This window comes from Meriones unguiculatus, chromosome X (genome assembly GCF_030254825.1).
Source record: "Meriones unguiculatus strain TT.TT164.6M chromosome X, Bangor_MerUng_6.1, whole genome shotgun sequence".
NCBI classification, from domain to species: Eukaryota; Metazoa; Chordata; class Mammalia; order Rodentia; family Muridae; genus Meriones; species Meriones unguiculatus.
In genome coordinates this window covers 68,987,947-69,132,125 of record NC_083369.1, presented here as the reverse complement: position 1 = coordinate 69,132,125, position 144,179 = coordinate 68,987,947, and the positions used below count along the sequence as shown (strand labels likewise).

The 144,179-nt window shown below is 38.9% G+C and overlaps 2 protein-coding genes across 8 annotated transcripts; both read left to right on the top strand.

Moving 5' to 3' along the window:
• The first annotated feature begins 19,002 nt into the window (after positions 1 to 19,002).
• On the top strand, positions 19,003 to 19,576 carry LOC110564770 (large ribosomal subunit protein uL15-like). Its single transcript, XM_060374655.1, has one exon. It carries the CDS (start codon positions 19,003 to 19,005, stop codon positions 19,510 to 19,512), a length of 510 nt encoding a protein of 169 aa, XP_060230638.1. The 3' UTR covers positions 19,513 to 19,576.
• A 29,935-nt stretch (positions 19,577 to 49,511) lies between these two features.
• Amot (angiomotin) lies at positions 49,512 to 117,324 on the top strand. 7 transcript variants are annotated; one of them, XM_021662290.2, is made up of 15 exons: positions 49,512 to 50,312; positions 58,885 to 58,926; positions 59,037 to 59,103; positions 65,736 to 65,884; positions 67,894 to 68,827; positions 75,330 to 75,750; positions 84,770 to 84,914; positions 85,289 to 85,381; positions 95,680 to 95,825; positions 102,766 to 102,915; positions 104,448 to 104,638; positions 111,694 to 111,816; positions 112,454 to 112,686; positions 113,752 to 114,555; positions 114,892 to 117,324. In XM_021662290.2, exons 5-15 carry the CDS (start codon positions 67,956 to 67,958, stop codon positions 114,987 to 114,989), a joined length of 3,276 nt encoding a protein of 1,091 aa, XP_021517965.1. In that variant the 5' UTR covers positions 49,512 to 50,312; positions 58,885 to 58,926; positions 59,037 to 59,103; positions 65,736 to 65,884; positions 67,894 to 67,955; the 3' UTR covers positions 114,990 to 117,324. The 7 variants fall into 7 exon arrangements, with proteins under 7 accessions (XP_021517965.1, XP_021517964.1, XP_060231551.1 ...); XM_021662289.2 differs by lacking the exon at positions 58,885 to 58,926; XM_060375568.1 differs by lacking the exon at positions 65,736 to 65,884.
• The last annotated feature ends 26,855 nt before the right edge of the window (positions 117,325 to 144,179 follow it).

The window sequence follows — 144,179 nt, the reverse complement described above, 5'->3', positions numbered from 1 at the left end:
GTGTCTACAAATCAGTTTCCATGGCCTCTGTAAGCAAAAAGATATAGATAGATGTCTGTTCCTACTTTACTTTGCCTGAAAATTCTTGAAATCTTTACAGTTTCACAGACCATTCTTATTTGTGTTTCTTGTTTGTGCGTAGAGCTTTCCTAAACAAACAAAACATAGTAAAAAACTGGCTTCAAATACAGCTTAATTCCAGATAAGTCAGTGTTGTAGAAACAGCCTATGGGTGCTATGCTAATGCCAAGTAATCTAAAGGCAGCATTGTTGTGAAAGGATCCCAAAGTGGAGAGACCTTTCTGTGGGTGACTTTCTCCTGTTAATTAAACAACTACTCCATTAGCAGGAACTAAGCTGCAGTTCCTCAGACAGTGAAATGATTCTTTATAAACTGCAGTGCTTTAAGCACCAGCCCTATGAATACCTATAATGGGACTAAGTGAAAATCAGATAACATTTGCTTGACATTGTCATTGGCCTTTCTCTAATGTCAAAGATAGATTTGCATAATTATTCTGAAAGCTAGGAAAATGTACACAGCAGGAAGCTTACTGGCTGGTGGCAGGTTTTATTTCTACTCCAACTGTGACTCTCAAGATGAAGAAAATCTCCTTTCAGAAAAATGAACAGAGTGCACACTTTCTAAGGCACTGCACTAACTGCTTAAGGACAATTTGCTTTGCATACTGATTTCCCAGGTCTAATTAAGATAGGCCTGATAAGCTACTGATTGACTGAACAACCTTATGCTCAGTGTGAAAAGGGCTTCAGAGAGAACAGAGACCAAGCGCTGTTACCTTATAAACCTCTTCCCATTAAAATTCTTTCAACCTGGCGAGATGCCTGATAGAAGCAAACTTCTAAAGACTGCCACTGTAACAGGTGTGGGACTGTGGTGCAATCTTGTCTTTCAAGGTCACTGCAGTCATAAAATAACCACAAGGGAGAATGCTGAAGCCACCAAGGCCTCTCCAAAGGTTTCCACCCATTATACATTCCACTAGGACCTCACTCATTATCTTTTTCCACACAGGCTTTCTCATTTCCCATGTTGCCTTCACAAAGGAATTGAAATCATTATTCCTCTTTGGCTTGAAGAACACTTTTTTCTTCTTCCCTGCCTTCCTTCCTTTTTTCCTTTCTTCCTTTTTTTCCTTCCTTCCTTCCTTCCTTCCTTTCCTTTTCTTTATTTTCTTTTTACTTACAGTTTTAAATAAGTTTTCCTTACTATTATTTAAAATAATATGCAAATATTTGGACTGTGTTATTAAGGCAAAGAATTTAAAATGTAAAATTTATCACCTTTTGGAATGATACCCGAATGACAGGGATGATTCATTCCTATTGCAACAGACACACACAAAGACACATTGCCAGAGGCAGTAATGTCTCCTACACTTAGGAAATCCTTGCATTTAGATCAGCAATACATACGACTAATATCCTCTTAAAAGTAAGCATATACCATTTGTGCCTTCCGCTTCTGGGTTACCTCACTCAGGATGAGCATTTGCCTGCAAATTTCATGATTTCCTTGTTTTTAATAGCTGAGTAGTATTCCATTATGTAAATGTGCCACAGTTTCTGTATTCCTTCCTTCGCTGAGGGACATTTAGGCTCTTTCCAGTTTCTGGCTATCACTAACAAAGCTTTGAACATAATTGAACAAATGTCCTGGTTGAATGGTGGAGCATCTTTCAGGTATATGCCCAGGAGTGGTATAGCTGAATCTTGAGGTAGCGCTATTCTCAATTTTCTGAGGAAGTTCCAGATTGATTTGCAAAGTGGTTGTACAAGTATACATTCCCACCAACAATGGAGGAGGGTTCCCCTTTCTCCACATCCTCTCTAGCATGTGTTGTCACTTGAGTTTTTGATCTTAGACATTCTGATGCGTGTAAGATGGAATCTCAGGGTCATTTTGATTTGCATTTCCCTCGTGACTAAGGGTGTTGAGCATTTCTCTAAGTGTTTCTCCTACATCCAATATTCCTCTATTGAGAAATCTTTGTTTAACCCTGTACCCCATTTTTAATTCTATTATTTGTTTTTTTGATGTCTAATTTCTTGAGTTCTTTATATATTGTGGATATTAGTTCTCTGTCAGATGTAGGGTTGGTGAAGATTTTTCCAGTCTGTAGGCTGTCATTTTGTTCTGTTGATAGTGTCCTTTGCTTTACAGAAGCTTATAAATTTCATAAGGTCTCATTTATTAATTTTGCATCTTAAAGTCTGAGCTGTCGGTGCTCTATTCAGGAACTTGTCTCCTGTGGAAGGCTCTTTCTCACTTTTTCCTCCAACAGATTTAGTGTGTCAGGTTTTATGTTGAGGTCTTTGATCCACTTGGACTTTAATTTTGTGCAGGGTAATAGATATGGTTCTATTTGTGTTTTTCTACACGTGAACTTCCAGTTAGATCAACACCTCAACATTCGTTGAGGATGCTATGTTTTTTCCATTGTATGTTTTTGGCATCGGAGTTACTCTAGGAAGGATACTTAAATCTCATTCACAATGGTAAACAGTATAGCCAACAGAAACAGTGGAAGAGAGGGAACAGGATAGGAGCCTATTATAGAGGACTGTCTGAAAGTCTACACCAAACAGGAGATCCAAGCAGATTCCGAGACTCACAGCCAAACTTTGGGCAGAGAGCAGGGAGTCTTATGGAAGAAGTGGGGGATAGAAGGACGGTGCCAGGGACAGGAGCCCCATAAGGAGACTAACAAAGATGAAAAATCTAGCCCAGGGGGTCCTGCAGAACCTCATGAACGAACCCACGACCATGCATGGAGAGGACCTAGACCTCCTAATCAGATGTAGGTGATAGGCAGCTCAATCTCCATGTCGGTCTGGGAGTAAGAGAATCCAGGCGGTCCTGATGAGACTTGGTAATCTAGGGACAGATAGCAAGGAAGGAGAACTTCCTTTTTTTAATAGACTAGGACAAGGTAATGAGGGGAAGGGGAAGAGGAAGACAAGGTAAGACTGGGAGGAGTCGAGGGAGGGGACTAAAATGAGGATATAAAATGAATAAATTGTAATAATAATAATAATAATAATAATAATAATAATAATAATAAAATAGATCTGCAATACAATCAGTTTTCACCAGGCACTGTTTTCACAGAGACCTAACAATATATTGTACATAAAAAGTATTTTTTGTTGTTATTTTGCTTGCCTTTAATTTATCTGTGATGGAGATCTCATTATGTTGCTTAGACTAGTCTTGGAATCATAATGCAACAGATCTTCCACCTCCATCTCCCGAGTAGCATGACAAACACGTGTCACTCTGCCTAGGCCTAAAAATATTTTTTCGTACTGAGTTTTACTAGAAAAATTCATAAATTCAAGAAGCATCAAAGATTATGTCATAATCAAGAACACAGTCCGCTTGTACTACCCATTACATTGAAACTGTGGTTGCTTCTCTATTAAGCTTGACAGTTTCTATGACACTATGAAGCCTAACCTGCATGTGTGTTTCTTTAACAGTGTTATACTGTCTCATGATGAGAGAAATGTTAACACACTTCAACTGCCTCAGAGCAGATAATACCTTTCAGCTTAATTCTAATTTGAACTGGAGGTTTAAATTCATGCAATTTACTAAATGGCAATTTGCCTTGAATGAGCTCATGAACACACCACAAGCAGATGGGCTGATTCAGTCTCTGACCTTTGAAAGGGCAAATGTCTAGCTTCTAAGGCAAAAAGGCAGCCGCAGAAACAAAAGCTATATCCATCTTAAACAGATAATTATGATTATTATCATACTGGGATTGTTGAGCACTTATCGTTCATAGAGCCTTGATACAATCATTATATCATTTGAAAATCACACCAGAGTCCTGTCAGAGAGATGTTCATTCATATAGGCAATTGTCAGATACAGAGTTTCAGGCATAAAAATGGCATACTGTCAGTTGGTATGCATAAAAGTCAGTGCCCTCTTGCATTACACAAGAAAAGAAGAATGAAGACTATTTCAAGAACTCAGAATTTAGCCCTCTGTGATCTTCATCTTTAATTTTGACTGGTACATACAGTTCAGTGTTCAGAAGAAGTGAAGATTCAGGTTGCTTAGTAAAACTGGCATGATGGCCATGCTCAACAATGAGCTAACATTGACAATATTATCTGTCACATCAATGTGCAATGTGACATAACACCATGAAACACACTGAGTAACTTGATTCAATTTCATTACTATTTCTAGATAAATTTGGAAAATCCAGATTGGCCCATCCAGTGAGGCTTCATGGCACATGTGTGCAGCCCTAGCTACTTGAGAACATGGCGCAGTTGTGTTATTTGCACCCTGTAGTTTGAAATTAGCCTTGATAAGAGAGCAAGATGATGTCTGAAAACAAAAGATGAAGTAGAACAACAGAAAAGGAAACCTGCACCCTCAAAGAAGTCAGTCAGTTATTATGCCGTGACTCTTCTGCTATTTGTCAACAGCCAGCACTTCCCAAAATTGTTGAAAATAGTCTGCTACTGAATAGTAGCTGTAAGAAATCTCAAAATTGCAAAATTCTGTAGTATTTGTGAGGAATTCTTCCTAAGATCTAAGAGCAACCATATTCTCCAGTCTCTGTGTAATGTAACGACAAATACCAATTAGCAAGAGCACAGGCTACTTTCTGATCCCTTTCCTGCTGAGTTGTTTTAAAGAGAAAAAAGATAAAATGGAGGTTATGGCACATCTATGTAATGAGTCTTAAAAAGCAAGGGATGGGAAGTTTGAAGCATTATTAGCAAAACATTTACATTCTCTTAAACATATTTTTAAGGTTACTAAATATTCTATATTGCAAAGGCTACTTCTATGGGGAGAAAACATTCATTAAGCCAGTATTACTCTTGAAAAATAGCTGCTAAAGCTGCTAAGTGAATTGTGTTTATGTGAAAAGCTGTACCCCAGGAAGAAGGTAATTGCTACTTTTATATATTTGCGTTGTCACTGCTCAAGTCTAATTTTCCTGGCTTGAAAAGAAAAACAAGTTTAAATAATGCAGTTCTTATTAGCATCTGAATACGGACCTAATTGTGCCCTTTTGACTCTGAGTGGTAATTGGGAATGTATTCTATGTAAGTGGATTAAGGAATATGCAACATGTGCAATTATAACAAAAATCTTTCATTTGAAAACTGCAATCTTATCCCATTGTCTCTGAGCAGAACAATAGCTGTCATTTTTTGCCTTTTTCTTAGAAAATCTGTTATAGGAATATGTAAACAGCAGTATAAACATGAATCCCAGTTCATCGGATTATAGTAGAATGGCTAGTATCTTGTTGCACTCTGTAATTCCAGGCATACTCAGGGCTCCTCAAAGCCAAAAATTAGGAGAAAACTTAAAAGTCAAATGGTTGTTTGGCACCAAGTTGTCCCTAAGATAACCCCTGGGTTTATTTTGTGCTGGATCCAAATTCCTTTTGACTTGAACACTCCATAGCCTGAATGTTCTAGAAATTCTTCAGAAATCTCTTTGATGATTTCTCTGAGATTAAAAAACACCAGCAAAAAAAAAAAAAAAAAAAAAATCCCAAACACTGCGAATTTCTCCTTCATAATAACTTGGTATGAATACATATCTTGGTTAAAAAAATATGTTACCCTTCAATGAAATTTTAATTTGCTTTGTAATTATAAACATCCATTTAAAAAAAAACCAAAAACACTGAGCTCAGCCTGTTAAAGCAAAAATTCTCTTGAATAACCAGGTTTTATTTTTTGGTCTTTGCCAAATACTAGTTTGGCTAATTGTATTTATTTGGTTGGGTTTTTGTCCAAAATGACTAATAAAATTTCTATATCATGAGGTGTTTATATACGTATAAACATGCTTGTGTGTATATGTGTGAGTACAAACATATATGTGAATTTCAAAATATCCTTGTCATGCTAACTTTTTATCTCTTGTAACTGGATTTCAATATATTTGTTTTATGTTATACTGACATCTATGGACTCCACAGGAGAAATTCAGTTTTTTAAAACAATTGTTATAGCTCTTTAGAAGCAACTTAAAATGTGAATAAAATTCTTTTGATCTCTTGTGTATGAGCCATGGCTGATCTTTGAACTTCATCATTAAAAAAAAATCAGTATGGAACTTATTTCCTTACCAACAAGGTAAATTAACAACCTCCACAGGCAAAGAATTAATGTCTCTTTAGCAAACTGTGTTCTTTGTGAACACACACATTTTTAGTATTCTGTCAAAACTATCTGTTATTTTAGCAGTCATGTGATTACTGTACTAAACACTAGGGATATAAAATTTAATAAATTTTACCCTAAACTTAACCCTCAAAGAACTCATAGTCAAATGTAGGAGACAGAAATAAAATATGGAGTGGACAAGAAAGTACATTTAGTTTCATGATAGGGTGTTTTTGTCAAGATAAACTAAACATTGTTTATATAAAAGGAATCTCAAGATTTCAGTGTCTTCAGACAGTAAACTTTATTTTGTTAATTGTATTTATTGTCCAATGTAGCAAAGAATTAAGCAGAGGATACTCTATTTAATCTAGTCAATTAAGGACTCGAATTCCTTCTTCCTTAGAATTTCATTGCTTTCAACACATGCAAGTCTAAGATCATTATAAAAAGGAAAAAGGCATTTTGTAGGAACCACACCTACTCTTACCTCCCTCATTCAAGAAGAGACACATCAGTTGTGCTCATTTACTGCAGAGAACAAGTCATAGATATGTGCTTATGGAAAGCAACATGAAGACATGTAACTCTGCTGTGATATGGTGAACAATTATTAATAATTAGATATAACAACTGATCACTAGGGAAAACAAAAAATAAAGCTTAAAACTCATTTTTAATGTAGCATTTTTATTACTTTAGAATTGTGACTACTAAAAAAGTAGAATGATAGAGGATCAGTAGCTAGCAAATGCATAATCAGAGTGAGTACAATAAACGAGTGGATGTGTGCGTTCATGTTTGTGTGTGCATGCATGTGCATTTACATGTGTTATCATCCTTAAGTGCATTTTTGTGTGCATATGTGCGTGCATGTATGGGTGGATGTGTGTTTGTAAAATACAGGATTTCAGGTAATCTAGACTAGCCTCTCACTTGCTATGTAACTAAAGCCGGCCTTGAATGTCTCCTCTTTCCACCTAGGATTACAGGTGTATACCAGCACACTCAGCTCCTACTTTTATTTCAGCTCTACGGTTCACTTCTTTCTTTTTCTTTTTTTTTTTTTTTTTACATGGATCAGTATTATTTATTTCCATCTTTGAAAATTTTCTCATTTTCTGACAAGTTTAAAAATAAAAATGAATGGGATACAATAGGTACGTATCTACACCTTGTATCGATAGTGTGATAAATCACTTTTTAGTATCTCCTTTTAAGTCAGTACTCGGGTGAAGTTGTACATAGAGCACATAAAATTGATCAGTATTTCTAGAATCAATTCAGTTTATTCAGGAACCTTGAACAATCATCTGACCCAGGGGAAAGCCAGCCCACAGCTTAAATAGCCTCTGGGTAGCCAACCCAGGCATGCCACGTGGGCAATGCAGATAGGTCCACATACATGGAAGCAGGCCAGATCCTCAGCCTTAGCCAAATGTGGAATTGTTCGTGACAGAGAGCACTCACCATCGGGAAGGTGGAAGGCGGAAACCAGCTCCATCTTTAAGGCACAGCATTCCGCAGCTCTCTACAGTTCCCCCTTTTTGTTTTAGACGCATCAGGCAAGAGTAGAGGTCTGATCTCTGATATTAGAAATAAATTGGGACTTTGTACAGATGTTCATTTAGGTGTCATCCACCCAAAGAGCATCAGACCCGTCCGATACCTTTTTCTCAGAGGCGGGACCTGGGGTATCAACCCGCATGCAATCAGACATGCTCTTCTCTGGGTCCAAAGCGGCTGACCCTGAGTGCAGTGCTTAGCCTCACATCCTGAGCGTAACATTTTAGCTTTTTATGGTATCCAACCATGCTTGGGGCGAATGTCCTGCTTCAATGGCTGTAAAGGCCTGAATGATCATGGCTGCATCACACTGTTGTGAGACTCTAATCTTGCATATATACCACAGGCAAACCAAGGAGACCAACACCAGAAGGCCTGCTAACGCTCCCATGCCCGCCCATTCCTTCAGATGATTCATGGCTGCAGCAATCCATGATGATAATCCTGTGGCTAGTCCTGCGTCCACTCTGGTAAAATTTACTGTGACAATGGCCACTCTCAGCTGCTCCATCGTAGCATCGAATTCTCCAGTCCAATTACCTAAAATATAGCTCGACAATTGTTTAGACAGATTTGCAGCACAGGGAAAATTCTCATGTTATATGCTAGTGACTCAAAGTCCAGCATATTTTCATTGACAGCCAAGTTGAGCGATTTGCCATAGGGTATCAATTTGTTCCTGCACGAGGTCAATCCTCTGATTGAACCCCATCAAGCTTCCTTTTAGTTGAGCATTAATTCCTTTATGTACAACTAAGGCATGAGCTACATTGGCTAAATGATTATTCAGGGTCTGAGCAGTCTGCCCAGTATGACTCATGGCTAATGTCCCGGTGGTAGCTCCAACAACCGCCAATGAGATGGTAGTAACAATGGTGGCTGTAGTTCCAAGATCCCTTTTCTGTCTGAAGAGAGTCATAGCGTGAGGGGCATCAATGGGCATAGGCACCCAGTGAGGCATGCGAGTAACCAGGGCATACCTAAATTTACTAGCATTCCAGCATTGGGCAAAAAAGCAAATATCATTACCACAATTACTTGGCTCTATCTGGCTAATAATGAATAAAAATGGGGGATATAGACAAACAGGTGTGGGCTTATAGGAAATATTATGAGAAGCCTTAACCCCCTCATTGAAACACCCTGCATCAGTTCTAGAACTAGCAGTGGTGGTGTCCGAGGTCTGAGTAGGTTCAGGAGATCATTGCCCCCAGGGGCGAGACGTGCTCCATGCCAATTGACTAACTCCATGTTTTCCTCCACTTTTGAAAGTCATTTAAGGTTCTTAAATTATTTTTTCCCTTTTTTTTTAAATTTTTCATCAATTACACTTTATTCATTCTGCATCCCCCCATAAGCCCCTCCCTCCTCCTCTCCCAGTCCCACCCTCCCTCCTCCCTCTGCTTGCATGCCACTCCCCAAGTCCACTGATAGGGGAGGTTCTCCTCTCCTTTCTGATCTTAGTCTGTCAGTTCACATCAAAAGTGGCTGCATTGTCCTCTACTATGGCCTGGTAAGGCTGCTCCCCCCCAGAGGGAGGTGATCAAAGAGCAGGCCAATCAGATTATGTCAGAGGCAGTCCCTCTTCACATTACTATGTAACCCAATTGGACTCTGAACTGCCCTGGGCTACATCTGTGCAGGGGTTCTGGGTATATTAACACATTTCTTGACTACCTATTGAGAAATAAGTATGACCTAGTTGTTGTTTTTTTTTTTTTTTTTTTTTTTTTTTTTTTTTTTTTTTTTTTTTTTTTTTTTTAGTTCAACAAAGATAATTAGGATAAACAGTATGAACTAAAATACTAAAATATTCATTCTTTTGAAATCTTATTTCTTGCTGGAATAATATGGTAGATGGTTTTTAGTCTCAATACCTGAGAAGAATTATTATAAAAGAGAAAGGATTTATTTTTGGCTCATAGTTTCAATCTATATGATTGGCTGACTGTATTGTTTCTTTGTCACAGTAAAGCATAATATTAGGGTACAAAAACAGAGAAGAACATTTTCACAGCTGATTATAACCTGGAAAAAGAAAGTGATATAAGAGGGAACCTATAACAAGGAGTATTTTTCCATTCATCTCTGGATTCTCTGTTGTTATAATATAGCTCCTGTTAGGATGCCCCACTGACTTACTGTAAACCTTTACCTGTTTCTGTTTTGTATTGCCCTGGTGTTGAAGACATATTCTCTCTGGGTTGTTTCCAAAATTTCTCTCTGATTATCACTTGAATTCTAAATTAATACCCACTGTTTATAGACCATGTAAAGACAGGCGTTCTGTCCTCCTTACACAAAAGGAAGAATGGTTTCTGTAACACCAAATCTACTTAAAGCAAGGAGAAAATGAGGAAACCTCATTGAAAGTATCCAGTTAAACAACGGCATTTATGGAAAGCAAGTTTGAATGTGGCAGAAATCCAAATCAAGTTTTGTTGGAGATAAACTGGAAAATGATCTAAATGTTTACATGATGAGTTGTGTTATCCACCGTTTGCCATTGTTTTATTTCCTGGCATAACTGCTCTCTACTAAAGTTAGTTTTTCCCTGTGGATGAAATCATAACTGTTCATGGCTTCCTTTATTTAAGTTCTATTAAACAAGGTTATTCCCCTTAACTTGATATTCATATTTTCAAAGGACTGTATTCTTGCTAAGGTTGGACAAATACTTATTCCAGTGTAAATATCAATGTAGTTAGTGAAATGAAGTTCTAGTTTTAGGAGGACCTGGGTGAGAAGTATATACTTGCAGCATGTAAGGTAGACCTTTTTGATAAGCTGTACTGGAATCACATAATTTGAAAAGATGAAGTAAAGTTCCCAGAGGAATACAAAGACATTATCAGCTGCAGGATCCATGAACTTGTGTTGTAATACAGTCTTCAGAGTTAAAGTTATCTAGATTCAAATATTTATTGAGATATTCTTTATGGATTTAGAGTCAACTGTGACTGCTTATTCTAGAATATCACTTGCTGAAGGAAATTGATGCTATTAGAACAGTGATTCTCAAACTTCCTAATGTTGTGACTCTTTAACACTGTTCCTCATGTGGTGTTGACCCCAACCATAAAATTATTTTCTTTGCTACTTTATAACTGTAATTTTGCTACAGTAAAGGAATTTTAATTTAAATATTTTTGGAGATAGACCTTTGCCACAAGTCAAGAACCACTGTGTTAGAATCTTTGTCACCAAGTCATCTACAATAAAGGCTGTAAATTAGACATAAAAGTTAAGAATATTATATGTAAAGTAAACTGTTCTTGAGAGGTATGTAATGTGTGTCAATCAAAAATGGTTAATGAATATGTTATGTCATTGCAGGTCGAGAAATGCAGTCATTGCTCAAAAAATGAAGAAATGCTTGAGTTATCAGAGTTAAATTATCAGAGTTAAACATCCTAAAACAGGAGATGAGTCATAAATTTGGGGGTTAATAGTTGTCATGGTTTGAATGAAAATGGCCCTCACAGGCTAATAGAAAGTGTCATGATAAGGAGGTGTGCCCTGTTGGAGGAAGTGTGTCACGGGACATAGACTTTGGGTTTTAGAAGATCAAGAAGGCCCACTGAGTGGCTCATTTTTTCTTCCTGCTGCCTGCTAATCCAGATTAGAACTCTTGGTTCCATCTCCAGTAGCATGTGTGTTACCATGCTTCTTATCATGACCATAATGGATTAAACTTCTGAATGTGTAAGCCGGCCCCAATTAAATGTTTTCCTTTATAAGAGTTGCCATGGTCATGGTGTATCTTCACAGCAATAGAAATCCTAAGTAAGATAGACATCAATGAAAAATAGAGAGAAAAAATTTTTCCAACATTGCATATGTATATATAGCAATTATTTGGGGATAATCTAGCTGAAAGGATGGCAATCTGGCCCCCAAGTTTTGTGATTAAATCTAGAATTAGGAAGGCTCATATACAAAACAGTATTAAATATGTCAACTTATGTAATGCATATCTAGTATTTAATATAATGAGCATATATAAAATACTCTGCCAAAGATTCTATTATTGTAGTTTCAAAATGAATAGTGTATTTTTGGGTAATTTGTATGTTATTATAAAAAGTAGCCCTATTTTGATAGATGTCAATACTTTATTTAAAATAATATTCAATTCATTTTGAATAAATTTCTAAAATGTGACTCATGTTAACTTACAGAGGAAATTTAAGCATACTTAACACCTAATTCCAAAGTTTGTCATCTTGCCATTATATAATAAGCCTCATTTTTGTTGTTGATAATATCTCATGAAATGTGAAAAAGCAAGGTAAAGTTTGATACATCTTTGTGATCATGGTGTGACTCTATGTAGATAAAATCTAAATTGCTTATAAGATGGGAAATCTGATGGTCAAAGGGTTAAATGGGTATTTTTATAGTTCTTCACTGAATTGATGCTGCTCCTAAATCTGTACAGAATGTGATGTTCTAGTCAATGAACTGAAAATATTTTTTTAAATTGTTACTGTCCAAGTATATTCAAAATGTCATGTTGTTCCCATTTTTGTCTAACAAAATATAATTTTTACACAAATGGGAAGCACCAAGACTGTTAAAAGCATAAACTATCTGACTTAGTGTAGCGAAATGTTGACCTCCGGGCAAGTCATGGCCATCGACATCTTCTCATCAGTAATAAATATCTGCAGATGTGCACAGTATTGGGCCCACTAAGGTACATTGTGAAAGGGAGAAGGCTTGTGGAGACTCACCACTCCTCAAGGGTATTTATGTATATAGTGGTTGTTCTGGAGAGATATTTTCTTTTCTTTTTTTTATTTATTACAATTTATTCACTTTGTATCCCCGCTGTAGCACCCTCACTTATTCCCTCCCAGCCCCAACCTCTCTCCCTCTTCTCCCATGGCTCTTCCCCTGTCCACTGCTAAGGGAGATCTTCCTCTACTTCCATCTGTCCCAAGCCTATTAGGTCTCATCAGGACTGGCTACATTGTCTTCCTCTGTGGGCTGGCAAGGCTGATCCCCACTCAGGGGGAGGTGATCAAAGAGCCAGCCACTGAGTTCATGTCAGAGACAACCCCTGTTCCCATTACTAGGGAACCCACTTGGACACTAAGCTGCCATGAGCTACATCTGTGCAGGGGTTCTAGGATATATACGTATATGGTCTTTGGTTGGAGTATCAGTCTCAGAAAAGACACCTGTGCCCAGATTTTTTGGTTCTTGTTGCTCCTTGTGGAGCTCCAGTCGCATCCCGGTCTTTCATCTCCCCCTTCTTTCATAAGATTCCCTGCACTTTGTCCAATGTTTGACTATGAGTCTCAGCAGCTGCTTAAATACCCTGCTGGGTAGAGTCTTTTGAAGGCCCTCTGGGATAGCATCTTGTCCTGTTCCCTGTTTTCTCCCACTTCTGATGTCTATCCCATTTGCCTTTATGAATGAGGATTGAGCAACTTCCCTAGGTTCCTAAGTCTTGCTTAGCTTCTTTAGGTGTACAAATTTTAGAATATTTATCCTATATTATAAGTCTAATATCCACTTATAAGTGAGTATATACGGTATGCCATGTGTGTCTTTCTCCTTCTGGGATACCTCACTCAGGATGATCTTTTCTAGTTCCCACCATTTACCTGCAAATTTCATGATTTTCTTGTTTTTAATTGCTGAGTAGTATTCCATTGTGTAAATGTACCACAATTTTTGTATCCATTCCTCAATTGAGGGACATCTGGGTTGTTTCCAGGTTCTGGCTATTATGAATAAAACTGCTACGAACATGTTTGAGCAAATGTCCTTGTTTTATACTTGAGCATATTTTGGATATATGCCTGGGAGTGGTATAGTTGGATCTTGAGGTAGCACTATACTTAATTGTCTGAGAAAGTGTCAGATTGATTTCCAAAGTGGTTTTACAAGTTTACATTCCCACCAGCCTTCAAAAGGTATTTCCTAACATTACCCCCCCACACACACCAACACACACAAACATATCAAGGCTCAAGGAGTATCTGAGATTCCCACATTCCTGCATATATGGCCAGCAGTAACTGGATTTGTTGGGGCATCAAAAGCAAAAAGACATGAAATTGGAAGCGTATATTTTGAAATAGGCATGGGGTAGTTGGGATGGAGATGATGGGGCATATATATTGTGGATTTCATTGTATAATTGTATGAACTTCTCATAAATAAAGTCACACTGCAAGTTTCCTAGAGAAGCAATAAATGCACTAGATATGAGGACAACACACTGACTGCATATTTATTAATACCAAGTCTCAGTCTCACATACCTAAAGAGTTAGTTTCTGAAAGTTGATATAGCCTGTCTATTGGCACATTTCTTTTTTTTAATTTAATCTTATTTATATATTTATTTATCACAATTTATTCACTTTGTATCTCCACTGCAGCTCCCTCCATTTTCTCCTACTAGTCCCACTCACCATTCCCTTTCTCCCTCTATGTTCTTTGCTTAGTTCCCTGATAGGGGAAGACCTCCTCCCCTCCTATCTTATCCTAGTCTATCAGGTCTCATCAGGACTGGCTGTATTGTCTTCCTCTGTGGTCTGGTAAGGCTACTGCTCCCTCAGGAGGAGGAGGTGACCAAAGAACCCCTCACTGAGTTCATGTCAGAGACACCTTCTACACCTCTTCCTAGGGAACCCACTTGGAACCTGAGTAGTCAATGGGCTTCCTTTGAACAGAGGGTCTAGGTCCTTTCCATGCATGGTCCTTGGTTGGAGTATTGGTCCCTGCAGGTTCCCCTTGATCCACGTATTTTAGCTCTGTTGTTCTCCTTGTGGAGATCTTGACTCCTCCAGGTCTTTCTATATCCTCCTTTTTCCATAAGGATTCCAGCACTCTGGCCAAAGTTTGGCTATAATTTGCAGTATCTCCTTTGACACCAAGGTGGGTAGAATCTTTCAGAGTTCCTCTGTGGAAGGCTCCTGCCTTGTTTCTTGTCTTCTCCTACGTCTGATGTCTGTCCTGTTTGTCTTTCTGAATGAGGATTAAGCATCTTTCCTAGGGTCCTCCTTGTTTAGCTTCTATAGGAGTATAGATTTTATTATGTTTATCCTATATTATATGGCTAATATCCACTTACAAGTGAATATACATTATATGTGTCTTTCTGATTCTGGATTAACCCACTCAGGATGATCTTTTCTAGTTCTCACCATTTGCCTGCAAATTTCATGATTTCCTTCATAAAATCAGACACACCAAATCTGTTAGAAGAAAAAGTGGGGAACAGCCTTCAACTTATTGGCCCAGGAGACAACTTCCTGAACAGAACACCAACCACACAGGCTCTAAGATCCAAAATTAATAAATGGGACCTCATGAAACTGAAAAGCTTCTGTAAAGCAAAGGACACTGTCATCAGAACAAAACCAAAGCCTACAGACTAGGAAAAGATTTTCACCAACCCTACATTTGACAAATAGCTAATATCCAGAATATATAAAAAACTGGGCAGGATACACACCAACAAATCAAGTAATCCAATTAAAAATGGAGTACAGAGCTAAATAGAGAACTATCAACAAAAGAATATAGAATGGTAGAGAAACACTTAAAGAAATGCTCAACATCCTTAGTCATTTGGGATATGCAAATCAAAACAACCCTGAGATTTCACCTCACACCCATCAGAATGGTTAAGATAAAAAACTCAAGGAATGATTTATGCTGGAGAGGATGTGGAGAAAGGGGAACCATCCTCCATTGCTGGTGAGAATGTAATCTTGTACAACCACTTTGACAATCAATTTGGCACTTTCTCAGTCAATTAGAAGTTATGCTACCTCAAGATCTAGCTATACCACTACTCCTTGTATATCCACAAGATGCCCCACCATTCAGTAAAGACATTTGCCCAACTATGTTCATAGCAGCTTTACTTATAATAGCCAGAATCTCAAACAACCTAGATATCCCTCAATGGAGGAATGGATACAGAAAGTGTGGTATATTTACACAATGGAGTACAACTCAGCAAATATTTGCACATTTCTTTTACTCCACAGTACATTCATTACACATAATGTTAGAAAGAAAAGAAAATGTAAACATTCTGGTGAAAATAGCTGGGAAACAGTGCTTTATTATTACAGAATTTGTGGCAGATTTTAATGAGATAATTTGATCTGTGAATTTTAGGACAGGGATTCTCAACCAGTGGATCATGACCCCTTGGGGAGTCGAAGGACCCTCTTACCGGGTCACATATCTGATGTTTATAATTCATAATAACAGAAATTTTACAGTTACAAAGTAGCAAGAAAATAATTTTGTAGCTGGGAGTCACCACAGCATGAGGAACTGTATTAAAGGGGTCTCAGCATTAGAAAGGTTGAGAGCCATGGCTTTAGGAGAAACCTCTAAAATTAACTGTGTCTAGATGTATTTCATTAGAGATGTTTTCTTTCTGATGTCTATATTATATGTTAGTAACTAATAGAAATCTTTATACTTCCTCAAAACGCAACTTAAAATTGTACGAAGAGGACCTAAGACTCAGGCTCAGATATAGCCCATAGACCCAGTCTCCAACTGGGGTCCTTAGTAAGGGGAGCAGGGACTTTCTCTGGCATGAACTTAGTGTCAGGCTCTCTGATCACTTACTCCTCAGTGGTGCAACCTTGCCAGGCCACAGAGGAAGACAATGCAACCAGTCCTGATGAGATCTGATAGGCTAGGGTCAAATAGAAGGGGGGGGAGGGCTCCTCTTTTAGTGGACTAGGGGAGGAGTATAGGGGGAGAAGAGGGAAGAGGTTGGGATTGGGAGGAGACAAGGGAGTGGGCCACAGCCAGGATACAAATTGAATAAATTGTAATAAATGATAATAAAAAATAAAAAGAATTGTTTCCCTGGGAGCCTGGAGAGATGGCTAATTGGTTAGGATTACTGACTGCTCTTTCAGAGGACTTGGGTTCAATTTCCAGCACCCACATGGCAGCTTACAACTTTATGTTAATTCCATGATTTGACGTAGACATACATACACTCACATAGACATACATGCAGGCAAAACACCAATGCTCATGAAAGAAAAATTAATTATTTAACAGAGATTGAGGGAATGTCCATCCAATGATTGGCCCAACCTGAGACCAACCTCTCAACCACAGTAGAGAGCCAACCTCTGACACTACTAATGATATTCTTCTATGCTTGCAGAAGGAGCTTAACATAATGTCTTCTGGGAGGCTCCACCCAGCAGCAGATGTTGGGAATTGCAGTCAAACATGGGGTAGTGCTCCGGAGTCTTGTGTAATTGTTGGGGGAAAGATGGAAGGACATGGAGGGGACGGGGACCTCACAAGAAGACCAACAGAGACAACTAACCCTGTCCTATGGGGGCTTTCTGAGACTAAGGCATTGACTAAGGAGTATGCATGAGCTGGACCTAGGCTCTCTGCACATATGTAGCCAATAGGTAGCTTAGTCATCGTGTGGGTCACCTGGAGAGTGGACATGCGGCTGCTTTTAACAAGGATTCTATTGCTTACTTTTGGATCACTTCCCCCTCACAAGGCTGCCTTGCCTAGACTCAGTGTATCAGGATATTCTCAATACTGATGTGACTTGATGTGCTGGGAAGGGTTGATGTGGGAGAGGGGGCAAAGAAGGGACTTCCCTTTTCTGGAGGGAAAGGGAGAGGGGAAGGGGGAAGGAAGGGGATGAGGGATTGGAAAGAGAGAGGGAGGAGGCTCCATTGGGATATAAAGTAAATAAAGTTAAATGAAATAAAAATTAAAAAAAATGTTGCTGCCCTGTGTTAACATAGGAATAAGTGTGCCACCAATAAATTGGCATTCGTACTTGAGAGCCAAGCCACTGTCAGATACTTTTAGCAACTAGGAAACTTTCTTTCTTTCTTTCTTTCTTTCTTTCTTTCTTTCTTTCTTTCTTTCTTTCTTTCCTCCCTCCCTCCCTCCCTTTCATCCTTCCTTCCTTCCTTCCTTTCTTCCTTTTTTTTTTTTTTTGAAACAAGGTTTCTCTATGTAGCCCTGACTATTCTGGAATTCTATGTAGACCTGGCTGACCTCAAACTCACAGAGCTATGTATGTCTCTGCTTTCCACATGTTGCTTTAATGGTGTCATCTACGACATCTTGCTCAGAGATTCTTAAATAAACTCTGAGAAAGCTTGATAAGCATGCTTTCATTATGAGAGAATACAGACAAGAATAGTCTTTGAACTCTGCATTCACATATCTATACCCTCCTGCTTCCTTATTTTGAACTGAATATTGGACTTCTTGGGCCCTGACAGAGACTTCTGTTTGCTCATTCATTTCAAAATATCTTCCCTATGTTTCAGTCTTCATGACATTAAACTTGACTTGTATTATTCTTGCCCCTACAAATTTTCAATGATTATATAACAAAGTATTAGTGGTCAATGAAATAATTTATATTATTCAGCTGAAATGTCTTTAACAACATCTATTATCCATTCTGTAATTACACTTTCCACCTTGCATATTTAGGTACAATTTAATATTGTTAATAATATAAGCATGAATTACTTTTAATGTAAAAATTAAAAAAAAACGACTAAATCAGCCAGCTACAAAGAAGTTATTCCACTTACAGTATTCACAAAAAACAAGAAGTAGAATACTGGTTGCCAGGAAATGTGAGGAGGAGGAAGTGGAAAGTTAATATTTAATGAGTACAGAGTTTTACCTTTGTAAAATGAAAAGCGTTCTAGAAATGGGTTGCAAAACAATGGATGTGTGCAAGATTACTGAATTGTACATCTACAGATAGCTAAAATTGGTGAAGTATATTTTAGCATAATTGTATTTCTTTCTCTTATCCTCTCTCTCCACTTTCCTCCCATTCAATCTACTTTCAAAATGCAATTACATGGTAAATATGAGCACATCTCTCACTAAAAACTGGAGGATAAACTTCTCTTCTATCATGTTATGCAAGGCTCATCACATGAACTCCTTATCTAACCTCACCTTCTCACACTGCCCTATTTTGAGCCTCTTTCAAGTCACACCAAATAGCTCTTACTTTTCTGAACATGATACTTCATTATTCTTGTCTCTGCCTAAAATGTCCTCTTAGAGTCCTTGGTCTGCCTGGTCAACTAGGCCTTAATATCTGCTCTGGGGAACATTTTGACTAAGCAGAACACTGACTCTATTGTCCACCTTCTCTATGTGCTTAAAGCATTCTGCAGGTACCACTCCATACTGCAAAGGTTTGTTTATATGGCTGAATCCTTCAGTGGACTAAAAGAATATGAAAGGCTCATTCTTGTTTGTTTACAAGAAAAAATGTTGCTCTTTCCTTTCTGCCGCCGCCACGCCATCCAGACTGAGGAAGACGCGGAAACTCCGGGGCCACGTTAGCCACGGTCATGACCGCATCGGTAAGCACCGCAAACACCCAAGAGGCCGTGGGAATGCTGGAGGCATGCATCACCACAGGATCAACTTCGACAAATATCATCCAGGTTACTTTGGGAAAGTTGGTATGAGGCATTACCACTTAAAGAGGGATCAGAGCTTCTGCCCAACCGTCAAACTGGATAAATTGTGGACACTGGTCAGTGAGCAGACATGGCTCAATGCTGCAAAAAACAAGACTGGGGCTGCTCCCATCATTGATGTTGTGCGATCGGGCTACTACAGAGTTCTGGGGAAGGGCAAGCTCCCTAAGCAGCCTGTCATTGTGAAGGCCAAATTCTTCAGCAGAAGAGCTGAAGAGAATATCAAGGGTGTGGGAGGTGCCTGTGTCCTGGTGGCATAAAGCCGGCCAGGGAGGTTAATTAAATGCTAACATTTTCCACGAAGAAAAAAAAAAGAAAGAAAAAATGTTCAGAGCACAGTGCCAGCTACCTAGTAGTGGCGTTTTATGCCTGGATGTTGAGGAATTAAATGGACATATGAAAAGCAAGACACAGATAATAGTTTACACTATCACCATCAATAAAAGTCTTAAAGAAACTCTGCATTGCTGGGCATGTAGCATATACCTACACTCCTAACACCGAGGAGACAGAACAAGAGGATCATGAGTACAAGGCCTCCATGGGCTACCAAACAAGAATCTGTTTCCAAAAAGGCAAACAAGAGAAACAACAGATAAGTTCTGTGTTGTCATACGGCACTTAGACTAATATTTAAGGATAAGAAATACAAGAGCTAACCAGCCTCAAGAGCTTTAAAGGACACCTTCTTCCTACTCCTTTTAATATATAGAAGGGTCCATTTTTAACTCAGAAACCAGATAACTTTGACTAGGCTTGTCTGCAAAAGGACAGGAGGCAGGAGTATGGCACACCAGTGGGGAAAGTGACAAAGGAAAGTAAAATTCATAATGTTTTTATTGTATTCAACCTTACCTTTAGGGTATGTGTGTATGTAAATGCTATGTTGCCATACTTTTAGGATATTGTGGATAAAGTAGTCATAGCTACCCTGGCTTGCTGATAGGTTTAAAATTTATAACATTCTTTATATAGGAAACTTGTTTCTGAGTTGGGAATAAAAGCAAACATATGAAACTTAGTGGTAATATAGAAATGCATGAAAGTGAATAATTTTGCTTGTAGAGAAAAGTGACTATGGCATTGTGTAGATGTACTATTATGTGCATTATGATTAGATTATCCCATTCCTGTTCTGTAGTGCCCAAATGGCCCATTATTGTGACTGCACTAAATTCTATAACAAAAAAAATAAATAAAGTTGAAAAATGCAACTTTCCATTTTAAGGTAGTCTTATAAAGGGTCCATCATCCATTTCCTTCTATGTTTTATCATGCAAGCTGCCCCTGACTTGCTTCAGAACACAAGAAGATTGTAAAAGTGATGCATCTGTCTCAAGTACTTTTACAGTAACATTTCAGACTATGAAAGTGACCACTGTCTTAAAGTTAGTCATTAGAGTAAAATACACTGTGAAATGCAGCAGTCCTTTCTAGGACCAAAATGCATCTAAACCACCATATGACCCAAATGGTTATTTCTGGCTATTCCACTTTCTAAATCCAAATGTTTTTATATATTGCTCTGCAGTTGAAGGTTAGAAGGCAGTGTGCAGGACTTTAGAGGAAACAGTTCATTTGTGGACACTCCACAGAAAAGCTGATGAAAGATGCTTTCTTTAAAAAAAAAATGTATAGAAAGGATTCTAAAATTGCTTTTAAGAATCACCCATTTTCCTGTTAGAATAAACAATCATGGATATCTGCCAAATATTAATGACAGTCTGTCAATCACACAACAATGCCACCCCTCTCTGTTTTCAAAAGCTTGTCTTCTTATTGTAAAATTAGCTTTTAACTAGTTCCAAAGCAACAGAATTCTATTGCTGCTATGTGTGACTGAAACGGGTGACAAGTTGTTTGGATTGTAATTCCAAGGCCCCAGTTATTACCTCCCAGCTAACACATTCTCCTCATTCAATAGAATCTTGTGAGTGCATAATGTCAAACAAATGGTAGGGCACTAAACAAATAATGAGCTGACTCAAAAACCTGCAGTGTCTCAGGTTGTGTTATACTATAAGATGAAAACTTGCAATTCTTCTGAAAAGTGTACTGAGGTCCACACTGTGGCAGTTCTGTGATATAGAGGGATTGTCTGGGTCATTTCTCTTATCTTGTCCAGGTACATGGTAGCAAGCATACTGAGAGTATTTATTTTCCAAATATTTCAATGAATGAAAACCAAAGAAAGACTCACAATATTTTTGGAAGTGGACTAAATTCATCTTTTTATATTATATTAACATCTTAATTATGTTTCACAAAAATTTAAAGGACTCACTACATAGACATTAGCAATATATTTTAAAAATGTTACTCCACAGGTATCCTTGACTATGCCAAATCAAGAGTATTGTACAGTCTGCTCCGTGACTTGGGGGAGGGAGGGGTGAATTCAAACACTCATTGTCTTAGTAATGGTTTTATTGCTGTAAGGAGACACCATGGCCATGACAACTCTTATAAAGGAAAGCATTTAATTAGGGCTGACCTACAATTCAGAGGTTTATTCCATTATCTTCCTTGTGGGAAACATGGTGGCACACAGACAGATACAGTACTGGAGAAGGAACTGAGAGTTCTACATCTAGATCAGCAAGCAGCAGACAGAGAGGTAAGTGACTGGGTCTAACTTGAGCACCTGAGAGGTCAAAGATTGCTTCTACAGTGACAGACTTCCTCCAACCAGACCATATGTATGCCATCAACGCTATACCTCCTAATAGTGCCACTCCTATGAGCCTTTAGGAGCCATCTTTGTTTAAACCACCATACCCACATATTAGTAGGACAGTAAAAAAAAGAGATAAAGAGCTGATGTGTTTAGGGGACATGACAGAGATTCTGAGACTTGGGTCCTAATTTTAAACATGGTTAAAATTTGTCTTCTCCATATATGCTTCTTTGCGTCTCTGTATTTATCCTTTTATTCTTTATACTCCCTTCCAATTTCCAAAAAAACGTACTTTCATTCAAGGTCCATTCTCAACATTCCCATCACAACTACAAGGTCTATTATCATATTTAGTATGAACAGCTTTGCTAGTACAGCAAGAACCATAGCTTGTTTATATAATCAGACTACATTATAATTGAACAGAAAGAAGCTGTTATTTCTTACAATAGCTATTTAATGGTAGGCATTTCTGCTTTTACAAAATGCTTTTACTCTCTTTTATTATTGTACTGTTTTTTTTTTTTTTTTTTGAGATATATTATCATTATATAACTCAGGGCGCCCTTGTACTTATATGGTGTAGGCTAACCTCAAACTTAAAATCTTTTTTCCTGGACTGCATAGATAGCTGCAGGCTAGTGTGAACTCTAACATGAAGCTATCTCTAAATTTAAAAAAGAAAAGAATAAAAATTATTGTAGTGAATATGAAATGAGTGGACACACAAGAAATATTATATTTGTCACAGTATTTAGCATCCAGTAAGCATTAAATGTTAGATATTGAAACTATAATGCCAAATCAGAAGGACAAAATATATTATAGTGACCAAATTTTACTTACCTCACCAATTATACTCATAGGATTTTGCACTTAAAATACATCTTAAAGAGCTGGTAAGGTAGATCAGCAAGTAAAGAGGTTTGCTGCTAAACCTTATAATCTGAGCATGATTCCCTGGGATCACTTCAATAAACAAACAAGCAAACAAAAAAAAAAAAAACAAATAAAATCGAACAAATGATATTTTAATGAAGGCACTTAGAGATGATCAATTTCTATTTTTTTGTGATTTGTAGAATCTTGAGAATCTGAATTCCACGGTTCCAAAATATGATGGAACCTCTCCAAGAAAAACTACACAGTAATAAGTTGAATAATGGCTCCTCAAAAAATATAATCACAGCCTAATCCCCAGAACCCATGAACATGATGTAACTGGGAGAAGATAACCTTCGTGGATATCATAACTTCTGAATCTTAAAATGAGTTGATCATCTTGGATTTTCCAGGTGGGTCCTAAATCAAATAGCAAGGGTCTTTAAACACATAGTAAAAGCATACACAGAGGAAGCAATAAAGGAAGAGGAAGAGATGGAATTTAAAAAGGGACAGGTCAAGAAATGCTGACAGCCACCACAAACTGCAAGAGATAAGGAACTTATGCTCCTCTAGAGTCTCCTCAGAGACCTTGACTCCACTAGAACCTTGCTTTGGATTTTGATGTCCAGTCCTGTGAGGAAAAAAAAAGTTTCTGCAACTCACCAACTTTGTGGTCAATTTTCTTTCTTTTTTAATTAATTTTTTTAAATTTATTAATTTTACATCCTGGTAGTAGCCCCTTCCCTCCTTTCCTTCCATTTCCACCCTCCCTCCCTGTTTCTCCTATCCCCACTCCTCTACTCCTCAGAGAAGAGAAGCCCCACCAACCTACCTACCCCAGCACTTCTAGTTATTTCGGGACTGAGCTCATCCTCTTCCTCTGTGCCCTAGTGAGTTAGCCCTGCCAATCAAAAGACAGACAATAGAGTCAGTGTCAGAGTCAGTCCCCATTCTCCTTAATAGGAAACCAATATGATGACAGAGCTGCTCATTGGCTACCTCTGTGTAGGGGGCCTACAGTCCATGCATGGTCCTTGGTTGGTACTTCAGTCTCCACAGGCCCTCTTGGGCCCTGTTTGCTTGGCTCTGTTGGTCTTCTTGTGGCGCTCCTGTTCCATTTGGGTCCTACTATTCTTCTTTCCACTCTTCTACAAGACTCCCTGCGTTTCACCCATTGTTTGGTAGTGGGTCACTGCATCAGTTTCCATCATGTGCTTGGTGGAGCCACTCAGAGGACACTTATGGTAGGCTTATGTCTGCAAACACAGCAGATTATTGTTAATAGTTTTAGGGGTTGCTTTTTTTTCCCCGGGGGGGAGGAGTCTCAGGTTCTGCCAGTCATTCATTGGACATTCCCCCAATCTCTGCTTTATTTTTGTCCCTGCCCATCTGTAGGCAAGGTAAATTTTGAGTTGAAGTCTTTTGTGGGTGGATTGGTGTTCTTCTCACTTGTTTATTTAGGGGTAGCCTCTTCATTCTCCATGGCCCCTGTTACTAGGAGTCTCACTTAGAGTCACCCTTGTATTTTCTCAGAAGCCTACCCTGCTGTAGGTCTCCAGCTTGTCACGGAGAAGTCCCTGCACACGGTTTTTCTTCTCTCTGCAAGATCTCTGTCTATTTTTTCCCCTGGCTCTTCTCTCTCCAGGTCTGATATCAACTCTCATTTTGTAATAAACAGATAGAAGCCCAACAGACATTCTCCAAGATGTGGATTCTAGCAAGTCTAGACCCCAGGCCTAAAAATGTGGCTTCAGTCCTCCCTTATCACTCAAGAATCTGTAACCAGAGACTCAGATGAACTTAAAGTTAGATTGTGACTTTGTGGAAGGAGGGATGCTGGTTGCAACCCTAAGAAAGTGCTGAGATGAAAAACATCTGGATCTCAGGCAATGCAGGTTTGTTAGCTGAGCCTTGAAAATCAAAAGATAAGGAAAAAATTCTCTCTGTTGTCCACCAGTATGGGAGTCCTTCCTGCATCTCAAAGAGCCCTGTTTTTCTCTACCCGATGATTTATAAACTAGAGAATATAGTCATCTTAAAAAAATTTAAGGATATATTTAAAAATTACACAATGATAGTGGGTACACCATAATTACACGTGAATTAAGAGCTTGAAAACACATTGAAAAAGATGGACTGTACAGAGATATTTCTCAGAAGAATAGAGGGATGTGAAGTAAGAGCATCACTGTGGTAGAGATGCCAAGTTAGATCTAAGAAAAGCCCCTCTTCTGCCAACTTGGGAATCAGCAGATGCTATTATTTGGGTCCTGGTTTGAGGTGAGTTGTGTTCTTTACAATGATATGTTGAAGTCTTAAATCCTAGTACCTATGATATGAAGTCATTTAGAAGTAGGAGATTTTAAGACAATATCAACCTTACCTATATATCTTTGCTCTACTTCTTAGATGATAAGATCAAAAAGGGGAGAATACCATGTGCAGATGGGGACATCCAGAAGGCAGATGGTCATTTGATGATGCAGACCAAGATTGGAGTTATGATACCACAAGTCAAAGAACACCTGAGGCTATCAGAAGCTCAGAAAATCAAGGAAAAATTCTCCTCTGGAAGCTTCAGTACAAGTCTGGTCTTGACAGCAGCTTTGGTTTGAGCTTCCGGTTATTATTTTAAACAAGATAGTTTGTGGTTTCTTTGTGTCATGTCTAGAAAATGAAAATAACACTTTTTGACTTTGCATAAGACATTACTGAACAACTAATACCCACGCACTATGCTAGACCCTGAGAAAATTCCTAAATAAAATGGGTCATTTTCTTCCTCCTAAACAGAATTCCATTTTCTGTGATGGGTTTATTAGGATATATAGATGCCAAACCACTGTCTTACCAACTTTATTAGTTCGTAGAGTATATAGATGCTCTAAAGGTCTGATTTTGCCTGCTATTTCTGATTATTTTACATTTATTCAGAAACGTTATTCACTTATCTCATCCCCTTCTGAGATGATCAAGATGGACAACTTTCATTTTCTTTCCTGTCCTTATGTTTCCTAGGGAATTAATTCATATTCTCAATAACATATCTTCTGTTCAAAAATTATGAGCTCCATTTATGCTTTATGAAACTCTGTGCAGAAACCACACCGTGGCACTGTTTCATTTCCAGAATTTAATAAAACGCACAGTTTATTTTATGTCACAATATGAAGCATTCACCTCATAGTTTATAGTGTGTGTATGTGTAAAGCCAATTAAATGTCAATCTCAGGACTGGGAACATAGCTTAATGGTAAACCACTTGCCTAGAATATGTGAGGGTCTGATTTTGATCTCCAGCAACACACACACACACACACACACACACACACACACACACTGAAGCTAAGTAACAGAAACTATGTCTTATGCTTTAGACCCTTGCTGCCACGTAGTATAAACACTAGAAAATTATAAAGTTGGAATCATTTGTCTTTATATTATACCCATATTCATGATTACTGAGAAATCTTTTTTGTGAGGCTTACTGGATGGACCCAAGAGCCTTGAATATGCTAGGCAAGAGCTCTACTAGTGAGCTCTATTCCCAGACCAAAATCTCATTTTATCATGTTCTGTCTTTTTGTCTCTTCCTACCTACTGTAAGGTACTTTGTTGTTTGAATCTTGTCACACTCTTGCCTTCATTAGCATGCTAACTTAGCTTGGGAGATACTAACTAATAAAAAGTATATTACCAAAAAAAAAGTATATTACCTTGAACGATTACTCCTCAAATAAAAGATATATGTGTGTGCCACCATGGTCACTTTTTGTGTTTTGTTTTGTTGTATTGTACTGAGATCATACTACATAGTATAGACTGATAATAGAATTTCTTCTGCATCATTGTATTTGAAGATCTCCTGGATCACTTTCCCTGGAATTGCAGACATATATTGCTATCCCTTGCCAGCAGTCAGAGATGTCTCTGAGCTCAAAAACCCTTAATGCTAATAAGAATTTGGCTTGAGTGACTGACATACAAGTGGTGTTGAGAGAGTGAATTCTTTTATGTTCACTTCCTGTTTCCAACTGACATATGTTGAACATGTCTTCTTTCCGTAATGTGTCACATATATTCTTTCATGTGGTTTAAAGCAACCCATGAAGAACATGTTGGCGTTCTAATTCTAAATAGAAGGAAACAGAGAGTTAAATAACTATAATAACTTGTCCAGGGGAAGAGAGCAGAAAGTTGTCAAACTTAGAACTAATTTTACAAGTTTCTCTATTTTCAACTTTGATAACCTCTTTTTAATACCACAGTTTTATTTTATGTATTCTAGGTAAAAAGAATACCTCCTATATGAAAGATTTATTCAGAGTCTTACAGAATAATACAGACATACCTTATCACTTCTTTATCCTCAAAAGTCCATTCTAAAATCAACAGTGGTTTCATGTATCCACAGAAAATGTCAAACCCTACTACTTTCTGTTTATTCCTATGCATATATGACTATGGTAAAGTTTAGTTTATGAGTTAGGCATAATACTATGGTTTACAGGTAAAGTGTCCCCCAAAAAGCTCATATTTTCGATAACTGTTTCTTATCTGGTGGTACTGGTGGTATTGGGAGGGAAGGCTTTGGAGCCTTTGTGACTGTGGGCTGCCTAGAAGATGACATTGTTGGTGGGGGTCAAGTGGAGATAGAATTACTAAAAGGCTGAACTCAATTTTGGTTATGACCCATGCTCTGATTTCTGCTTTATAATTCACCCTTCCACAGCTATGGATAGAACAACCCCAGGCACTGTGCCTTCTCCAATATGTTGGACTGTACCCTTTGAACTGTGAGCCAAAATAAATACTTTCTCCTTTAAGTTACTTTTTTGTGTGTGTTTGGCCAAAGAAATAAGAAAAGTCACTAATGCACAAAGTAAGAAATTAACAATGACCAGGACAGTGGGAGACTGCCTGTGATCTCAGCACTCAGGGATGCAGAGGCAGGCAGATCTCTATGAATTCAAGGCCAGCTTAGTCTACAAAGCAAGTTAAGGACAGCCAAAGTTACATGGAGAATCCTTATCTCAGAAAAAGAAAAGAAAGGGAGGAAGAAAGGAAGGAAGGAAGAAAGGAAGGGAGGGAGGGAGAGAAAAAGGGAGGGGTGGAGGGAGGAAGAAGCAATGATACTAAATACCTAAACTGAACAATTATAACAATATACTAACAAAATGTTTAGCACCACTGCTTGTACATTTGGGGTGCTCTGTTATGCAAATTGGAGACTACTTAAATACAAGTACAAAAGCTATGACAACCAGCATTATTAAGTAGCTTACAAATGAGTAGTGCTCACCGCTTAGCTAAAGCCTAGGTAAAGAGATGATTCATGTCCTGGGCAAGTAAGGAGAACAATGTGAGACATTCTTATGCTTTTCAAAATCATTCAATTTAAAGTTTATAAATTTGTTTTTATCATATGGGCTCTAATTCTGTGGCTTATACTGATCTGGTGCTCACTATATTGCCCTCACTGATTTCAAACTTATAGTATTTCTATTGCCTTAGCCTCTTAAGCATTGGTCTTATAATGTGAACAAGCTTGACAGATTTGTTTTTATTTATTGAAAATTCTGTTGTTTTCTAACTTTAATTGCCCTTGTAGAACTAAAGCCAAGGAAAAGAAAACCATGTATAATGTGTGACTACTGCATAATATGTAGATGTCTCCTAAGAACTTAAAACCTTTCTCATAAAAATATATCAGGTAGTCACTGCCTCACTTTCATGGCCAGAGTGCCTGAATCCTCTTCCTCCTTGGCCTGGAAAGGCTTCATCACCAGGGACAAGTGATCAAATAGTAGTCAACCAAGTTCATGATAGAGGCAGCACCTGCTCTCCTCACCCAGGATCCACATGGAGACTAAGCTGCCCATGGGCCACATCTGAGCAAGGGGGTCTAGGTCCTCTCGATGAATGGTCCTCAGTTGGTGCATCACTCTCTGCAGGAACCCCTAGGCGAATATTCTTTAGCTTTGATGGTCTCCTTGTGGGCTCCTGTCCCCTCCATATCCCTCTGTCCCCACACCCCCTTTTTTTCCATAAGATTCCCTGCACTCTGCCCAATGTTTGGGTGTGAGTCTCAGTATCTGCTTGGATCCCCTGTTGGGTAGATCATTTCGGAGTACCTCTATGGCAATCCCCCACCCTGTTTCCTCTCTTCCACCACTTCTGGTGTCTATACTGTTTGCTATCTGATGAATGAGATTTAAGCATCTTCCCAAGGCTCCTCCTTAGTATTCACCTTCTTTGGGTCTGTAGTTAGCTATCCTATATTATATGGCTAATATCCACTTAAAAGTGAGTACATACTGTGCCTGTTTTTCTGTTTCTGGGTTACTCACTCCGACTGATCTTTTCTAGTTTCATCCACTTGCCTGCAAATTTCATGATTTCCTTGTCTTTAATATCTGAGTAGTATTCCATTGTGTAAATGTACCACAGTTTCTATATCTCTTCCTCTGTTAAGGGACATCTAGGTTATTTCCAGATTCTGGCTATTAAAAATAAAGTTTCTATGAACATAGTTGAGCAAATGTCCTTATTGAATGGTGGAGTATCTTTTGGGTATATGCCCAGGAGTGGTATAGCTGGATCGTGGGGTAGTACTATTCCCAGTTCTCGAAGAAAGTTCCAGATTGATTTCCAAGGTGGTTGTACAAGTTTGAATTCCCACCAGCAACGCAGGAGGGGTCCCCTTTCTTCACATCCTCTCCAGCCTGTGTTGTCACTTGAATTTTGAACTTACCCATTCTGTTAGGTGAATGATGGAATCTCAGAATTGTTTTGATTTGCATTTCTCTGATGACTAAGGATGTTGAGCATTTCTTTAAGTGTTTCTCTGCCATTCAATATTCCTCTGCTTTGCTCTGTATCCCACTTTTAATTGTATTATTTGGTTTGTTGGTGTCTAATTTCTTGAGTTCTTATATATTCTGGCTATTAGCCCTCTTCTATAGCTACATTTGATACTTTCTTTTCATTTACTGCATTCTGAAGTATCCACACACTACGATCTCCAATTTTTAGATCATCCATAAACTTTATGCTTTCCGTTTCTTATCTACTAGCTCTTTATAAGGGAATACATAATTAGCTTCTCATGTGTCACCATAAACATGTTCTAACTATTCTCCTACATATTTCTGTTATATGTACTTTGAAGGATATATTGTACATAGATATATGCCATGAAAAACAAAAGGACGCATGCCATTTCCCTCCAAGAACTCATTGTGAGAGATAGAGATAGACAGTCTGTCCTAGTTCCGGATTATTCCTGTGATGAAAATACCATGACCAAAGAAACCTGGAGCAGAAAAAAAGTTTATTTGGCTTAGGCTTCAATGTCACAGTTCACCACTGAAGTAAATGAAGACAGGAATGTAAACAGGGCAGGAACCTGGAGGCAGGAGCTGATGCAAAAGACCATGGAGGACTGCTGCTTACTGGCTTGTTCCTCATGACTTGCTTTCTTTTATTAATTACACTTTATTCACATTATATCCCCCCATAAGCCCCTCCCTCCTCCTCTCCCAATCCCACCTTCCCTCCCCCTTCTTCACTCATGCCCTTCCCCAAGTCCACTGATAGGGGAGGTCCTTCATTCCTTGTGATCTTAGTCTATCAGATCACCTCAGGAATGGCTGCATTGTCATCTTCTGAGGCCTGTTAAGGCTGCTCCCCCCTCAGGGGGAGGTGATCAAAGAGCAGATCAATCAGATTATGTCAGAGGCAGTACCTCTTCCCATCACTATGTAACCCACTTGGACACTAAACTGCCATGGACTACATCTGTTCAGGGGTTCTAGGTTATTTCCATGCCTGGTACTTGGTTGGAGTATGAGTCTCTGGAAAGACCCTGTGTTCAAATTTTCTGGTTCTGTTCCTGTCCTCTCCATATCTTACTATTTCCCTCTTCTTTCATAAGATTCCATGCACTCTGCCCAACAGTTGGCCATAAGTCTCGGCATCTGCTTTGATAGTCTGCAGGACAGAGCCTTTCAAAGGCCCTCTGTGGCAGGTTCCTAACTTGTTTCCTGTTTTCTTCTTCTAATGTCCATCCTCTTTGCCTTTCAGGATGGGATTGAACATTTTAGTCAGGGTCCTCCCTCTTGATTAGTTTCTTTAGATGTACAGATTTTAGTAGGTTTATTTTATATTATATATGACCTGCTTTCTTTTAGAACTCAGGTCCACCAGCCCAGGCATGTAAGCACTCACAATAGACTGGGCCCTCTCCCATCAGTCATTAATTAAGACTAGGCCTTACAATTGAATACTATGGATGCATATTCTCAATTGAGGTTTTCTCCTCACAGATGACTTTCGCTGGGTCTGGTTGACATAAAACAGAAAACAGCACACGTGTCATTTCAATATAGTAGAATATGATTCCAAGTGTGGCTAGAATGCCATGAGAGCCATAGAGGAACATCTAGTCTACACTAGGAAGGTTGAAGAACAGCTTCACAAGGAGGTAATTGTTAAGATGTCTGAAATTACAAATAGTGAAAAGAAAGAGGGAGAGATGGAGGAATAGGGAGAACACAGTATGTGCCATGGCACTGCACATGAACAGACATTTAAAAGTGGCTACACTATGTCAATAAGGCATAGGGTATGAGGTGAGAAGAAGAGTGAAATAATCTAGAAATAAGATCTGTCAGTCAAGTTTGGGCTTTATCATGAAAGGTATATGGAGCACTACTGAACATCTATAAATTAACAGTGGTGGTGGAGCTCGGACAATAACACCCTTAAAGCATGGCATCTTGGCACACTCAATACTATCAATTAAAAGCAATTCAACAAACTGTAGAAACCAAGTCTTATCATTTGAGCCCTTCTTTTTCTCCTCTTTATCCCCAAAGTAAGTTATAGAACTCCGGTTTCCTATCCTTAAATATAGGTCATGAAAAATAAAACCCCCTCTTCATCAAAGAAAGCCAACAAAATTTCCTTTTCCCTCAATCTAAAAGATTTTGTTCATGTCATTTTTTTCCAGTCACATTTACATAAACCTAATCTTAATTAAACAAAGAATAAAAACCTATTTTTCTGAGACATTTGGGTCTTCAGAAACTGAGTGTTCTGTGACATAAGATACTCTTTTTGTTCTAGGGATCAAATGTTGGAATGTGTGCATAGTAAGCAACCACTGTACTACTAAGCTACATCCCTTCCTCCCTAGTATCACATAAAACCTTGATTTAAAAACCTTGCCATGGTATTGAACATTTTTACTTACATAGTGGAAATACCACATTTGTGTATTTATATAATGCATCTTTCAATGATGTGACTGATGGACTTGAGGATGAGATTAGAGAAAATCATAAAGTAGTGAAAGTCAGGGGTAAAGAGAGCCTGGAAATGAAACAGTGACACTGGGCATGGCATGGTAAACTTGAGATATTTGTGTGAGTGAAATTAAGTGGTGAGAGAAAGGGCAGATAATTTTAGATCTGCTATGATTTTGACATGGGTAATGAGGCAATTAGATTAATGGTGATATTATGCATGATGATAAAAAATATAGGCAAAGGCATATGATAATGATCTAACTCATTCTATTATCCTAGCAGAACATTTAATACATGGATATTAAAAGAAATTTAGAAGATGGTATTGCTTTTGGGGTCATTAATCAAGGTGATGTCTCTTGTAAATTTTTGAGTCAATAAAATATCTTTGGATTCTTGTTTGAAGATATAGCTCAGTTGGTAGAGTGCTTATCATACATGAAACTCTGGAGTTGATTCCAGAACATAAAACATGTGATGCTGCAGGACCTTAACCTCAGTCCTCAAGAAATGTAAGCAGGGGGATGAGAAATTCAAGATCATGTTTGGTTACAAGGCAAGTTTATGGTCAGGCTGGGATATATGAGACTTGTCATATATTTATATCGTGGGCATCTAAATTCTTGAAACAATAACTTTCAGGAATTATTGAAACATTCATAGAATGTGCTCTCCAATCCCAGTCTAAATACTCATAAGTGAATTGTATAATTTGCAAATTGTGATAGATAGCACTGTCAAGGTAGTCCTCGCAGGGCAATAAAAGTTCTAAGAAAATCAAGCTTGGTGCTTGTCAGTCTTTTCCCTAGTTAAATAGTACATAGGCACCAAGGATGATGGCCTCCAAAACCTCCTAAACAACCAGTTCCCATTGCTCTTGATGGCGTTTTAGTTCCTTAATGACTTCTTTCCAAACTTATATAACTGAACTCAACTTTTACAAATATCTGCTACAATTAGGCCAGTCTACTTTCTTGTAGTGCAAACAAACCAGACAGTTTTACAGTAGAGGTTTAATAATGTTATTATTTATAGAGGCAGGAACATGTGAAAATTTTCCTCACTCATCATAAGCTGACAGCTACTTCACAAATTAATGAGGTTAGGACAACCAATTTATTGCAGCAAAATTTTCTAGGGCAGAATTTTCAGCGATAAAGACCTAATAAGCCAAAGAAAACTCTTTTATGCTCATATTCAGTGAAGGAAGGATGGAATTCTATGCAGAAATGAGTTTGGACAGAAAGTAATAATATCCTAGAGAAAAACTGAGAGAGAAACCCAGAAAGGACTGTCTACTCAGATTTTTCTTGGTCTTTTTAGATAGCCAACTTTCCTAATGAATATGGAGGAAAGGGGAGTCTTATTTTAGGGAGTATGGGTTCTAGTCTTCCTGTGATTCTCCTGGGAAAGAAGAACTAGGCTTTTCATGATTTGCTTTGAGGAGAAAAAGAAGACAGGAAAACTGGACGGCAAAAGGATGGAAGGAAAAGGTGAGAAGAGAGAGAAAGATAAAGACTGAGACCTTGCTTCTGCAGATCCCCAGCACTGAGCACACTTTGTGCTATCAGTTTCCAGGCCTCACCTTAGTCTGTGCAGTTTGAGTGCTGTCCTCTGAGCACCCTATTCATACACCATATTCTTTGCTGGCCATCTACTGTGTATCCTGACCAGAGTCCAAATAGCTATTTCCAACTGCTTCCATACTTTGGGTAACAGGGTCACAGTGCCCATGTATTCATAAATAACAATGAGTGTGAAAAGTACATATGTGACAACCAAGAGTAATTATATAAAATGGAAGCAATTTACTCATCTGAATTGTTTCAGTGCACCTCCTGTGTAGTTATTTAAGCATTTTGTCTCACTCATGTCATCCAAGGTTCTAGATACTGGGTCTAAGTTGAGACTTAATGGCACCATCACATGTTAAGTATTTAATTGTCCTTTAGTGTTTTTCTTTGGACTAAGGGCTAATGTTCTTTAGAGTCCAGCAGCATTTGTCTGGTGTGGCCATGCTTGGTAACTATGAAGGTAGTGCAGGAGGAAAGCCACTGAGAGTAAGATTAAATTCAGGCAAAATACATTTTAACAGAGATTAGCCCTTCTGCTGAGTAAGCTGAGCCCCTGTAAACTGATCCTGCCTTCTTCCAAAGAGCTATGGAAATAAATCACCTTGTTGGTGAAACAAAGTTAGTCTTCCTTTGCAAGGGGATTTTAAGTGTCTCAGTGGTTTAGCCGTCTGCAAAAGTCTCCCTGTATTTAACATCTGCTCTGTCTTCAAATTTCCCTCAGCATTTTTTCATAGACTCCGTGAGCAAGGAGACCTTATTTTGTAAAATGTCCACCAAAGCCAAAGGGACGTTAATTAGATGCAGGAAGGCAGGGAGCAGGGAACTGGTCTTTGCAAAGGAAGTTAGTTTATTCCCTGGGAAAGAAGTGAAACGTGAGTTCACGTAGTAGAACAGAATCCTTTTAAACTCCCAGTGGCTAGACTAGCAAGTGAGTGGAAGGAATAGATGGCATGGTAAAATGGGGGCAATAAAGTGGTCAGAAATTTCCTGTAACCTTCGGAAAGAAAGTGACAGGGTCATGAGCACTTTAAAACACTTTAAAGAGGTTAAAAAAAGCTTTCTCTAGAAAGAGCCAGACAGTAATATTGTAGACATTGTGAGATACTTTTCTGAAATCTCTGTAATGCTTTAGTGTTTGTTTCATCCAGACCTTTTTTTTTTTTTTTTAGATTTATTATTTATACAGTATTCCGCCTGCATATGTGCCTGCATGCCAGAAGAGAGCACCAGATCTCATTATAGACGAGCCACCAGGTAGTTGCTCGGAATTGAACTCAGAACCTTTGGAAAAACAGCCAGTGTTCTTAACCTCTGAACTATCTCTCCAGCCCTTCATCCAGACTTTTAAAACGTGAACTGAATTAAACAATCTTCAATAGAGTTGCTCCAAAACCCAACTAACTAGAAACTATCTTTAGCCTATCCTTGTTCAAGACAAAAGAGATTGTTTAAATTTTGTTTCAATTCCAACTTCAAGAATTACTTATTGAGCTGCCATGGGCTATATCTAGGTTATATCCAAGTGGGTTCTCTAGTAAGGGGAACAGGGAGCATCTCTGACATGAACTCAGTGGCTGTCTTTTTGATAACCTCCCTCTGAGGGAGGAGCAGCCTTGCCAGGCTACAGAGGAGGACATTGCAGCCAATGCTGATGAGACCTGATAAGTTCAGATGGAAGGGGAGGAGGACCGCCCCTATCAGTGGACTTGGAGAGTGGCATGGGAAGAGATAAGGGAGGAAGGGTGGGATTGGAAGAGAATGAAAAAGAGGGTTTCAGCTAGGATACAAAACTAATAAAATATAACTAATGTAAAAAATTAAAAATTTAATTAAAAAAGAATAACTTATTGAACAGTTATGGCCAAATAGGCAAAAGTGGCAGTAGAAGTTGGAAAAGGGCATGGGAGGAGATGACAGTGGTGGCAGAGTGGGATTGGGAGGGGATGAGAGAGGGGCTACAGCTAGGATACAAAGTCAGTAAACTGCAATTAATATAAAAAATTAAAAATTTAATTAAAAAAAAGAAGTCTAGACTTACTCTGGCTCTACCGGACAGTGCCAGGCAGAGAGAACTAACTGGAGACAGAACATGTTGAGTAAATCTAAGGGTTTCTGTAAAAGCTACACAAAGTGGAGAGAGAGAGAGAGAAAAGAAAAACAACACTGGTGAGTGTGATTTAAACAGGACACTGTGCATCTGGTCAAATTCAAGCTGGAAAACTCTCCTGGGAGCATTGAGCACAGACCCAAGCACAGTCTGGAAGCTGAGGTCAAGGGGAGGCAAATGCTGAGGGTTTTTAATTTTTTTTTTTAAACCACAAAGGCAGAAAATGTTCTGGGTTTTGTATTTAATTACCAAGCATTGGAGGTAGAGCTATGGGAATAAGTGAGATCTCTGCAAAATGTAACTTACCTGCCTGGAATCCATCTAAAATACCTCATAAGGTAAACATTGCTGCATGTAAAGAAATTATGCCTGAGAAATTGTAGTCTTGGGACCCTGGGAGTTCTGGTGCAGACGATGAAGAGGTTGGCAATGTGCCCTTTCCCCTTCCCCAATAAGAACCACTTTTCACTGGGACGACAAAACAGGCTAGGAAGGTAGAAGCAACATGGCATGGAAAAAGCACTTGATAATAAGCTTTTGAGAAAGCAAAGGAGAGGCTTCCCCAGATGTTGACTGAAAAGACCTGAGGGCAACAAGTATTAAGCCAAGATCAACTTGCCAAGATACGAAGAACAATGCTTTCCCCCACCCAGCAATAGCACAAGGCTAGGAGGTTTAAGACAGGATCAATTCTTGGAGCCTAACTGGGAGGGGAGTTGAGGGCAGCGTGGGTGGTAACCACACTAACCACAGGTGTCCTGAAAAATAACCATTGAGTTCATTTTCTAAGGTGTTTTCTTAACTGTTGTTTGATCTGAAGCTCACAGCAAGACAGTATGATACCAAGACATGACAGTGATTTTCTCAGTTTTTTTTTTTCAGAAAAAAAATGAGGCTTAGAAGAGTTAAGCTACTTGCTTAAGTCTGCACAGCTTATAGAAGTACCATTACCAGAGTCAAATCTGTGCTTCTTGCCCCTTCTCTGTCTCTGTCTCCCACCACTTCTCTCTGTTTAGTTTGTTTTGTTTTGAGGTAAGTTCTTGCTAACACAGCCCAGAATAGCCCCACCGCCTGATTCTTCTGCTTCTACCATCCTTTTTCTAGGATTATGGGTGTCCAGGACCACCCAGGCTTTAGTTTCAGTTTTAACTGACATCCTAATTGTACATATTTATGGGATATAATATGATTTTTTTTCTGCATGTGTTCACTTTGTGTAATAATCAAATCAGGCTGTTAAATACATCCATCACCTCATATACTTACCATTTCTTTGTGGTAAGCACATTACAAAGTCTAGAAATTTTGAAATCTATACTGCCTTTCTGTTAGCCACAGTTACCCTAGTGAACAATATAACAACTCAAGGTGGTTTCTGTCTAAATGTAACTTTGTATGTGATAAACAATCTCTCCCTACATTGCAAATAAAACATTGCTTTTCCATCAGGGGAGGAAATGACTGGCAAAGAAGTACATGCTTGAAATAAGTGACCCAGTTGGGAGAAATACAAATGACCAACTAAACTAAGGTGGTAAAGTTAGGGAAAATGAACATTTCAGAGTACTATGAGTGATAAGGGCTTTTCAGTTGAAATAGTTCTGAATCCAATGTCTGTGTTTCAAGGAAACCAGGACCTGAGATTTGCAAAAATGTTGGAGAAAACCCCAGAATATGGAGTTAGGACAGCTTGGAGAAGCTATCTCAGACAGAGAACTTTCTGGAGGGATTGTTTTGTAACTCATGGTAAGAGTAGGTGCCTCAAATCTGATTTAAATGCAAAATAGGATTATAAGTTATCCAGTTACAACAAAATAAAAAAAAATAGCACAATCATGAAACGATTCTCATACCCCCCCCCCCAAACATTTACTTACTGTTTACTATGTGCTACACATAACATGTTCCAGGTTTAGTAGACACAGCAGCTAAATACATATTGTCAGCACCTTAGGGCAATCTGCAGTAGAGCTGGTTATACAAAAATTGTCCCAAAGCAATGTGATAAGTCATCTGCTAGAGATAGGAACTCAAAGGACAATGGAAATGGGAAGCAAGGTAGAGCTGTTTACCCAGCTCTGGCTCTCAAGACACCCTCACCTAATGCCTGCACTACTGTAGAAGGAAAGAAGACATCATTAAAATGCTTGAAACATGATATAACAGGAAACATGACACTTGGTGAAATCAAGCACATAACATTTGAAACGTAAGTCATGGTTCTATTGTTCTGTAAGCAGGTAAAAATTGCTATTTTAAGCAATCAAATTAGAAAATAATGAACCGTGAAAAACTATGAACTCCATATCTGTCTCTCAAGCTGACTCAGTCTTCTGTAGAAGACACTGTAGAAGTAGAGGGTTGTACCTGGTGAGATGGATGATCGGGTACAGTTGCTTGCAACAGAAGTCTGGCAACCTGAGTTTCATCACCTGACAACTTGAAAGGTAGAAAGCAAGAACCTACTCTACCATATTGTTCTCTGCCTTCCACACACAGCCGCAAACATCATATAAACACACATTAAAAAATAAAACTTGTGAGATGCGACATCATGCTTGTGAGAAATGTTTGGCTGATTAAAGTCACCTGGCTAAGAAATGACAAGAGTAACTGTTTGGAATGTTAGAGTACACATTCATGCTCTCTGATCCAACAAATGTGGAGAGAAACATTGATCCAAATAGAGGTGAAACCAATTGCTCAAGACTACTCTAAGCTAATTTTTATCATGCCAGTAGTTGCTATGGAGGAAACCGTAATAGGAACAAACACACAGTCAGGATGGAATGAACATATAACAAGAATCTCAAGTAATTTGTTTTAACCATTTACTGTCCATTAAACAGAAATTATCTGGATTTGCTCTAGTTTTAACCACGTAACTATTACTCTATTAAAATATAATGGTACTGGGGCTAGAGAGATGGCTCTATGGTTAAAAACACTGGCTGATCTTTTGGAAGAACCAGGTTCAATTCCCAGCACCCACAAGATTTACAATTGTCTGTAACTATCATTCCAAGGAGTTCAACAAACTTTTCTGGCCTATAAGAATATTATGCATGCATATGCACAGACTTACATGCAAACATTCATACACATAAAATAAATAAGTAAAATTAAATATATAAATATACTAGTACTGTTATTACTAATACATTACTCTAGTATTCCAGGAAATCATGAATCTTTACAAGTCCTCAGATAACTACCTTCCATTCCAACATCCCTTCAAGATGCAAACTCAGTAAGAACAGGGATTTTGTTGTTTTGTCCACCAAACATCCCAAATGCTCAGAACAATGTTCAGCACACAATGGATGTTCCGTAAACATTTGTCTAAAGAGTAAGTTAGTGAATTGAGACTTAAAAGAATACACTGATTCTCTACAATAAAAGATCTTCTGGAGGTATCTCCATCCCTGATCTTAAGTTGTACTACAGAGCAACAGTTATAAAAACTGCATGATACTGGCATAGAAACACAATTGTGGATCAATGTAACCGAACAGAAGACCCAGAAATAAACCCACAAACTTATGGACATGTGATCTTGGACTAAGATGCCAAAACCATACAATGGAAAAAAGCATCTTCAACAAATGGTGCTGGTCTAACTGGATGTCCACATGTAGAAAAATGCAAATAGATCCATAATTATCACCCTGCACAAAACTAAAGTCCAAGTGGATCAAAGACCTCAACATAAAACCAGACACATTAAATCAGTTAGAAGAAAAAGTGGGGAATACCCTAGAACTCATTGGTACAGGAGACAATTTCCTGAACAGAACACCAACAGCACAGGCTCTGAGAGCAACAATCAATAAATGGGACCTCATGAAACTGAAAAGCTTTTTTAAAGCAAAGGACACTGTCATCAAAACAAAACGACTGCCTACAGATTGGGAGAGAATCTTCACCAACCATTTATCTGACAGAGGACTAATATCCATTATATATAAAGAACTAAAGAAGCTGAAAAGCAGCAAGCCAAGTAGTCCAATTAAAAAATGGGGAACAAAGCTCAAGAGAGAACTCTCTGTAGAGGAATATCAAATGGCAGAGAAACACTTAAAGAAATGCTCAACCTCATTAGCCATCAGGGAAATGCAAATGAAAACAACCCTGAGATTTCACCTTACACCCATCAGAATGGCCAAGATGAAAAACTCAAATGACAACACATGCTAGACAGGCTGTGGAGAAAGGGGAACCCTCCTCCACTGCTGGTGGGAATGTAAACTTGTACAACCACTCTGGAAATCAATCTGGCACTTTCTCAGACAACTAGGAATAGCGCTTCCTCAAGATTCAACCACACCACTCCTAGGCATATACTCAAAAGAATCTCAAGTACACAATAAGGACATTTGCTCAACCATGTTTGTAGCAGCTTTATTTGTAATAGCCAGGAGCTGGAAACAACACAGATGCCCCTCAACTGAAGAATGGATGCTGAAATTGTGGTATATCTACTCAATGGAGTATTACTCAGCAACGAAAATTAAGGAAATCATGAAATTTGCAGGTAAATGGTGGGACCTGGAAAGGATCATCCTGAGTGAGCTGTCCCAGAAGCAGAAAGACACACATGGTATATACTCACTCATATAGACATATAACATAGGATAAACCTACTAAAATCTGTACATCTAAAGAAACTAATTAAGAGAGAGGACCCTGACTAAAAAGCTCAGTCCCCATCCTGAAAGGCAAAGATGATGGACATCAGAAGAAGAAGAAAACAAGAAAAAACCTAGGAACTTGCCACAGAGGGCCTCTGAAAGCCTCTGCCCTGTAGACTATCAAAGCAGACCCTGAGACTTATGGCCAACTGTTGGGCAGAATGCATGGAATCTTATGAAAGAAGTGGGAAATAGTAAGATCTGGAGAGGACGGGAACCTCAAAAGGAGAGCAACAGAACCAGAAAATTTGAACACAGGGAACTTTCCAGAGATTCATACTCCAACCAAGGACTATTCATGGAGATAACCTAGAACCCCTGCACAGATGTAGCATATGGCAGTTCAGTGTCCAAGTAGGTTACATAGTAATGGGAAGAGAGACCATTTCTGACATAATCTGATTGGCCTGCTCTTTGATCACCTCCCCCTGAGGGGGGGAACAGCCTTACCAGGCCACAGAAGATGACAATGCAGCCACTCCTGATGTGATCAGATAGACTACTATAGAAGGAAGGAGAAGAGGACCTTCCCTATCAGCGGACTTGGGGAGGGGCATGCGTGAAGAAGAGAGAGGGAGGTTGGGATTGGGAGGGGAGGAAGGAGGGGCTTATGGGGGATACAAAGTGAATAAAGTGTAATTAAGAAAAAATTTAAAAAATGCAAAAAAATAAAAATTAAAAAAAAGATTACACTGATTTATTTAATTTCACACAACCACTTGGCTATGTGGATCTTAATCTAGTTTTATATGACTGAAAATCCCTTTGTTTTCCAATTTATTGAGTTGCCATCCTGACACTTATTCCCAGTCTTTTCATGGCATGCGTGCTAATATGCCAGAAATGCCTGTTAAACTCCAAACTTCTTTTCTTCACTCAGGTCCTCGAAAAACACTGTAAAGCTCATAGAGATGACTCCCAACATTTGGAAATGAAACTTGTTCAACTATTCCCATATCACCTTAAATTTCTTAGCACAGTCATTAATGTAGTAACTTATAACTGGCATCTCCTTAAGAATTTTCAACACTTCTTTAGGAGTATAGATTTTAGTATGTTTATCCTATATTATATGTCTAATAAACACTTAAGAGTGAATATATACCATGTGTGTCTTTATGTTTATGGGTTACCTCACTCAAGATGATCTTTTCTAGTTCCCAACATTTGCCTGAAAATTTCATGATTTCCTTGTTTTTAATAACTGAGTAGTATTCCAGGAAGAACCTAGGTAAGATTCTCAATCCTCATTCAGGAGCGTAAATGTGATAGACATCTGAAGAAGGAGAAAACAGGGAACAGGACAGGAGCCTACCACAGATGGCCTCTGAAAGACTCTCCTGATTGAGGTATAGAAGCAGAAGCTGAGACTCATAGCCAAACTTTGGGCAGAGTGCAGGGAGATAGAAAGTGGGAGATAGAAAGACATGGAGGAGACAGGATCTCCAAAAGGAGACCAACAGAACAACAACAAAATAAAACTGATCCCTGGAGGCCCTGAAGAGACTGATACCTTAACCAAGGACAATGCATGGAGAGCACCTAAAACCCCTGCTAAGATGTAGCACATAGGCTCGGTCTCCAACTGGGGTCCCTAGTAAGGCGAGCAAGGGCTTTCTCTAGCACTAACTCAATGACAGGCTCTTTGATCACCTTCCCTGGGGGTGCAACCCTTGCCAGGCCACAGAGGAAGACAATGCAACCAGTCCTGTGAGACCTGGTAGGATAGGGTCAAATAGAAGGGGAGAAGGATCTCCACTATCAGTGAACTAGGGGAAGGGCCTAGGGGAAAAAGATGAAGGGAGAGTGGGATTGGGAGGAGATGGGTGGGGGCACAGCCAGGATACAAGTTGAATAAAGTGAAATAAATGATAAGGAAAAAAAAGTTCAAGCTGCCCTTCTACTACATATGTGTAGGGGACCTAGGTATTAGTGGTTACTCCTGTACCAGAAACCTCTAAGAAATTTAGCACATGTGAAATCCACTCAACTCTATATGTCACAAATATGTTTTACTTTCATTTAAGAAAAAATAATTTTTAATACTTTTAGTAAAACCATTCATTGTTTTAGATTTGAAACTACTCAATAGTGACAGTAAATTTTAAGGCCGCTTGGTGACTCAGACTTTGAATGACAGAACTTAGAGGGTAAGACAGACATGAATTTGGAAGCAAGTGTGGCTTCCATCAGATATTCCAGTCTAGCTTGTGGTATGCAGTCAGAACCTGTTTAATGTAGAGAGAGAAAGACAGAGAGAATATGAAGAGATAAGATAGATAGATAGATAGATAGATAGATAGATAGATAGATAGATAGATAGATAGATAGATAGATAGATAGATAGAGCAAAGCACTTTGGACAGCTTGTTTTGAACATTGTTATAAACACTAGTATGAATATTTTCATATACATGTCATTTTATCCTTGTCACTATACTCTCAAATAAGTGTTACTGGCATCCATATTTGTTTTGTTTGTTTGCTTGAGACAAAGTATGACTGTGTAGTCTTGGGGAGGAGTCCAAACTCAGGTCCTAACACTTGTTCAGCAGGTGCTTTATCTACAGAGCCATATTTTAGAATTGAAGAAACTTTCCCAAAGTTACACAAATGCTGAACAGCATAACAAAGACAAAGGAAATGATATCTCTGGGATGCTGAATGAGCTACCTGCTCCCCTGACCAGGGCTATAAGAGTGAATGAGGTGAGCCTTACAGCTAGCCCTTTGTTTGTGGAAGCTCCAGATCTAGTGCATCATCCAGCCTCCTGGAATGCCTATGACAAATGAATGGAGGAGAGTTAAGTGACTTTGTGAAGAGACTTAAGTGTTATGCCAGACTTCATGATGGGACCTCATTTCACTTAATCCTCACAATAACCTATTATGGCAGAGAATTTGCTGTGATTTCCTAGGTGGGGAAGTTGAAGTCCATTTACCTCCTCATTAAATTGTGGTTCTGCTTTGGATTCCAGGCTTGAGTGACTAGAGACAGTCTCAGTGTCCTTTCCACAAGAGATCACAATTCTGGCTTACTAGTTAACTCTTCCTAGGATAGTTATTTATACTTTAACAATGGCCTTCCTGTGTGAATTTCACAGGACAGTGGCAGACCTGAAAGAAAGCTGATTGAGGCCCACAAAGTGGGCCTGTTTTAAATCACACAGGAGTGCCACTGACCTGCCTGTCCTAAAGTTCTAAAAGTAAAGCAGCAAGCCAGGAAAGAGAAATCTCCATGCAAGTCAGAAAAGAGAAATCTCCATTCCAGCCAGAACTGTCTTAGCCTCCAACTGCGGGAACAAGTCTCACACACTCTGGTAACTACAGAAAGAGAATGCAGAAGCAATCAAGAGTTTATCTGCAAAGGGTAATGGAAGAGGATGAACTTCCTGCTACCTCAGTGCATTTAACATCCTCAGCTGTCTCACTTCCCTTTGACTCACTACCTTCAAAACTATCCTCCTCACAGCCCACCACCTCTTATAGTACAAGCTTTAATGTATGCTCTTCGTGCTCCATACATTTATATTTACAAACAGACCCTGCTTTGAGTTATGGTCAGCCTGAACTTTTGCAGAAATCCAAACTGCTGAAGGAGATACGGTATTTAGTTGAACTGAACTGAAGCCCTGCATAAATCATACAGAGGTGAAGCCAGGTTTGTCAAAAAGGACTCTAGGAGGTATTTGGGGAATAGACTTGCAGGCAGTTTTATTTCCCTACATTTGGTATACTTCCAAAATCCTGAGGCTCACAAGTACTCCAGGAGTAACTTGGCTCTCAAATACTGAGCAGGTCTTGGCCTTGGAGTAGAGTTCTGGTGTTGTTTCCTGAATTCCCACAGTGCTGTTTTCCACACATGGATCAGGCTTTAAACTTCCTGTGTCTGGAGTGTGTGTGTGTGTGTGTGTGTGTGTGTGTGTGTGTGTGTGTTTGCCTGGGAAGGTTAGAAGGGGGAGGGAGGGGTCAAAAATGACAGTTTGTAATTCCCTAACTTTTGTTGTATGTCCTCTTTGGTTCCCGTCATTTTCACATAAGGCTTCTCTTTTCTGGTCAGCTGACATCTGTATGCTCAGGGCTGGGGTGCTCACAAATCAATAGGAACATAAACTGTAGCGGGCTGCCCTAGTGAAGGCAGATTTTCAGCTTGTTTTATAAAGAATTCAAAATATCTTTATTTACAGATAATAAGACAGTAATCAGAAGCAACCTCCAAAATTCCAATAAATAGGTAAATAAATAGATCTGAAAATTTCCTTCCAAGTTCTGGGGAGAATTGTGTTGGAATTTTGCTGTGGATTGCATTGAATCTGTAGATTTCTTCTGGTAGGATGGCCATTTTTACTACATTAATCCTCCTGGTCCAAATGAGCATGGAGGAGCATTCCATTTTCTAATGTCTTCTTCAATATATTTCTTCAATGTCTTACCTTTTAAAAAATATGACTGTAAGCTGTTTTCTACGGGTTTTGAGGAGAGAGGGGCAGTACTTTATGTAATGACATAAACACTTAGGATTTATTGTTCTTCCTGTACAGCTTGCTTCTCTTCTTGCTTCTAAATGCACTTAGATAATTTGTTTGTTCACAAGGCAATTAGGGGAAGAGGTGCTCTTGTCACATTCCCAGTTACCTTGTAGGTGAAAGAGAATGTCACTCAGTGGAAAGCACTGTGGTTTTTTGGTGTTTCTCTTAAGAATTTGGCAGGTATTAAGGAATAGACAACACACCTCACCCCCCTTTCTGCTTGACCAATAGGGTCAGGCAAAATGTTAGACATGAAACAGACTTTCTTAGTTGACAAAATTTTTAAAATGAAATTTACTGTGACAAACATATGACTTTATTTCTCTTTAAAAGGTAAATGTCCTGATGACATTGGCTTGTGTGACCTCTGGCAGTGTTCCAGCTGCCCCTGTACATGACTCCTGTCTTATATTCCTGGTAGTGTCCATCATCCTATTGACTCTAAGGATACTTAAAGTTAAAACATTGTGCAAACATCACCACTATCTATTTTTAAAACTTCTTCATTCTTCTAAGTGGAAACTCTTCCTCCAAAGCACTGTCTTCTCAACCACACTTTGTTCCCTATGAATTTATATCCTGTAGGTTCCTCATATAAGTAGAACCACATATGTGTCCTGTTGTGCCTGGTTAGTTTCATTCTATATCATATTTTCAAGGCAGATATTTATTTTCAATAGGCTATTTTTTTATAGCACAGACTGTGTACACCAAAGTAGGAATTTCATTTTATGAAAAAAGATCAAGCAAGGCCCATGTCATGGTATGATAAATCTTTAGTTCTCAGATGAAAATGCCCCTGTGTTTTTTTTTCTTTTCTTTTCTTTTCTTTTCCATATAGTAAGATGCTTTTTAATGTGTAGTACTTCAGTAACCCAGTGTCTTTACTCAGGTGTTTTACAGCTCATGGCTAATTCTCCTGGTATTCCCCAAAAGGTTTTCCATATTTTACAGGTAAATCTTGAAGGCATATGGATGCTGTGGGGATTAGTTAAATAAATGTGGCATAGTTTGCTGTATAAAATCACTCTCTGAAATTTAGTTTTAATTCCCTGCTCTTAACTTCCTCAGCTTTTACTGTCAATTGAGCACTTAGCATACCCTTGTTAATTGTCTTTTTATGTATATATGCTGGTAGGCAGGAGCCAAATGTCATACCATTTTTTGTTTGTTTGTTTGTTTTGTTTTTTTTAAGTCCTGTTCATAATAGTAGTTCAGTCAATGTTTGTTGATGTTGCCCTCTCCCCCCCCTTTTAAGTAGAGCAGGCAATGCAGAGCTTTATAAATTCAAACTCAGTTCAAACAAACTGAAAGGTTTTCCGGGTAAAAATATAGAGGAAGTCTTGCATGGCAAGAAAGGAGGAACACCTAAGACCTTAAGATACTTGGTGGATGATCAATCTACACTCACATAGGCACACAAGATGGACATCGGAAGAGAGAGAAAACTAGCAAGAGGACAAGAACCTAAGACAGAGGGCCTCTGAAAGGCTCTACCCAGCAGGGTATCAAAGCAGATGCTGAGATTCATAGCCAAACTTTGGGTAGAGTGCAGGGAATCTTATGAAAGAAGGGGGAGTTGTTAAGACCTGGATGGGACAGGAGGTCCACAAGGACCAAAATATCTGGGCACAGGGATTTCTCTGAGACTGATACTCCAACCTAGGACCAAGCATGGAGATAACTTAGAACCCCTGCACACATGTAGCCCATGGTAGCTCAGCCTCTACGTGAGTACCCTAGTAATGGGAACAGGGACTGTTTCTGAAATGAACTCAGTGGTTGGCTCTTTTATCACCTTCCCCTGAGGAGGAAGCAGCCTTATCAGGCAACAGAGGAAGATAATGCAGCCAATCCTGAGGAGACCTGATAGGCTTGGGTCAGATGGAAGGGGAGGACCTCTCTTATTAGTGGACTTGGAGAGGGGCATAGGAGGAGATGAGGGAGGGAAGGTGGGATTCTGAGGGAATGAGGGAGAGAGCTACAGTGGAGTTACAAAGTGAATAAACTGTAATTAATAAAAAATAAAAAAAAATAAAAGATAGTTGGAAGACCCCAGGGAAAACAGAATTACCTAAAAACCTGTTGTTTATCACAGGTTAAAACATAAAGGACTCACAAATCGCTTGATTCACCATCAAAATTTCAGTTGGTTGGAGAGTCATATCCAAAGTTCACACTTACAGGCTCCAATAGCTTCAGAAAAGGCATTTTAAAGTTGTTTTAGAAGGCAACTTCAAGACTATCAGCAAGCATATCACACTGATTCCCCCCCCCCCCAGGCTTTTGCTACTGTAATTTATTTTTCTATGGTGACACAAGATTGGACAGTTACCTCTGAATACTGAAGTGAGTGAAAAGATTTTTAGTGAATTATGAACAATGTGGAGGTAATGATAGTTTTCCTGATATGAAAGGACATCTCAGATACATCACTGAATAAACAAATTCATGGTGTGCTGTGAGTGCCGACCCCACTTATAAGGGACCAAAAGAAGAACTCACCCCTGGCTTCACTATTGCTTCACTTTCCTCTTCCTAATGAGCATTTTACTTTTTTCTCCCATGTTAACAGCATTGTTGGGTTAACAAGTTTTCTCTTATGGTAATGATCAGTAGGAATCCGTCAGGATTGTCATGTCGATTTTAGTTCTCCTGTCCTTGTTTCTAAATACAGAACAACCCTGCCTCACAAAGTAGATGTTTTTATGTTTTAAGCACTCAGAAAATATTATTTTTCTCATGAAAAGTAACCTGTGTTCTTTCACACATAGGGTAAATCATACCCGGAATCCACAATCCCAGCCTCTGAATTGAAACTACTAGCAGAACAGAGTGCTGCAGCAAGCCACCCACCAGTTACCTTTCAGGGATGTTTGGAGACCTTATTTATCAAGAGACAATGTTTCTTTTGACTGTACCGTCTTCATGTTGCCTTGATCCAATGTGCCTCCCAAAGCTCCCCTTAGGTAGGCTTGAATTGGATGTCCCTCTTTCATGGCTATGAGTTCATTAAAACAACTCTGAATTGATGGAGGCCTTTATACTTATACTTGTTTCCATCTCCAAATATTTTCTAAGAAATATAGATCTATAGTGGATGGTGGTTTCCATGGAAAATCTTTCTTCATATTTGTTTGTCACATTCACTTTGGTGATTCACAGCATGATTTCCTCCTTCAGCATGAGCACCACAGTGGCTTTAGGTCATGGTGAAACTGCAAAACTGCTTGAAAAAAAAAATCTCACCCACTCTGGTTTGAACAGGAGTAATTTATTCTAACTGCAGGGAGCCAACTTCATATCCACTCAAAACTATAGGAAAAGATTTGTCTTTCCAAAATAAAGTTACAGAATCTACACATTCATTGGCATAAATGCTTAAAACAGATGAGCAAGAGGTCGAACTTTCAAACACAAACACATGCTACAGTCTCCACCATGTGTATCACACAAGTGTGGAGTGATTTATTGAGTTTTTACATACATTTCATTTTATTTTCACATCTGTGCCATTAAGAGCACTGCAGATGTCTTACTGCATTTACTTACAGATAACAAAATTAAGTCTGAGAAATTTAAGTCCGTTAAAAGTCGCACAGCCAGGTAATATGTGCCAGAGTTCACAGTGAGTTCTTCCTTTGGTTCCACAGTCCTTGTTACTTTGTTCCCCCTTTACTGCTTCTTTGTGTGGTTATTTACAAAGAGGTTAAATTATAGATTCCAACCCCGAACCGCTGGTCATAGGATGCTGTGGTACTCAACTCTCCGTGTACTTGAGCAATATCAATTTTTCACAGCCAGGAAATGTAAGCACCACATTGGTACTTCATGTACTTCCTCTTTCTTGGTTTTATGAATTAAGAGGGAAAAGTTACTTATTTCAGGAGAGTTAGAGTGCTTTAAATATAAAGTTATATCGTGGTTGGGGAACTGTTGCACCGTGTCCTGAGACTGAGAAATCAAGCGTCTAGTCTATCTATTCCCAGCAGAAGCTGAGGGAAAGAGAGAGCTAGACAATAGTCCCTTGTTTAGTTTTATTAATTTTGAGAGCTGGTGGGATCAAAGGATCGAATTGGCGACCGAAGGGACCAATCATAGACCAATAGCAGGCGTGACTGGCCAATGAATAGATGCAAAAGACGGGTGGGTGGGACGTGTTCAGAGCCGGTTCTGGCAAAGCAAGCAGATTCCTTGGTACCCTAGTGGCCGGCCTCTAGGAGGGGGACAAGGACCCTCCTAGAGATTTGGAGCAAGAAACAAGAGAAGAAGGTGTCAGAAAATTGAGGTTGGGGACAGCGTGATGGAAGAGGGGCTGTTTTGATGGCTTTGCTTTGGGTGGGCTGCCAGCTGGTGAAAGGAAACAGGAAAAAACGAAGGGGAGCTGCTCCTTCCTGAATTGTGTGAAGCTGGCGTTAGGTCCGTGCTGTATTTTTTTTTTTTTTTTTCTGCATTTCTATGATTTCATTTGCTCCCGCAATGGGGTCGGGAGCCGAGCTGACTCTCCCTGACTCTGCTGCTCTGTCGCCATAGATTACTGATTTGAAACAACAACAAAACAAAAAACAAACAAAATGCTTTCTTTCTCCCGCTTTAATTCCTGCACACTCTATCGGAACTACCGTCACCAAGTCGAGTCCAGCGCCTGGGAGGATTAGAACCTGAGTGCTGTCCTAGCTCGCTCCTGACTCCGGAAAGTAGCCAACTTAGCTTATCAATTGTTTGAAAGTTCCCAGCCCAAAGGCCGCCGCTCCTCCTGGGGTGCCGCCTTCTCCTCTCCGCCAGGGTCCTGAGGGCCTCCCTCCGGCCTCCCGCCCTGCTGGCCCCGCCCTCGACCCTGCCCATTTCATCTTTTACCCCCCTTTTTCTGGGCGGTCCTAGCAGCTCACCGCCAGAAGAAAAGCCACCGGTACCTCCCCTTCTTCTACCTCCCATCCTTTGCTCAGGATCTGCCTTCCTCGCAGTCACGCCCCTTCCTTCCGAGGAGCTTTCTGGCTGCGTTCGCGGGTGGACCCTTGTATTACCGCTCCAAGTCCGTTTTCTTTCGTCTCTTCTCTAATCGCCTTCCCCCACTACTACCACCTCCAGTCTATCTTGCCTCCTACCCTACGCTGCTCCACCCTCTGGCCCGGTATCCTGCCTGCCCACAGCCAGCAAAGAGAGACCGAGGGGGCTGCGAGGTGGAGAGGAGCCGGGACCTGGGGCTTCGTCCCTACTCTTCCTGGCCTGTGGCCCGGGACCAAAGCCACTTGCGCCCGCAGAGAGAATCTACACCTCGTCTCCAGAGGTAGGAGAAGCGTTTTTACTTTTTGCGGGGAACTGGGCCAGTAATCTGTGGTGCCCTTATTTGTGATTAGGTTATTGTATGTGCCTGTGGGGATTGCCAGTATGTTCTGCTTTCTTTGCTGTTGGCCTTGAGCTTTCTGAGATGTGCAAGAAGTTTAAAGCAGTTTAAAAGTATGGGATCCTCTTCCACTTCAAGGAAGAGATGCTAGAAGGGCTACCATTGCATGGTGCTACTTTATTTCCCCCCAGGGTTCTTGTAGGGCCCTACTGAATTGATCACTTAAGGAACTAAAGACTTTAACTAAGTTAGGGACTCTGAGTCTACCTTTAGTCGTGCTTGAGGGTTTGTTCTTATCTCAGATAGCTAGATGACTTTCTCCTAAGCGCTTAGGCTTGGGCTGGGAGCTCACCCTCCCTGACCCCAGGGCCATGAATTCTTTTAAGTTTTAAAAGTTTTAAAATGTGGAAGTAATGTACCACACAACTACTCACTTTATGCACACACGTGTGTGTTTATGTGTGGTAGTAGTGGCTGTGAGGCTCCGGAGGCGGAGATTGCTGTTACTTGCTTCATAAGGTCAGAAGATTTTAATAAGTAGTTTTGCAACTTCACACAGGTGTTTGTTTTAAAGTCTGAGTCGTGGCCATGTTACATTTGTTCATCAACAGCAAGACTGTCTACATAGACAGATGAAAATGAAGAGAAGGGAAAGGAGGAGGGAAAATGACAGATTTTCTAGACTGTGAGCAATCCCTGATGATTGCCACCAATAAATCATAATATGCTAATAATTTGCAGCAATGGACTGAATACAAATTAATGAAAGATGAAAGCGAAACATTTGAGATATGTTTTTTTTTCCAGTTATTGTCCCCTGCCTCTAGGAACAGTAGTCATGGGGAGACAATTTAAAACTTCTATGAGTATAACTTTTTCCCACTATTTAGAGAGAAATAGTCACCATAATCTTTAGTGATAAAAGGCCTAAGGATATATCTAAATCATCTTGGGTTTGGCCACATGAAACGATCTTTCTCAGGCCGTCATTGTGAAGCCTCTTTAGACCTTTCAGAACCCTCATTGAGTAATAGTCAGAAATGCCATTTTGGAAATGGGATAAAATTTCACCAATCTCCTACCTCTCTTCAATTGGGCAAATGCTGCAAGCTTATGAGACTGATAGGGTTGAAAGACTTGTTACTCAGACGTCTCCAACCCTTTGCTTATTCTTTAGGGAATAAATAATTTACACATTTTAAACTTATTTCTTTGGTTGAATTGTCAGAGAGGGGACAGGGCGGGTGTCAGGAAGGTACAGAAAGAATGCTACAACGTTACATGGTGAGGATTTTAAAGGCTATCATGTTTCAGATCAGCTGGGAAGAAAAAGCTGGCATGACCAAACTAAAATTTAAAACTGGCCTGGGACATTTTAATAGCCAGGTGGTTGTAGCGTAGTTGCGTCTATTTACAGAAGATAACTCAGGTCCCAGATATTCTGTTTGGGGTTTCCTGGTGTCATTTACAGGCACTTTCTTGCACTATATCATACTTCATTTTAAGTTCTTCTTTCTTTGGAAAAGTTTGTGTCTCTGTAAAATTGAAAGTTCTTTTCTTTCTAATTCAGAGCCTAGGTGCAAAGTAAACTTATAACTCCACTTGTAAGTACAGTAAGTTTTACATGGACATCATAAATCCCTTTACTTGATGAAAAAATAATTTAGAAAGAGATTTTAGCAATTCATATTTGACATTGAGATTTGGAACATAAAATGTAAGATTTCATTTATGAAGTAAGGTTTACTAGACTAATACATAATTAAGGCAATTTCTGAGGTCAGTTATCTTCAGAATGAAGCTGACTTTGGAATGCTTTTGAGATTTGTCCAGTAGGAAGATAGAAGGATGGATACTTTGATTTTGAGGTTCCATTGAGCACAAACATTCTAAGTGGGTACATCTGCTTCTGGGCCTCTCCTAAGAGCTCTCTCCCAGGGCCTGTGCCTTCTTTAAAAGGGTGTCTTTGTAATTAAGCAGCCCTTCCCCCCAACTCCCTTCTTTTGATCCAGTTTTTTAGGCGTATTTTCCATTTGGAGACGAGGAGTTTCTCACACCCTCCTGCTCCCCTCTTAAAGTTCTCTTCCTTTATCCCAGAAAATCACATACACCCCCACCGAGTTCTTAGGATGGTTTGTAGTTCTGTTTTGTTTGGGACAGAGGGAATGTTACCAGTGAGGAGGAATAGAGGATATATTTCCTCTTGGGAAACGCTTGAGGCCAGGTAGCCTCCTCCATGGAGACTGAGCATATTTGGAATGCGTGAGAACAGTCTAGTCTTCAGGACTGTCTGCTAGAAACTGTCCTTTGCATGCCCATTAAGCCCAGCTTAAACCCACTGAATGGGGTGGAGAGAGGTGTGTGGTCGGCAGGGGGGGTGGTGGTGGGGGCTAGCCTTTTAGGATGGTAAATGTTTCCAAATCTCCTATTACATCACCTCTTTCTCCCTTGGATTCAGTGGGTTTAGAGAGCTGCGTGACAAGTTAATTAACTGGGGACTAAACCAATTTGTTTAGAATCATTATCTATTGATTTCCTGTCCCTAGGAATTTTTGTTGGTGTTTTACTATGATGGGTTGTCCTTAGCATTATTTACTTTTCGTTCCTTGTTGCCTTTTATGGGTTTTGGTCCAAAATCTAGGTTCCTACCCCCAAGTCAAAGGTTAGAATTTAGTTGCAGGAACCAAGGGATTATTAAACAGTCCAGGAGGCCAAATTTACCCTCCTCCAGGGTGGGCTCCTGACCCTTTTTAAGGAAGTTGCCCCTTCTATGTACAACACACACAATCTGAACAAAAAAGAAAAAAAAGGAAAGAAAATGAAAGAAAGTAGAAGGTCATTTGCCTTGTAAAGCATCTACACAAATTTTCTTGAATAGAAATAGCTTTCCTATTTAAACTATTACTTGATAGGTTAAAAAAAGAAAAAACCCTTCACAATACCTGGACCTTCTCGGGACATATTTATTACATAAAGGAGGACTACATTAGCATTTGCTGTGTTGATTATTGCTTGAACTAAATGAAACTATTATTGGGCTTCTGAAGCCTTTTGTTATAAGGGATGGAGTTAATTGTCGATCTCATTCTGGATTCTAATAATGCTGGTTGCCTTAGATTGAGCCCACATCTCAAGGTCCAAGTATCTGACACCTTCACATCAAAGCACATAAAATTACAAAACAAAAAAAAATAAGAAAAGAAAGAATTTGCATTACTTTCTGGAAAAAATTCTAACTTTGTAGATTTTAAATGTCTACAGGTGTGGCTATCCACCTCCTTTTGGTAAAATATTTAATTTCCAGTTAATATATTTCAGCAATCCAAGGACCTGGATATATACATATTTGTAAATAATGGCCACTGGTATAATTTCACATATAAGAATCTATGCTAGGCTTTATGGGTGAGCCCACTGGTGAGAGGAACCTGGGCTTTAGACACATTTCCTCCCCTATAAATTGTGGAGATTGGACACAGTGATTTTGATAATCAATTCTCAAACATTTATGCTTGTCTTTGGAGGTCTCTTTAATCTGGTGTGTCTTTGAATGATTGATAGCAGAGTAAGGTATAACAATTGTTACAAACACAATCTTGTACTCATCCTGTGTGTAAGGGTTGGGGACCCAGATGAGTATGTAGTATCTACAGAAATATGCTTTGTATTTTAACACTATCAAATAATAAACCCAAGACAGTCAATGAAACTTAAGGAATTTCATTCTTTTTTATCTGCTCCCTCTACAAATGTGAATTTTCCATACTTTGGGTCATAGAAGTAAGTGATATTGCTCTTAAATAAGAGCTTGTCAGGGACAAAGCTTTGTAAATTGGTATAGAGCAATGGAGTAAGAACCAATGTGAGCACATGTAAAGATTCTCATACATTTTGTTGTGGAATGCCAAGAGGAACAAATGGATTTTAGTGAGCTCTAAACACTTTGTGATTTAGAAGTAGTTTATGTATATAGCAAGCCTGTTAATATTTTTATGACCTCCTCTTACACTCTTCCACATAAAGAAAAATCAAACTAGAACCCAGTGTAAACTTGTCTAAATCGTTGGAAAATGTTTTTAAATTGTTGCAAGATGATAGCTCACTAAGTAGTATACATCTGGATGGATTGTGAAGGATCCAGCATGAGAAAGAGGGAGCAGGAAGGCATAGATATGCTTCTTTCATAGCTTCAAAAATAATGTTTGCCAGACTGAGGGGAAGACAGTGAGGAAAGTAAAGTGTGTAGGCAATTAAGCAAACAAGGTACAGTAGAGTGGTCCACACACAATGGGTTCTTTTATTTGAAACCATTAGTACATAGTGAAACTTAAGTTTTATGGACCTTTAATAAATAAAATACAGTCTGTGTGTGATATCTATTTTTGATAGATTCATTGCTATTCACAAATTCAATGAAATCTCTTCAGTCAAAATATAAATACTCAAATCTAAGTCTGTAGCACATATAAATTTCCAAGTGAAATACAGGAACATGTTTCATACTTTGTGCTCCTGGTGGGAGAAATGCAGGTGAGTTGGGTCTATGTCTGTCTCAGTTTCTCCCCTCTGTAGATTTACTTGACATTTGTGAGGTCACTTTCACTCTTTTCCTGGCTGCCTGAAATGGCATTAGTCTGTGTGGCTTGAAGTCAGGATCTGGGATTCTCTGCCCAACCCCTCTCTGACTTGCCATGTGACCAAGGGTAGCTGAATTAGCTGCTCTAAGCTTCAGTTACCCTTCTGGGAAGCCAGGATATTAATACTTCACAGAGGGGTTTAGCCATGCTTCATATTGGGCAGATGCTTTGAGGTCATTTCATGAAACGTGTTTGCATGATGGCAGAGCAGGTTTATTGTAGGGTCCTGAGCAGGTGTTCATGTTTAATCAGCTTTTGCTCTCTTGTAACATACAGTACCCTTTGATGCCCTATCACCTTACTGACTATAATTAAGATTGACCCTACATTATTTGTTGACCATCTCAACCATTTGAAAAATATTAAATATTTTCCTACTCTGTCATAGGTTGAGGTAAAATGATAGAATTGTAGTGACTGTCAGGGTGAAGAAAAATAGTTTGAGAAAGAGACATTAGTTGGAATGCACCCTAGTGACAAGTGAATTCTTGAAAGCACCTTGAAAATGTTATAGTAAAGCAATTTTTGATTTGTCTGTGTTTTAAGGAAGAATATTTTGAGTAATATTTACCTGTGACAAATACTGATGATAGCCATGACTGAAACATAGCTATTGTAGTGTTTTGTGCACAGCTGGTTTTTATTAATGATAGAATATTTATGTATGCTGGACAATTTGTGGTTCATTTCCACATGTATGTCAGAACTTAAATACCCCCAAAGGGTTGTAAGATAATATTAAATATAAATATGGCCAAGCTAGAAAGGTGTATTTGGAGTTATCTCCCTTATATTTATTGGTGTTGCTTTAGATTACAATAACTGGTCACCTTTACACATTGATGCTGATGTTTTTCCTCCTTATAATAGCCCATAGTAAATTTCACATTTTGATAGAGATATAAGTGATTGGCACTTGCCTTTATGAGACAGATGAAACTGATGCACGGATTTTAAAAATTTATTTTTTATTAATTACAGTTTATTCACTTTGTATCCCAGCTGTAGAAACCTTCCTCCTCCCCTCCCAAACCCGCTCTCCCTCCCTTATCTCCTCCCATGCCCCTCCCCAAGTCCATTGATAGGGGAGGTCTTCCTTCCCTTCCATCTGACCCTAGTCTATAAGGACTCATCAGGACTGGCTGCATTGTCTTCTTCTGTGGCCTGGTAAGTCTGCTCCCCCTCAAGGGGAAGTAATCAAAGAGCCAGCTACTGAGTTCATGTCAGAGAGAGTCCCTGTTTCCTTTACTAGGGAACCTACTTGGAGACTGAGCTGCCATGGGCTACATCTGTGCAGGGGTTCTAGGATATATTCGTTCATGGTCCTTGGTTGGAGTATCAGTCTCAGAAAAGACCCCTATGCCCAGATATTTTGGTTCTGTTATTCTCCTTGTGGAGCTCCTGTCCCCTCCAGGTCTTTCTATCTCCCCCTTCTTTCATAAGATTCCCTGTACTCTGCCTAACGTTTGGCTATGAGTCTAGGCATATGCTTTAATACCCTGCTGGGTAGAGTCTTTCACAGGCCCTCTGTGTTAGGCTCCTGTCTTGTTCCTTGTTTTCTCGCTCTTCTGATGTCTATCCCATTTGCCTTTCTGAATGAGGATTGAGCATCTTACCCAGGGTCCTTCTCCTTGCTTAGCTTCTTTAGGTGTACACATTTTAGTATGTTTATTCTATATTATATGTCTAATATCCACTTATAAGTGAGTATATACCACGTGTGTCCTTTTGCTTCTGGGATACCTCACTCAGAATGATGTTTTCTAGATGTATGCATTTTTAAGAGCATTTTTTCTCCCTGCACATGTTTCTCATTATCCGAGAGGCCTGGACTCAATCAGTAAAGGAGCAGAGAAACCACATAATTGAAAGGAGAATGATGGTGGTGCATACTTGGAATTTTTGTGGGAAGGGGTTGCTGACATCAGAAAATGTAGTGGCCTGAGTGTTAACAGCATTGAAGAGAAATCAATTTTCTGTTTCTATGTATTAAGAATTATTTTATGACGATACAAATATGGTCCAGGTTTGATATCTTTTATGAAGTTGTCCTGGCAACTTTGATGAGGGTTGTTACAGAAAAGGTCAATTAAAACCTTCCCTATTAGGAAGGTAATTAGTACATCCTTTACTTATTTTAAATGTTTACAAGGGGCACCGAATTGCATTGAATTAGTGACATTCTCCCTCTTGTGACAGCAAACTATGATTAAAAAAAAAATCACAGACAAGGAAAATCATTTTGATTGCCAATTCTAAGGAAATAGAATTTCCTCTGTCACATTTGGATTTTCAGTTCAGATTTTGTTTTCCTCCCTTACTTTTTTTGTGGATCATGAACTGTGAACTGATGAGTTCTCTGTGTAAACTGGGGAAATACAATGATCATCAAAACTCACTGTTTTAGTAAGGCCATCTTTCCAAGCCACAGAGAAAGAGGATCCAGACAGTTCTGATAGGCTAGGGTCCCCGATAGTAGGGATAGTAGGGGAGATTCTCCCCTACTATCAGTGGACATAAGGAGTGAAGAGGGAGGGTGGGACAGGGAGGAGATGAGGGAGGGGCATGCAGCCAGGATACAAAATGAATAAATTGTAATAAATAATAAAAAATACTGTTTTATTAAAATAATCAGTTTTCTTCTATGATTTTCTTCTCTCCTTTTCTCTTTGTATCAGCTCCTCCTGTGTGTGTGTGTGTGTGTGTGTGTGTGTGTGTGTGTGTGTTTGTTTGTGTGTGTGTGTGCCTGAGTACATGCATGTGTCTGGCAAGGGGAGATAGAGGGAGAGGAAGTGGGGGAAAGGGAGAGAGATAGAGAGGGAAAGACAGAGAGAGACAGAGACAGAGAGATATTGTTTTGTAAAGCAAACAGTTTTTGGAGTTAAGAAAATATTGATGACCTGCTTTATTCCCCTAGAGTATTCTTATTGCTCGAGGCTGCCAATTAGGATTGGGTAGGGCAGTCTGGTAATTTTTTTCACCTGGTTGTTTATGTGACCAGGTTGAGCACCTCTCTTTTAGTAGTGTGAAGGAAAAGAGTTATGGTTGGGCTAACCCTAATAACACAGGCTGCCTAATAGTTTCTATTTTGCTTCACTTCTTTTAGGCAAATAAATATTGGCTTCTGAGATATCTGGGCAATCTGCCGAAGAGTAGATGTTCTATAGAGGAATAAAATATACACTTATTTTGAGCCTCCCTTTCCTCCACAACTTGTAGGAGATGGTCTTTTTTCATATGTAATTACTGATGCTTTTTTGCCCCTATGGCCCATACTGCATTAGTTTCTCTCAGTGAAGCAGTTATTTAGGCTATGATTGTGGCATAACTGGTCTTAACTCAAGTCCTTGTTTGAGAAGTCAGGGTCTAGATTCAGTTCAACAAGCCAGCACAGACAAACTAGGTTTCTGGTGCTTGCAGAGCAGCAGCAGGAGGAGGGTCTGTCTTTGTCTTGGAGAGTGACTCAGGTTCTTTGGCAGGAAGATATGAAATACTCACTCTTTCTTGTCCATGCACCTGTTGGATGCCTGAGCTCCCTCAGACCCCAAATCCTGACTGAAGGCAAGTGGGGCTTCTTTTCAAAGTCATACAGAAAAGACAGAGAACTCTGAATTCTGTCAGTACAACACCCATGAAAGTTAGATAAAGCCAGCCATCTCCATGTTGACATGGGGAAATGGCTTAAATACTTTTCTGTGGGTGAAACACAGTTCCTTAGACATAGCGTTGGAGTGGGAGATTGGATTTTTTTACTGTCTTTCTTTTTTTCCTAATTAAAATTAAAATTTAATTTTAAAAATCTGCTGTAAACTGTCTTCTTCAATACAGACAAGTAGTCTTTGGAAGTTTATTTATTTTTTTTTTCTTTACCTACATAGTGCAGGAAGTCACGAGATTTGGTTTCTGATCCTGACCTGCTGGTAAGCAACATTCAAACTTGATCAAATTAACATTAGCAATATGTTCAGGACTTGTGTTTCTCCAGTGGTAAACTGGAATTAATCACATCTATCTTTATTTCCACCCACAGGTGCTGAGAAAGCTAACAGAAGTGAAAGAACTATTGACTTTCTAGAAAAAAGGCTGAGAAACTAAAGGTAATAATGATGTTAACATTATATGCCTTTCATCCATTTTCTTCTATTGTAGCTTCTATTGAAGTCCTTGGAAAATTATTCACTCTTTATGCATGTATCAAGCACATTGAATGCACAACTCAATGTTTTAAGTACTGGAATAGAAATAGCATATAGCCATCCATTGCTCTCCAAAATCTCATATTCTAGCAACTTGCACTTGTCTTCTGTTTCTGCCTCAATTTGCTATGATTTTTGTCAGTACACTTAGAAGCACAAAAGAGGAGAATTACCTTCTTTTATGTCTCTGCATTACTTCTGCGGACTTCCATGCCTGAAGCAAGGTCTTCTTGATTGAAGTTATATAAAGGATGGGACCCAAGAGTAAATAGAGGAATTTTTTTTTCACATGTACAGTTTATCTGACCCTTTAATGATCATTTCATCTTCAGTAAATTATGGTCCTATTCTATATGTACCAGCCCTCTCTTATGACTTTAGTAGTTAACCATGTACCGATGATTTCTAAATATACATTTGAATATGTCTTGAAATGCATTTTTCAAATCATATTGATCCATAAATGCAGTGCCTCTGACTCACCTTCTGCATACTTCATAGCTTTGTGTTGTGTAGAAGTATTAGATTAGACCTACCTGACTTTCCCAGGTGCTCCTGATCCTTAGGCTCTAATTAGTTGTTGTTATTTTCTACTCCAGTGTCTACTTATTATAGTTATTAAATGTGATTAATGGTAAAATTGAGCTATATACATAGTATAATAAGAGCATAAAGGGAACAGAATGCATTTTCTATATTGAGCAGAATTTAAGGCATGGAAGAAATGGATAAGGAATAGTGAAAATATTTGAAGAAGGAGATAGAAAGCTGAACTGCACTTTTCTGAAGGTTCTGGAAAAAAATCAAAGAAAAGAAATGGCCTTAGTATCTGTCCGTTTAAAGTCAGGGACATCTCTGGCTGTTGTCTTCCCTGCCCAAAACCTGGAAGGTTTTTTAAGTTCAAATATGCGAATAGAACTCTGTTTATAACTCATTGACCATTTAAACAGGTGGCGGCACTTACTCATATTAAATCAGCTAACCCTTTAAAGTGCTACTTTCACTGAGGTTACAAATGGAGGCATGCACACAGTCTCATTCCTTATGTATATTCAGTTTTATACAGTGACATGCCCATTAGGGTATATTGAAGATGGGGATGTCAAAACTAACAAATTCCATTCTCAGAATGTAACAGGCTGGGTCACTAGAACTGAATGTCTTCAAGCTGACTGTCAGATCTTTCCAAGAGCAAAAGCGAAAGATGATATAAGCCATTACAGGCCATGAACCTGTTCTCACCCATCTGATGTTTTTACTAATTAGCTTCTTGGCCAAGAGGCAATTTGGGGCAAGTTGCATATAAGCTAGATTCCTAGGGGAGCCCACACTCCACTTTGCCATTTCGAAAGCCACTGAGGTCATACGCTGCTTCTCTTGGCTTTAGATTCCCAGTGTCCCTCGAGCCCAGATCTGATCTGATGGAGAAATTTTATTAAGTGAAAGAAAGATTTCATGGGTGGGGCTTTGGTCTTCTCCTTTTTACTTATTTGTTTGTTTGTTTCTAATGAACTGTCTATAAATATGAGCGTTCTTTGACCCATTTATTTTACTTGTGGGATGTATTATTAAGAAACAATATTTTTATTAAAATTAAGATTTTAATTAATATCATTAAGAAAACATTTTCCAAAATGTGGCAAAAGGTTAAATCACAAAGATGTTTTTATAAAATTATTTAGGCTAGCACAAGACTGAAAGCCATTTGACTATCTTAATTGAATAAATTCGTGTGTCTTGATACACTCACTTAAAGGACTATTACATGGCCATTACAACATTTATTATGGCATCTATGCCAAAATATGAGTAAAAGGTGTACAATAAAGTGAAATGTAAAGCCAGGCATGGTGGCACAAACCTGTAATCTCAGCACTGAGGAAGGCAGAGGAAGTTGTATCTCTGTGAGATGGAGGCCAGACTGTTCTACAAAGTGAGCCAAGGCTATACAGAAAAAGAAAAAAAAGTGAAACATAAGCTCCCATACTATGGTTATTCATTGTGCTGGTTGTGGCTCACACCTATAATCCCAGGACTGGGTGAACTGAGCAGGATTGCCACGAGTTCAAAGCCATGTGGACTACAGACTGAGTTTCAGGTTAGTCTGAGCTACACAATGAGACCCTATCTCTAAAAACAAAAGAAGGGTTTTTCATTGCTTTGCAAAGATTTAAATAGAATATTCAGCAATATTAACAATGTTGCAGTACTGGATTTATGAGTGATTTATCTTTTTATTATAAATATTTACATGCTGTGTTTATGTGGTTTATAAAAAAAGTGTAAATAACAATACTGTAGTAGGAGAAGATTGTTAAGGCAGCAGTTAGCCAGGTACAGTCTTAAACTTTGTTTTATGTTCATTCTGATTTTATGGATCTCTGAGGCAGTAAACTGTAAGATGTGGTAATGTGGCCTAATAATTCTCTTTTGAAATGGATGTATATCAGAAGGTAAAGAGTGGTGGCAACTGGATTCACCCAACTGCTCTGTGTTTCACTGGCCCCTCCACATCAATATGCCCATCAATATATTCTGGTTAGTTGCTTCAGAACAAGATAAATAAAGTGTAAGTGTAGTAAAAAAATGACCAATCCTTCCTTGTCTGGGCATGATGGTTCAGAGGATTAAGGCAACTGCCTCCTGCCTCTGGAAAAACCAGAGTTCCATCTTCAGCATCTGCACAATGGAAGGAGAGAACTGACTTCTGCAAGTTGACCTCTGATCTGCATGTGTACAACATGGTGTAACACACACTTGTGTGTGCGTGCACACACACATATGATAAATAAAGTCTAATAAAAATTTTAACTGAATTAGTGTTTTAGAAACAGCTCTCTCACATGATCCTCAGTAAGGGTTGAAAACTTCAAGGCCTTACAAGTTTTTTTCCAACTTGATCTAGGCAATGAATGATATGAGAGAAGAATTGATGCCCTTTCTTCCCTAACACATTTATGTTTTTGTTTTTTTTAATTTGACTTTCTGAGGGGATTGTTTGTTTGTTTGTTTTTTTTATTTTTTTTCTAGACAGAGTTTTTTTTCTGTGTAGCCTTGGATATACTGGACTCAATTTGTAGACCAGGCTGGCCTCAAATTCACAGAGATCTGACTGCTTCTACCTCCCCAAGTACTGGAATCACAGGTGTGCATCACCGTGCGAGGCTCCTAACATGTTTTCTAAGCAAGTGAAGAGTTAAGCAAGAGCAATTGCAATCTGGTGTGATGGTCACAGGAGTGTGGGGCATTAATGTGGTCTCCCAAGTGTCCTTCCAAATCTGGCTGCTATGGTTTAAGAGACGCTACATCAATAACTAAATGTATAGGGATTTGAAAAAAGCAACCTTCACAAATTTTTAAAGCTTACAGAAGGAAGCTAAATCAATATGATAATTATGGTAATAGTAACATTTTTGAGACTTTACTATGTGTTAGGCTTCATGCTTAACACTCTACCTTTGTTAATCTTCACAATAATGCCAAGTGGTGTATACACTGTGGTTCCTAATTTTTAGATGATGGTACTGAGATCCATGGACACAAAGAAACATGGATGAGGTCAATTAATAAAGACCTTGATTTAGGATTTGAACTTGAGCAGTAAGACTACAGAACCCTTGCCTATGATACTTCTTCTGTTTCCCCATCATCTCTTAAATTCAGTGATATTCTATGCAAGGATTTGAATGTGTTCTTTGTGTCATAAGTTTCCTGGAAAGCATCTTGACTGTGAAAAATCAGGCCAGCAAGAGGCCCAAATTGAGAGGATGGGATAATCTACTGGGGATTCTTGGCTTTTTGTTGTTGTTAGATTTGTTTATCTGAATGGGTATTTGACCTGTATGTATTTGTGTATGATGTGTATGCAGTGCCAAGAGAAGGCATATTATATTGTGGATTGGAGTGTCAGACAGTTGTGAGCCGTGTGGGTGCTAGGAATTGATTGAACCCTGGTCCTCTGGAAGAGCAATCTCACCAGCCCAGGCTTCTTGCTTTTAATGTGTGTGTGTGTGTGTGTGTGTGTGTGTGTGTGTGTGTCTATGATGTTTTATTCACAATGACATAATCATAGAAAATTTGAACTGGATGCTTTTCATTATCTGGAAATAAAGTATAAAGAAGGTTGATCCCAATTTAACAGAGAAACAGGTTTTTTAGACTACACTTTCCATCCTTGTTTATGTAGTAAAGGTTGGAGGCAGAGTGGAAGGAGGAAGTAGAAGAAGGGTTAGAAGGAAGACTCTAATAGGCTTATTATGAAATTTATTTGAAGGGCAAAATATGGTTTGTCCTGGCCATCTTGTAATGTTAATTTTGCTGGTCATTGGCTTGGAAAACATCTGAGCTCTCACTAATGTGTTTGCATCTACTTCCATTTATCTGGGGAGAGGCTACTGACTGCAAAGGGAGTAAGAATTTAGCTTCACCTTGTTGCCTTGCTGTTACAGAAGAGCCGAATATATGGGTTTATATGGCACTTTTAAAGATTGAGCTAGGTATTTCCTTTTTCCTCCTGTCCAATATCCTGAAAGGCACTCTGTGTGTCCAAGAGCAACAAGGTTATTTTATTGATTGAAGATGATATCAGATCTTTGGCAGTGGCATGATTAAAAGTGTGGGCAAATTAAAGGTTGCAAAGTTCATACTATTTCAGTTCTTGTGCATAGGCAGGGGATTGTCTCTTTAATTAATAGTGTCATGTTTTTTCTTAGCATGAAGATGGATATAAGGTCTTAAAGAACCATAAGCTGGAAAGAACTCTGTATAGTGTTTGTTTGTTTGTTTGTTTGTTCCTGAATTGATTTGCTTTCCTGTTAAACAAAAAGCAGAAGGATCTTGTATGGGAGTGGAGAAACACAGTGTCCAATTGGTACTATAAAGTACTTGAGGTTTTGAAAAAGATATGGAAGAGAGAGGACAAAATTAAGGGGAAAGAGATTTTGGACTAGTAAGGATTTTTGCAGTGAAGATCAGGTAGTTAGAAGAAAGCCAGTCTCAACCAATATGTTAAGAATCCTAGTAGTTCTGGAGACTAAGCTTGTGGCACTGTCTCTGCAGGGGCTCCCACTTGAAAGCCTTGTGCTATTTTCTAGTGTTTCAGTTGAAAAACAGACAATTGTTTTGTTCAGAATAAGACAATAGAAGCATGATGGTTATTTACCATAGTTCTGTTCACAGTGAAATTAAAAGTTGTTTCTCTGTTATGAAATGAGGGGGAGACACCTTAAAATAATGACCTTGCAGATTGGAGGCAGTTTTGCTTTTGATCATGATTATACAAAAAGAAGATGGAAAGACAAATTTCTGAGCTTGTTCACTCTATATCTGCTCAGTTTATTTTTGGCAACATTGCAAGGGAATAATGTTAAATTAATCACTGTGTGGTTTTGTAGAGTTTTTTAAATCTGGAAATTTTGGACAAGTTCCCAAAATACAGTGATGCTCATATGTTTCTTCTGTGCTGCTATGCTGCTTACAAGGCCTCTGGTGTGGATTAAAGTTTTCTTTTTTCTTCCTTTAAAGTGATAGGAATGAGTCATGGCTAAACCAGGATATGTTCATGTGCCACATTACCTAAGCACAAACCCTTACATTTTAGAACAGCACTGGATAGACCTAGAGGGAAGTTTACAGAGATTCAAAGTATAAATTGTAAATGAAAGTGGTCTCAAATCCATATCTGTGAAACATTTGTATCTTGTCTACATTTGTAATGTAGTGGAAGCCTTTTGCTGAGACACTGGGTCAGAGGAAATGCTGAAAAAGCAAACCCAGGCATCTTCTGCTTCAATGAGAAGGGCATTTGCTTTGAACTGGGTAGGATGCTCAGCTTGCCCATTCTTTGGAGAGTGACTGGCTACTGATCAGATTGTAAGCTCTACAAGAGCAGGGACTATATTTTGTGTATCATGTATGACTCACTGTGTCTAGCTCAAGGCTGGCAATTATCTGGAATGGTCAATATTCAATAAATATTAAATGACTTGGCTGAAGTTTTGTTTTTCTTCTGCCCAACTGAGGCTGAGGCAACAGAATTCAGAGTTTGATAGTCAGTAGTTTTTTTTTTTTTTTTTTTTTTTTTTTTTTTTTTTTTTTTTTTGACCCCAGATCTATCTTATGATGTCTGCTTCCCCTTCTAGCTTGCAAGGCAGTTAAACTCATGATCCTGTCCTGCTAGTAACAAAAACTGAACATTGTTCCCAAAGGTAACAGTAGCTGTATTTCATTAGCATCACCTAGGTTCCCAATTGTCATGGCTTTCCAAGGCTATGAGACTTGAACACAGCATCACTTTCCAGGGTCACTCTTTAGCCTTTATGTCTCTTAAAGACTGGAATGACCTACAGCACTCACCTTCTACACAGTGAGCTTTGTTTTCTGCCCTAGTGGAGATAGACTCTGCCACTCATGTAAAAGCCAAGCAACATGGAACAACATTTTCCCTTGGAAGGAGTAGTTTGTTTAACTGTTGGCTCTTGGTGGCAACTTAGAAACGACATTTTTATTTCTCCTTCCCTTCCTAAACATTTCAGAGTGACCAGTGGTTGGACTCTTGCCGGCGCTTACCCTGAACCTGAGTGTTAGGGGAGAGGGAATCTGCTGCTGCGGTTTCTGGAGCTGCTCATAAGCAAGAGTTCCCTATCCTGATCAAGGCTTTAAGCCTAAAAGAAAGCAGAAATAGGTACGAACTATTGGTGTGTGTATACATATTTGCCTGTATGGGTGCATGCCTGTATGACAGTGTGTGTGCTCACGTGTCCCCTGCATTTATCTGTGCTAGCCCACAGGTGAGCATGCCTGTGTGCTTATGTGTGAGTGCTGGATGGGCGGGTGTGGCATGGGAGGGGGTGGCATACCTTTGAAGGTATGGAGTCTGGGACAACTTAAAGACTACATTCTCCTGCCTTGCGGGAGAGGAGTGGAAGTGGTATTTGCTCTAACTACAAACATTCTTGTTTCCACCTTTTTTTTTTCCCTAGAAGAAAAGAATTTCGTAGTCATCTGTCCAATTTCAGGCAACAGAAGACATTTTCATATTTGAAAATGAGTCCAAATCTAGGAACCCCAGAGTGTCACTGAAGTGGAGAGAAGTGCGATTACAAGCTAAGTTAGTTAGCCATTTGGTGGTTAGTTTATACTTCCCAAAAGAATATGGATAAGATATAAGAAGAACTTCTTGGGCTAGGAATGTAGCTCAGAAGTAAAGTTCTTGCCTAGCATGCCTGAAACCCCAAATTCCATTTTTATAACACAAAACAAATCGATCAATTAGATAATCACTTATCTAAATAAAAAATAAAATGTGCTCTTGGAAGGGGAACTGTGGAGTTTGATTATTCCACAGAACAGCTGGAAGGCAAGTAATGATAATAATCAAGAAATAAAAAAAGCCAGAGGCCTTTACTGTGCACATTCTGGATGCAATGTAGCAGGAAGGAAAGAGATTGCAGAGAGCTTAGAGGTAGCTTAATATACAGATAAAGATAGGTAGAAACCTAAGGTTCGGTAGGTTGACCCTTCCCAGGACTTTGTGAGTGATGTGTGTGTTCATACCAAGTTACTTCAAATCTTTACAATGAAAAGTTCATTGTTTAACATTAATGTTTACTTGTAGTAGTACTTAACATGGAAGATTCTTTCAAAATAGTTTTGAGTGTCTGATAAATTGATATGAGCAATATAGTGTTGAGAACCAAGGGGTGGTACATGTGCCTTGTCATTTACTTTTTCAGATGAGGAAACAGAAGTGATGAAAAGAAGAGTATTGGGTTATGCTACCTGTGTACAACAGTGTGACTATGACTTGAATCTTGATTTGTGCTACTATTATCTATTTTATAAGATCCATGTTATTTCTTTACAAGAATTGATGATGGTAGTCAGGGACATGCTCATCAACCTAGTTTCAGATGGATTTTGGTTTTTCAGTTTCTAAATGTTGACAGGGGAATAATTTAAATCAGCTTGTACTATCCAACCACAGTAGCAAACTATCTTAATGTCTATTCTTAGATGGCCTAACGTGTGTCAGAAATACTTGTTCAAAGCCATTTTCTTATTAAATCATGAAGCACCCAAAATGAATACTAAAAAGTTCTTTTTTTTTTTTTTTTTTTTTTTTTTTTAAGATTATGTTTCAGGGTTATAGGCAATCTGAGGAAGAATAGCACCGAGGCAGGGTTCATTTATACCTGGTACTAACTAAGCTCTCTTACTCATTATTTATGTAAGTTATTATTTTGTATTTTATTTCTCTGATCACATGCTGAAATGCTTTATAAATCCTATTTAAGGGGAAATTTTGCCCACTTGTCTCTGCCTCCATAGCCATAGAACTTGTATTTTTAGTTTAAATATAGTAGAGAGAGCCGAACCATGTAAATTAAGGTCTTAGAAATTTGCCCACTCTCATCATTCTCCTTTATTTCCCCTTGTTTGCCCATTCCTTTTAGAAATTAAGTCAGGATTAGTTCAATCAAAGTAATAGAGAAATGAGCATTTTGGCCTAAATGTTCCTCAACATATCAGTGCTAAAGACAATAATCATGGAATTAATTTATGACTTATGAATACAATCCTCTGTTTTGTTTCTGTAATGGATTCCTCACCTTCAAAAACACATTTTCTTCCTCCTTAGAGGACTCATTTATACATCAGCTGGATGTTAAGCTTCCTGTTTCCCCTTCCCAGGTCAAGGGCAGCCCAAGTGCCCAATTTCTCTCTCTCTTCACAAAGCACGGCCAGCTATAGAGATGAGAAATTCTGAAGAGCAGCCAAGTGGAGGAACTACAGTATTGCAACGTCTGCTTCAAGAGCAGCTTCGGTATGGCAATCCCAGTGAGAATCGCAATCTTCTTGCCATACACCAGCAAGCCACAGGGAATGCCCCTCCATTCTCCACTGGCAGTGGGAACCAAGGGTCTCAGAATGATGGACTGAGTTCCCAGGATCATCACCAGCAGCTCGTGGCACACCCTGCTCGGCAAGAACCCCAGGGCCAGGAAATCCAGTCAGAAAACAGCATCATGGAGAAGCAACTGTCCCCTCGAATGCAGAATAATGAAGAACTCCCAACCTATGAAGAAGCCAAGGTCCAGTCCCAGTACTTCAGGGGCCAACAGCATGCTAGTGTTGGGGCTGCTTTCTATGTCACAGGAGTCACTAACCAGAAGATGAGAACCGAGGGACGCCCATCAGTTCAGCGACTCAATCCTGGGAAAATGCACCAAGATGAAGGACTTAGAGACCTTAAACAAGGGCATGTCCGATCCTTGAGTGAAAGGCTAATGCAGATGTCACTGGCTACTAGTGGAGTTAAAGCTCACACACCTGTTACCAGTACTCCCCTCTCCCCACCACAACCCAATGACCTCTACAAGAATCCCGCCAGTTCCAGTGAATTCTACAAGGCCCAAGGGCCACCTCCTAGCCAGCATAGTCTGAAGGGCATGGAACACCGAGGTCCCCCACCAGAATATCCTTTCAAGGGCATGCCATCCCAGTCTGTAGTGTGCAAGTCCCAAGAGCCAGGGCACTTCTATAGTGAGCATCGCCTGAACCAGCCAGGGAGAACAGAGGGGCAACTGATGAGGTATCAGCACCCCCCTGAGTATGGAGCAGCAAGGTAAGAGTTCCCTTTCTGTCATTTCCTGGCCTTATCCCAAACCAGCCTCCTCTGCTGCCCGGTGGGAATCTTAAGGGAAAGAATGGGCAGGTGTCTGACATAACAAACTGCCTCGTGACTTTATTTTCATATTCATTTGGTCTCTTGACTCCTAGGATTGTGGAAGAAGGGTCAATGTTTCTCATTTTCTGAGTTCTGAAGGCCTTCCATAAGAAGCAAAAGCAAATTATGTTGGCCCTTAATAAGTCTGCAACACATTGTGTCACTTCCATCATTCACAGATCACTTTTTTTGTGTGTGTTGTGTACCAGTCTGTCTTTTACTTGTTAGTTGTATGTTCTCAAAGAATTATTGTGATGCTTTTCGATACTAAGCAGCCAGGGAGATATGATTGTTGGTGTAAAAAGAATGATATACCCTTATCAGCTCATAATGTTCCTTGCCTTGACCTTCAGGTCCAGCTTCAGGAAATGTCTGAGCTGCTTCTTGCTTCTTCTGGAGAGAGTTTGTTGGGCCTTTCAGGTTTTTACTCATTAAGTTAAATTCACTTTATCTCTGTAGTTCTTTCAGATGCTCAAATGCATGTGGAAAACTATTCCCATCACATCTGTTTCATATCTTTCGTTCGTCCTAAGTATGCTTACTTCTTCACCACTCAGCATTTGTTGTCCTTTGTATTATGCACCAGATCCTATGATTCTTTTTATTACTTGTATTCTTACTGTTTGGTAGAATTTCAGGGCATGGCGCAGGGGAAGGGTTAAAGTATGACAGCAATGATAACAGTTATTCATGGTATGTTGGCCTCTTCTCTGGGGTAGGGTAATCATGGGTGTCCAGAAGGGTTGAAGCCCTAGGGGGCTCACAGTCCAAGACTGTGATTTCACTGGTATCCTCCTCTTTGTCTCTTGTGTCCATTAATTCATTTGGGAGAGAACCTCCTGGCTTGAAGCTGGTGACTCAGGAGATAAGGCACTTGGGGTGGAGTAGGGCGGAGGTAAGAGAAGTTACCTAGTATTTCCTGGTATTTCTTTTCCCCACACCCAGGTCCTGAATTTTTTTTTTTTTTTTATCCAGAGTCAATTTATTTTAAGCTCCTCCTCTTGCTTTACTGGTTTAGAATTTTTTCTTCCTTAACCTAGGGTGATTTCTAACCCTTTGCAAGTTCCAATGAAACTTCCAGAAGACAGGAGCCTGGTTTTTGATAATTATCTCAGAACAGGAAATGGGATATGAACAAGGCCATTCAGCTTTCAGCTAGTGAAACAACCCTGTTCCCTTCTGCCCAGTGAAATGGGAGAACGGGGGAGAACCTGCACCCCTGGACTGCATAGCTTAGTGAAAATCCGCTCAAGTTAGGAACATGTCAAGGAATCATAGGGCTTTTGTTTTCATTTTCCCATTAGAAGGAAGCATCTGAGACACTGCCTCTCTTCTGTTCTGGCCTGTGGATGGGCTGATGTCTGATCTGTTGCCTTGTGGAAGAGTATGTTGGCTACAGTGTGGAACTGAAACGAAAGCCCCCGCTCAGCACATGGCCTGCCTTCCCAGGAAAACTATTTTCAGAACTCATTTACCAGTATTGTTTGTGATCTGAAATGACTCCCACGGTGTTTGAAGCTAGATGGAAAAAGCTCTTTGATCTGCCTAAATGCCTAAATAAATAATGAGGCAAAGAGAGTTTTTTTCCTTTCCATACTGATTAAACAACCAGAGAAATTAAACTGCATATATTTTATAAGAATGTAGGTATTATTCTCCTAACTTCTAAATTGGTTGTAGATCTCACTCTATTTCTGTCCCTTGAAACAACAAAGCTCATGTTTGTTTTTGTTTTGTTTGTTTTTGTTTTGTTTGTTTTTGTTTATGTCCTTGCTGGGCCTTTAATCTAGGGCCTTCAGCATGCTAAGCATGTGCCCTACCAGTGAGATACACCCCCAACCCTCTAGCAGTATTTCCACACACAGGTATACTAGTAACAATTGCTTCTCTAAAGGACAGGAACAGTGTGATTGATATGCTAAATGAATAATAAAATTGCCTAAACTAGAGATGTTCCACGTGAAGTTTGGGTAAATATCACACAGATTCTGTCTCTATGCATTTTGCATGTCCTGTGTGGGGAGTAGCACCTATTGACAGATCCTTGGCAAAAGGAGGCACTCCAACAGCTTTCCAGAAGTCTTACTTAGGCTTTTAGATGGTGACACATTTTCCTCCTTAATTTCCTGTATGGCTTGTGAATATCTTCCCAAGTAGCTTCAACTTGCAGAAAAGAAAGAAAGAAAGAGAGAGAGAGAGAGAGAGAGAGAGAGAGAGAGAGAGAGAGAGAAGAGAGAAAGAAAGAAAGAAAGAAAGAAAGAAAGAAAGAAAGAAAGAAAGAAAGAAAGAAAGAAAGAAAGAAGCCTACATTTCAAATTCTGAACTCACAAGTGTGGCAGTCCAGGATGAAAGTGGTCTTTTCTTTTTTTTTTTTTTTAAACCAACTGTTGTTAAAAAGATGACACCTTTACTTGTCTTCATAGATTCAGGGAAATGCTGGAGATTGCTGTTAAAATGAACAAAATTGTATAAAAAAAATCATTTGATTACTTCATCATTACCATGCCCTCCTCCCAACTTAAAAAAAAAATAAATAGCTTAAATGCTCAGAACCTCAGATGGGAAACAAGACCAAACTTTGTGGAAAAAAAAAATAATTTCTAAATCTTTGTCTTTCTGAGTGCTGAACTTTTTTTTTTTTTGCATCCTGTTTTATACACTGATCAAGTGCTTTTAAAAAAATTAAATCATTTCTGTTTATAAAACAGCCACCCCTTTTCAATTGTTGAAATCTTGCCCAGATCTGTTTCTTGAAATGCTCATTGAATAGAATCTCAGGGTGACCTAAATCTGTAGTTCAGAACAGAGCTACTTGTGCAATTGGAATGATCCGGAATTATTCACAAGCTGCTCCATGGTTCACATGCACTGGGACACAGAGCCAGGGAGAGGCACCATTTTAGTGGTGAGAAGATGGGTATGGGCTGCTGGTAGCACCTTCTCTGATAAAAGTGTATGTGTATATTGGGGGATGGAGCTTGCATGTGTGTGGGCTTGCACTTGTGTTGGATGGTGTGTGGGTGAGAGTGACTGAAGAGGATGGGAACCTCTGCAGTTACGAAGGTGGCAGGGTGGTAAGGTCTGTGTTTGTGGTGTGTGTTTGTGTGTTTATGCTTTTACTTTCCCTTTTTGTCTTTACAAGCTCCCTGTGGCAATATACCCTACCTCTTTCTCAATGGAGCTTTGGAGAGGAGTGGGCTTCTGCATACACAGCACGTCCCCTCTTTTGCGGAGTGCTAGTAACCCAGGAGTCTTAGGAAGGAGCCAGGGTACTGGGGAGAAGAGGCAGGGAGGGAGATCAGATTGTCGATGGGATCATGTGATTCTATTGTCTCCGGGTGGCTTTTTGTTCCCTGTTAGTTATATCTGTGAGGAACATTTCCAGCCGCTGTGGGGTGGAAGAACCTGAAGAGCGCTGTGCTTTCTTGTCTGCCACTTTATTGCTATCATTACTCTTTATTTTATTATTTAATCTTTAGTGTTTTTATTTTTCCTGACATATGCCATTGTTCTCCCCAACCTGTGTCTTCTTCCCTGAGCCCCCTGTCTCTCAGAGGAAACCTCATTCCAGCCTTAACTTTGCCCTGCCTTTTGACGGTGGCCAGATGCTGGCGCCCAGATGGAGTTCTTTTGCCTGGAGGGTTTCCCTCCCCACCCCCAAGCCTTGGCTTGTTTGCAGATCTGCCAGTGAAGGACTGCCTTGGTTTTTCCAGCACCACAGTGTACTGGGCTCTGCTTTTTTTGTAGCCTAGGGAGTCAAGGGGCAGCTGCTTTGTTTTTGCTTATCTTCATTCTGGGCTTATCTGACCCTAGAGCCCTTCCGGAAACCTTGCAGAATCCTTCCCTAGATCCCAGAGAAGCAGCTTACTGTCCAGGGCCTTAACAGGCCATTCACTCTTCAGGGAGGAGGGAAGCAGATGCTTAAGTCTGTTTGAGAGAAAGGCCCCTTTTGCTTGATAAGCTCCCCAGGGAGCTGTGGGGAGGAAAGACAGTTTGAAACTGTGTGTTCAGTCTTTCAGAGAGAACACCTCCCAGGCAGTGGGCTTCCAAATCCTGAGAACAAAAGGAAAAGATAGTATAGTGATTTTTTTCCCCTTAGAAATTGAAAGCAGGATTGGAGACTATGAAATTTTAGACCGTCTTTCTGCCCAAGAGTTTCAAAGCCTGGCTCTGTCAAAATCACTGGACATTTTAAATCTACATATTGCACATTAATGAAAACAGCTCTTGGAAAGAGAGTACATAGTTGACCTGTATGGAAACTGAAAGTTCACAGAATGGAAACTGGGAACCATTTACCAAGTAAGTTCACAATCCACTCCTGGACTTTAGAATAACTGAGTGTTTTGAGCTCTGGAAAGAAAAGTTATGTGTGGCATCAACTTTCCAATTGTAGTCTTGAATAGTATGTCACTTTCTTCTATACCCAAGTAGTTTGCATGGTTTCTTCAATATTTTATAATTATTTCCAGTGGCATCCATATAAAATTGGAAGAGTGTGTTATGTGTATGATAGAGGCATGTATGGGACTGTGGGACAGACCCCAGTGTAGAAACAAGTTTGAGTACTTTTCTGAGTATCAAGGTCCTTGGATGTTTCCATGAGCCAATATTTGCAATGACTTGGTTGATGTAAACAGCCTGGATAGGGAAGACTTTTGGGGGATGCAGGTACGTGGATTGTTTGAAAGAGAAATATGCTAAAGTGTCTGGATTGGTGATAATTTTCCAACTTCTATCAAGAATATTATGCAAATTAGCACAAAGATTAACAGGGTATTCCATCAAGAAGATACTACCAGGCCAATATATCCCATTGATAGATAAAAATCTATAATTCTTATTGAGTCCAAATATGTGAAGGTCCTAGTATTTTTGCAATTCATTTGTAGCACTGCTTGTTTGAAACTCACTATGTAGACCAGGTTGCTCTTAAACTCACAGAGATCTGCCTGCTTCTTCTTCCTCCCGAGTGTTGAGACTAAAAGGTGTGTACCACCATGCCCCAAAGATAAAGTAATTTTTTAAAGAGATTTACTTTTTGTGTATGAGTGATTTGCTTGCATGTATGTCTATGTTCCACATGTATGATTGATGCCCACCAGAACACAGCAAAAGATCACATGGAACATAGTTGTTCTGTAGGTGGGTTCTGGAAATCAAACCTGCATCCCCTGAAAGAACAGCCAGTGCTCCTAAGCATGGGACCATTTCTCCAACTTCTAAATTAAGTGATTTGAAGAAGGCTGCACAGGTAGTGAGAAGTAACAAAAGTAAGTCCTTTTGTGGAGATCTAAATAATGCTCTTAGCCATCTGTCTTCCCTGAATTGAGAAATTCAGGAACATATAAAGCTAGTTCAGCCTGGGCCAGTTTGCCTTCAGTGTACACAAACATATGTGCTTACTGTCAGTGGTGATTGTGGGAAGTAATATATCCATATTCTTACATTGTGTTAGTTCATAGTTAAGCACAAATCATTTGTACCTAGGTATTAATATGTTCCATCTATTAATTAGGTACCAAAAATCTGAGAGACATATTAAACAATGTACCAAAGGATTTTTTTCTGAAATAGTCTATAAGCAATATGTTGGTGATTTGTGTAGTGCTGCTCATCAATTAATGAAGCCAGAAGATGGGAGTAGGATCCTACCATGAACTCAATTTAATCATTCTCTTCAATCTCTCTCTGTCCTCAGCACATCTATTTTCTTCTCTGGGTCTTTGATTTACCTGTCTAATAAAATAATTTTTTTAAAGTCTTCCTAATTCTTAAATTTTGTGATTCAATGTATCATAAATATTGATGATATTGCTGCTTAATATGTATTATTATATTGAGAACTGGAAAGAGTAATAATTATTTGGTGTTTTTAATTTCGACAAACAACTTCATATCTTTGAGTAATTCTTAAGTGTGTAAATTCTCAAAGGTAGTCACAAAGAGGAAGATGAAAGGCAATTAAATGACTGTTTTAAATAAGCAAGTAAACATTTTCTAACTCTAAGTTTTTGCGTGTGTTGGGTTGCATACATCAAATTTTTTTCAGACAGGTTCAGTTTTCAGTCAGGACGTGAGTATTACTTTCTACAAAAGGAATTTTAAACGAGTGAGAGATGAATGTGAAGATAGCCATCCAGGTTTTCATACTTACCTCAGAGGTTATCTGGTTTCATCTGAAAAGGGCTCATAGCTAGTGAGCAGTAGCTGCTGGACAGTTGAACAGAATCAGAATCACAAATGTCTCGGTAAGAATGAACTCTAGAGGTCTTTCATGGGGATCTAAATCTGCCCGCTTCTCATTTTACCTGTATTTTGGGGGGTATCTCTTTGTGTCATTCATTCACTTGTACTTTGATAGTGAATTTAACCAAAACTTGCATTTTATGTTTTCCAGAACAACACAGGACATCACGCTGTCTTTGTCAGCCAGGAATTCTCAACCTCACAGCCCTAGTTCGTCCCTGGCGACTGGGACTTCTAGATTGCCTTCTGGTCAACACGCCTTGGTCTCAAACCAAAGCGACCACTCTGCTCACCTGCCAAGGCAGCAGCAGCATTTTCTTCCAAATCAGAGTCATCACGGAGACCATTACCGTCACTCCCAGCCAGGCCTGACTCCAACACATCAGCAGCCAGGAGAAGTATATTCAGCTATGCCTCGGGCTCAGCAGTCTGCTTCTTATCAGCTTATGCCAGCTGACCCTTTCGCCATCGTCTCCAGAGCCCAGCAGATGGTTGAGATCCTCTCTGATGAAAATCGGAACTTGCAACATGAGTTGGATGGCTGCTATGAGAAGGTGACAAGACTGCAGAAGGTATGGCTCCCTTTGAGGGTCAGTTCAACTCCTTTGAATCTTACTAGTGATACTTGCTAAATATCTGTATAAAGGTTTCACCTGTGTGGGTAGATCTTAGAGATTCTTCTTCTGATGTTGGTCAAACTTTAGAAAAAAGTTTTGTCTTGGGTAACTAACTTTTTTCTCCTTATTATCATATTTAGTTATATGAAACAATGGACTTCATGGTGAAATTTTTAACATGATATATTATGTACTATCATGTACACGCATTATGGTCTTTTGTCCCCCCTTTTCTTTTAAGAGTAGTAACATTTTATATTTATACTAAAAGAGAAATACTATTTATTTCCCAGACTCTAAAACCCTAATGAAACTTAGTTGATTGTTCTATTCAAGGAGTCAGGAGAGACAGTTCTTCAACCAAGAATATTATTAGTAAGGCCTGTGTTCATGGAAAACCTGTCAGCATTTAAAGGCTTTTTATCTTGATTACATTTTCCACATATGATTTTGGCACCAAAAATATAAAGTCATAGTTGATAGTTACTAGAAAAATCCCACTCAGCTGAGATTTTGTATGGTTTAGGAAAAGGCTGACAGTGCTTTTCCTTGTGGGAGTGGGAGTTCTTTTCTTAATTCTTCTTTGATAGTAGCCCTCATTCCTAGTTTTGTTTTGGTCTTTGACCAGAGAGCTACTTCAACATCTATTCTCTTTCTCCAGTGTGTGTGTGTGTGTGTTTTGAGGGGGACACACAAAAGGGGCTTAGCAGCACAGTTGGGTGACAGGTGACAACCCCATTTGCAAAGGAAATTAAAAAAAAAGTCTGTGTCTCTAGTTCCCATTCTTCCATGTTCCTCCCCACCCCCACTGTCTGCTATGGCTAGAACTTTAGTTTTGCATTGGCCAGAGGCACAAACCTCAGTTTCTTGCCTTGGTGGCTATTAGTGAATAGAGTAATGCCTTTGGCAGCTTCTTTATAGCTCTTGTCCATGATGAGTGCATGATCTCCTTACAAACTAGTGAGGTTGGTGAGGCTGACAGTGAGAAGCGAAGGACAGTTGCCTTTTACTGTTCAGCAACTTTATCCCTAGGAGACAACAGGAAACTTCGGGGATCTGCATGAGCTGAGAATTTGCTAACACCAGAACTTATTTTTGAAGTTTTTATTATCATTTATTACAATTTATTCAATTTGTATCTCAGCTGTGGACCCCTCCCTCATCTCCAAATCCCAGCTTTCCTCCCTCCTCTCCCCCTATGACTCTCCCCTAATCCACTGGTAGGGGAGGTCCTCCTCCCCTTCTACTTGACCCTAGCCTATCAGGTCTCATCAGGACTGGTTTCATTTTCTTCTTCTGTGGCCAGACAATGCTACATTCCCCCAGGGGGAGGTGATCAGAGAGGCTGCCACTGATTTCATGCAAGAGACAGCCCCTGATCCCCTTCCTATGGACCCCACTTGGAGATTGAGTCTATGGGCTACTTCTGAGCAGGGGTTCTAGGTCCTCTCTATGTATTGTCCCTGGTTGGGGTATCATTCTCTTCAGGGCTCCCAGGTGTCCCCTCCCCCTTCTTTCATAAAATTTCATGTATTTTGCCCAAAGTTTGGCTATGAGTCTCAGCCTCTGCCTCAATACCACTATCAGTAGAGTCTTTCAGAGGCCATCTGTGACAGGCTCACTGTCCTGTTTCCTGTCTTCTCCTGCTTCCGATGTCTGTCATATTTACCCTTCTGAATGACAATTGAGCATCTTTTCTAGGGTCCTCATTGTTGTTTAGAATCCTTAGGAGTATATATTTTAATATATTTATCCTATATTATATTTCTAATTACCACTTATGAGTTGAGTATACCATGACAGTAGATATTTTACGTGAAGGAGAAGAGGGCTTATTTTTCCATAGTTAAGTGGTTTTAATACAGTAAAAAAGTTTCTCCCTTGCTCAACTTTCTCAAATCTGGTTGGGAGATCTCAGGGTGCATTGAGAACTATTACTTTGTCTTGAATTTCTATTTTCTCTCTTCTCATTTTGACAATACTTTTCCTTCTGCACACGAAACTGGTTCATTGACTGGAGACCCCATTGGCTGATTAGGCCTCCTCTTACTTTTAATTTGGGTTGGCCTGGCCTCATCTTTGACATAGTCACTGGTGATTTCTTTGCCAGTGGATCCCTGTTGACACTAGGAGCTGGGTTGGGTAACTAGTGCAGGAATAGGAATTTTGTTTATTTGTTTATTCCTTGTGTAGAAATGCATCATAAAAGTACAGTCATCATAGGTTGAGTGTCTGGAGAAGCACAAATTAAGTCAAATGGCTGAGGTGGAGAAAAAGTGACAGATAAGTGAGAAGAAGGAAATAAAAGTAAGGAAAACAAGGTACATACTAGATGATAGAGCTAGAAAAAAAATTAAAAGTTGAAAGCACTGTAGGTGCCTGAGGACAGAAAATAGAAGGGCAAGAGTGGAAATCCACAGCCACTCACCCTCTGTTCCATCTCTTCCATCAACCACACCAAGCCAGTAGATCTGCTCTTCTTGGCCTTCCTAGGAAGGCTTCATCACACTGCTCTTTGCAAGGAGACTGTATCTCCACAAGGGGAAAGGGAAGGATTATCACCAGATCCTTCAAAAGCAGGCTTCAATCTTTGAGAAAAGAGACTGTCTTCTAGGTGTGACTTTCTGGGCTGTAAGTAGGAAGCCTCACTCACTTTCTCTTGGCTGCTTCTTGCAGAATAACGCCAAGCCTGCTCTTTCAAATGGAAATATTTATTTTCTCCTATCTAGCACTTGAATTTCATGCAAAAGCTTCATCAAGCACAGGCCCTGCAAATCTTGTCTCTAAATGCCATTCACCAGTTTACACCTTCTGTGCTGTTATCTTGGTGCCATCTGCAAGGAGAAAAACACTTTCAAGTCTGCACTTTTCAGTGCTGTAAGCCTCATTTGTTTGCAGGCAGTCCTGTCTCCAGCAGGATCTTGAAGATGGGGGCAGCTGGAATTGCAGTTGAGTGTAATCCTACCTCCCCTCCCCCATCCTCATTTGGGGCACCTATTTATTTCACCCTCTAAAACACCCTAGACTTTGTTCAGGAAGAGTGGAAAACTGAGAAGAAATGCAGAGTGGTTGAAGGATCAGACTTAATTTGAAAATTGCTTAATAGGCCATGCGGTTTATTTGTCTTATACAAATCATATGCAAATAATCTCTGGTTATTACACGTGCACTGGCGCTGTTCTGGTTGCAAGAAAACTCTGGAGTCTAATTTCTTATTTTCTTCCTTATTTTGGCTAATTCTGGACCAGAATCTTTGCTTGGATTTTCCTTCTCATTTTATAAGATTTGCAGAGTGGTATCATAAAACAACAGAAATCATGAATTTCAGTTAAAAATTTGTACTAGCTTCCCACTGGCTAAGTGACTATGGGAAAAAGTCCAACTGCCTGACATTTAAAACTGTTTTATGACCTTACTTCAGTCCATCTTCACAGCCATATCCATCTAGCTTCACTGTGGCCAGTGGCCAGCCAGATTAGACTTCTGGTCATTTTGGGAATGCATTTGCTTATTCAGAATAGAATACCCTTCCACTCACCTCTGCCCATTGAAATTTAATACAGTTTCAGGATCTGACTCTAAATGCCATCTCTTCCTGTAATTATTTTCCTCCCCTCCCCCAATCAAGGATAACATTTCTTTCTTATTGCTTTTTAGCATTACTCCTTGTTTTCTTACAGCTGTAGCTTGCTTTATAGTTGCTAACTTGATTATATTGAAAGCTACTTGAAGGCAAGGATATTGTTGATGTTCTCACTCCACTTTACACAAATCACAGTTTAATCACCTCTTCTTAACTATTTGACCCTCGATTAAGTTGTAAAAGCGAATGAGTCTCTGCTTTTTTTTTAAACTTTTTCACTTATTTATTTATTACAAATGATTCATTTTGTATCCCAGCTGTAGCCCCCTCCTTCATCCCTTCACAATCCCACTCTCCTTCCCTCATCTCCTCCCATGCCCCTTCCCCAGTCCACTAATAGGGGAGGTTCTCCTCACCTTCCATCTGACCCTAGTCTATCAGGTCTCATTAAGACTGTCTGCATTTTCTTCCTCTGTGGCCTTATAAGGCTGCCCCCCACCCCCCTTCAGGGGGAGGTGATCAAAGAGCCAGCCACTGAACTCATGTCAGAGAAAGATCCTGTTCACCTTACTAGGAAGCCCATTTCTACACAGAGCTGCCATGGGCTACATTTGTGCAGGGGTTCTATGCTATTTCCATGCATGGTCCTTGGTTGAAGTATCAGTCTCACAAAAGACCCCTGGGCTTGGATTTTTTGGTTCTGTTGCTCTTCTTGTAGAGCTGCTGTCCCCTCCAGGTCTTTATATCCACCCCACCCCCCTTCCATAAGATTCCCTGCACTCTGTCCAAAGTTTGGCTATGAGTCTTGGCATTGGCTTTAATACACTGCCGGGTAGAGTTTTCAGAGGCTCTCTGTGGTAGGCTCCTGTTCTGTTCCCTGTTTTCTCCCTCTTCCGATGTCCATCCAGTTTGCCTTTCTGAATGAGGATTGAGCATCTAACCCAGGGTCCTCCTTCTTGCTTCACTTCTTTAGGTATACAGATTTTAGTATCTTTATCCTACATTAAATGTCTAACATCCACTTAAAAGTGAGAATATACCACATGTGCATTTCTGCTTTTGGGCTACCTCACTCAGGATGATCTTTCCTATTTCCTACGATTTGCCTGCAAATTTCATGATTTCCTTGTTTTTAATTGCTGAATAGTATTCCATTACGTAAATGTACCACAATTTCTGTATCCGTTCCTCAATTGAGGGATATCTGGGCTGTCTCCAGATTCTGGTAATTACAAATAAAGTTGCTAGGACCATGGTTGAGGAAATGTACACTTGAGCATATTTTGGATATATGCCTAGAAGTGGTATAGCTGGATCTTGAGGTAGCACTATTCTAATTGTATGAGAAAGCAACAGATTGATTTCCAAAGCAGTTGTAAAGTGTACATTCCCACCAGCAATGGAAGAGGGTTCTCCTTTCTCCACATTCTCTCCAGCATGTGTTGTCACTTGAGTTTTTGATCTTAGCCATTCTGATGGGTGTTAGATAAAATCTCAGGGTCATTTTGATTTGCATTTCCCCGATGACTAAGGATGTTGAGCATTTCTTTAAGTGTTTCTCTGCCATTCGATGCTCCCCTATTGAGAATTCTGTTTCAGCTCTGTACCCCAGTTTTTATTTGGATTATTCAAGTTGTTGCTGTTTAAGTTCTTTATATATTCTAGATATTAGCCCTGTGCCAGATATAGGGTTGGTGAAGATCATTTCCCAATCTGCAGGCTGTTGTTTTATTCTGATGACAGTGTCTTTTGCCTTATAGAAACTTCTCAGTTTCCTAAGGTCCCATTTATTGAATGTTGATCTTAGAGCCTGTGCTGTTGGTATGCTGTTCAGGAAGCTGTCTCCTGTGCCAATGAGTTCAAGGTTCTTCTCCACTTTTTCTTCTAACAGGTTTAGCATGTCTGGTTTTATCTTGAGGTTTTTGATCCACTTGGATTTTACTTTTGTGCAGGGTGATAAGTATGGATCTATTTGCATTTTTCTACATATAGACATCCAATTACACCAACACCAATTTTTGAAGATGCAATCTTTTTTCTACTGAATGGTTTTGGCATCTTTGTCAAAAGTCAGGTGTCCAAAAGATTTATTTCTGGCTCTATTATTTGATTCCATTGATCTACCTTTCTATTTCTATGCCAGTACCATGTAGTTTTTATTACTGTTGCTCTATAGTACAGTTTGAGATCAGTGATGGAGATACCTCCAGAAGATCTTTTATTGTAGAGGATTGTTTTAGCGATTTTGTGTTTCTTGTTTTTGCATTTGGAGTTGAGAATTTCTATTTCAATGTATATAAAGAATTGTGTTGGTAATTTGATGGGAATTGCATTGAATCTGAGATTGCTTTTGGTAAGATGTCCATTTTTGCTATGTTAATCCTGCTAAGCCATGAGCACGGGAGATCTTTCCACCTTCTAATATCTTCTTCTCTTTCTTTCTTCAGAGACTGAAAGTTTTTTTCATACAAGTCTTTGACTTGCTTAGTTAGAGTCACAGCAACGTACTTTATGTCTTTTGTGGCTATTGTGAAGGGTGTTGTTTCTTTCTCAGAACATTTGTCTTTTGTATACATGTAGGCTACTGACTTTTTTTTTCTTTTTTTGAGTTGATTTTGTATCCAGCAACTTTGCTGAAGGCGATAATCAGCTGTAGGAGTTCCCTGGTAGAATTTTTAGGTCACTCATGTATACTATCATATTATCTACAAATAGTGATAATTTGTCTTCTTGCTTTATGAACTGAATCCCCTTAATCTCCTTGAATTGTCTTATTATTCTAGCAAGGACTTCAAGTACTATGTTGAAGAGATACAGAGATTTTGGGCAACCTTGCTTTGTCACTGATTTCAGTGGGACTGATTTGAGTTTCTCTCCATTTAGTTTGATGTTGGCTATAGGCTTGCTTTATATTGCCTTTACTATGTTGAGGAAAGTGCCTCGTATCCCTGATCTCTCCAGGGCTTTAAATATAAATGAATGTTGCATTTTATCAAATGCTTTTTCAGCATCTAAGGAGATTATCATGTGGTCTTTTTCTTTCAGTTTGTTTATGTGGTGGATTATGTTGATGGATTTCCCTGTATTGAACCACCCCTGCATACCTGGGATGAAGCCTACGTGGTCTTACTGGACGATATCTTTGATGTTTTCTTGAATTCATTTTGCCAGTATTTTATTGAGTATTTTTGCATCAATGTTCATTAGGGAGATTGGCCTGAAATTCTTTCTTTGTTGGGTCTTTGTGAGGTTTATGTATCAAGGTGACTGTGGCTTCATAGAATGAGTTTGGGAAAGTTCCTTCTGTTTCTATTTCATGGAATAGTTTGAAGAGTATTGGTGTTAGCTCTTCTATGAAAATCTGGTAGAATTTTGTTTTGAAACCTTCCGGCCCAGGGCTTTTTTTGGATGGGAGACTTTTGATGACAGCTTCTATTTCCTGAGAGGATATAGTAGTATTTAATTTCTTTACCTGGTCTTGACTCAGCTTTGTTAGTAAGTGGAATTGATGAAGAAAATTACCCAGTAAATTTACATTTTCAAATTTTGTTGCATTTCGTCTTTTGAAGTAAGACCCAATGATTGCTTGGGTTTCCTCAATGTCTTGTTATGTCACCCTTTTCATTTCTGATTTTATTTATTTGGATAGTGTCTTTCTCCCTTTTAGTTAGTTTGGCTAAGGGTTTGTCTATCTTATTGGTTTTCTCAAAGAACCATCTCTTGGTTTCATTGATCCTTTGAATTGTTTTATTTGTTTCTAAGTTATTGATTTCAGCCCTGATTTTGATTCTTTCCAGCCTTCTACTCCTCTTGGGTGTGTCTGCTTCTTTTTTTTTTTTTCTAGAGGTTTAAAGTAGGCCATTAAGTTGCTTGAATGAGATGTTTATATTTCTTCTTGAAGGCACTTAGTGCTATGAGCATTCCCTCTTAGCACTTTCTTTCATTGTGTTCCATAACTTTATGTATGTTGTGCCTTCATTTTTATTGAATTACAGGAAGACTTTCATTTCTTTTTTTTTTTTATTTCTTCCCTGACCCAGCTGTCACTGAGTAGCTTGTTGTTCAGTTTCTGTGTGTGTGTAGGTCTTCTGCTATTTCTGTTGTTGAGGTCTTTAGTCCATGATGGTCAGAAAGTATACAAGGGATTATTTCAAAATTCTTATATCTGTTGGGGCTTGATTTGTGACCAACCTTATGGTCTATTTTGTAGAAGGTTCCATGAGATGCTGAGAAGAAGGTAAATTCTTTTGTGTTTGGGTGAAAGGTTCTGTAGATATCTGTGAGGTCCATTTGGTCCTATGTCAGAGTTATTGTTTCTTTGTTTAATTTCTGTTTTGTTGACCAGGCCTTTGTTGATAGTGGTTTGTTGAAGTCTTCCACTATTAATGTCTGAGGTCTTTTTGTGGTTTAAGTTTTATTAAAGTTTATTTTACAAATGTGGGTGCCCTTGAATTTGGGGCATAGATGTTCAGGACTGTGATATCTTCCTGGTGGATTTTTCCTTTGATGAGTATGAAGTGTCCTTCTCTATCTCTTTTGATTAATTTTGGTTGAAAATCTATTTTATTAGATATTAGAATGGCTACTCTTGCTTGCTTCTTGGGTCCATTTGCTTGGAAAACCATCTTCCAGCCCTTTATTCTCAGGTAATGTCTATCTTTGTAACTTAGATATATTTCTTGTAAACAAAAGATTGTTGGGTCTTGTTTACATATCTGTTCTGTTAGTCTGGACTCACATCTTACTATTTGATTTGTCATTAAATGGTTTTGAAACTGAATTGAATTATACTGCAAGGGACTTATATTTTAGGGCTTATTTTTGCTATTGACTTGTTGTTGCAAAAGGTAATTTAACTGTCTTAAAATGGGGCAAGTTACATTTCCTAGGTGGATGTCAGGACAAAATAATAGAACCATAGAGAAGTTTTTTGAGTCCTTCAAAATAAAGTTATTGTTATGCAATATACAGTATTATTAACATTTTAAAAATCAGAAAATAATTCAGAAATTAAAATCATGTGTGAAATCTGTTTTATCTTATTGCCTTCCATTTTGGCAGAAATTACACTGCCAAATCCCTATTTCACCCTATAAGAGATACATGCTGTCATATACTCATACACACACAGACAGACACACATACACACACACACACACACACACACACTTGTCCTAAGGCCCTCCCATGAAGCAGTTTATTAAGCATTTATTGAGCTTACAGTTGATCTTGGAGAGTACTTCTTGAAAACTAAATTCTTATGAGTACTACACTTGCCTGCTGGCTACCTGTAATCTCTGAAAGAAGATGCCACTGAAGTGTTGCATATATGCTTCTAAACCGTCTTTCCATCCATCTCCTAGCATAAACACCATCTTTCTTTCTGTTAAGGTTGAGACAGAAATTCAAAGGGTCTCAGAAGCCTATGAGAACTTGGTGAAGTCCTCTACCAAAAGAGAGGCTCTGGAAAAAGCCATGAGAAACAAGCTGGAGGGCGAGATTCGAAGGATGCATGACTTCAACAGAGACCTGAGAGGTGAGCTACTAATGGACTGAATTTTGTAGTTCTTTTGTTTGATTGTTTACTTGTTTGTTTTTTTGACAAGGTCTCTTTCAGACAAAGAAAGAGTTCAGGCTGGTCGAGGACTTACAATATAGTCCATGCTAGCCTTGTAGTCCAGAATTCCCCTGCTTTACCTTCCAAAGTAGTGGGGATAAAAGCATGTGTACCTACATCTGGCTCTTGATTTAGTAGGTCTTGTATTGAGATTCCCATTTGAAAATTAGGGTCTGTTTTACCCATCCGTGTTTTTCAAAAAAAGATGCTGACTTTTGCCAAAGTATTTAGAAGGCAAACAGCATATGCTTAGAAGCTTGTATGTAAGGCACTGTTGTCTTCACATCCCACAGACCGTCTAGAGACTGCCAACAAGCAGCTGGCAGAAAAGGAGTATGAGGGGTCAGAGGACACCAGGAAAACCATCTCTCAACTCTTTGCCAAAAGTAAGTCTGGAAACTCTACAGGAAGATATGAATGTGTGGATGGTAAGAATGTGTCTGAAAACATTGTAGGTATGAATGAAAGGAAAGTTTATGAAAATGTTGCCTGGCTCTTCTCTTTAGCCTTCTAGAACAACTAGGAAAGATGAATATCTTTTCCATGTTACTGCATGAAAGACCAAGAAGACTTTTGCCACAACCTCTCTAGTCAAATCAAAGGACTAACTGGTATCTGTACTAAGTCAGAAAGACCCATTGGAATCCATGCCATTTGCCATGGCTAGCTGAAGGAAAGACCTTTGCAATAATTGTCCTTATAATGGTGAAGGGATTATTGTAGGTGATTCCACATCCTGGCTCTGGTAGATGGGATGAACATGCAGGTCAATAGTTAATGTTTGGAATCTCCAGCCTTTACCCTGGGTTCTCCTATTAAACACTTATTGCTATATCATATCATTACATACTGGCAGATTTTGAAGATAGCCAGAGAAGAAGAACCTTGGCAAACACCTGAAGTCATGGTTCTGAGTGCAGAGTTGGAGGGTATGGGGCTGGGCAGAAATGTGCTTTCCTCATAATAGTGTTTTCTTTGTCTGGAAATATTCCTACGACAGTAACAATGAATTAACCCTCTTCTTTATTGGCCCCTAATGGACTCCACCCTGCTAGACAAAGACTATTTCTTTCCAATTGCTATAATAAAAGCAGAAAAACAAACAAACAAACGAACCCCTTCATAGTAGATTGAGTCCACTGGGAGAATGAATTAGGTAGAGAACAGATGAATTGTCCTTGTTTCTGTAGATGCCTAAACTTGGCTTCCCCCCTATCCTAGCCTCCCTTAGTATAGATCCCACTGAAGTCTTGCTTGTTGAGGGACTTGTCAGTCTCTTCTTTTTCTGCTGGACTTCTCAATGACCCTTTTATGTCATCCTGTGTCATTTCCAGTTAGCTTTTACAAGTCTGTTTGATCTTCTTTTACAGTATTCTGTTCCCTGCATAGGTTGCTCTGTTGTGCTCTGGCTTCAGAACAGTTTTTCTTTGCCCTTGCCCTGAGCCTCCCTATCTTTTGTCAGTAGTCTAAGGGCAAGGAATGTTGTTTTTCTGGTGTCATCAGAACCTAGGGTAAATTGTGGAGTTGCTATTGTGGTGTCACGGTTACCCTGAAGCTAGTTCAGTGGCAGGAAGACGGTGGCAGCCTCCCAGAATAAAACAAAACATACAGGTTCTTGTCCTGGATCTGCTACTTTGTACTCCCCTATGTGAAAAAAAAATGGTATTTCAGGTGCTCTTAGAGCTCTGCTGTGGGTTTAGGAAATGTTGTTATTTACTAAACCAAACTACATGAACAGCAGGATGAACTACTGTCATTGGTGCTAAAAGTAGGTGGGGAAGAGAGCATGCCTTTTGACTCCTTTATGGCTTTTGCCTTTGGGCATCTTAAGGGCCCTGCAATGTGGGAATTGTAGCAGGAAGAAAGCAAACTCTTTTGAAAAGGCTTACCTGGGAGTGTAATCCAGTAGCTCCAGAGAGACAGAAGCATTTCAACCCAGAAGGCAGTTGGGTATTATAGAAAGGACTTAGCTTGGGGCTGGGATCCACCCCTCATTTTCCAGTTGTGGAAGCTCTTGCAAGTTAGTCATGCTCGCTCCCCAAGTCCTGTTTCCTTATATGCAAACTAGAGAGGTGAAGAATAATACCTCATATCCTTGTTCTGAGGATTAAGCTAACACAATGCCAGGCATGTAGTGAGTGCTCAGCAAAGGTTCTGTTTTTTTTTTTTTTTTTTCCCAAAGTACATCTATTCAGATAGGTGTATATATTGTCATAGTGTGAAAAGAGACCAATCTGGCATCATGAAGATAAAATTTAAGGTCCTCAAAGGAAAAGTCCCTCCACTTCCAAATTTAAAAACTGATTTGAGTTTCTGATATAATGCTTGTCCTATGTAACAGGACAGGTACCTGGAAAAACATGAGACATAATTGTATACCTCGTGGTCCCTTGTAGTGGTACTTTAGTATTAAATTAAAAAACAAAATTGCTACTCTTATAAGTCAGGTGAGACTTAGCCTTTGCATTTTAAAAACTAATATAGAGGAGTCAGTCACATCTTAATTAAAAAACACATTTTGAAGCTCCATGATTCTTTCTCATCATTAATTATGGTGATGATTATTGTATCCTTTGATTTTTCATGTTTCTTTCATTTCAATACATTACATTGTCGCATACGAGTCTTAATAAATATGGATTAAACAGGGCGGTATAATGTTACCCATGTTTTCAAGTATGGAGTGTTTTTATCCTGTTTTAGAATGACCTTCATGCTACTTACAGAAGTCTTCTGTCCTTGCACGCTGCCGACTTTTTTCTTATTAAAGACTTACACATATTAATCACTGGTGTTTCAAATTTATTATCTTTTCATTCTAACCTCCTTGATTCACCTGGGTCTGATTCTGATGTAGGCTGTGTCTTTTACAAAACTCTGTATTTTGTCTTTTATTTAAAAATACTCCTGCTATTTTGATTATTGTTGTTGTTGTTGAATAGCAGGAATTATGTAGTGGCTAAGAACTACAGTAGACAGGTATTTGAATAATACTTGTCTTGTGTTGTTGTTCTGAGGGTAATACTCTTCCTTGTTATGGCATAAACTGTGGGGCAAGTGAAATTTTATCTAGCCCTAAGATTAGGTTTTAGCTTTAGTGAGTCTGTGCTTTTGGACTGTGAACCTTACAAATGTGGCTCAGTCACCATTCTTGTATATTGTACTGTGGTCAGAGGGGCCTGGAATCAGGTATATATTTTTCTCAAGCCTGAAATGTGTTAAAATGAACATTATTCTTTCTCCAGACTGGTTAGTATCCAAAATATTTCAACAAGTTAGGTTCTGGTTAAACAGTTTCTTCTCAGGGCATGACTTGTTGACAAGAACAAAATGCTCTGGTATATTTCACAATGGTTCCTTTCCCCTCCTGCAGCTGATAACACAGGGAGATTCTTTTTTCTTATCTCCTGGGAGAGCCTGGATGAACACCTGGTAGCTAAACATCCAAAAATGTGGATGTTCCAGTATGAATGCCTCTCCCAGGAATTAGCTCTCACATTTGTGCATACTGAGCCACTAGCAATTAATCAATTATATAGTTCAGGGTTTCCTAACCAGCATGAGGTTTCCATGGTCTCTGCTCATGAAATTCTAATTTGGTAAATTGTCATCCCCTGTCCACTTATCTCCTACTTTGAGGACAGAAGCTAGCCCTGTGAACTTTACTCCTGTGAGAGCTCTCTATAAATCTCTCTTCAATTCTTTTGTAACTCAGCTTTTGAAATCTCTGGTAGGATGGAGTCACAATATTTAAGCTCCTTATTTGATGGATCAGAAACCTAAGGTTGTACTATTCTATTTTAGAAGAAGAAGAAAAAAAAGACATAGTCATTTACACAACTGCTTTTCAAGGCAGGGCAGAAGCTAGAATCAGAGTTCGGTTTAAAGGGAGCATCATATGTTTAAGGCTCAGAGCTGTGATATTTATTGAACTACAGTTTCATGGCTGAGATAAACACAATTAAATTTTGCTGCATCATCTTTTGGTACATACATTTTGCTAAATATTTTGGTTGTTTCCTTTTATCTGCACAAAAATAAGAGATTGAATATGTTATACCCAAGTCTCATGGGCCCCAAAGACCACCAAGGAGTCAATTTCAATGCAAACACAGTAGGGTCTTTTTAGTACAGGCTTGAGCTTGGGCCTACACTGTCATCAATGCAGTGGTGAAGAGTGTAGAACCCCAGCCCAGGGAGAGAGGGGTTTTTGTTTAGAGTTACATCAAAGTTCAGGGAATTCCAGCTTGGGAGTTATATGATTAATTGATATTTAGCAAATATCGGCTGTCCGGAGGCAATTGTATGCCCAGAAGGCCAAGCCAAACCATATATTTTTTACTCATCGTATTGTAAAGAACACTTGGATAAATAACAGGTATTCACTGACTAGCCATTGCTAGGGGTGATAGTTAAATATTACTGGGTTTCTCCAGGCTATTCCTTGGGTAGGGGATGCCATTGTCTTCTTGGAATTGGTGACCTATGGCCTAATGCCTAAGACTGGTGGCTTTTGGGGTGGGGTGAGGGTCAGGCCTGGTTCTCATTCCCTCCTTCTCATTGTCATGTGAAGGCCCAGTCATGGATCTTCCAGATATGATGCCTCAGTGTCCTCCAGATTTACCCTTCCATAATGGGATCTGAGTACCATTAACTGTATTGCTCCCAAGCGTTTCTTATAATAGCTACCAAGGAATTTAAAATGCAAGGCCCAAAGGCTGGGGACTTGATAGTAAGGCAGGGGAGACTGCCAGGGGGATCAAAGTGCATACAGTCAGTAGGTTCAGGATTGTTTGAGCTTTAACTTAAGTGGATTGTCAGGGTCTCTCTTGGCCTTCCTTCCATCCTGGAGTCAGGGCCACACAGTCTTCTTTCACAGTCAACAGGTCAGTAGGCCAGGCATGAGTATAATCTACCCAAGATGTCACTCTGTCCACATTCAAGGATGTGGGGGTTTTTAGTAACACAATGTAGGGACCCTTCCACCAAGGCTCCAGGAACCCCTGCCTGTGCCTCTTGACAAAGACCCAATCACTAGCCCAGTACCAGTGAGGTTTTGGAGGAGGACCTGTCTTATAGAGAGTACACAGTTTAGGCCAACATGTTTGTGGACTCCCCGAAGATAGTCCAGTGGATCTCTTTCCTCAAATTCAGTGATTACCTTGGCCTGAAGGTTTGAAATAATGGGTGGAGGGTTGCCAAACATGATCTCAAATGGAGTGAGTCCCATCTGATAAGGGGAATTGTGTACCTGATAAAGTGCAAAGGGAAGGAGAGTCACCCAGTCACTGCCTGTCTCTAAGGTCAATTTAGTTAAGGTCTCTTTTGGAGTTCTATTTATTTTATTTTACCTGTTCTTAACTCTGGTGTTTATAAGAACAATGCAATTTTTAATCAATCCCCAGAACTGTGGCCAAATTCTGACTCATCTTGGACATAAAATAATGGTCCACTCTCTGACCCTATCATCTGTGGAAAACCATACCTGGGAAGGATGACTTCCAGCAGTCTGCCACAATTTAGGCGGTCTCATGTTTTGTAGGAAGGGCTTCAGTCCATCTTGAAAAAGTATCTACAAATACCAATAAACAGTGATACCCATACTTACCAGGCTTTACCTCAGTGAAATCCATTGCCCAATATGCTCCAAGTTTCCTTTCTCGAATCCTAGTTCCTGAGTTTTTGGCATTTGTTACCGCATTGGTGAGCTGACAAGCCTTACCGTTATTGACAATATGTTTAATTTTTGAGTTGACCTCCTTGGTCTTTATATCTGCATGTCAGATCAAGTTCTGCAACCTCCTGATGTCCATGTGAGAAGACAGATATATCTTCGCCAGCATCTGTTTTCCCAGGTTTTCTGGGAGGATTAGGTTTCCTTAGGTTGACCTCCATGGTCCCCCAAGGCATACGGTCATTGGCAGTCCATTTATCCAATTTATATATTCCTTAGTATACTTGGGTTTTTCTGGGAGGCTTCGGTCACCTGGGTGGACCACGATGCTGGGTAAGGCAACTTGTTTGGCTACTTGGTTTGCTGTTCATTTCCTCCTTTAAGTATATAGCCCAGGTACTGAATATGTTATTTGGACAATTGAGCCTTCTTGACAGAGGCTCAGCATCCCAAGTGTCCTAGTATCTCCAACATATGTTCTGTGCTGACCAGGCATGCTTCCTGACTGTCTGCTGCCACAAGCAAATCATCTACATACTGCAAAAGAGTAAGGTGATGGTGCTGGGCAGAGTACTATCCCAGATCCTCATGTATCACCTCATCGAAGATGGTTGGCTAATTCTTGAATCCTTGAGGAAGTCTGGTCCATGTCAGATAAAGGCCTGTTGGGACATTTATCTGGGGTCATGCCATTTAAAGGTGACATAGTCTTGACTTTTCAGGGCTAGGGAAAGGCTGCTTGTTTACTTCCCTTCCTGATGCCATCTGATTCAGGTGCCTCTATTGGTACTCTGGGTCCATGGTGGCCACCAACAGGATCTTTGCCAAGTCCCTGTTCTGCCTCTTCTCCGCCTTTATCTGTTTTTCCTCTGCATTCTCCCTGCTATTATATACTTTCTCTGTCGCAGTTACTAAATCTCTCAAACTCTTTTTCTCACACCTGTTTCACCTTTTGGAGGCTTTTTAATATCTGAGGCAGACTGGTTGATGAAAGCCATAGCTATTGCTGGCTCTCATCCAGTCCCTGACTGATATCATATACGTTGGTCAGATTGGTCGGTCTGCAAGCAGCAAACTTGAGACCGGCCAACAGAGCCTGGTGGTAGACCAGGAGCCTCTCCTTTCCTTCAGCAGTGTTATAATCCCAGGTGAGTCCAGTCAAGGGTGAAACCAGTATCCATATTTGCCTGATCAGTGGTAGGGACTCTAGTAGTTTCAGGAACCAATTTCTTGGCTTCTCTCTGAATGTGTTTCCTTTCCTCTGTGGTGAACAACACCTACAATAACTGTTGACAGTCATCCCAAGTGGGCTGGGAGGTAAACAAGACTGTAATCGCATTGGCAAGACTGGTTTACTTAAGCGTTTAGTAAGTCCTGATCTCAGCTTGCAATCCATAGTTGTCCGTGAATGGAGTCTGTCAACCAGGTGAAAATTTGGTGAAACAAGTTTAGACTAGAGACAGAAGTTAAAATTTGTCTAATAATTAGGGAAAGTGAGGAATCCCAAGACTGAAGGAATAATTCCATTTCAAAATCAGGTGGGTATACTCATTTAGAAAAAACAGGTAACAGCTGGAATAAAGCAGGAAAAGCAAGGCAGCAGGAGTAGACTCATGCCGTAGTCAAGACCTAATAAAAGCTATGGCTTTGGGTCAAAGATATACACATTAGACAGAGATGGTTTAGCATAATTAGAAGCATAAGTCGATATCCAGACGATAACCAAAAAGAAAATAAAATTGCTTATTATTTAGTGACTGAATAATAAGCAATCAGTGCTCCATCAGCTTATCAGAAATTTATTGACCACTGTCATAACTCTAAACTTCTGAAATCGTATAACAACATAAGCACAACAATAGCATAGAGGGGGCGAGAAATCTGGAATATTTTTCATTTTTAATATGCCTTAAATTATGTTTTGTATTATTACAATTTACGTTCATATGTTAAAACATCTTAGACCTATAAACACTTCATAACTTGCATTTACCAACCTTAAATTACCTTCATTGACCCTCAATTTTTTTAGCTCTTCATAATTTAAACTTTTATATCCTCTGACCTTACATAAAATTTACATCTTTTTAGCCAGTTACCACAAAACATAGGCAGTTAACATGAAGCCTGTGAACAAGGAAAACCTGTTTGCCTCTCTAAATAAGAGATCTAGTACCTAGTAGTTTTAACTAGCCAATGAATCAACTAATAAACTAACAGTGGATCTAACTGTCTGTTCTTTAGCTGTAAAGATACCCTTAGCTTAGTTTAGACATCAGTGTGATCAGAGACCTGAGAAGGATAAATTATAAGCTAAATGCATCTATGTACACATGTTAAAATGACATATTCCCCAGATCTCTGACAAGCTTGAGGGCCAGCATATCTGAGTTAATCTTTGTTTGTCTTTAGTTATCTGCTCTTAACTGCATCCTGTAAAACAACATGTTATAATTCTAGCATATTCCTTAGGTAAGTGTTTTAGGGCCTTACCTATTTCAAGTAGATATACATAGGCAAACTTTGTAGTTACGCACCTTAGACTTAAACATAAACAAAAGACTAGGCGAAGCTCAATCTTGTAACCAATGGCAATCATTAGCATAACTTTAAATATCTTTCTGAACTAAAAGCAAAACTTTCAATAATATAGTTCATAGAGGGGCTGGCAAATATTGCTGATCCTACCACATTGCATTATTAAGACTGAACAACAAAAAACTTAAAGGACAGAACTTGCATTTAGCACTGTGAGACCAGAGGCCAGAGCAGCAGCCAAGCTCTGCCAGACCAGAGACCAGAGCTGTGGCAGAGGCACCAAACCTGGGTCTCCCCATACTGTAGCCATCCTCTGGCACCTCCTTGCCAATAACATCACTGGAGCCTGTGGAGCATGGTTCGAGCCTCCCTGAAATGGGCCAGAATTAAGTCTAGGGAGTTAGAAAAAGTCTGTCCCATATTATCAGTCATTCCCAGTCACAAAAAACAGGCACCAACAGACAAGATGGTCAACCAGAAAGACAAATACAGAGCCAGATCCTGCTGTTTGTGTGGCAGAAAAACACACAAGCCAGACAATAGATTCCACCATTCCTGTGGCAGAAAAACCCAAAATAGGACAGCAGCAGACACACTGTGGGAGCTATCTACCTTTTCCTTGTCCAGAGATCCAGAGATCACAGAAAACTGGATGCTCTATCACCCTTCACAGACATTAAGGGGTGCTTCTGTCCCCTGAAGGAGTCTGAGACATCTATGAGCCCCACCCCCAGTCCAGTGTATCCAGTGCACCTGCTCTACCCATTCCCGACCACACAGATTACAGATGACTCGAGGCCCAAACAAAAATTAGAGGAACACCGAGACAGACATAGACAAGCTGATGTAGATAAGACACTTACCAGCCGATCCTCAACCCTTTGATTCAGGGGTCCTGGGGAGAGGGCCTTTGGGATCCTGGATGAGCCCCCAAGATATTAAGCCCAAGCCTCCTGGACCCCAAAGAGCACCAAGGAGTCCATTCCAATGCAAACACAGTAGGGTCTTTTCATTACAAGCTTAAGCTAAGGCCCACACTGTCACCAATGCAGTGGTGAAGAGTGTAGAGCACCCCAGCTCAGGGAGAGAAGGGTTTTTGTTTAGGGTTATATCAAAATTCAGGGAATTCCAGGTTGACAGTTCTATAATTGATTGATATTTAGCAAATATTGGGTGTCCGTGTCTGGAAGAACAAGCTAAACCTTAATTATTTTACTAATCCTATTAGAACATTTAGGTAAAATCCAGGTATTCACTGATTAGCCATTGCTAGTTCTGATGGTTAAATATTACTTGCTTTCTGCAGGCTATTCATTGGTTAGGGTACTCCATTATCTTCTTGGAATCAGTGCTATGGCCTAGTACCCAGGACTAGTGGCTTTTGGGGTGGGGTGGGGGTCAGGCCTGGTCAAATATTCTTTAGATTCTTTTTTGTCTGTTTCAGTGGGTCTTTCTCTTGTTCATTTTTAATATTTTTATTTATCCTGCTTGGTGGAGACTCTTTAGTGGTTTCATCTTTATGTATGTTACTCTGCTTCTGAATGAGACCAATAATTAGACCAACTTCTTTAGCGGCTCTTCCATTTTAAAGACATAGATTACATCTATACAAATTCATAGACATCTGTGCACATATCTGTGCCTATATATTATACATATATGTACATACATGTGTATATATATGTATGTTTGCACATATATGAAAAACTTATTGTTAGCACAAAACTTATTTTATTGTTGTAAAACGTTCTGAACATTTACTTAGTTAATATAGATGCCTACATTTTTCTGATTTGGAATTTTTTCTCAAACTCTGCCCTGTTCTTTCCCACACTCCCTCCACACCATATCTGTCCTGTAGGAGAAAGGGTAGGAAAGAACACAAGATTACTTCACACTTTACATAATTCCCTTTATAAAAAAAAGTATGTATAAAAATATTTCTAAGAGCAGTAGATATTCAGATAAAGTGAGTTAGGCTGGACATGGTATTGGGTCAGCCTTTCCCTAGAAAGAACATGTGGTCTAATGGTCCTGATCTCAGAAAATGTTCTTATATTAGGAGTAGGGTTGGAGGTTATATCTGTTTTATGTACTATCATTTTTAGACTATTTGCTACATGGTCATAAAGAAACTGGGAGGGAAATTTTGTTCAGCTTAGTCTGTGAAAACAAAATGGAGGAGATGAACATATTTTGTGTTGTATGTGTATGTGTGCACACATGTGTGTTCCTCTTTGTGAAGTGCTTAATTCTTTTCATGACATCTTATATCTACTTATCCACTGATTCACATTTACCCAACAAGTTAGTGGTTGATCTAGTGGTAAAATCTAGATGTTGTAAATTTTTTTGTTCTTTTATCCATGTGTTAGATTTGTGTAAAATGTCAAGTAATATATATCAGTGTCACTCACTTAAGGCTTCGACTCAGCTTCAGGATGACAGTATTGATATTCCATGTCCACACAGATAAAGAAAACCAGCGGGAGAAGGAGAAGCTAGAAGCACAGCTGGCTACTGCCCATTCTACCAATGAAGACCAAAGGCGACACATTGAAATCCGAGACCAGGCATTGAGCAATGCCCAGGCAAAGGTGGTGAAGCTGGAAGAAGAGGTAGGTGCCCCCAGGTAGCATAGAAGCCTGAGAGGAGAGCTGCAGAACTCATGGCACTGGGCTTCTCATATCCTTTTCAATATGCAGCTTACACAATCTTCTAACAGAGTCAGCGGCTATCTTTTGCTTCTTGTTATAACTGTGCTCATATGAATGTGTTGAATTTGATTTCATTTTCTTTTGATCCGAGTTACTTTCTTTTGCTCCAGAATATGAAATCATTACAGTCAAAGGAAGCAATTTCTATTCTCCCATTCATTTAATAAACTATTTTCATATCCTGTTTTCCCTAGTACCTTAGCCCTGCCTTAAGCCTCTTCTTACCAAGCTTTAAACATTTATTTTTAAAGAACTATAAAATGATTCCAGATCCTTTAAAGTACTCTAATGATCTTGAAATTGGAACAGTTCTATTCTCCCCATACTAGGTGGGAACACAAGCCTATCCCTTGTTTTTGGTCAGAAATGCATCTTGACAGCCACATCTTTTGCTATTGAACTTGACAATATGGTTTTGAGATGGCAGCAGTCTCCAGAGGTCTGATGCAAAACAAGACCAAGGGAGACTTTACAGTTTATGTCAAGAGAATGCGTTGATAAAGATCTTTGTTGTGGCTTTGAAACTAGTTTTAAAGAATGTTACTATGTGATGTGGTTGAATTTCTCAGCTCTTTGTGTGAGTGGATGGAACCATCTCTTGTCAAATACAAAGGCCTCTGAACTATCAGGAATATGATTTAAATATGTATCTGATTAGCTTCCATGTAAAAGTTGCTCTATTGCAACACTAAATCATGTCTCTGTGAAAAAGAAGGAATTTTGCTGCTTTACTGTCATTAATTAATCTTGGATGTTGGTTGTGACTGTCCTAGAATAACATTAACTCCTAAATGTTTTGAACTTTTGGGAATGAGCATATTCTAAAAAGGGTGTGATGACTAAGTGTTAATTGACTGAAAAGTCAAATATTGTTAAATACTGTTTTGAAATTTGAATTGTTTTAAGAGAAATAATAACTTTCATGGATTTATATTAGGAAGGCATTTTTGCTACATAACAAATTCAAAACCATCTTAAGTTATATAGTGAAACTCTTTTTGAAAATGATAGTAATACCCTCCATTATCTTTAAAGTTGAAAGCCTTATAAACCCAAAACAAATAATATTGTAGTTTGAGTGACTAAATGGCATTGTGGCTATTGTATGTATCATGTCTACCCTGCATCCTTTAATTTCCTGTTTCATGGCCCTCACTAAGAATGTTCCTGGTTTCTAGAGATCTCCAGACTTACTGACTTCCTCTGCTATTCTTTTGAGCATTAAAGAGTGGTTGTAGTTAGGCTGTGGGTTGACATTTTCCTAGGAGATAATACCATGAAATTCATGCTGTCCTTTTAACCTGACTTGCCCATGTTTACCATCAAGTTGTAGAAAATCAACCTAATGTGGTTTTCTTCAGTCCTCTATCTTAGAAACATACTGTTACTTCATGGAAAATGCTGAAGCCTGGAAGCTGATGTGACGGATTACCAATGAGGCCTTGGTTATTTAGGATTAAATTTGCTCATCATGGAATATGATTTACCAACTCTGTAACAGTTAGATATGGGGTCCTTAGTGTGCTTCCTTCATGAAATCACTGACTTTCTAACTTAAGAGTGGTTTCTGTGCTGAATGTGGAGGCACATGACTTTCATCCCAGCAGTTGGGAGTCAGATGCAGGTAAATCTCTGTGAGTCTGAGGCCAGCTTGATCTACATAGTTGTTCCAGGACAGATAGAGTTATACTGTGAGACCCTGTCTCAAAAAAACCAAGTGAGAGGGAGGTAGAGATTAAATCATGATCAAATAACGTTTTCTAATGCTTGGTTGGAATTGGCTCAAGAAATGCCATGTTGGAAAACAGGGAGATACACTGAAAGACCTGCCTCTGTCCTGTATAATCACAAATTATTTGGCTCATGTTTGGCTTTATGAACTTTCCTCATTGCTCAGAAATTTGGAGTTTTTTCAGGGAAAAGTTCTCATATGTATTTAGCAAATCAGATTTACGAGCCCTTTTTCAAAACAGGGCTTTTGTGAGGGGAATATTTTCTCAGTTTTTTTAAGTTCAAGGTCACTCAGGATATTTAGTTTTTATTGCAACAAGATGGCAGGGAAATATTACAACTGTATTTATTTCAAGAACCCTTAAGTTCTTTTATACCTTCATCTTTTGAAAGTCCTCATGGGGGTGTGTTCCTTTACATTCATTTAATTTTTCTAATCCATTGAGCCTAATGTAGGTCTCTGCATGGAGTTTTCACATCCTTTTGAATTTAATTTCGCTGGGGAGTTTCCATGGATGCCTGGCATATCTTCTCACAAAACTCAGGCAGTCTGGGCTTCTGGCCGGGTGCTACATTAGGAGAATACAGAGTTGAAGCAGTGGCCTGGTCAATTGTTTCAGGGATGTTGGGAAAAACAGACTTGGCAAAATCAGAGCAGGAAGATGCTGTGGGTGATCTGCATAGTGAACACACTGTACAAGTATAAAGCAGCAGGTGAGAGGACCACCTGAAAGAGCCAGTAAACCATATTTGGGGCTAGAATGAACATTATACAGATTGAAGAAGGAGGAGGCTAAAGTATTAGCCTATTTAGAGCCACAGAGGCTGCTGGAAGATTTAGGCATTTTCACTCTTGTCAAGATATTCAAAGTAGTTCTCAAAGTCCTGTTTCCACATCTACAAATGCACCTACACCTTATTTTATTCCACTTCCACTAGCATTCTCCTTAAGGGTTAATGTTTGCCAATCTTCCTTTGTCCCTTACTGTTAAATTTATTTGATTGTTTTGTTTTGTTTTGTTCTATGTACCAAGTGACATATAGTTTCCTCTTTCCCAGTACTAGAGGAAGATGTCTTACGCATAAACGGTTATATGTTTAAAACTCTCCAATAATTTTGCACCAATGGGTTTTTGTTGATGAAGTTTAATCTTATATGATAGAATGTGTTATAAGTTTGACTGAAAGTCTAAGAGTGTACTTAGAGGCTTAATAGGATAAAGTACATATGTGCTCAGGCATTTCACAGGGCATTCTACTGATGAGCTATCGATTTATTTGAAAGACATTTCAGTGTAGTTTCTTTGTAGTTAATGTTGATGTTTCATCCAAGATGTTAAAAAAGAATAAATTATATCCACACACCAACTAGAGATGGTCCTTTTACTCATTTCTTTATCACTATGGGTTTCTAAATTCCCAAAGTAGAAGCCTTATAGATTTCTTTATTCTCAAGCAGCAGATTTTCAGAGGTGGTGTTTTACTCTTTAAGTCTTTTAATGTCTACCAGTGGAGCACAGCCTTTTTGGCAAAGGACAGAGGCAGCTTGCTAATACCAGGCTAGTGTTACCAAATTGCTTCAGTGTGAACCCTGACTTGGAGCAGGGTCACTGGGTAAAACTAAGTCAGATCAAACTAAAATTACTAAAATCTCATGGAGCAACATAAAACTCCTTTTATAAAAGAAAATGGAGTAATTATAGTGTAGATAGTATATTTACAAAGCACTGTGTGTAGACAATGAAAGGCAAGAGGCAAATCAGCTATAATAAAAGCACTGAACTTAGTTCTGTTCCAGATTCAGTGTCCTTGAGAAGAAAGGTGCCTGTATATGACAGTGTTCACCCAGCTAATATTAATAATTCACTCCCTCTACCTACACATCTGTATTTTTAATCTTTGAAAATATTTACAAATAGCTGTTGATGTGCCTCAGTGGCAAAGTGCTTGCCTGGCATACACAGTCTGGATGTGAACCACAGTAGAGAAAAAGAAAATTAATAAAAACAAGAACAGATATATTTTATATCCTCTGGGAACCTTGAAATTGTTAGCACCTTTCCACAGATGAGAATACCAAAATACAGACACACTAGGCAGGACAGTTGGAGAGAAATTTATGGAAAACACCAATACCAATAACTCTGTGTCTTGTCTTCCTATAAATAATGAGAAAGTGATAGATTAAGAAACTTCCTTGTAAAGGCCTGAGACAAATGGTTAACTTGAGGTGCTCTAAAGACTAAACATCTTCAGAGCTTTTTTATTCCCCCCAGATGCTCCTGTAAGTACTTTTCTTGTTAACTCATTTGATCCTTATAAAAGCTCAACACATTATTGTTGTGTCCATATTATTAGTTAATGAGTAGTAAAGGTTCAGGGAAGAAATAAAAAAGGTAGTTCAGAGATATTTAAGCAACTTTCCTCAGGTTGCATAGTTATTAAGTCATAATGCTGGAATAGAGACTCAGGTAAGTTGAGAACTTAGGATATTTTACTGTCTATATGTTTTTGTTTTGCTTTGATTTATTTCTTTGAGACAAGGTTTCTCTGTGTAACCTTCGCTGTCCTGGGCTCACTTTGTAGACCAGGCTGGCCTCAAACTCACAGAGAACCACTTGCCTTTAGTACTGAGATTACAGGCATGTGCCACCATGCTCTGCTATATTTTCCTTACATAAGAAAGAACTGGCAATATTTCCAATGGTCTGGAAAGTACAATTGTGGGTCTACTGTTGCAATTAGTAATCTAATAGTTGAGTAGTTAAACAGCATAGATAACTGGAAAGGAGAGGCAGAGATGATAAGTGAATTCATCATGATGATGGTAAAAGTAAAGCATATAAAAGCTAGCATAGTAATGAAGTTAAAACTCATATATTGTGGTACTGAGAAATGATCTACAAAATGTGGAGAATATAATTTAGAAGATGGCTGAGTTTGTAAGTTACATCTATAAAGCCTTGCATGGGCAGCATTCAAGAATTGTTGGAAACGTTTTGAAGAAGAGGGAGATAGAAAGACCTGGAGGGGACAGGAACTCCACAAGGGGAAAACAAAAAAACAAGGCCAAAAAATCTGGGCCCAGGGGAGCCTGCATAGACCAATACTCCAAGCAAGGACTATGTATGGAGAGGACCTAGACCCCTTGTTCAGAGGAAGCCCATAGGCTGTACAGTTTCCAAGTTGGTTCCCTAGTAAAGGGAGCAGGGCCTGTCTCTGACATGAACTCATTGGCAGGCTTTTTGATCACCTCCCTGTGAGGGTGGCAGCCTTGCCAGGCCACAGAGGAAGAGGATGCAGCCTGCCTTGATGAGACCTGTTAAGCTAGGGTCAGATAGAAGGGGAGGAGGTCCTCCCCTATCAGTGGAATTGGAGAGGAACATGAGGGACGAGAGGGGATGAGCAAGGGGGTTGCAGTAGGGAGACAAAGTGAGTCCATTGTAATAAATAAATAAACAAATAAAATTAAATTAAAAAATGAATTGTGGCTTTCCATTGTGACATATCTAAGTGTTAAGTTTTTCTCAGGTGCTTGTGGTATTTATGAGTGAGTTATAATTTTTCTCAGTCATTCACTGAGTTATAGAGTCATTGAGTACTTAGAGATTGTTGCCTCCAGAATAAAAGTAAAAAATGTACAATCCACTGTCATCAACCTCAACTTTTGATGTAAAAAGTACAAATAATTTGTTGTCTTAAAAAATAAACAAACAAACAAAAAAACCCCACAGTGGTTCACTGCTAGTCCTGAGGAGACCAAAAGGCATTTGAGCCATTATTTGGCATCACCAGTTTGAGAAGGAAAATTTTCCAAGAAAGCAAATGTAGGCTTGTTATTGAATATTAATATTTATTATTGATTTATCTTTTAGTTAAACAATGGTTATTCCTAAACCACCTGTACACCCAAATCATCACACAGGGACTAGGATGTATTTAGTTAATCTAGAGTACAATACTGGGCAATGATTATTCCATCCTAAACCTCCAAGCCTGCATAGTTTCCTCCCATTCAGATTTTCCCACATTATACTTTCTTTTAGTAATATCTTAGGTCTGGTTTATCTCTCCTGGTGGTTCCAAATCCTCTCCTGCCGATCTCTCCTCTCCCACTTCTCCCACTTGTTTCCTTCTCCTCCCCTCCAGACAAAGATGTCCCTTCCTATTCTCTCCATTTCTCAGCACTGGCTGGTTGTTAATTGAAAATACAGAGATCAAATGGTGGCATGTTTACACAAATTTGAGACAGGTGATGCTTAGAATAAACATCACAATGCAATATCAGGATTGAAACTAGATAGTGGAGGAAAGAAATAAGAATTTGAATGAACAAGGGTAAATTGTATACATTGTTCCAACATATGTTATTTTGGATAACAACTAGGGTGATTTTTCAGAAAGATTTCTAATCTCTTTATATCTTTGGTAGCTGCTTTCTCCAGTCCCAGCCCTGGGAAGGAGACAGTATCTTAAAGAAATGTGGGATAGTGAGATGTCTCCATAGGTTTGGCTTGCTAACAAATATAACAACTTCAGTTCGATATTTGGAAACCAAATGGTGGAAGAAGAGAACCTAGTCTCACAAGATGTCTTCTAACTTTTGTATGCCCATTATTATGTCATTTCACCACGTATGTGTGGATAAGCATCTCTCTCTCTCAGTCAATGTAAAAAGCAATTCAAGTGGGTAGGCTTTTTCACTAAATTGAACTTTTCTCCCTCTTCTCTCACCCTTTTATCAACTGTGAGAACTAAAATGAGACATACTCACCCCCCATTCTCATTTATAGTAAAGAACAGATGTTAGAACAACCAAAAGTGGGAAACTGACAATTTTGCATTCTAAGGCATTATTTTGAGGGGAATAACCTTGATGAAAATGGAGATTATGAAGGAAGAAGGGATTCAAGAGAGGCTCCATATTATTCACATTATTTGTATGAGAGATATACGTGACAACCAGTTGCTCATCCCAAAGGTTCACCTCACTGTTCATTCTTCTTGAAGCAAGAAGAAATTTCAGTACAAGGCTGGATTTGAGGATGTCCAAACTGACCCTGTTACTGTTTTTCTTTCCGTTTGCAAATTTCCCAACCTGGATTTCCAGCTGAAAAAGAAGCAAGTGTATGTAGATAAGGTGGAGAAGATGCAACAGGCCCTAGTACAGCTTCAAGCAGCATGTGAGAAACGTGAGCAGCTGGAGCACCGACTCCGAACACGTTTAGAGAGGGAACTGGAATCCCTTAGAATCCAGCAGGTATTGTTGTGTGACAACCTGGGGATGGGTAGAGATGATATAGATTAGTGAAATGATTCTACCCAAGTCTATGTTTATGAACCAGTAAGTTTATTAGGGTTACTTACATGAATTTTGGTGAGGGGCTACTTAGAAAAGTATAGTTGACTCAAATACTGCTGTAATGCTCCCCACAAGCATAGGTGATGACTCATTATAGCTGAATTACTGAAGATCCCTGCCCAACTTCCAACCAGAATTTTCTCTCTCCAGCAATTGTTACTGCTTATTTCATCTTGGGGAGAGGAGTTATAAATCTTGTGTTGGGTACTTTAGCCTTGGAAATATTGTTTACTTCTTGAGGCTCATAAGTTTCATTTATTTCCTGAGTCTTACTTACAAGTTATGGAATGAAGGAAAGGAAGAAAAGAAATGCTATTATTTCTGGGTGTTTATTTTTTTTATTTGGTGTTTGGCCAACACTCTAAAGGAATTTAAATGCTTTTTCATCTTTACATTTTCACCACCTCCCCACCTTCTGTTACTGCAGAAGGCTTTGCCAGTACAAATACAAAGCCTACCTATTTTCTTATCTAGCCCAACAAAATTCATCATGGTATCTGACACCTTTTATTTTTCATATAAACTAGAACAAAAGATCCTATATGGAGTGAATCATACTTTTAGAGGTTTTTTGTTATTGATGTTGTTTTGTTTTGTTTTTTAATTGAAACTGGTGAGACCTTGGGCAGTTTTTCTGTTTTGTTTTATTGTGAGATTGGGTCTCATAGAGTCTAGGTTGATTCACAACTCAGTCTGTGCAGGTATATTTACCAACATGTCCAGCTGTAGGGGTCTTTAGAAATCTTCTAGTCATTCTCCTTTTTGGGGTTTAAAGCAGAAAAAAACTGGGAACCTTCCAAATGTTGCACAACTCACTAACAGCCTCATAAATTCCGAACAGTTTTGGAACGAAATCATAGATTTTGAAAATTGTCATTTTCTTTGTAGACTTTACAGTCAGGTAGAGATTGCAGTTTTTATTTCATTAATCTAATTTCTGGTCAACATAACCGGTTGATATGTTATATCCTTTTTCTGATCAAGAGAGGTTCATTCAAAGCCCAAGTACTATGGAGATCTCAAATCTCCTTTCTTTTGAACCATTATCCAAACTGAGAGCTGAGGTTAACATTAGCTTAGTAATAGACTATTTCACCAGTGCTCACAGCACTGAAAAACGAATCTTAAGTACTGTGAGACCTGGAAATATGAATCAGTAATAGAACACTTACCTAACATGCATGAAACTCTAGGTTTGATCTCCACCACTATACAAACTGGCAAACAAACAAATAGCTTGGGCAATCCTTTTCTTATAAAATACAAGCTCTTAAATTTGGGTTTGGAAGGGAAGTCTGTGTCAGAGGATTCATGAGTTCATGGCTACCTAGTGAAATCCTATTTTATAAGATCAGCAATATTAGATAGATAGGCAGTAGGACTAGGGTATTATGTTTGTTCATTCACTCACTTGCTAACTCCCCCAACAGCGCCAAGGCAACTCTCAGCCCACAAATGCTTCTGAATACAATGCTGCAGCACTGATGGAGCTCCTGCGGGAAAAGGAAGAGAGAATTCTGGCTCTGGAAGCAGATATGACAAAGTGGGAACAGAAGTATTTGGAGGAGAATGTGATGAGACATTTTGCTCTGGATGCCGCTGCAACTGTGGCTGCACAGCGGTAAGTAGTTGGTAGGAGGGCCACTAGTTGAAAGATGTGGATGTGGATTAGGAAACCAGGTATACAGTAACTCAGTCAGAAATTTCCCAATGTTTAGTCTTCTTTAGTACTCTTTTAACCCCCTCCAATTCCTCTTCAAATATTTCTTCCTCCAATTATACGTGGACTGGAAGTCTGACTACAGAGGTTGAAGGATTTCAAAAATTTTGCTCTGTGGACTTTCTGAAATCATAATTGAGTTTGCCTTAGGAACTAACTGGAACATTGCAGATGGGCTTGGCTAAGTATTTGGACACCTCTTCCACTGCTAGCCACATGAGCATGTTGTTTAGTCTCAGGACCAAAGTGAAATCTCTGCGAGAGAAATTCCACTCAGAAAGTAAATGTCACTCAGAAGTAGCTGCTGCCATTTGATACTTCTGGCTCTTCCTGGGTATGTGCCCAGAATGAGTCTGTCACTGCCCTTTGAGAAGGTCTATATTTGAAGACCACATTCTCTGTATTCCTGAGTTCATCACATATAAGTACTCTCATTCTGTCTGGTATCAGAGTGGAATAAAAGCAAAAGGAGTGTTATTTCTGGTTTTTTTAGGCACCTTTTCTGTATATTATAAACACCAATTATTAGCTTTGAGAGGAAACAATTGCTCTTCCTGGGTTTGTTTTGTTTTTTTTTTTGTTTTTTTTTTTTTTTTTTTTTTTTTTTTTTTAATTTCTGCTGTTCATACCTATTACCTGTAGAAGAAGCAACTCAATTATAATCAGGTGATGGCTTAGGTTGTGGTGATAATGGACAGAACCTGGATGTAGTCCTGAGAATTGAAGGTGGGCTAGTCTCTAGTATATTATGTAAAAGAGTATATTACACCCAAAAACGCTTCTATCCAGAAAGCTATGAGAAACAGCAGTGGTTTATCTCTACTCTCCCAATTATGGTACATCAGTAGAGTCCAGCACTTGTTAGACATTGGGCAGTAATAGGTTTGTGGGATGGATCTGTGTTTAAGAGATGGACCAGCACATTCTAAACCTGCTCATGATTCTCCAGGAGGTCTTCTATCCTCCTTGTGATCATCCTGCTTCCAAATTTCATGAGCTGAAGTTTGCCTGGCTGTGTTTCCTGCGAAAAGCATGCTCAGTAAAAGCCAATATCCTAATAGTAGCCAAAGAACCTCTAGCTGTGTCAGAAGATGGTCACAAGGCTTGGAGACAGATTTAAAGCAGAATTTAGAGTCATATTACCTGCTGGCTCCCAAAGAAGTGCAGCATTTGTTCAAAGTTATTTGTGAACGGCTGATGGTGAAAACCTAGTTGTGGTGAGCCAAGATAATTTTGTCAGTCTTGTGCAAAAGCTATGAATGATACAGCCTCACGATCGTACAAGACACAAGAAAATGTTTGAAGTTGGTAACTTGGTGCTGACTACAGAATGGACTCCAGGGCGAAGTATAAGAAAGCTAGAAATGTACTTGACCCGGAGGGCCTTACATAAAGACAAAATACCCATTCCTCATCTCTTCTCTTGAAATCAGCAAGTATTGAGAGAATTCCCACACAGATCTATGTCCAAATATATTAGCTTCTACACATTACATTTTATTTCATTTGTATTGCTTTGTATCACTAGGTAGAAAGAGTCCAAGTAATAACTATTTTCAGCAAAATATGCATGTTAATCATTTAATATAATAAAACACAGCCTGTTCCCAGTGTTCCTTACTAGTAGAAACACCTACCAGAGGCAAACATTCCAGATCTTGACTGTAACTGATCTAGACAACAAGAGAGAATGAAAGATAAAGGTTACATTGAAATTCCTGTAACATAGATAATTTAGATTAAATGATTCCTCCAGATCCTTTTATTAAAGGTTTAGGCTGTATTTCCACCTTGCTGTACAGATTGGATTTCTTTTCTTCATTCCTCGTTAGATGACAAATTGGAAAATAACATCCAGAAAATATTATTCCTTAACTTATAGGCTTTTCCATCTATTTTGCCAAAATCTCTTCATAGTCCTTCTCCATTTGTTACCCTCATCCATCAGCCAACCCAAGTGTAGACATAAAGATTCTACCCTTTGACCTCTTTCTGTGCTGGAAAGCTTTATTTTTATTTTTTTTTTTTCATTCAATACAGCTTTTAAGTGCCTTGTATTTTGACTGTAGATAGAAAATACTCAAAATATGATTAAGTAAAGAAAGAAAGAAATTGAAGGGTGCAAAGTTGGAAGGAAGAAAAGATGGTGGAGAGAAAACGATTTTTTTTCTAAATGTGTAATTTATATCCCCAAATTTAATTAGTACTACATTTTAACTCTCCTCAGTGTCTTTGCATTCTGTCAGTGTCTCAATTGAAAACATTCTAATCCTTACAGGTCTTTGACAGGTAGCTCACAGGTAAGTGACATGTTTCATAATTAAGGCACTCCATTTGAGTGATATCAATAGTAGTTATAGATTATAGTACTTTTCAGTTAAACTATTAGTTAATACATTAAAAATTAACCACTTCTGGTGAACCATCTGATAAATGTTGGAAAATGAATACAACAGTGAAGCTGCTACCAAAATCAAAATAGAAGACACATTCTCACACAACCTTGTGTCTCTTAAACTTAATGGCTTTCTTCCTAGGCACTGGCTCATCTGATTCGTGTCATAAAATTACAAACTTCTTTCCTAGAGTGTCAATATAAAAGGAAATATATTGTGTTTACACTTTCTGTTTTACTTCTGTGCTCAGCATAATTATTTTGGTCCATTCCAGTGGATGGATATATTAATAGCTCATGCCTTTTTTATTTCTATGTAATGTGCCATGGAATGGATGTACTGTGGATTATGTATCCATTCACCTGATGGTGTTTGGATTAATTCCAATTTGTGATGTTTGGATATAGTTAAATAAAAATTTTAATGTTAGAGGAAAAAGCCCTTTATTTTCCTTGGTTAGAGAGCATAATAAGTGGTCTGTCTTTGCCCTTTTTAGTGCTTTGATTTTTAATAAACTTTTATCAAGGGAAAGCTGTTGATACAATGGTTTCACTGTTGATATAATGCAGGAATAGAGGTCTAGTAGTGTTCAGGAGTAGACAGTGATACTGATCAGGTGTATGCATGGGTAAATTATATTCAATGAAGACAAAGGAAAGAGGGGGAGAAAGAAAAATTTAAGGTTTTCTGACTTGTCTAGCAAGGCAATTTAGTTTTTTTGTTTGTTTGTTTTTAAATTAAAACCTGAGCTAGGTGTGGTGGCACCAAGCTGTTGTAACTAAACATAAGAGGAACCAGAAAGAATGGTGTGAGTTCAAAGTTAGCTCTACAAAACCATCAATAAAATCGTATCTGGCACTTAATATTTCTTGTCCAAAGGCTACTAGAAAATATATTTTATTTTTCAAAACAGATAGTGCTCTTGTGAGAATTTTAAACTTATTACTTATCTTTACAATGCTTTAATGTGGGTGCTGTCTTCCATTCTACTCTCAGGCATAGAGAAATAATATTAATATTATCTATTAATCAATACTGAAGGGCACAAGAACCAGGATTTATATCAACATTTTATCAGTTTAACTGTCTCCTAGATATCGTGTGACTCAGTGATGGTGAACTTGAGATCATTAGCTGTTCAATAAAGTATTAGTTGAGGCTTATTACTTAGGCACTTGGAAGAATTATAAATAATTGCAGTATCATTCCTTGCATTCAGACTCTGAGTTATTGTGTCTCCAGAGAATCTAGGTGCTTAATATGATGAATTGAAATCCCTTCCAAGAAGTTCTTGTTCATTCCCAGAAGACCAGATTTGGCAATGCAGATTTTGAGTTTGAGCTCATAAATGGTGAATTTATGCCTGAATAGCAGAAAAAAAGATAACATGATAACAACCCATTAACCATGTAATCTATTATGTTGGATTGGATTGTTAACTATATGTGGAATGTTTTAGGTTTGTCTTGGGCAATATAAATCCAGAGAAAGAGGAGGTAAAGTAACAGAGGGCTTGAGCAAGACTCATACCACATATGGATATTTGTTCTTCCCTTAATGGACTTTCTCAATTTCCGTATTTTTCTTTCTTCTCAGTCTGTATTATAGTCACCTTGTTTTCTACCGTGACTTCCCTGCAATAAGAAAAATGCTGCAATAGTAGTTGACCATCTCTATGATTAAACCTAAAATTTCCAACAACTTGTTGGATCTTGTCATATGGCTGTTCTTAAGACAACTTCATTCCAATAGCTCTGAAATCTAAAGTTATCCTCTCCTTAGTTTTCTATGACAACAAACAGTATGCCACAATTTGAATTACAAGTAGAGTTCTCACTCATTCGTTCATCTCCCTAATGTTACCATTGACACAGTCTCCAAGTTCAAACCCATCTACCTCCTACAGCCTGTTTCCATTTCCCTTGCCACATTACTGGTTTGTGATTTCATTATAAACTAATGGGATTACTGCAATAACTGTCCTAAGTGGTCTTCGTGATTCAGGTGCCTCTCTTCTCTGATCCATCATCATATTTTAGCAACAGATAGTGCTATTGTCATAGAGCTTGGCTTCCGTCCTCTGACACACACACACACACACACACAGACACACAAACTTTAGTAATTTTCAGTGCCTATTGGACTAAAGTCCACACTCATTCCTGTAGTGGTTAATTATTTAGCCTTTATTTTCCTTTGAAAGTTTTCTGCACTCAGAAACTAATCATTTCCACATGTATCTCCTCTCCAGCTCCCACGATGATCTCGGCTTATGGTAAACTTCATTTATTAAATAAGCAGCAGGATGCTACCCCTACGAAAAAATGTTGATTGGTTTTTAAAAACTAATATGGAATTGGTCTTGAACTTGTAGTGATCTTCTTGCCTTAGCCTCCTGAGTGCTAGGATTACAAGCATGAATTGCCACATTCATCAAGGTGAAATAGGTGTTTTAATTAGAAAATGACAATCTCAAGAGTACTATAGTAGGGATTATGCTATCAGAGAAAAGAAGAGATGATTAGGGAAATATTCACAAAAATCTTTTTTAAGTTAAGAATTTGAGATCATGGGATATCAGGTTCAGGGGCATGTGGCTTTGCATGCTGTCTTCAGACTGCAGCCAGTATCTTTTGATATTCCTGAAGGCAGTTTCTGAGGACACTGAAACTTGTTATTTTCAATGCTGAGCTAGCTTGCACTTGCAAACCCACTGGTTTCATAGTCCTAGTCTTCTACAAGGAAGATTGATGTGGAGGGCTGTCCTGGCAGCTCTGTAGGAATTTACTAAGTGCCCCACATTTTCAAACTCCATTCCTGAGGAGTTCACAGTGTCCATATCAATTAGTTGGCAGGGCTCTGTGTACCCAAACTGGTCTTTTATGCAATGAAAATGGCAGTATGCCAGCACCAGTTCCCCCAATGACAAACTGTATGTTCAAGCGCCCAGTGTCTGTGGACACCACACCCTTTTCAAGACGCTTGGCTCCAAAGTGTTAGCCTTCAGTTTCCCTTAGCACTCTGGAAGAGCAGGAATGGCCTCCAGGATTACACCAAGGGGTAGAGTGTCTTAAAGTCATACCCACGTTTTGTTCTCTTTCTACCTACACAATTCTCAATATTTAAAAAAAGCATTCTTGAGTGCTTTTACTGTGCCTGATGGTATATGTTTTCTACATGAAAATTTTTATTTTACATAAAATGGAAGGAAATGCCATTTTAGTTGTCATTTTGCATGTGAGGAAGAGTAAGCATGAAGCAGGTAACTGGCTCTCGGATGTCAGAAAGGTGGTTAAGTGTCAGAACACTTCTGGAAGCTGTGACTTGATCTTGGAGCTGTCTATAGGAAGAGTCTTGATATCAAGTACTATGCAGTGCTTGCTATTTCCTCTCAGACAATCCATCAAGATTCTGAACAAGTGTATTGCACTGGAGGAGTGTGGAATGTTGGGATGTCTAAATAGTTTGAATTTGGCAAATGATGAGAACAACTGTATTCCTCCACTTCTTTCCAATTCCAATGAATGGTTTCAGCTTTGCAAATGAGCTATATGCATTGGGACAACAGTAATTTTTGCAGAGGCCTACCAAACTTCCTTAATCTTAACCTCTTTATTCACTTGTTATTATATTATCCCCATTCTGTACTCACCACAATCTCAATCATAAGAGAACATAATGGTTTAGGTTCTAGCAAATAATGTGCCTGGGATCTGGAAGTACAGTGAAGCAGGACCATTTCTAATCCCATGTATGTCTTCTTTAATCATAATACCTATCTCTTTCCCTTAGCCCTCATCTTGATTTCCCTGTCTTTTTGTCTCTCATTCCATTCCCCACTCTGTCTGCCATTCTCTCCTATGCAAACATGTTCCTCCTTGTTAATAAATAGTCTTTGAGTTAATGGCCTTAGACAATTTCAGGTGAACATGATGATTCTTTGCACAGCTGGAACTTTGGCAAGAGAACAGTTATTTAGTTGGTTTAAACTCATGCATTCAGTGATAAAATTGTTCTGATGAAGATCAGATAAATAACCAAATAGTACCAAGTCAAAGGCCCTTTTTCTTATTTCATGTGTCCTGACTGATTTTAGTTGTTTATATGGCTGTGTCTGTTGTAGGTTTCTATTTCTAATGTAAATGATTCTGAACTGTCACAAAACCTACTGAGCAATCCTCTGATTTCCTTCAAATTGTAACCTAAAGTTGGCAGTGTACACATTCCTCTTGCTTTTTGATGACCTAAAATACTGAGTGCGACTGCCTGGTAAAAGGTTTGGGGAGACATACTTATCCAGTTCTGTGACTCCATTGTATATACATTTTACTAAATCCCCCACTGACTTTGGCAGCCGTGTCCACGGCAGTGCCTCTTATACCCTGAAATCTTACTTGCTGAAAGTTCTTTCCAGTGAGTCACTTAGAATTCCACCATTCCTATTGAGATGAATTTTAATTTAAAACTTTTCAGCAAAACCTCCATTGATTTAGGATATAGAATATCTATTGATCCTGATGCCTGCTCATCATCTTCACTGCTTTTTTTTTTCCTCCTCAGAGACACAACAGTCATTAGCCACTCTCCTAACACAAGCTACGACACAGCCTTAGAGGCCCGCATCCAGAAGGAAGAGGAAGAAATCTTGATGGCCAACAAGCGTTGCTTGGACATGGAGGGAAGGTAAAATCTGGATATGGACCCAGAGGGGTTGAGAAGTTGATTTTGAGACCAACTAGATCAGTAGAGATGGGCTAAAATGTTTATTCATAAGTGTTGAATTTGATTGTGTAGCCTGCCCCTGGATTTTATAATTGTTTTTCATTTTTATTCTGCTAGTTCTAAGTTTCTGACATTATTATTCTGAGGTATTCACTATAGCAAATATACCAAAATTCTCTAATACAGACATGTTGTCCACAAAATATCTGGGGAATATGACACTCAATTTACAGACTCAGTGTCTTTTATTATTACCTGGAGGTCATGCCTTATTAGTAGAAGATGCCATCTTCTCACCAAACTTATTATTGTGGACAGAACTCCATATGTGTGTGTATGTGTGTGTTTTCTTTCATATAGAGCTTTTCTGCTTGCCAATATTTAACTTTGATCTTCTAGGGTATCGGCAGAATTTCTTACTCTTCTTGGCAGTTCAGACACTGTGTTACATACTGAACCTTGCCTCCAACTCAGAATTAACTATATCAACACTTAATTAAAAGGGTAATGGGTATGCAAATTCATTTACGCAGTGAGATCAGAATACAGAGGTATCAACCAAGTTTCTGAATGTTTTTTTTTTTTTTTTGACACCTAGGATTAAAACCCTCCATGCCCAGATTATTGAAAAGGATGCCATGATCAAAGTGCTGCAGCAGCGCTCTAGAAAGGAGCCAAGCAAGACCGAGCAGCTATCATCCATGAGGCCAGCAAAGTCTCTGATGTCCATTTCCAATGCTGGATCAGGCTTGCTTGCCTATTCATCTACCTTGACTGGTACGCCCATCATGGAGGAGAAGCGAGATGACAATAGCTGGAAGGGGAGCCTAGGTAATAAAGATGAAAGCAAAGGAAGGAAATGCATAGTGACATACTTAGAAAGTGTCCTAGCCATGTTACACACAGCAAGGAAAATAAACAATGGTCTAGGTTCTAGAGAGGATAATTTGGGATTGTTTTTCCACTGATGGAACTGCATACATGGCAGGAACTCTGAAGTTTCATGGTGAGAACATTTACTGAGACCAAAGCCTGAAAAAATGAGAATGCTGAGTTCTTTATGGATGGGAATTAAGCTAACTTGAATTTTATCTAAAAAAAAAACAATTATCCTATTTGGCCTTTTGCTCATGAGAACTTAGTTCAAAATCCAAATGGACTTTATTTCAGGCAAAATTCAAAATCACAGCATTGTTGTGTTCCTTCCTCCCTTATGAAAAGAGGACCAAAGTTCTCTTTAAGCTAATGGTGTTAGGTGTCAGCTTTTTTTACCTGAATGTTCAGCTATGAGAACAGAATGTACTTTTTGTTCAGTTCTTGTCCATTTCATCTCCTCTAATTAAAGCCTCAGAGTAATATAAATGCTGAGACACAGTTTTTATCCTGAGGAAACAAATACAAATTTAAAATCCTTTATTTTTTTCAACTCTTTTCTTGATCCTCTGACTCTTGCAGGATCCTTTAGTTAGAATAAATGTTCTGGGACCCATAGTCATGTTTGGTACTGTAGGTTCCACAACTAAAAGCTCCTCATTGGTATCCATAGGTTCCCCATACCCCTGAATTAGTTTTGTCTTTCTGGTAATGTGGAGTATTAATATTACTGGAAGAGAAAACAACTGTGACAAGTTGGTCTTCCACAATTACCAATGGAGAAAACACCTGACAGATACCAAGGGCACTTACAGGTTTAATATGTTGTGTTGCAAATTGGATAATAAAGATGAGAAGGGATCCTCTAATTCCAAAAGCAACTTTTAGCTGTGGTAGAAGATAGCATCCCAGAGGTTCACTAGAGGCAAAACCAAACATTTTTCAAAGAAAAATGTCAAATATTTTCTTTTCGTGAACTACAATAAGAATCACCTACTATTCTCTTGTTCCTTGGATCTGTAGGCATTCTGCTGGGTGGCGACTACCGTGCTGAGTCTGTCCCATCCACACCTTCACCTGTGCCTCCATCTACTCCCCTCCTCTCAGTTCACTCGAAGACAGGCAGCCGAGACTGCAGCACCCAAACTGAACGTGGATCGGAATCGACCAAAACCGTAGCTGTCACTCCCATCTCTGTTCCAGTGGCTGGTCCAGTTGCTGCTGCTGCTCCTGCTGCTGCCATCAATGCAACTGCTGCAAACAACACTGCCACTGCTGCCACCACCACCACCACCATGGTAGCTGCTGCTCCTGTTGCTGCTGGTGCTGTTCCAGCTGTTGCTGCTGCCAATGCTGTTGCCCCATCTCCAGCAACTGCTGTTGCTCTTGCTGCTGCAGTCTCTCCAGCTGCTACTGTCTCTCCAGCTGCCACTGTCTCTCCAGCCATTGTCTCTCCAAGTGCTGCTGTTCAGATTTCAGCTGCTGCATCTCTTACTTCTGCTACTGTTTCTCCCACTCCTGCTGCTGCTACTGCCGCTGCTACTGTAGCTGCTGCTGCTGCTGCTGCTGCTGCCACTGCTATTCAGGTTGCTCCAGCTACTTCGGCTCCGGTTCCAGCTCCGGCTCCGATTCCGGCTCCAGCAACGGCTCAGGCTTCTGCTCCGACTCCGACTCAGGCATCAACTCCAGCTCCGACTGCAGCTCATACTCCAGCTCCGACTCCAACTCCAGCTTTGGTTCAGGCTGAGGGTTCTGCAAGTCCAGGCACCAGTTCTGGACAATGCCATTTGACTACAGCAAATCTGATGTGCAATCCAGACAACCCAGGTAAACCCAATTTTTCTGTAGCAGGTATCTTCTGGTTTTGTTCTCAGGTGTAGATCTATTAGTTGGTGCCTACCATTTTGACAGAGTAAACAGTTTATGATCTAAAGAGGGTTAGTCAGAGGAGAAAAGAGATTATAAAAATGCCTTTTCTCATTTGTTAGAATGGGAATGGTCATAAGTAGAGGCTATTTTCCCAATAAAGTAAATGATGGGGATGTACCTAATTGTAAGTCACACTTAGAAATTAGTTTCGTGATGGTTCTTAACATTCTTTGTTGAAAGTTAATTGTTTTAAATTTGTGCCTAAGTCTTTTCTAACCCTTCATCTCAATTTAGATGGTCCTGTTGTCCACTCCAGTACTCTGGAAAGAAAAGTACCCAGTCAGATCCTCGGACAAGAGCCTGATGCAGAAATGGTGGAATATCTCATCTAAACAGCACAATCAAGAGCTGGAGTTATCAGCAAGAGTTCTTTTAATAATTTTTTCCCTTTTGTTTGTTTAATCGGGGTGAAGATGGGTTTGGGAGGTGGGGATGATTTTCTAAAGGAACTTTTATTGGACTCTTGTAGTACTTAAGTAATACCATGGGGATTCCAATCAATTTTGGAATACTTAGGGAGTAGTTTGAAAAGATAGGTTAAGCAGAACGTACTCTAAAGTTTGTTGTTGGGCTTTATACAAATCATGGACTATTAACAGGTAGTGATGTCCATTGATGTTTTTAATACACTTCAACCTGAGGTCATTTTTCATTGAAGAATAGAGTATGTGTGGAAGGCAGGTTGTAACATGTAGTTCTGAAGTGGAAATTCAGGGATTTTGAGGACTTGCTGCTTTGTCTAGTCACTACCTAGACAAGAGCCAGAGAAAGCTTTTACTTTGGGTTTGAGAACAGAAGTGTTTTAGGAGTTATAGAAGCTGGAGAAAAGGTAGAGAGGATTGAGACAAAGAAGGGTGCTGTAATCAGTTTTCTCTCCCAGTTGCCGATTATCCTGTCCCCTCATATTGATGTTATTTATCTTCATTTCAATGGTGCTTTGGAAATGGATTCTTTTGGTTCCCTCCTGGAGGTTCATACATTCATATATATTCTCTGGAATAATTTATACATTTGGATAAGTAATATATTCCTTTCAGATTGTAGGAAGGTAAATGAGCAGAGTGATACATGACTTCTCTCATAGAGGGCTAGATGTTAGAGGCCTTGATGAAAGGCTGCAGGAGATGCTGCATGCAGACTTTTGAGTCTCGGTATACTCATGAACAAGGCTCTGTCACCTTAAATTTTTCCAGTTGACTGACTTAGCCTTTATTTCTTCCACCATGCAGACTCACGGCTAGTTCACAAGTCTTGGTTTTCCAGTAACTTGCAAAATGAGGAAACATCATTTTTGACAGGTTGAATGTTTTTAATTTCTAGGAAATACTTTGAAATAGTTCATTTTTTATTTCCCCAATCTTTACCTTGTATCTTCAAAGGCATAGGCAACAGAACCTCCATGGAAATAGCACAAGAAATCCAAAATACAAGGCTGCAGTCAGGGGAGAGGTTTATTGCACCCATCTCTTTAATTACCTCTTCTCACTGCCAGTAACTCCATCTTGGAATCCCTTTGAGAAGCACCTGGGAATGTATACATGGGCAGAACCAAACACATGCCCTTGCCATAGGGCTGCCTCTGTGGACACAGAGGGTGTCAGTTGTCACAGGTCCTTGTCCTTTGTCTCTGCCCTTCATTAAGGAAATAGAACTGCAGATAATACATTAAAATAAGGAATGGTAAGGGGAGGGGCTATTATGTAAGAGGCGTAGACGTTTAGTGATGTGTTCAGTTAGAAATCAGATCGATACAAGGGTAACATGTATATTATGCCATGGCTATCACAGTGGGGAAGAGCTTTATCTAGCCATGTATCTCTTCCTTCTAATTTTAGTGATGAGGAATCTGAGACATGGTAAAGTTCAGTGACTTTTTCAAGGTCACATAGCACATCCATCTGTTCTGCCAATTACATACCCATTTTGGGAAATGAGTATAAAAAAGAAGAGCCTATTCTGAAGAAAAGGCATCTTTATAGTCTAGGGTATACTTACTTTATGAAATTTTTCTTGGTTTGAATAGATTGTTTGGGTTTCTGAATTCTAATCTTTCTCTCCTGGAGTGCCTTGTATGGAATTGTTATTTTTCTCATCCCATTTAATAATTGAGCTACATGAAATACACCCCTAAGAAATCAACTCAACTGTTTTTCACTATAAAATTGGGCATCATGTCATTTTATGTATTCCTCTGTGAGAATAAGAGTGCTATATTTACCTGTGTACTTGTGTAGTTATTATTTTCCGGAGGATGTGTGTGTGTGTACGCACACGTGCATTTGTAGATGAGGTAAGGTAATACAACAACTTTTAACTAGTTCTTTTTCACATTTTAAATAACCAAGTGATCATCAAATACATTGGTCCTCAGTTACAGAGTGAATGCTAAATAGAATTGTAAAACGGCAGCCATGTTAATAATGCTCATTCATACCATTTTGTTGTTGTTGTTGCAAGGGAAAAAAACCTTCAGATAGTAGAAGAATCAGGCAGCAAACAGCAGGAGAGCTAATTTCTATCAAAGCAAATGAATAAAAATAAAAGAAACTTTTCATGTTCTTTCATGATGACAACACATTGATAGAATTTAAGCTAACTCTGGGAGCTAGGATTATAATCACATTCTGTAAAGTGACATATGAAATAAATTCCTCACTGTGGAAACCATCTCTTTAGAATCATGTGTTTGGATAAAGAAGGAAGTCTTTGCTGAAGTACTATTTTGAACTTTTCAGAACCTCTCTTCCCTGCCACACAAGAGACATTCCTATTAAATATTCAGTCCCAGGAAATTTGCTAGAGAACTTTGTACTTCTAAAAGATGAAAGACTCTGTTGATAGATGATATGGACTCCACTTTTTGAGAACACCCCTATGACATATTGTTTGAAAAATTCAGTTTATATATAAATCTTGAATTAACCACCTCTTCACAGTCATGTGGATGTAACATTTGGTTCCTCTTCCTGGACTTCCTCCTATATACAGTACAATGGATACATTTCACTGGCACCAAAAGAAAAGGAGGGAGTATTTTGTTGTCCTAACTTTTATTGTCTAGTGGTCCTTGAGGATCTTAAAATTCTCTTGTTATCCCCAATGCTCCATGACCAGCAAAATTTCATTTGATTGAACTATACTTGATACAAAATTATTAACATTATTGGGGAAGTAATTGCACTTCCTTTGAAAGACACATATTGTGACTGTTGTCTTAGTGAAGATTTTAATTTCAGTGTTGCTTTTAAGCTTCAGGGTGATGGGACAATAGAAACTTGAAACATTTGCCATTGTCAAAGACAGCAAACATAGCAAGATATCTGTTATGTTCTCTTCTTACTTTTGCACTATTGAGTGGGTCTAACAAACTGATTTCCAAGCTACTTTTTTTTAAAATGAAGAATCTAAATAATGTGGCAGCTTAAAATTTAGATGTATGTGCTAACTTTAATAAATGCTTGTGTCTGTTAGCCATACAATCTTCTACCTTAAATGCTCATTCAACATGGAATATGTTACTTAAAATGTGTTCCTTCTTACAGAAAATATTTTCAAAGGGAGGTATGTCACTGATTTCTGCCTGCCACAATCTTCAGAAACTCTTCTTCCAAGTGCCACCTATTGACAGTAGGATGAGGGTTGGAAGCATGTACATTTTCTTAGGTAGGAAGGGTGGGATACAAGAAGCTTTCAAATTCTTCTGACAAATGAAGCTTTCAAATTCTTCTGACCATTGTTCTTTGTGAACAATGGTATGTATTTAATACAATATCTAGATAGGGTTGCCAGATGGTTTGAGAAGAATTACTTTTGGTTTAATATATGTGGTCTCATAGTGGTTGTGATCCTATTCTGTAATCAAGAGAGCTAGAACAAATGAAGTTAAGCAGGTTACATCCACTTTGTGCCTATCTTTTCATCGACAATAAAGATAGCTCTTTTAAAATGAAGCCCTGTGTAGAAAATCCTTTGGTGTTTACTGGCTTTGTGAGATGTTAGTAATTACTTTCAGTTCAATACACAGTGAAATTGTCTTGCACCAGCAGTATAATTTGCATTTGCTCAAAGTATGGGATGTGATTAAAAGATCTAATCAGCCTTTTTATACACAAAGGCAAGCTATAGTAAAAAAGATGGCACCTTTTTGTTTCCTGTTTCTGAGTGGTAAAAATAATGGCCATACAATGCAAAATTAATTTCGGAGGTAGCATTTTTGAAGCACCCCTCTTTGCAATCCCTTTTTAGCAACAGTAGTAGTTATATCAACTCATCAGTTTTAGTTGAGGCAGTGTGGTCATAAAAGCCAATCACACCCATGCACATACTGACAATACTGAGAGAAGCCAGTGGATTTAAAGAAGAGTGCATGAAGTTGGGAGAGAAAGATGGTGGGGAGGCATGGGAAGAGTTGGAGGGAAGGAAAGAGAGGTGGATTTGATCAAAACACGTTATAGTCCTATATGAATTAAACAATGCATAAAAATTAAGAAGGGCAAACCCCATGGGTAAGTTAGGTATTCACAAAAAATGAGAAGGCTGCATTTGCATTGCCTTTTCTGTGCCTCGTGTTTACCAATGGGTTAGAAAACTAACTGGGGAAGAAAGGCTCCACAAGTACTTTGAAGCTATTCGTTTTGGTGATGTAATTGACTTTTATTGACGTTACAAATGATATTGATCAGCAATATTGAATTTATACAACTATAAATCAGGGTTGGGACATTATTCCCTTGATGTTTATGATGTGTTATTTGAAAACTGTGTGGATGAAAATCAGCCCTTCTTTTTTAGCACAAAGAACATAGTATTAAATGAAACACATCTTACAAAACTTTTCCAACCAGAGCCTTCAGAAGTATCTTATTCATGGTTTTTAAAATGCGATTCAAGGGAACCATTCAAAACATGCAACATTGCATATGTAGGATCATTTCTAGGTAGTATGATAACTCAATTTGATATCTGCCCCATACTCATACACCACTTTTCTTTTTACCATCTTCACCTACAGGAAGGTTGGTTGGTTTGTTCATTAGCTTGCTCATTTGTACTGAAAAAAATGCAAATGCTTTGCTGTTAGAATTGACTGGTAGTCACCTGATATTTGAGGGGAGCATCCTCAATCAAAGGACCTACTCCCTATCACCTTCAAAAAATGTTCTTTTCAACACCAACATTGCATATCAAATCACCAGTACTCTCTTAGATATACAAAATGACCAAGAAAAAACTATTTCCTGCCCATATGTTGTCATTTCCCAGTTACCTCTGAATTCAGTATATGTAAATTGCTGAGTATATACTTATTTGATGTTAGCATTTTGAAAAATAACTGCAATACACAATTCTAAGTCAAACATTCTAAGAAGTTAGGAAAAATTACACACATATATGGGCACACACACTTAAAGTTCATTGGGATAAATGAAATAAAAATTTGAGCAATTCAGAACTAGTACAAAGGTTGGAATGGCTGTTGTGATGACTCGAGGGAAACTATTTAAGTGTGGACCTGACAGACTAGGGCCCTAGTTAACATTCCAGGTAAAAAGGTCAATATGTACAAAGGTAAAATCAGATGATGGTTTCCAAACACAAAGGTCCTAGAAAATTGCTATTATAGTTGAAAATCCTCTGAATAAAACCTTAAAATCCAAATTAAGTGGTAGACAATACTAGTGTGGAAGTCAACAGAGTGTTTATTTGAGTACTGTCATTACCAATAGAGAGATATTTATCTGTGGACGTGTGTGTGTGTGATAAGAGAGACTTATCAGTAGAATGGGAATAAATATATTAGCCTGTGTGTACCTCATGAAAAATGGTAGGAGAGCCACTCAAAGTAAGAATATTAAGATATCAGTCAAAGCAATAGTCTAAAATGTGGGGAGCAGAGGAAGATGAGTATGTGAGGTCCTGTGTCAATGTGTCTTGTTGACATAGGTTCAACCATGTCAAGGACCCTATCCTCTGACACAGAAGGAAATAGCAAAACCTCCCCTCTGGTCCATGTGTGAATATTGATAGGCGATGCTGAAAATGTTCACCATAGTCACCCATAGATATTTGTAGCCCCGAGACTGCTCCCCTACATAGATTGCTCCTAATGAGATTAGGAAAGTTTGTCTCCTTGACCAAGCTGTGTACCATAAATCCTGCCTCTTTGCTTTTGTGTAATAACCTCTCTTCCATTTTTGGCTAGATGCAATAATCCCTCTTCTCTGTTTGACTTTGTCTAACAAAAAGGCTTAGCTTTGGGGGAGCTGTGGGTTCTCCAGCAAAGACCCCAGGCAGTCTGTTACAGATTCATCCTGGTATGTCTGTGTGTTTGTCTTTTCTTCATTCCATTTCCGTCCCACTGGAACTAGATGCAGAACTACATATATACATATATATATATATATATATATATATATATATATATATATATATATAAAGTAGTTTTTCTGACTTTTTAATTAAGAAAAATCCAATGCAAAAATAGAAACGCCAGGTAATCTCTCTGAATGCATTGCTGGGCATCAACAATTATGTACAAAATATCATTCTTACTTCACTCATAGCTATTATCTGTTTTGTATTGTTTTGAAGAATATTCCACACTCTATAGTACTTTTCCACAAATAATATTCATAAAGAAGAAATTTTTACTAATAACAAAATTAATTTCTTATACAAAAAACAAAAATCTATAAGCCACTGAATAGAAATGACAGTATTCATGCTTTGGCATGTACAAATAATCTTCATTTAGTATCAGCTTCTGCCTTAACCTAAATCCTGCGTTCTCAAAAACCTAGTAGAGACAGCTAAAGAGACGGCTTTTTGTTTGAGGGTACTTTTTATTTATATTCATTTCTCAGCAGATAGTGGCACAAAACCATCTCAACTCCATTTTGAGAGCCAAGCCAAAGCTTCCAAGGGCAGTGCGTATGCACATAGTGCACATATGTGCAGCCCAAAACACTCATACACATTAAGTTAGTAAGCTTTTTTTTAAAAGAAGGTGTTTATTTTCTGAAAACCCATTATTTCAAAACGCAGGATATTTTATTCAAAGGCTTCCCAATAAAAATGCCAAACTGTGTTCCACTCACAGTGTTTTAGTGGAATGTTCCCTGCTTATTATCTACTGATTTGGTGAGCATTGCAAGCAAGCTGATGATCTTAGTTCCTGGTTGACAATTACCTCTCTATTCCTAAATGACTTAATCAGCATTCAGTAACTTCCTAAGCTGCTTTATCTCCACTAACCTCCATATCAATTGAAGTTTAGCATACTCTGCTTATAGTCAACCTAGAGCTTGGCTATCACCACTACTCCATTCTGGACATCATGTCTTCTAGTACCCACAATCACATATCTTTTTTAGTTCAGAATACTTTCTCTACATGTCCATTGAATTTAGGGAGACCTCAAGTCCGCTATTTCCTCCATTTCGTTTCAGATTCTCAGCCATTACCTATCCAATCTAGACTTCATGTTTAAAATCCTGAACTGTCAATATACTTATATACCCATTAAAATTTCAACTATTCACCATATACCAGAAACTCAAGTCATCATTGACAACTTTCTCTCTCTCATAACCTGAATCCAATCAGTTCCTGATCCCATCAAGGAAAATCTCAGAACAAATCCATTTATTTCCTTTCAGTTCTTCTGCGAACCTGAAATAATCTATTTACTGATTTACGATACCCACACTTGTTTCGCTTTTCCAGTTACTGTTCAGCAACTAAGTTTATACAATCCCACTTTCCTGCTTAAAACTCTTAAAGCAGCTTATGATCAAAATATAAATAAATAAAAATATAAATTCCAAGTTTGAAAGTGGATGTATTTAGAACAAAGTAACATTTCTATACCCTTTTTATTGTGTTCAAAATGTATTATTTATTTAAATTATCAGTATACTTACTTCTCTGATATTAATTTTCGAAAATGCCGTGGCTTTATTGTCTGTCTGATCTGTTCATTTTGAGACAAGGTCTTGTTTTATAACCAGGCTTGCCTTGTAGCCACACTGACTTTGAGTCTCTAATTCTCTGGATGTGTCCTTAAATGATACATAAACACATAAAAATTATACAAGTAAATTGATACACTGACATGTTAACATTAGGGTAATAAGCCAGACATGGTGGCGCACGCCCGTAATCCCAGCACTTGGGGAGACAGAGGCAGGTGGATCTCTGTGAGTTCGAGGCCAGCCTGGTCTATAAAGTGAATCCAGGACAGTCAGAGTTACATAGAGGAACCCTGTCTCAAACAAACAAAAATGAATAACAACAACAAAAAACAATCAAACAATCAAAAAAAATTAGGATAAATATTTCTATTCACATGATAACCTATTGTTTCTTTATCATGAACTATCCGATATCTTTTCATTGAGCTCTTTGAAATACAGAGTACATCATTCTTGCCTATAGTCTCCCTGGAACATTTTTAGATTGCTCATATGACTGAAATAAAGAGCTACATTTTAAAGCGATTGCATTGCTAAGTAGTCTATATTGGCATCATCTCATTGTCCACTTCTTGGCCTTGTATTTAGACATGCTGATCTTATAGCTCTAAAGTAAAACCTTAGAATATTAATTTTTATCCAGCTCCCTGAAAGATAGTGATATAACTCTTGAGATTTCATTGTTTGAGAAATAATGATTTTTTGGCACTTATTTTACTCCCCTCCTCCTTCTCTCTTTTTAAGGCTTCAAATGTGTTTTAATAAGGTGAAGCTGCATTACTGCTCCATTTCTCAGAAAATTTTCAAAGCGAAGGTATCAGAAACAAATCATAGGTCACCAATAAAAAAATGCACAGCATAACTATACTATCTAAGATAGTCAAGGCTAAGATCTACTGTCAGACCTTCAACACATAGCAACCCTGTTCCCTAGATTGTACCAGACCTACCAAGAAAAGCTGTGAACAACATCACAGACATGAAATGTCATTCATTCTTGACTAGTCCTTACCCAGGAAAAAAGGCAACAAGATTTTTAATGATATACTAAAATGAAAACCTCTAAGAGAAATTGTCTTCCTTAGAACACGAAGGAGTTATATATGAGCTATAACAGAACTGTATGGATGTTGTAACCTCTGTGGACATGTCTGAATTCTCACCTAGGAGTAAATAAAGGAATTGGGCTAGGTCATTAGAGGATGTTTAAGTTTTGTGATATACATTGGCAGTGCCTCTAGAGTTGAAGGGAATAAAATAGTAATTAAAGTATGATGGAGAAGAGGAAAAGAGAAGAAAAGAAAAGAAAGCAGGAATGATCAAGATTAATGGAGCCGAGTCTATCTTCCTATTGTTCTCCAGGCCCTCAACTATCAATATGCTTCAGGAATGCAGCAAACAGACTTGATATAGAGGACAAGGGAGGGGTGGTATTTAACAAATCTAAGTCTGGTATATTGCTTTATCAAGTACCCTCTTAAGTTCTCCCACAACACAATAAATCCCTAACTACACATGGCTAAATAATAAATTTGATTTGAGTGTTAACCACAGTGCAATCTCTTATTTAAGTGGAGATTTTATTTTTTCATTTAACTTTGGAAATGACTGTCCATACTTCTCAACAGCTATGACTCTAAGTAGTTGGATTTACTGCTACTATCAAGCAGAGCATGTTGTTGGTTACTTTAGTTATTCGTTTACATGGATTATAGTCTTTCAGGCAACCTCAACCACACATGTGATTTTGGCCCAGCGCATTTACTGTCTGTCAATTACTATTTTGTAATATGAAGTCACTGGATTATGATCCCTAACGTCCTTTCTGGCTCTTACACTACATGATTCCATGAGACTAAATACTGCTTCTGAGGTCATACATTCTTTCACACAGATCCAAAACTGACTATGAGGCACACATTAAAATATTTTCAAATCTGAATGTACTGTAAGTTTTCCATATACCTGCAGATGTACCCTTTAAGCTTCAATTTCTTTCTAACTAGTTCTATCCACACAACACTTTCAATTCTGGCTTCACCAACTCTATTGTCCCACCTTGGGTATGATTTTTCACAGAAAAGAGATTCACAAGAATTCCTTTTGTAGAAAATATGAGAGATCAAAATGGAGAGAAAATAGGATAGTTGACCTCTCTTTGAAGCCCTGAATGTATGATAGCTTGCATTTATCCAATTTTAAGGAAACCAGTGGAATAAACAAGGAAGAGTAAATAGGAAATATTCAAGATTAGGCTTTAAAAGATGGCCAAGAGATGCATGTCAGTTGGAATCATGAGACCTTAGGGAATAACAAGAGATGGGCAAAGCAGAAAGGGATTTTGCTACTTTGTGCCCTGCTGGGTAATATGTGCTAGTGTGACAGATTTATAATTTATGTACTTTGGGTCATGGTTGTATTTGTCTTACACAGTTCTAGAGTAAGAAGACCTGGAAATAACCAGTTATAAGATTAAAACTGGGGAGAGGAGTCTTTCAGTACTCATCTTTCCCTCACACCCAAGAGCAGAGCCATATTTCTGTAAAACTTGAAACTCGGGCAATTTGGACAATCCTTTCTAGGCCAAATATTCTTAAAAACTGTAAAAACAGAGATGGTAGATGGCTTAGTGGCAAAAATTCTTTTACAAGCATTAGGACTTGAATTTGAATCCCTGTCACTCAGAGAAAAAGTTGAATATGGCTACACTGGCTTGTAACCACCAAAGTGGGTAGAGAAAGGTAGATTTCAAGAGCTCACTGAAACGTTAAGCCTCCAGTTAAGTGAGAGAGTCTGTCTCCAGGCAATAAGGTAGAGAGACATTCAGGAAGACACCTGACCTCCTGCTTTGGCCTCTGCACACATATGCACACACCACACACAGACTCACAAACCCCATATTATGTTCACACATGACATAAGCATGCAAAAAATACTGTGAAAACAAACACAGATACTAAAACATTTTTATAATGAAAAAACACAACTATATACAAAATTTAAATCCAACTGCCCCAAACACCAAAATGAAAAAAATTAAGTGCAATATTTTTAATAAATAATTGTGTTCATGCGTGCACACACAGGCACACACAAACCTTTCTCTTGTGTTTTGACTTGTCCTAGTTTGCTTTCTATTTCTGTGATAAAACACTAACCAAAACCTACCTGAGGGGAAAATAATTTATTTCATTTCATAGATTATTTTTTGGTCATCAAGGAACAAAAAGGCAAGAGCTTGAAGCAGAAACCATGTAGTTACAGTGTTTACTGGATTTCTTTCCCTGTCTTGCTTGGTTACATTTTTTTTTACAAAGCCCAGGACCACCTGCCCAGGAATGACATGGCCCACAGTGGCCTGGGCCTTCCTACAATAATTAGTAACCTAGAACATGACCCACAGAAACACCCACAGGACAATCTGATGGAGGGAATTCTTCAGTTGAGGCTCCTTCCCATGTGTGTCAAGTTGAAAACCAAGATAGCCAGCATAGGATTTAATGTTATTTGGTTGCTACTTTATATTGCAATGGTTTGGCAATACCAAGAAATAATTTCTGTTGAGCAAATCAACATTTGTCTTCCTATTAGCATTATTGATTAAAATAATCTTATTCCTATGGATAGCTGACACAAGAAAGCATGTTGTAAATTCATGTGTAGATGTTCTAGGTGTTCATAAAAGTAGTTTAGCTTTGGGCTTGTAACAATATTAGAAATTTGATAACTTCTATTTTATGTGATTTCCATTGAAATTAAATATAAATACAATTCACACTTGTATATATTTTGTTATTGAGAATGTTTGTAATAAGAAATTCTTCAAGAACAATACAAGAATAACACCTCTTCATTACAATTTTATGCATCAAATAACAAAAAGAAGTTTCCACAAACTAGCTTCATTAATATTTTAGTTTATTATTCTCAAGCTTGTGTGTATGTATGCATGATGTTCGTGGATGAACATGTTTGTCAAAATATGCGTATGCATGTCAGAGGACAGCTAGTTTCGTTCTTCTACTTTCATGAAAGTTTGGGGCATGAAACTCATATCTCCAGGTTTGCACAGCAAGCACCACTACCACTGAGCCATCTCATTAATCCCCAGTCTAACCTCTACATTCATATAATTCAACAAAGTTTTATTAGGAAAAATAAAGGATTTAACCCAGTTATAGTACAATGATAATAATCACAAACATTTTAACCAATAGACTAAGATTTGCCATTTTTCAAGTTTTATAGAAATACATGACCATACGAACTCATTCATATACACCCTTACGGATGTCAGAAAGAAACCACACACTTCATACCCATAGTTCAATGTATCAGCAAATCTCATTCATTCCATCTTCAAATACAACTAGAATCAGTACATTTCTTTTCAATTATTTTATTTATTATTCTCTCACACAATACATTCTGGAATCAGCCCCACAACTTCCTTCCAGTTGACCCTCAACCTCTTCTCTCTCCCAGATCGATTGCTTCTCATTTTCCCATCAGAAAAGAGCAGGCCTTCATAGTTAGCAACAGAAAACAGCATAGCAAGATAGAATAAGACTAAGCACAGACAAGCCCTCATATCAAGGCTGGATGAAGGAGTCCAGTAAGAGGAATAGGGTTCCAAGAGGAGGCAAAAGTGTCAGAGACACACCCACTTCCACTGATAGGAGTCTGAAAAAAACCTCAAGCGAAACAACTACAACATATTTTCAGAAGACCTATAACAGATCCATGCAGATGCCATGATTGCTGCTTCATCCCAGGAATGCAGGGGTTGTTCAATATAAGGAAAACCTCCAATGTAATCCACCATATAAACAAACTGAAATAACAACAACAACAAAAACACATGATAATCTTCTTAGATGCTGAAAAAGCATTTGACAAAATCCAACACCCGTTCCTGTTTAACGTCTGAGAATATAAGACACATACCTAAACATAAACATAGTAAAGGAAACACACAACAAGCCTATAGACAACATCAAACTAAATGAAGAGAAAAGTAAATCAATTCTATTGATATCAGGGACAAGGCAAGGCTGCTCACTCTCTACTTATCTTGTTAACATAGTATCAAGGCTATTCAAACCACTGTTTGTAGATATATGATAGTATACATGAGTGACCCCAGAAATTCTTCCAGGGAAAGTTGATAGATACAAAATTAACTCAAAAAAGAAAAAAAAAGTCAGTAGCCCACCTGTATATAAAAGACAAATGGGCTGAGAAAGAAACTAGGGAAACAACACCCTTCACAATAGCCACAAATAAGATAAAATATGTATAAATAAAGTATGTTGGTGTAACTCTAACCAAGAAAGTGAAAGACTTGTATGAAAGAAACCTCAAGTCTCCAAAGTAAGAACTTGAAGAAGATATCAGAAGAAAGAAAGATCTCCCATGCTCATGGATCAGTAGGATTAACAAAGTAAAAATGTCCATCTTATAAAAAGCAATCTACAGATTCAGTTCCCATCAAATTACCAACACAATTCAAAAGAACAATTCTCAACTTCAAATGGAAAAAACAAAACAAAACAAAACAAAAAAACCCAGAATAGTTAAAACAATCCTGTACAATAACAGATCTTCTGGAAGTAGCTCTATCCCTGATCTCAAGCTGTACTATAGAGCAACAGTAATAAAAACTTCACGATAGTAGCATAGAAACAGACAGATGGGTCAATGGAATCGAATTGATGATCTAGAAATAAACCCACGCACTTATGGACACCTGCTTTTGGACAAATATGCCAAAAATCATGCAATGGAAAAATAGTATCTTCACCAAATAGTGCTGGTCTAACTAGATGTTCACATATAAGAAAATACAAATAGACCCATATCTATCACCCTGCACAAAATTAGAGTCCAAGTGGATGAAAGACCTCAACATAAAACCAGACACAATAAATCTGTTGGAAGAAAAAGTGGGGAAGAGCCTTGAACTCATTGGTACAGGAGGCAACTTCAGGAAAAGAGCACCAACAGCTCAGGCTCTAAGATAATCAATTAATAAATGGAACCTTCTGAAATGGAGAATTGTCTGTAAAGCAAAGAACACTATAAACAGAACAAAATAACAGCCTACAGATTGGCAAAAGATCTTCACCAAACCTCCACCTGATAGAGGGAAAATACACAAAATATAAAAAGAACTCACAAAATTAAGCACCAACAAACCAAATAATCCAATTTCAAAATAGGGTACAGAGCTAAGTAGAGAATTCTCAACAAAGGAATACTGAATGACAAAGAAGCACTTAAAGAAATGTGGGCAAATGCTGGGAACCAGGAAAAAGCATCATGAATGAGGTGTACCAAAAGCAGAAGGACACACGTGGTATATACTCACTTATAAGTGGATACTAGACATATAATATAGGATAAACATACCAAAATTTGTACACCTAAAGAAGCTAAGCAAGGAGGAGGACCCTGGGTAGAATGATAAATCGTCACTCAGAAAGCTAAAAAGGACAGACATTGGAAGAGGGAGGAAACAGGGAACAGGACAGGAGCCTACCACAGAGGACCTCTGAGAGACTCTAACCAGAAGGGTATTAAAGCACATGTTGAGCCATGATTATAGCCAAACTTTGGGCAGAGTGAAGGGAATCTTATGAAAGAAGAGAAAGGTAGAAAGACCTGGATGGGACAAGAGCTCTAAAAGGAGAGCAACAGAACCAAGAAATCTGGGCACAGTGTTCTTTTCTGAGACTGATACTTCAACCAAGGATCAAGCATGGAGATAACATAAAACCCCTGCACAGATGTAGCCCATGCAGCTCAGTATCCAAGTCGGCGCCCTAGTATGGGGAACAGGGTCTGTCTCTAACATGAACTCAGTGGCTGGCTCTTTGATTACCCCCTCCCCCTTAGGAGGAAGCAGCCTTACCAGGCCACAGAGGAAGACAATGCAGCCAGTCCTGATGAAACCTGATAGGCTAGGGTCATATGGAAGGGGAGGAGAACCTCCCCTATCAGTTGACTTGGAGAGAGGCATGGAAGGAGATGAGGGAGGGAGGTTGGGATTGGGAAGATATGAGGGAGGGAGCTACAGCTAGGATACAAAGTGAATAAATTCTAATTATTATGAAAAAATAATGATAAAGAGAAATGCTCAAGCTCCTTAGTCATCAGGGAAATGCAAATCAAAATAACTCTGAGATTCCATCTTAGACTGGTCAGGATGTCTATGATAAAAAAACTCAAGTGAAAACACATCCTAGAGAGGATGTGGAGAAAGGGGAACCCTCTTCCATTGCTGGTGGGAGTTCAAACTTGTACAACCACTTCGGAAATCAATCTGGTTCTTTCTCATGAAATTTTGAATAGTGCTACTCTGTAACCATTTCTAGCTATACCACTCCTGAGCATATACCCAAAAGAGGCCCCACCATTCAATAAGACTCAATTATGTTCATATCAGCTTTATTTGAAATAGCCAGAATCTGGAAACAAACTACATGTCCCTCAACAGAGGAATGGATACAGAATGTGTGGAACATTTACTTAATAGGATACTACTCAGCTATTAAAAACAAGGAAATCATGACATTTGCAGGCAAATGATGGAACTAGAAAAGATCATCCTGAGTGAGGTTACTCAGAAACAGAAAAACAGGCATGGTATACACTCACTTATAGGCGGATATTAGCTGTATAATATAGGATGGACATACTAGAATCTATAGATCTAAACAACAAGCTAAACAACAAGGAGGCGCCTAGGGAGGATGGTCAAATGGCAAACAAGATAAACCACAGAAGTGGTGGAAGAGAGGAAACAGGATGGAGCCTATTATAGAGAGTTCTCTGGAGGGCTCCACCCTACAGGGGATCTAAACAGATGCTAAGACACACAGCCAAACTTTGAGCAGTGTACAGGTGGGCTTATGGAAGAAGGTGGTGATAGAAGGACTTGGAAGGGAAAGGAGCTTCACAAGGAGACTAACAAAGCTATTCTGAGCCCAGCAGGTTCTGCAGAGACTGATACACCAACTGAGGACGGTGCATGGAGAGGACCTAGACACTCTGCTCAGATGTAGTGGATTTGCAGCTCAATCTCCAGGTGTATTTCCTAGTAAGGGGAGCAGGGGCTGCTTCTGTCATGAACTTGGTTGCCTGCTCTTTGATCACTTGCCCCTGGCGATGCAACCTTGCCAGGCCTCAGAGGAAGAGGATCCAGACAGTACTGCTGAGTCTTGAGAAGTTATGAACAGATGACAAAAAAGGAGAACTCTCCCTTTCAGTAGTCTAGGGGGAAGGGGATGAGGGTAAGAGGGAAGGAGGGTGAGAATGGGAGGAGTTGAGGGAGGGGCTTCAATCAGGATATATTGTAAAAAAATAAATTAATTAATTAAAAATAAAGTACTTTACACAAAATAAATTTGGCAGACTTTGAGCAAAGGCTAATTAACAGATTGGGTAGTCTTTAGAAGCATAGCAGATTGGAAGAACCCAGTTATACATTATGGTCAATGTGAGATATCATAGAATGGAAGAAAACTGAATTATGAATCAAAAGTGGACTCAATATTCCCAAAGTTACTTTGGGATATACAATAAAACAGAAATGACTGATCTAAACCTGGTCCTCTTGAGGATTTTGTTATTATTTCTGTTGATTTGTCACTAACTCAGATAAATCACTTAATCTCAGTTTCCTGCTATAAAATTCTAGGAATTCCACTTTGTTTTGGTTCAGTGGTAGCCAGTGTTATAGCTCAGTCAACAATCAGTGACCTTCTATAAATGTTATTCAACAAAACCTCCAAAAGATCTATGCCCTACTAGTGGAAACTGTTATGGTTTGAACATGAAATGTTGCCCATACGTTCATATGTTACAACACTTGGTCCCCAGCTGGTGGCACTATTTGGGAAATTTAAGAAGGTGGAGTCTTGCTGGAAAAACTGGGCCACTGGGGTGTGTACATGTTTTATAGTCCAACCTTGCTCATACTTTTTGCCTCTTTTTTTGTTGTTCTTTTTTATTTCTGTTTATATACTTTATATCCCAAGGGTGTCCCCTCCCTCCTTTCCTCCCAGTCCAACTTTTCCCCTCCTTTGCACTTCCTTTCTCCCTTTAGCCCCAGAAAAGAAAAGCCTCCTCCCCCTCATTTCAATGTTTTCCAGTACATCAAGTCACATCAGGACTGAGGCCAGGCAAGGAAGCCCTGACAGGGGAAGTTATTCAAGAGCAGGCAATAGAGTCCACATTAAAAACAGTCCACCTTCCACTTGCCAGGCATGATGACCAAGCCTTGCATAGGCCACATATGTGCAGAGGGCCTAGGTCCAGACCATGCATACTCCTTAGTTCATATCTCAGTCTCTGTAAGCCCCCATGGGGCTGGGTTAGTTGTATCCGTTGGCATTCTTGTGAGGTTCCTGCCCCCATCCAAGGTCCTTCCATTTTTCCTCCAACACTTCCATAGTACCCCACCTGATCTCTACCCCATGCTTGGCTCCAAGTCCCTGCATCAGTTGGTGATCTGTTGCAGGCTGGAGCCTCCCAGACAACAGTCAAGTTAGGCTCGTGTCTGTAAGCAGAGCAGAGCATCATTAATAGTGTCAGGGACTGGATCTCTCTCTCGGGGTGGGTCTCAGATTGGATCAATTATTGGTTGGACAGTCCCTCAATCTTTGTTCCCTCCTTATCCCAGCACTTCTTATAGGTAGGGTAATTTTTGGATCAAAGGTTTTATTGGTGGGGCTGGGTTGTTGTTCCACTCCTTCCACTAATTCTTCCTGACTAGGAGGTGGTCACTTCAGTCTTCATGCAACTCCTTTCCCCAGTTAGGACTCTTAGATATTGTCACATCCATATCCTCCAGGAGCCTACCCTGTTGCAGGCCTCCAGCTTGACAAAAAGATGTTCCCTCTCATTTTCCCTTCTTGTTCCCAACCCTCTAAACTGCTACCCCATTCTCCCCACATCTGATTCCCATTCCTGTTTTCCTCCCTATTCCATGTTCTTCCCAGTTCCCTGTCTTCATCCACTTCTGCTGTTTATTCTATTTCTCCTTCTGAGTGATATTCTGGCACCCTCCCTTGACCTCTCCTTGTTACTTAGCTTCTTGGGTCTGTGGATTGTAGTATGGTTACCAGGTCCAATATAGTTGTACCTCAAGACCAAGCTATACAAGTCCTGAGTATATATTTAAAAGATGTGTCACCCTTCAATAAGGACATTTGCTTAATCATGCTCATAACAACTTTATTGTTAATAGCCAGAAACTGGAAACAACCTAGATGTTCCTCAACCAAAGAAAGTGTTGTGCATTTACACAGTGGATATTACTCACCTATTAAAAACAAGGACATTATGAAATTTGCTAGAACTAGAAAAGATCATACTGAATGAGGTAACTCAGAAACAGAGACACACATGGTATACATTCACTTACTTTATAAGCAGACGTTAGGCCTATAGTACTCTTGGCCTCCTTACTGTGGATACAATACGATTGGCCACTATCTCCTGCTTTTGCTCCCATGCCTTCTCTATCTGATGGAGTATGTCTCCTTGAACTTTAAGCTGAATTCCTCCTCTTTTAAGCTGTGTGTTATCTGGTAGTTTGTCACAGCAATAAGAAAGTAACTAACATGGAGACACTGACTATTTACTGTAAATCTGTTTTGTTTGTGAGGCTTTCATTTTCATTTTGGATGTTGACAGTATATAATTTCCAGAAAGAGAAAGGGAAAAGGCTAACTTGTGCAACCTTTCTCATATGCAAATGGCTGCCAATTCTTGGTTGAATAATAGCAGATATAAAATAAGTGCTCAATACATACTTTTTAGATAAAAGAATTAATGATTCATCCATCAAACTGCATTCCACAGTCCTGAAACTTAGAAATCCTACTTGTTGGAAAAGATGTTTAGGACCATGGGGAAGCTACATATTCATCTCTAGTGTCACTTGAAAATTATTTTACTGTCTCTTTGATGAGCCAGTTTCCTATTCTTCTTAGTAAGAATAATTACATATCACATGACACTTGAAACAGATATGATCCACATATTTGTTAGAAGTTTTATGTGATTGACTGTAGAGCTATCTGTGTATATGTAAATATGTTCTGAAATTTACAAGATCATAAGATAATATAACAGCACATTTATTAGAAGGTAGCTCTTTTGTGAATATGATTCATGATTATATTCCATACATAGTATATTCTATTCAAATATTTACTTCCTTACTCACAGATAGTCTTCAAATCCTATTCTAACATGAAAGCAGTTTTCAGTTGGAAATCTCAGATATATTTAAAATATGTAAAAACAGGTGGGTGTAAGTTATTAGCCACTCAAAATTCACTTTAGGTGTAAAATCTTTGGTTTTAACATGGTTTCGTTTTGTTTTGTTTTTCACAACAGCGTTTCAGTGTGTAGATCCAGCTATCCTGGAACTTCCTCTGCAATCAGGCTGGCCTTAAACTCAGAGACCTGTCTACCTCTGCCTCCTGAGAGCTGGGATTATAGTTGTGTGCCATTGTGCCTGGCTACATGCTATTTTTAGCTACTTGAAATCAGCCTCAGGAAATTTAAAGTTCATCCCTCTTCAAAGGTTTATTCATATAAAGTTCTACTCAGTTCTTGCTCAGATCTGCAGACTGAACTAGGTAACTTGAGCGACATCAAATCTCACCTTTCTCATCTTTGACCTGAACCTCATCTCTTCATCACCATAGGCACCTTGAAGTAATTACCCAAAAGCCACTTCATTCCTTTGTATGAAACCTCTATTTCTCTCCTCTCCTTCCATCTCTTAGTCTACTAAAGCGCACAAGCTGAAGTTCCCTCCTTTTCTTTCATAGTCATATTTTAGCTTATTAACCAATGCTTATGCTACAAATCCAGAAGATTGGAGTAGAGATTTAGGAAGAAAGCCCATTGAGCAGAGGTGGCTAAGATGCTAAGATTTAGAAACTAAGCAAACAGGACCAGTACCATAATTCAAAGCCAAACAATTGGGAATTGAACTGGTAGAGGCTGAATTCAGCCACTTGTAAGCATCCTAGCACAAACCTCAATTACTTTGGCAACTGGGGCACACCAGTTAGTTCAAAAGAAGCAAATAGAGGCTGAGACAGGGAAGGTGAGGGTGGCTGCTGATGAGAGCTGCATTGAAACAATTGAAATGCTGTTAAGTAAAATTTCTTAGGTTGAGCCTATAAGTTAGGAGGGGAAGTAAAAAAGAGAGATATCAGAACTATCATAAAATGGAATGATTTAGCTAGAATGCAATTATATTTTTATCATTAATGAAATATGGCCCTGAGGCCAATGAATTATTTACTAGACATTCTTTACAGTGCATTATTTATTTAGCCAGAGGACTCTTCTTTTAGTGAAAGAAACATGAGATTTCTTTTGTACCCTGAGTGCTTGCATTTCTGAGTGAATGTATATTGTTGACATGGGCAAATCCATGACAAGGACCAAGGCCTCAGACCCAAGTAAAATTGGCAAAGTCTTTCCCTACATGACCTGTCCTGCTCAAAATTGTCAAAGCCTTCTTTGCTCTGATTCAAGTATGAATGTTTAAGGATGATTGACCAGTGTGTGCAAAAACTAGCAATGGCAGCTTCCTCTCCCAAGATGTCCATAGCCAGAGCCTGATGGTTATAGAGACTTCCTACTGGAACTAGCTAACTACTTCCCCTGTATTGTATTGTACATAATAAAAATGCTGAAAGGCCCAGTGGTGGTGGTCTGTGTAGTTCCAACAGAATGCACAGCCCACCTGCTCCTTGCTTTGCTGTATATGTGTCTGGGTGCCTGGTATTTCTTCATTCTTTTGTTGCCCCAGTTAGGTTTCCAGCTCAAAGCCTATTTAGTTGGTTGCAGCTGTAGCTCCAACAATTTTCGCTGTGACATAATTCCTACTACATAGTAGATAATCAGCCAGTTAGTTATTATTGATGAGAAATAACAGTAATCTCTCAATAAATAATTCATGAAATTGATGGATTACAATAAAAATAAAATGGCCATCATGAGGAAAAGGAGACAGGGCATTTTTCGAAATGTACTATTATGTTGTGACTGCTGTAAAGATTTAAGTATGTGAGAGAATTTTGTAATCAGAAGAATACTATTTCCTTCATTAAGTATTTTTTGGAAATTATGCTTTTTTTCTCAGATTTACCATTAATATTATGTACAAAACAACAATATTGAAGCCTAGGTTCATGATTCTGAGACACTAACAACTCATGGGGACTTAATAAATTTATATGAAGTAATTAAAAGGAAAATCAGAGCTATACTATGTAGCCCCATGTGTATATTGGTTCCCAGGTAGTCCAAATAACCCTGTTTTTGGTGGTGAATTTGACTGCTGACGTTTGTTAAGACATTGGTATTAATTTCAATAACAGACTTATTTGTTAGATTTGGTACTTTCATGGGTGGTTTTTATCTCTTTGATTATCTGTCAAATAGAAACAATAACTCCAGTTATAGTTCATTGATCAACTGAGATAATGTAAACCATGTTCTTCAAATTGAGTTGTCATCACTGTACAGATAGTTCATTTTTCCACTCTATTGATGTATATATAATATTTATTTTCTATGTTATCATGCCATTAGTTGGCACTCAGCTTTATCCAGTTAATAGTTTTCCCTGGAGGGAAAATAACTGGGCCCTAGAAAATATAATTGTATTGGGTGGGGTTCCTGTTGAAATGTTGGGTTAAAGAATACATCAACCATGTTCGTAGTAGCTTTATTCATAATACCCAGAACCTGGAAACAGCCCAGATGTCCCTCAATGGAGGAATGGATACAGAAATTGTGGTACATTTACACAATGAAATACTAGTCAGCAATTACAAACAAGGAAATCATGAAATTTGCAGGTAAATGGTGGGATCTAGAAAAGATCATCCCGAGTGAAATATCCTAAAAGCAGAAAGACACACGTGGTATATACTCACTTAAAAGTGGTACTCGACCTATAATATAAGATAAATATACTGAAATCGGTACACCTAAAGAAGCTAAACAAGAAGGAGGACCCTTGATAAGATGATCAATCCTCACTCAGAAAGGCAAACGGGATGGACATTAGAAGAGGTAGAAAACAGGGAACATGACAGGAGCCTACCACAGAGGGCCTCTGAAAGACTCTATCTAGCAGTGTATCAAAGCAGATGGTGAGACTCATAGCCAAACTTTGGTCAGAGTGCAGGGAATCATATGAATGAAGGAAGAGATAGAAATAACTGGAAGGGACAGGAGCTCCACAAGGAGAGCAACAGAACCAAAAAATCTGGGCACAGGGGTCTTTTCTGAGTCTGATACTCCAATCAAGGACCATGCCTGGAGGTTACCTAGAACCCTTGCACAGATGTAGCCCATGACAGCTCAGTATCCAAGTGGGTGCCATAGTAATGGGAACAGGGACTGTCTCTGACATACACTCTGACATACACTCTTTGACGACCCCCCTTGAGGGAGGAGCAGCCTTGCCAGGCCACAGAGGAGGACACTGCAGCCAGTCCTGATGAGTTCTGATAAGCTAAGGTCAGTTGGAAGGGGAGGAGGAACTCTCCTATCAGTGGACTTGGGGAGGGGCATGGGAGGAGATGAGGGAGGGAGGTTGGAATGGGGAGGGAATGAGAAAGGGGGTTACAGCTGGGATACAAACTGAATACATTGTAATTACCGTAAAAAAATAAAAATTTAATTAAAAAAGAATAAACTAAAAACAAACAACTCATCCTATTCCCCAAAGAAATAAAACATACCTTTACTTTATTCCAAAAAAAATACATATTTTGACAAAAAGCATACATCTTATTATTGAAATTTTCAGCTGCATAGATTTGTGATGAAAGATAAAGATTAGAAGATTGATTGGCACTCTGGTAGTTGAGTCACTTTCTCATTGATATTTGCTTCTGTTTATTGATGGTTCTTTCTAGAAGCTGCCTATTGCCCTAAAGTTCTATTTTTTAGTGTTTATATACTGTCTTCCTGTAAGAATATTCAATAGGTGGCTTTGAAACCATACCATTTTCTCCATTCTCTTGCTTGTTGTCCTCAATAATACCTATAAAATATTCTGAAAATATAACATTCTTTGATAAGGGTGAAGCTGCACAGAATATTCTAGGCCTTGTTTCTCCAATAAGCGAGGTGCTTTTCACCACTTTCTCACAGTAAGCCTGGAGGCCTACAACCCAGTGTAGGTTGTTTTCTGGAGAGTCTCATCTGATGTAAGTAGAAGTTAGGGCTTCATTTACCCCAAGAAACTTTCTGAACCTAGGGGTTAGATAGAATTCTAGACTTCTGTTGTCTCTTGCTACATATCTGCAAATAATAAAGCTGCTTCCTGTAACTTACTGCACAGGTGGGAATTCTGTTTCTCCAGATAGAAAAGTTGATAATGAGTAAACATTGAAATAGCTTCCTGCTACCTGAGCTTCGTTAAAACAGGAAGAAAGAGTTGACTGTATGTGAGCATGCGTTGCCCGTCAGATCCACAGGCAAGGACTGTTGCAATTCAATATCAGCTCAGCCAAATAAAAAGTGTTTCAGAACACAGGGCCATTTATGCTTTAAAGCCACACTTCTGGGAAAATGGCTGACTTTCTGAGTCCTTCTATGCTAAGGTTGGCTAAATTGAAGCATGAGTAGCTGAGCTGCTGCAGTACTAACATTAGCTTTTCTCAGTGTTCAAGTTTTGTGGTAGCCTCTTGGAGCAAACTAGATTATGTCTCTGTCTTCTCTTGGTCTATTTAACCCCTTGCTCTCCAGAAATTAAAGTAACATTTAAAATTGTGGCACATTTACACAGTGGAATACTACTCAGCTATTAAAAACAAGGAAATCATGAAATTTGCAGGCAAATCGATGGAACTAGAAAAGATCATCCTGCTTGAGGAAATCCAGAAACAGAAAGGCACACATGGTATATGGATATTAGCCATATAATATAGGATAAACATTCTAAAATCTACAGTCCTAAAGAAGCTAAATGAAAAGTAAGACCCTAGGGAAGAGTCTTAGTCCTCATTCAGAAGGGAAAACAGGAAGAGAAGAAACAGGATGGGAGTCTACTATAGAGGTTCCTCTGGAAGGTTCCACCCAACAGGGGATCTAAGCAGATGTTGAGACTCACGGCCAAACTTTCAGCCATAGGGGGTCTTATGAAAGAAGAGGGGGTGGGGATAAAAGGACAAAGAAGAGACAGGAATCCCACAAGGGTACAAACAAAACTAAAAACTCTGAGCCCACTGGTTCCTGCAGAGATTGATGCGCCATCGAAGGACCAAGCATGGAGAGGACCTGGACCGCCTGTTCAGAGGTAGCCGATTGGCAGCTCAGTCTCCATGTGGATTTCCGAGTAAGGGGAGCAGGGGCTGCCTCTTTCATGAACTCTGGTGCCTGCTCTTTGATCACTTGCCAATGGTGATGCAACCTTACCAGGCCACAGAGGAACAAGATCCAGGTAGTCCTGATGAGACTTGAGAAGCTCTGGGCAGATGGCAAGGGAGGAGAACTCCTCCTTTCAGTATACTTGGAGAAGGAGACAGGGAATAAGAGGGAAGGAGGGGAGACTGGGAGGAGTTGAGAGAGGGGGCTTCAGTGGGGATATATAATGAATAAATTGTGAAAAAAGTTAAAAAAATGTAGTCCATTTAAAACTTAAGGTATCTTTATTTTCTTCATTTGAAAATTATTTCTATTGCCATTTTGGATTCTATGTTTCAGTGAACAGATTTATTTACAAGCACTGGGAGATACAGGAGCTCCTTCAGACTATATCACTTTACCAGCCAGTGTACAAGGACAGAATGAAAAACCACAGGCTTATGGGATGCTTCCTGTATGGGCCAAATTGCTTGCGACTCTCACTTTACCAAAATGCCTAGAAAAACATTTGGTTGCCAGATGTTCTGTATGAAAGGACACTTTTTCTTTCTCATGGTTCACATGAATTGTGGTATTTGATATGCCATAGTCAGAGTTTGCAAGTAAATATGTGAAGGCTAGGAAAAAATGACAGGTAAGTGATGGAGGATTGGAAGGATTTAGTAACATCTACTAATTAATGGTGTGTATCTTTGAGAGATTACATTGTTGTCATTTGGACAATATCCAAACAATAGATTCCTTGGCCTTCTCCATTTTAAATATGGTTGAGACAACCTGATATTTCTGGGTGTCTACATATTTAATAAACTTCTACATTGTTCTCATACACAGTCACAGTCAGAAACTCCTACTAGTTCTATAGAACCTCTATAGTTAAGATGTGGGTAAAACATATCTCAGCCTTCCTTACATTAACACCAGATACACAAAATGATGCCACATTTTGAGAAAAACTTCAGCAAAATGCTTGACATGAAAGTCAAAATAAAGAGCAATGAGGTAAAAAAGTGAGCTGAATGAAATATTTCCTTTGCCTGTTAAAATTAGGAGATTTCACCTTACACCCATCAAAATGGCTAAAATAAAAAACTCAGATGACAACACATGCTGGAGAGGTTGTGGAGAAAGGGGAACCCTCCTCCTTTGCTGGTGGAAATGTAAACTGGTACAACCACTTTGGAAGTCAATATGGCGCTTTCTCCGACAATTAGGAATAGTTTCCCCAAGACCCAGCTATACCACTCTTAGGCATATACCCAAAATTTGCTCAAGTACACAAAAGGGATACTTGCTCAACCATGTTTATAGCAGCTTTATTTGTAATAGCCAGAACCTGGAAACAATCCAGATATCCATCAACAGAGGAAATGATACAGAAATTGTGGTATTGTTACACAATGGAATACTCCTCAGCAATTGAAAATGAGGAAATCATGAAATTTGCAGGCAAATGGTGGGATCTAGAAAAGATCATTCTGAGTGAAGTATCCCAGAACAAGAAAGACACACATGGTATATACTCACTTATATAGACCTATGAGATATGATAAACATAATGAAATCTATATACCTAAAGAAGATAAACAAGAAAGAGGACCCGGGGTAAGATGATCAATCCTCACTTAGAAAGACAATTGGGATATGCATTGGACATAGGAAAAAACAAGTAACAGGACAGGAGCCTACCACAGAGGGCCTCTGAAAGACTCTACCTAGCAGTGTATCAAAGTAGACTAAGACTCATACCCAAACCTTTAGCAGAGTGCAGGGAATTATATGAAATAAGGGGTAGTTAGTATGACATGGAAAGGATAGGAGCTCCACAAGGACCAAATATATCTGGGCACAGGGGTCTTTTCTGAGACTGACACTCCACCAAGGACCATGTATGGATATAATCTACAACCTCTGCTCAGATGTAGCCCGTGGTAGCTCAGTAACCAATTGCTTTCCCATAGTAAGGGTAACAGGGACTATTTCTGACAGGAACTCAATGGCTGGCTCTTTGACCTCCCCACCCCCCAAGGTAGGAGCAGTCCTGCTAGGCCACAGAGGGACTTTGCAGCCAGTCCTGAAGATACCTGATGAAACAGGGTCAAATGAAAGGAGAGGAGGTTCTCCCCAAACAGTGGACTTGGAAAGGGGCAGGGAGGAGATGAGAGAGGGAGGGTAGGATTGGGAAGGAATGAGGGAGTGGGATATAGCTGGGATACAGAGTCAATAAAATGTAACTAATAATAAAAATTAAAATTAAAATAAAACATTAATTTATTAAATATTTAATAAACCTCCACAGAAGTAGCTGAGAATTTTCTGTTTTGCTATTTCGTCAATAGTTGATGCTGTACTAGATATAGGATGTCTTCAACTTTAATCCTCTTTCTCTTGTGTATGTGATATACATGTTTCTTTATGTGTGCATATGAGTGTGCATGTGGATGCCTGAGGTGACGTTGGGCTGGTTGTCATCTTTTGCCACTCTTCACTTTATTTTTTGAGACAAGGTAAACATGGGATCAGTAAACATGGAACTCAAAGTCAGTTAGCTTGTCTGGCCCCTCTCTTCCCCTGCACCCAGTGCTTAGGTTACAGACAAGCCCTTGAGGTCAGCTTTTTTGTCGATCTAGACTCTGATTCTCATGCCTGTACAGCAAGCACTCGGCCTAAGAGGTCACTTCCCTAGTCCTGCAATTTTTCATTTTGTTTCTTTGCATTTCAGACCCAATCATTTATCCATTACAGATGCCCCTATCCTTGTAGCTATGCATTTATCATACTGTTACCTGGAGTGTTCTGATTGTGGATATGCAGAACAAAGAAGTCAAGCAAATCTGCCTTCGAGGAGACTAATAATTGAAAAAAAAGCAGCCTGTTATCACAGATGTTGTTAAAACAAAGCTGTATTATGATAAACTAGATAAATGGGCATTTGAGACAAAGGTCCCAAGGAAATGTATTTCTTATCATATGGCAAAAGTTTTGTAGCATTTAGTGTCAGGCTCTCTTGTGTTCTTTCTATATGGGAATCAGAGCACTTATTTCATTTATTAAGAGGTAGAATGAATATTTGAAGTCCTCTTTTTTGTTTTGTTATTTTTCCCTTTTTATTTTATATTAATTACAGTTTATTCACTTTGTATCCCCCTTGTAGCTCCCTACCTCCTCCCCTTCCAATCCCACCCTCCCTCCCCTTCCTCCAAGTCCACTGATAGGAGAGGTTTTCCTCCCTTTCCTTCTGATCCTAGTCTATCACTTCTCTTTGGGGGTGGCTGCATTGTCTTCCTATGTGGCCTGGTAAGGCTGCTCTCCCATCAGGGGGAGGTGATCAAAGGGCAGGCCAATCAGTTCATTTCAGAGACAGTCCCTGTTCCCATTACTATGTAACCCACTTGGAAACTGAGCAGCTATGGGCTACACCAGAGCAGGGGCTCTATCTAGGTTATATCCATGAATGGTCCTTGGTTGGAATATTAGTCTCAGAAAAGACCGTACTGCCCTGACTTTTTGGTTCTATTGCTCTCCTTGTGAAGCTCCTGTCCTCTCCAGGTCTTACTATATCCCTCTTCATTTATATGATTCCCCCGCACTCTGCCCAAAATTTCGCTAAGTCTCAGGATCTGTTTTGATAGTCTACAGGGCAGAGCCTTTCAGAGGCCCTCTGTGGTAGGCTCCTGTCATGTTCCCTGTTTTCTTCTTCTTCTGATGTCCATCTTCTTTGCCTTTCTGAATGGGGTTTGAGCATATTAGAGAGAGTCCTCCTTCTTTCTTAGCTTCTTTAGGTGTACATATTTTAGTAGGTTTACCGTATATTATATATTTAATATGCACTTATGAGTGAGTATATAGCCTGTGTGTCTTTCTGCTTCTGCAGTACCTCATTCAGGATGATCTTTTCCTGTTCCATTGATTTGACTGCAAATTTCTTGATTTCCTTGTTTTTTTATTGATGAGTAATATTCCATTGTGTAGATGTTCCACAATTTCTGTATCCATTCTTCAATTGAAGGGCATCTGGGTTGTTTGCAGCTTCTGGCTATTACAAATAAACCTGCTACAAACATGGTTGAGCAAATGTCCTTTTTGTGTACTTGAGCATCTTTTTGATATATGCCGAGGAGTGGTGTAGCTGGATCTTGAGGTAGCACTATTCCTAATTGTCTGAGAAAGTGCCAGATTGATTTCCAAAGTAGTTGTACAAGTTTATATTCCCACCAGCAGTGGAGGAGAGTTTTCCCTTTTAAAAAGTCCTCTTTTTAAGAACTTTGCTATTTTTATTTCTCTTAGATATCTGAAATTCTCAACATGAGATTCATTGTAATTATTCATTATAGCAAGCAACAATGGTGTTACTTAGTGAAACCTTAATGTGCACCAGGTAGGGTACTACATTCTTAACATGGATTGTTTGTCTCATTTAATCCATATTCAGCTATCTCCACTTTAGAAATAGAAAGCTAAGAGTTAGACACCTATGAAGTTTCAAAGCTCTTAGAACATTTTTTTTTCCCTGAAGAGTCTACACTATTACCTGCTGCATCACAACAAGAACTACTTATATAATGAAGTCTGTGCAAAAGCAAAGGGGCAGCAATTAGGAGCCTAATACTGAATTCAGATATCTGAGCACAAATTCACATTACCACTGGTAAATAGAGGTAATTGTGGCTTGGTGTCCTCATCTGTTAAGCAAGCATACTAACAGTACCTAACTCACAGAGCTTTTGTGAAGATTAAGTGGCTTACCAGAAGAAAACATGAGGATGCCTGCATTATGGTAATATCCTATATGTATGGTTTAATACTATAATTATTTTTTCATATGACAAAAGGAACCATCACATATCTTATAAGTGTCTAGCAAAACTCTGATGTAATATAGAAACCGTGTGTAGGGAGAGTTTTGAAGAAGAGCACTGCATCCAGACCCATGAAATCATAAGTTTTATATATATATATATATATATATATATATATATAGAGAGAGAGAGAGAGAGAGAGAGAGAGATGGTGAGTGCAAAAAACTTAGGATGACAGGAACAGAGTTGAAAAGTAAACGGTGTAAAGAAGAAGCAAGACATGTAGGTAAATCCCATGTCAGAAAGAACCTTCTGTAAGAAGAAGAACCAC

What these genes read in the sequence shown, in the direction of transcription:
- LOC110564770 (XM_060374655.1), top strand. Translation starts at nt 19,003, where the DNA reads ATGAAAGGCTCATTCTTGTTTGTTTACAAGAAAAAATGTTGCTCTTTC.
- Amot (XM_021662291.2), top strand. Translation starts at nt 67,956, where the DNA reads ATGAGAAATTCTGAAGAGCAGCCAAGTGGAGGAACTACAGTATTGCAA. An exon ending in CTCTCAACTCTTTGCCAAAA is followed by an intron (nt 85,382 to 95,679) that starts GTAAGTCTGGAA and finishes ATGTCCACACAG; the next exon opens with ATAAAGAAAACCAGCGGGAG. An exon ending in TGGTGAAGCTGGAAGAAGAG is followed by an intron (nt 95,826 to 102,765) that starts GTAGGTGCCCCC and finishes CTGGATTTCCAG; the next exon opens with CTGAAAAAGAAGCAAGTGTA.